Raw genomic sequence first — 141,429 nt, 5'->3', positions numbered from 1 at the left:
GGAATCCATGTGTCAAAAGCACCTATCTGCACCAATGTGCATCCTCTGGTCTAGCAGGATTTGTGAGGTAGAACTGGGGTCATGATAGTGGGGGAAGAGGAAGCATGAAAGAACTAGGGAATGTTTGTTTCATTGGTGCCAGACTCCACCCTGGAAGAGTCGTCCCTTCCATGTGACCCTTCTGTGGGCTCTGGATCTCCCCTCTGACCCCTCTCCTTCACATAGATATAATTGTGTGTTTTTGTTCTTTGGATGCCCAAACCTGTCAACACCTTGTGATCACACAGGCTGGTGTGCTTCTTCCATGTGAGTTTTCTTGCTTCTCTGCTAGCTGGCCACTTGTTTCACTTTAAGCCTTTAAGACCCTAGACGCTGTATCTTTTAATAGCCGAGCACCATCTGCTTTCTTCACCACATTTGCTTAAGCACCCATTTTGTCTTCGGCGATCCTGTCGGGAAGTTGAGTGTTACACAGTGCTAGGTTACTAGAACAAAGTGTTCTTGTGTTGAGGGAGGACTTAAGGAGAGGCCCAGAGCCCCAACAGACCATTTCTGTTCATTGTAAGTTAACGTAGGATGCCCTGTGAGGATGTGGTCAGGGGATGCTTTTGGTTTAAGGTTTATGGATTCTTTCAGGGCAATAGTTCATGGGTTTGTCCTTCCCCCATTGTTGCAGAAATTCTGCCATGCCCCTGCTTTTGATGCTGGTTCTTCCATGGAATCCTTCATCAAAGTGTTCAGTAATAATAGGCACCCGCCAGTATCACGGCAGAGGAGGCACTTGTTCACGGAAGCCATTGGCCACACATTCCATGTCCTCCTCCTATTCCTGAGTCTCCTTCTTCCTCTGAAAAGAGAGCGATTGTCATGCCTTGGATGGCCACTGGATAGTTTTATAAGACTCTAGGCGCTAAGCTCGATGAAGTAGGAGGTAGAACGGAAGCACGGAACACATGATTAGGCCAATCAACTGGGATGTCCCATGAAACCATAACCCTAAGCCTCCAAACCAGGCAGCCAAATCCCATGAGGTAATAAGAGGCCTCAGCACCCACTACTTCTTCCGTCATGGTCATTGTCATCAATGATAGGTGCCACATAGCTTTTGCCAATTAAAGCTTTTCACATATATGCAACTTTCGCACAACCCTTACAATAGTCAGCTGTTGACTCCTTCCTACCCTTCACCCCCAAGTTGTCCTCCATCACCATCAGCCCTCCTCTCGCCCTCCCTCCTGTCCCTGGTAGCCACCAATCACATTGGTCTTCATGCATTTGTCTCTTCTGGTCTTGTAATGAAATATTTGTCCTTTTGTGATTGTCTGCTTTTGCTCAGCATTATGTCCTCAAGCTCCATCCATGCTGCAGCATGCATCAAGACTTCATTTCTCCTCTTGGTTGAATTGCCTCCCATTGTCGTGTGCACCACAGGGCGCGTATTCAGTCATCTGTTGATGAACATTGGGTTGTTTCCACCTTTGGTCTGTTGTGAATCCTGCTGTAAGGAACGTGGGTGGACAAGTCTCTGTTTGAGCCCCTGCTTTCAAGTCTTTTGGGTATATACCGAGGTGTGTTATTGCTGGTTAACATAGCAGTTCTAATTTCAGGTACCACAACCATACTGCAAGGTCAGCAGTTCAAAACCATGAGCTGCTCCAAGGAAGAAAGACTCCCATGAAAAGCTACAGTCTTGGAAGCTCACAGGGGCTGTTGTACCCTGCCCCATAGGGTTGCTATGAGTCGGTATTGACTCGATGGCAGTGAGTTTTTGTTTGATACTTCTGTATCATTTTGCCTTCCTACCAGCCATGGATAAGGGTTCCAATTTCCCCACATCCTCACTAATGTTTGTTATTTTCAGTTTTTGTTGTTAATCCTTTAGTGGGAGTGAAATCACATCTCAACCTGGTTTTGATTTTCATCCATCTGACGGCTAATGGCGCTGAGCATCTTTTCATACGTTCGGTGCCCATTTGAATGTTCTCTTTGGTGGCACATCTGTTCAGAGTAACTTCCTTGGCCTATTTTTATTGTTGGGCTGTCTTTTTATTAAGTTGTCAGAGTTTTATATATACTCTGGATAGTATAGTCTTATTAGATAATCCGTTGTTGTTCTGTTTGCCCTTCTAAGAATTTTATGATTTCAGTTTGCACATGTAGGTCCTTAATCCACTCGGATTGTTTTTTTGGTGTGGTGTGAGACACGGGTCCTATTTCTTTTCTCTGCTTGAGAAAATCCAATTTCCCCAGCAACAGTTATTGAGTTGACTCTTCTTCCCCCATTGAATGACATTAACACCCTGCACAAAATATCAGTTGACCAGAGATATGTGGATTTGTTTCTGAATTCTCAAGTCTATTTGTGTTAGTCTGGGTGCTTTAGAGAAACAAATCCACAGAAACTCATGTATAAGGGAGAGTTTTATATATAACCTTTTATATAAAGGTTAAATGCACATCAAGAAAACATCCCAACCCAGTGCTGCCCAAGCCCACAAGTCCAACATTAACCCATTAACCCATATGTCCAAAACCAATCCACAAAGTCCTCCTCCATCTCACAAAACAGATGCAATGATGCCGACTTCAGGAGGAAAGCCAAGTCAGTGAGCTCCAGCACCCAGGGCTGCATTGGGGCAGGTCCATGTGGCTTCTCCACAGAGATGTCTTGTAGGAAGTGAACCTTGCCAGCTGAAGCAGGGAACTGGCTAAGGCAGCTGCACCCTGGTCCGACCATCAGAAAGCAAGAGACCCAAGAACTTGAAAGGCAAGGCTCCCTGAGCCATTTATCCCTCCGCCCTTCAATGAACCCCACATGTGTTTATCGACCAGGTTGGCACAGCAAACTAACTCACTATTCCACTGGACTATTGCCACCCTCAAAATGGTTATGTTTGAGCCTGGTGTTTCAGCCACGTATCACTTTATCTTAAGAGTCTTCTTTTTCTCTGACTCTCCATGTTACCAAGTATACTATCCGTTCACCGGGGATCTTCGTGACTGGAAACGCCACGGTGGCAGTCAGGTGCGCCGCAGTCTCACAGGGACATCTTCACTCTGCAGCGCTTGGAAGTGGTCTTTTTCAGCAGCCTCGCCTAACGCCACGCGTTGACTTCTTGACTGTCGCCTCCTGGAATGCCAACGATAGCTCCAAATAAAACGAAGCCCTTTCGTCTTCTCCCTGTGGATCATGGTATTGTCATTGGCCTAGACGGGAGGGATTTTTACACGATAATTTGTAATCCATACTGTGGTCTTTGACCTTCATCTGCAAGGACTTCAAGTTGCCTTCGCTTTTAGCCAGCACGGTTATGCCGTCTGCCTATCACAGGTGGTTAGGGAAGTCTCCTCTAATCTCCATTCTGTGTTCTTTATCCAGTCCAGCTTCTCAAACTATGTGCCAGCATACAGATTGAGTAAGTACAGCGAAAGAACACAGCCCAGAAACACACCTTCACTGGTTTTTAACCATGCAGTACCCCCTTGCTTTATTTGGTCTCTGTACGGGTTCTATGTGAGCACAATGAAGTGTCCTGGGAGCCCCATTCTTTACAATGCTGTCCGTAGGTTTTCCTGATCTACACAGTCGAAAGCCTTTGCGTGGGCAATGACGCACAGGTAAACATCTTCCTGATGTCTTCCACCAGCAGTGAGGTTCCATGTTCTCTACGGAATCTGGCTTGGGTTTCTGACAGCTCCCCATTGGTGGACTTTAACAATTGTTTTAAAACGATCTTCACATGTGACACGAATGGTATTGTGCGATAATTTCTGCATTTTTGCCGCACCTTTTTCTTTGGAATGGGCACAGAAATGGATCCCTTGCAGGCCCTTGTCCAGGTAGCTGCTCTCCACGTTGCGTGGCACAGATTCAGTGCCTCGAGTGCTCTATCAGCTTTTAGAAACGTTTTCGTTCCAAATTCTATCATTTTTTCCCCCAACTCTATCAATTTTATTTTTTGTTCATGCCTTTAGTGCAGCTTGGACGTCTTTCTTCAGTACTATCTGTTCTTGATCTTATGCGATGTCTTGAAATATTTGAATTTTGAATGATTCTTTTGATGGTTCCGGAATCATTCTTTATTTTGCTCCTAGAATCTTTAAATGCTACATCTCTAGTCTTGCGCTTTCTTCTTTAGCTCTCTCGGCTTGAGAGATGCAGTGGGTCCTTTGTGTTGGTTTTCCAGCTCCAGGTCTCTGCACATCTCATTGTCATGCCTTACTTCGTCTTCCTGAGCTGCCTGCCCTGTGAAGTTTTCCGTGCAGCTCTTTAACGTCCTCATTTCTTTCATCTGCTTTCGCCAGTCTGAGTTCAAGAGCAAGTATTGGAGCATCTTCTGACATCCACTTTGCTGGTTTCCTCTCTCTCCTTCCCTGTTCGTGACCCTTGCTTTCTTCACCTATGATATCTTTGATGTTGTCCCGCAGCTCATCTAGTGTTCTGTCATAAGCGTTCTCACCTGTTCTTGACGTGCTCCTCAACGGCAGGTGAGATAGACTCCACGTGCTTTGGCTTCCATGCACTTGTTTTGCTTCATTGAACCTGCATGTATGCAATTGATGGTCCGCCCCATAGTCGGTCTGTGGCCTTGTTTGGGCTGAGGACATTGTGCCTCACTGTGATCGCTTCACGCGGTTGTGGTCAGTTTGATTTCTGTGTAGTCCGTCGGTCAAGGCCTATGCGTATAGTTTATCTTGTTAAAAAAGGATATTTGTGGCGAAGAAGTCACTGGTGTGGTAAAATTCTATCACGTGACCTTCAGCTTTGATTCTATCACCAAAGACATATTTTTTCATACGTTATCACCCGAGCCATATCCTTCCTCTTTGTTTCCAACGTTTGTGTTCCAATCACCAGTAATTATCAATGCATCCTGACTGCGTGTTTGATCAATTTCAAATGGAAGAAGTTGGTAGAATTCTCAATTTCTTTATCATTGGCTTTAGTTGATTTTACATATTTTTAAACATAATAGTGTGTTAACTGGTCTTTCTTGCGGGCATATGGCAGATTTTGCGATCTTCTTTTTTGATGACGAACATAACACCCTACCTCTTGAATTTCCCTTCGCAGAAAATCATAATGACTTTCTAATTCAAAATGACCCTGATTATTAATGAATATTTAGAGATTTCCCTTTTCCTTTTGAGTCATGCCCCTTCAGCAAATGAAGGTCCCCAAAGCCTTGTTCCAGCCCCGTCGTTAATGCACACTCAGCTTAGAGGAGGCAGCTCTCTGCCAGGTGTGTTTTGACGTTCCAGCACTGTACCAGTCTGTGTTCTGCTACTGTTCATCGGGTTTTCGGTGGTTCCTCAGAAGCGGACCACCTTCTTTTGAGCCTGTTCTTAGTCTGGAGGCGCCATTCACACCTGTTCATTGTGAGTGACGTGTGGTATTTCAAATACCGGTGGCACGGTTTCTAACATCGGAGCGCCATGCAAGCCATTACAAGCCGATGGATGATAGCTGGATGGTATATTTTGAAATCAGAAAGTGAGATTTCTTACGTTGTATTAGTCTTTCCACCTATTTTTAGCTACTTGGGGCCTCTTGGCATTCCTTATAAAGTTGAGGATTGAATTTTCTGTAAATATGACTATTAGAATTTTCATCAAGATTGCATTGAAACTATAGATTGCTTTGAATTTTATATATATACATCATTTTATTGGGAGTTCATACAACCCTTATCACAACCCATGCATATATCCATTGTGTCAAGCACATTTGTACATTTGTTGTCATCATCATTCTCAAAACATTTTCTTTCTACTTGAGCCCTTGGTATCAGCTCCTAATTTCCCCCCCACCCTTCCTCCCTCCCTCCCTTCCTCCTTCCCTCCCTCATGAACCCTTGATAGTTTATAAATTATTACACTGACTGATGTCTCCCTTTACCTACTTTTCTGTTGTCCGTCCTCCTGGGAGGGGGTTGTGAATCATTGTGATCAATTGCTCCTTTCTACCCCAACTTCCCCTTTCCCTCCTGGTATATCTCTACTCTCAGTATCGGTCCTGGATTCCCTGCGTTGCCAGCTCTGATCTGTAGCTTTGGGTAATGTTAATATCAAGTCTACTCATCCATGAACATGGAACATCTTGTCCTTTATTTAAGTAACAACCTTCTTTTCTTCCCAAGTTCAAGGAAAAATCTCGGGTTTTCTCCAGTAAGTATAATGTTAGCTACTGGCTTTTCCGACATGCCCTGAATTACATTGAGAATATTTCAATCAAGGGTTTTCATCAAGAAAGGGTATTGGATTTCCTTAGATGTTTTTTCGGTATCCATAGGAACGGTGGCGTGACTCTTTTCCTGCTGCTGATGTGGTGTCTTTGATTGGTCGCTTTTCTAATGTTGAACCATGTCTGTCTGCTCCTATCTTTTGTTATTTCATCTCTCCTGATAGACTTAAGCTTAGTTTACCCATCTTTCTTCTCTTGCTACTTCCTGGAGTTGTAAATTTAGGCTATCAATTTGAGATCTTTCTGCATGTTTTCATGTAGGCATTTATTATTGGAAATTTCCTGCCTTCACTGTATCTCGTAAATTGTTGGTACTTTGTTCTTTCACTTTCATTTGGCTCTAAGAAATATATTACTTCTCATTTCTTCCTCGATCCATTGCTAGTTTAATAGTACATAATTTAATTTTCATATATTTGTGTATTTTCCAGGGGCCCCCCCCCTTATTTTCTTTTTGTTATTGGTCTCTAGCTTCAGTCCACTGGAGTCAAGCGAACACACTTTGCATCATTTCAAATGTAACAAGACCTGCTTTGTGACCTCTAGCATGGTCTCTCCTGGAGAATGAGCCATGTGTACTGGAGCACAAGCTGTAAGGGACCTTTCTGGGAGAGGCTCTGTGTCTGTCTGCTGAGTCTGTGCGTTCTACAGCCCTCTCTTTCCTTGTTGGCCTTCTTTCTGGGAGAGGCTCTGTGTCTGTCTGCTGAGTCTGTGCGTTCTACAGCCCTCTCTTTCCTTGTTGGCCTTCTTTCTGGGCATGCTGTCCAATATGGAAAGTGATGTATTGATATCTCCAACTCTTATAGCAGTATTGATTTCTTCAATTTTATCAGTGTTTGATATATATGATATGTAAATATGTATATTGCTGTTGACACACATGTAACCGGTGCCCTGATGTTGCATGTTAAATGCTGTTAAATCTTCTGGATTTATTGACTCTTTTATGACTGTATAATGTCTATCTTTATCTCTTCAGACATATTTTGTTTCAAAGTTTACTATGTCTGATATTAAGATTTCCGTACACATCCCTTTTTCTTATTACTTCTATCGAGTATTTCCTCCCATCTTCTCACTTCTATCTATTTATCACATTGGATTTAAGGTGTACCTCTTGTAAGCATCATTTAGCACCATGGGGTTGTTTTTTTGTTTGTTTTTTAGTTTTTAAATCTCATCTTTCACTTTCTTTCAGTTGCAGCATTTAATCCATGTACATTTACTGTAATTACTGATAGGAAGTGAATTATCTTGGCTAGTGTTTGTTTTTATTTATTTATCATTTGGTGTGCCTTAAGCCATTTTTGTCTTTTAGCCCTGCATGCTTTTGTATATTATTGAGCCTTTTTAGTCCATCCCCTTTCCTTTCGTGTATGCTTTCAACTTAGTGCTCACTATCAGTATTACATTCACCTACTTGGATGTATAGCATCCAAAGGCAAGTTGCCACCAGCTTAACTTTCGTCACAGACAAGAAATGCTCTGCTCCATTTATCTCCCCACCTTTGTTGTTGTTATCGCTAACTATGTCTTCTCATATCTTTTAATTCTCTTTTTCCACAAACTTTTTGAAGTCCAATCACGTTTCCTATGTCCGGTAGCATAATTTTACCCTTGCATTTGTTATTCAGAAAAACATGAACGGGAAAACGTTTAGTAACAAAATGCACGAATAACCCTTATGTTTGCCCGTGCATTTCCTTTCACTGGGGATCTTTCTTTTTATGTGTAGCTTTGTTCTACTTTCCAGTCAGTGCCTTATCCCTTCTATCGACAGCACTCTTCCCAGTATTTTCCATAGGGATCAATATAAGCCCCTGTTTGTCTGTGAATGTTTTCATTTCACCTTCACTTTTGCCTGACAGTTTCGCTGGGCACCATATTCTTGGTGGACAGGTGTTTTTTCTTTTTTACGCTTGCATTTTCTTCAGGCCGCCAGTGTTTCTGAGGGAGAACCGGCACTGATCTTATCAAGGATCCGTTGTGTGTGTGACTGTGTGTTTCTCTTTCACTCTCTCCCTCCTCTTTCAGTGTCTAACTAGGAAGTGTTTGGGAGAAGATACCTCTGGGCCTCCCCTACTTGAGGTTCTTTGAGCTTCCTGGATTTGCAGATTGATCTCCTTCATTAGATGTGGGGATTTTTCTGCCATTGTTTCTTCAAATATTCCTTTTGTTCCTTTATCTCCCTCCCATTCTTCTGGGATTCCCGTGATGCACATGTCGGGTCTATTGTGGCTAGTCCATAACTCTGTTAAAATGTGCTCAGCCTCCTTTAGCGGCTGTCATCTGTGCCCTCGAGCATCTTTAAGTTCAGCTCTCTTGCTCTGTAATTTGCGGATTCTTCCTTCTGTCTGATTAATCTGCTGGTCAATATTTTTTGCTTCTCATTTCTGTTTTTCCCCCCAATTACCATCTTTTTTTTAAGTCTTTATTTTCTCTCACATCGTTTTTTTTTTCTTTCTTTTAGCTCTCTGTGTATATTTTCCCTTAGTTCTTTAATTACATTTGATGTTATGTTACACGTTTCCATTTTCTTTAATTGTTTGATCAGCCCTGGATGCACTCTTACTCCTTTATTCATGCTCATGTGGATGGGCCATTGTGTGTGTGTGTGTGTGTGTGTGTGTGTGTGTGTAAGAGAGAGAGAGAGAGAGAGAGAGAGAGAGAGAGAGAGAGAGAGAGAGAGAGAGACCTGTGGTGTTTTTGTTGGCGCATTGAAGGTTGTGAGGGTGTTCACCTTCTTGGTTTTCCCCAGTATTGGGTGCACTACCTCTGTGAGAGCTCCTCCTCCCTCCCTGGTCTATTTGGCATTTGAAAGTTCCGGATCTTGTTTTTTAAACGTTCAGTCTCTCTCCCTGGGGTCCAGGCTGGTGATTTCAGAGGCCCTGAGCTGTGAGGGGTGTAGGAAGGCAGGTCAAATGTTAATTTGGCACAGCTGTGTGGACCTTGATGGCAGTTTGCAGGAGGTTTGCAACCGAAGGTGCCAGGGGTGGGGAGGTGCTGGCACATGCCGAACGGACCCCTGAGTGAGACTAGGAGCGATCCTACTGATTGAAGTACATGTGAACCCACGCACATGCAAGCACACGGACTAGGGCACTCTGTGACTTGAGAGTGAATGTGGGCACCCTTGTGTGGACCTCAGATGACCATCCATTGATGAATTGGGACCAGGAGATCAAAAGTGTCATCAGACACGTGCCTACAAGCACCTGTTGCAGTTGGTACAGTTCTCATTCCTGTCCGGCACATACCACGGCATGCCCATAAACTGAGGACGCGTCCATTGTGTGTCCATGAGGATCCCTGACTTGGAAGTATGCCCCCCTGCTACAGGGGTGGCCTGGTGCCACTCTGACCTTCTGTACACCATTTGACTGAGCGTTACCCCTTCCTGGGCCTGGGTGACCTGCTCTCTGTTAAAGGGACAGGGTCTAGGACTATCTCGGAGGTTTGTTTCTACAGAAGAGATAAGCATTTTTCCTGAAACAAAGGCAGATTCTAGTTGCCCTGAGCAGCTGGTGTCAGAAAACTTAAAGATTCCAACTCAAAGTAAACTCTTAATTAAAAAAAAAATGTATTTCTAAGATGCAAAGCGACCACGTGGGTGGCACCTTTCCCTCTTGATTTGAGGGTGTGTTGCTTTCTGGGTGCCATGGAGGGAGGATCTTAACCCCCCCCCCACTTATAATGTTATTTCCTCTGACTCTCCTGCCAGTCTCTATCTCAAAAAGCACTCTTTTGAGAGCTTAAGGGAAACATTGAGCCACAAAGTGCAGGCGTCTGCATTTTGCTGTGTCCTCTCATCTCTCCAGCTACCGTGTGCGCTCTCTCTTTCTCTCTCTCTCTCTCTCTTTCTGTTGAATAAGCAAAAGCCAGAGCAAATTTATTCCTTGGATCTCATATGAAAATGTGTGATAATTGTTTCTTTTTGCTATTGTCGATATGTTTCTGTTCCGCTCATTGACCTTTGTTCCCTGCTTCTCCTGCCAGCTCACAATTCAACACAGAGGTAATCCCCCCCCACCCCCACCCCCGTTTGCTTTGTATAAAAAGGCATCATTTCCCCTTCCGGGTCTTCGTGGAGGGGGAGTGCTTCCCCTTATGATGGGGCTGGGAGGGAGGCCTTTTGGGGATTTGCTTTAGAGCCTCCACGGACCCCTCTCTGAGCCTCCCAGAGCTCCCGCTCCTTCCAAGATGGGAGCTCAGGAGTAATCAATTCTGATTTATAGCCATGTTGGGGTATAATTAGCAGTCTTGATTGAATGTCGTTGTGGCCTGAAACTTTGCCATATCCTGACTCTCTCGTTTGTGTGCATTTACACGGCAGGCTCATGAGGTTGGGTGATGGGACCTTGGCAGTAGACCCTGAGCACTTGGGTCACTTCTCTGAGCTTCCAGTCTCCTCCGGGGAGAATTTGGGCCACGATGTCACCTCTGCAGGGGGTGAGAGTCGAGTGATAGAACACTTATTAGGCCCAGCTCCAACTTGGTGGGCCTCAACTCTTGTCTGCCTGCTTCCTGGAGCCAGGTGAGGCCGTCCTTAGGGAGTCAGGGAGGCCAAACTCTGTGGGCAAGTCAAATAGCCCGAGACCTCAGCTTCCTCATCCATAAAATGGACAGAGTGCAGCTGCTGGTTTCACCCAACTCTTACAGCAGCGGTGCGGATCCATGAAAAAAGGGATCCCAGAACCTTAGCTCTAGAGAGGGCTTGGGCTCTCATTAAGCCCTACCTTTTGTTTCCTGGGGGAAACCGAGACTGACTTAGAGGTGAATGGTGGGCTTGTTCAAGACTCCCCTCCTGGTTAGCCGCATGTAGTCAGTGTGCTACGCCCCCATCATCCAAAGGCTTCCACACCTCTCTGTGAGTTCTTCAGCATATGTGGAGCCATGCCCCTCTCTGCATGGGGTGGTGGACACGGGCAGATGGCCCTTCTCCTGCCATATGCTCCGGCATGTGTAGGAGCGTCAGGGAGGAAGGAGGCTGTGCAGCGCTGCACCAGGGCAAATACTCCTGAGTCGAGCAGAAACCTGCTCTGCTACAGAGTGCCCCCTCCCTCCCTCCTCCCTCCCTCCCTCCTCTCTCTTCACTCAGCCAGGACTCTGCCACTTATAAGGCCCTTGCTGTGCCCAGTCATATGGGAGCGCTAGGGCTGTCACTGAGGAGTCTGCTGAGCAAGGCACCCACCCTTGTGCTGCATTTGTAGGCTGAAACATGCAGCTGGCAAAGGTCAGCACTCACAAGGCGCAGACGTTTGAAGGGGGTGTGGTATGTCAGTGGGGTGAGGGCCGAGGAGGGAACTTCAGGTCTAGAGGCTCCCCCTGGGGCTTGAAGGCCCTGGATGAGGTTTAGAAAGGGGAAGAAAGCCAGCGAGGAGGGCTTTTGGGGTAGTAGGAAATGCTGAGAGTGGGATGTGTGAGGTGCATTTCAGGGAAGCCAGGCTGCCTGCTGAGAGCAGAGGAAGTTCTGGGAGAACAGCCTATTTATTTCTCGAGGAGGTTTCTAGTGTTAGTAATTGGGCAGGCAAGTGTCTGATTGATTCAGCTTGTAGTACGCTGCGACTAGGATCGTTATTCTGGCTCAGAGTGTTGCTGAACCTGCCCATATCCGTCACAGTGACACTTGCTAACTGACACGAGGTCATGGTATTAGAGGCAGCACGGAGGCTCCAGAGGCTCCTTCCTGGGTAGGATGGGGCCCTGGGATGCCTGTGAAGCACTGAGCCCTAGCCTGACTTTGGGTTTGCTTGGGCCCCTCCTGCGTGACCATGTGACTTCTTGCTCACCCGCCCACCTGCCTCAGCCCGCCTCCTCTGGAGCTGGCTTTCCGCTTATCTTAATTTATTGATGAAAACTTGTTTTACGGTCCAGAGCGCAGCCGGCAGCAGCTCCCTGCCAAAAGCAAGCACACTCGCACATCAGGAAAGGGGGCCGCCTCCCGGAGATGGGTGGCTGGGGACTCGGGGGACGGCGGAGCTCGGGAAGGATGTCTGGGCTGGCGGGGCTGTGCCGCCTGGATTGGTGGGGCTCCAGGACCGTGGCCCAGCCGCTGTGGGCTTGTGGACTGGGGACACGGGGAGCTGCCGGGGCCAAGCAGGACCTCAGCCTCTCTCCGCCACTGGCGCCTGGCACTCAGCTGCTCTACCTGAGCTCATAGCCTGGGTGTACGATGACTGCGGGCCATAAATACGAATGATGGCTCCCGTTTATAGCTGTGTACTAGGCGCCGTGCGAGGACGTTTATTTTCACGAATCGCGTTGGATCCTAGCTGTAACTATGCGGTAGGTACCATTAATCCTCCACGGGGGTGGGTGGAAAAGAGGACGACCGAGCGAGGTATTTTCCGAGGCCCTCCCAGCTGGTAAAGGAGGAAACCAAGACCTTACATGTGCCGAGTCTACTGGTTGTAAAGCCAGCTTAGAGCACGGCCTTCCCTGGCCTGGACGCGCCAACGCTGGACAGTGCCCTCTCTGACCTTAGGCTTTTCAGCCCAGATGTGCAGGCCTGGCTGGATTGCAAGCCCCCTGGGCAGGACCCAGGCCCTAATCTCACCCGCACCGGACTGTGTTCAAGACCTATGCCTAGAGGCACCTGGTGTGAACTGGTCTCTGAAGGAGCCAATAAGGGGGCGGCCAAGCCTCTGAAGGAGCCAATGAGGGGGCAGCCAGGCCTCTGAAGGAGCCAATGAGGGGGCGACCAGGCCTCTGAAGGAGCCAATGAGGGGGCGGCCAGGCCTCTGAAGGAGCCAATGAGCGGGCGACCAGGCCTCTGAAGGCGCTAATGAGCGGGCGACCAGGACTCTGAATGAGCCAATGAGCGGCGGCCAGAACTCTGAAGGAGCCAATGAGGGGGCGACCAGCACGCGTTCCTTGTCGTTTCTGAGTCCCTCTGACTCGCGGTTCCCTTGTCTGTGAAACGAGGCTATCTGTAATGTTCTCGTTCATCACAGGGTTTTGTTGCCAGCGACCCCTGAGTACAACAGAACGGAACCGGGCCGGATCCTGCGCCATCCTCAGTGTCAACCCTATGTCTGCGTCACTGTCGCAGCCACTATGCCAGTCCATCTCGTTGAGGGGCCTTCTAGCGCGGTGACCCTCTGCACCATGTCCTTCTCCGTCTGCGAACGGCTCGCCATCCTCCCTTCTCCAAGCAGAGCATCTCGCTGTACTTCCTTAAGACACAGTGGTTCCTCTGGCCATCATAGTAGACTCGGTGTTCTTCCCCGGCGCTCTAATTCAAACGCATCCATTCTTCCTTTGGTCTGACCGATCCACCGTTCAGCCGCCACACGCATCTGAGGCGAGCGAAAATACCACGGCTTGGGTCTGGCGGACCTTCGTCCTTAAAAGGACACCCGTGCTTTGATAGCGCATCAGAGTGGCATTTTGCAGCACGTCCGTCCAGTGGAATGACTACTGCTTCCCCGAGCATTAATCATGGACCCAACTGAACTGACCCCTTTATTCTTTCCCCTATCATGTTGTTGCTTACTGGTCTGCCTGTATTGATGTTTGCTTTCTTTACATGGAGTTGTCATCCAGGTTCTGGTCTTGGATCTCCATCAGTAAGTGCTTCTAGTCTTCCTGACGTTTAGCAAGCTAGTTGGTGTGTCATGTGCATATCATAGGCTGTTAAGGCTTCTCCTGATGCCGTAGTCTCCTCTACCTAGCCCGACCTCTCTGTTTATTTGCTCCGCACACAGGTGGAATACACAGGGTGTGAAAGGCGAAAACCCACAGGCACACTTTGTGTTTAGTCCAAATTGCGCTGTCTCCTTGTCAGTTGGAACAACTGCCACTTGGTCTGTGTCCAGGCTCCTCATGAGCACGTGAAATGCATTGCACTTTCCGTTCTTTTCAGTGCTGCCCTGCTCTGTTGTGATGCACATGGTCGAAGGTCTGTTTTGCATAGTCAATGAAGCACCACGTAGACATCTTTCTAGTTTTCTCTGCTCTCAGCCACGGTCTATTGGACATCAGCAGTGAGCGATCATCTCTTGTTCCATGTTCTCTTCTGACTCTGGCTTGGATTTGTGGCTGTTCCCTGTTTACAGACGGCTGCAGCCATTTGTAAATGACCTTCAGGAAAGTTTTACTTAGCGTGGTATTAATGGTATTGTCAATAGCTTCTGCATGCTAGTGGGCCCGCTTTCTTTGGAATGGGCACAGGTATTGATCTCTTCCCGTCAGTTGGTCTTCCCAATGCCTTGCCATGGACGAGTGAACACTTCGAGTGCCATCCATTTGTTGAACCGTCTCAGTTGGTGTTCCGTCGGTTCCTGCAGTCTGTTTTTTTTGTGTGTGTGTGTCAGTGGTTTCAGGGCAACATGGATGTCTTCCGTCAGTCCTATCGGTTCTTGATTGTATGCTACTGACCGAAATGGTTGGATACCAACCGATTCATTTTTTGGTATAGTGACCAACCTAGGCTAGCTAGAGGCAGGCCACAACTCCTGCTAGGCACACCATCCTTCTCTTTCAAATGGAGACCAGGACCCCTTGTGACATGATTGTACTGGCGTGAGACAGTGTGTATGAAACATGGAGTGGGAATCATTGGTGTGCCCACATACTCTTCTGATAACTTTGTGGGATAAAGTAAGACCGAACACAATACACAATACCAGCCCATGGCTGGACTACCACTCTCTCTTCCCCGCAGCGCACCTGTACACCCCCACACGCCACAGGCACACTCACCCTGACCAGTAGACGGGCACCCTTAGGGGCATGCCTTCTCCCCTCCCCCGCTGTCCCGCTGCAGTGCCACCAACCATCCTGCCACCAGCTCCAGGCTAGTCCATCCGCTCCTCCCGCCAGCTGTGCCCGTCCCCTCCCCCTTCCCTCCCTGGGACTGAGCTCCTGGGCCCACACTCTTTGGCACTCCATTCCCGCCCCCGCCCTGATTTGGCTAGAAATGGTGGCAGATGTTTAATAGAATGGGGTTTGTGATTTTTTCCCCCCAGGTCCGTGGGAGGCAGATTTGTGGAGGTTATAATCACGGCATTGGGGGTCTATCCAATTGGGTAAAAGAGTCCCACCTCTGCCATTTAGCTGTGTCTGTGATCTCAGACAAGGTCTCTGATCCCCCGAGTGCTCCCCATTTTTAAACGAGGGAAATAAGTGCTGCTTCCGTGTGTGGTTTCTGTGAAAACACACTTTCCCAGAGGAGCCCTGGGGATAGAATGGATTATGTGTTGGGCTGCAAAACCGTGAGTTCAGCAGTTGGGAACCACTAGGCACCCCATGGGAAAAGGACGAGGCTCTCCTACCCCTGTGAAGAGTCACCCATCTTAGTCTCAGAAACCCGCAGGGGCAGTTCTAGTCTGTCTTCTCCGGTTGCTATGAGTCGGCATCGACTGGATGGCGGTGGGCGTGTAATGTAGGACTCGGTAAATGTTGGTTGTCTTCACTGATACCTTCATGATCATCGTTCTTAAGATCCCCCACCCACCATGGTCATCACCACCAGTGCCTTTTCAGCTCACAAGTGTACTTTGACATAGAACGCACTCACACTGATGACGTACACGCCCAGCCTGCAACGTGCACACAGTACACTGATTCAAGAGGGGATAGGTCAGTTTGCAAACAAAACGAAACCCTGCGAATAATGTGCGCGTTCTTTGCATAAAGATCTTCGTCTGCAAGTCACCTCGTGGCACATAGCGATCGTCCCAGGCTAAGGAGGTTTGCTGAGGCATAGCAGAGCCAGTCCCTCTCTCCCTCTCTCAGAGTAGGGACATGCCTAGGTGACACCCTGACCCCAGAGCTTCGCTGGGGAGGAGGCAGGTGGGTGGCTTAGGTGCCGACACACGGCCTTCGGTTGCAGCAGCGCCCAGGAGCCAGCCGTGCTGGCTAAAGCTCATCGAGCTGGGCCTGCTGGGAGCCCAGAGGGAGCACCGTGACCCTGGGCAAGTTTGTCTGGTGAAGCTATGGACAGACCAGGCCTGGACAGAGGGGTGGGCACACGGGCAGAAGGTGAGGCATGCCATGCTTGGCCCAGAGCTGGCAGGGACCTCAGGTTATCCCGTCACGTGGTCTCGGGCAATCGCTGGCAGAGAGTCCCCCATGTAACCGGCCTGTGTGTTCCACATGTCAGAAATACCAGGATCTGGGCAGGAGGCACAGGCTCTATGCAGAGAACAACAGTCCCAGTTTGGCTACGTCAAAAGGTTACAGCAGAGAGTGTGTGGGGGAGACTGTCAGGGGCCAGAGATGGCCCTGGGTGTCAGCCACGAGCTTTCTTGATATCTCTAGAGTACCGGCTGCTGAACTGGCATTGCAGAAGGAGCGCCCTCATTACATGTTACATGAGAGCGGGAGTGGGTAGGGTGAGGTGGGGGTGGGGAGGCCCCAGCAGCCTCACTGAGGGAGAGTGGCCAGCAGCGCCTGCCCCTTCCCAGCCTGACTTTAGTCCACATGCGAAGCCTCTTCTCCCACAGACAAAAAGGAGGATCCAGCCCATCCCTAGGACGAGTTCCGAGTTTCCGAGATAGGTTGAGCTCTTTGCTGGGAAAGATGTGATATGAATTCAAGATGCCCTGGTCCTGTCCGAGGCGCCTTTTCCAGGAAGTTTGACTGAAAGCACAGTGTCTTGTACAACATTTCTATCCCGGGACACGCACACGGTGCTCCGCAGGCCTGATCTCAGTCCTCCTCCGTGTCCCCTTGTGCTGGTGGGCTACGGTCCCTCCCTCTCTGCCCCCCACCCCTTGAGAAACAGAGAAGTCAAGTGGTCAGAGCCGCCCAGCCCGTCCTGTTCTCCCGGGTGCTAGTCCGGAGCGTGGCCCTTGGGTGGCTGCGTCTGCTTCATCGGCGGGCGTCTCAGCGTGCGCCTGGAGGGCTGCTTTGCTAAGCCCAGCGCGGCCACCTGCTGTCGGCTATGATACGATCAGAAATGCCCTTCTCCCCAGATGCACAAAATAAAACAAACGCAGGAAAGACAAAATATGCTGGCGATTGGAAAAATCCTCTCTCCAGACTCCTGACAAGCTATTCCGAGACGTTGGCGGCCTCCCTCCCAATTTCTAGTGACCTTGAGCATTCTGGCCGGGCCTCCTGGAGCTCCCAGGCTGTCTCTCCCGTGACTGGGGCAGCCATGGCCCCAGGGGTGGGGGTGGGCTCAGTAATGAGCGGAGCATGCCCAGGCCGCCGGCCCCCTGGTCCCAGCACACAGCCCACCCTTCCTTCCCTGCACCCGCGCTCTGGCTTCGAGCACCAATGCGCTAGGGTGACCTAGCACTGCAGGCTGCTTCCTGCTGAGTGTTGACAGGTTCCAGAGTTTGAGGAAAGGGTCGCCAATCCCCTCTCAGCCAAGGGCGGGCCTGGGACTGGCTCCAAGCACAGCCTCCAAGGTAGGAGATGACAGTGAACTGTCAGCCCCACTTGGGGACCATTCTCCGGCCTGACCCGGCCCTCCGGTGTGAGCCTGTTTCCTCCGAGCGTTCCTGTGGAGGATGGGGGACAGCTGTGCATGGTCCTCAGCAGCAGCTGCCATGGTCGGGAGCAGAAGTGCCCACAGCCAGCCTTGAGCCAGAGGGGCACAGGCTGGTGCCACCTTGCAGAACATCGAGTGACAGGTGCCCTGCCGGGGACCCCGCTTCCCCATGCCCACCTTTGCCCCATTTCATTGGCATAAGATCAGCGGTTCAAACCCACCAGTCACTCAGTGGAAGAAAGATGAGGCTCTCTGCCCCCTCTGTCCCCACCTCCCCACCCCCATAAAAGGTTACAATCTCGCAAACCTGCAGGGATGGCTGCGCCCTGTCCTGCATGGTCGCTGTGAGTCAGAATCAACTCGATCGCAGTGAGCTGTAAGTCTTGGTTTTGCACTTTGTCATGGACCAGTTGTCCAGGCCCCTGCCCAGGTGTGGACTGGGTTTGCTTGGGGAGACAGTGTGGTCCCAGCCTCGGTGAGCCCGGGCCTGGTGGGAATCGGGGTTCGTGGACTGGTGAGTGATCGCCTCTGCTTTCCAGGGCTGGCAGGTGCTCTGTGTCACCGCGGCTGTTCATCACGTGGTCCTTTGGGGCTGCTGCTCGGCCCCCCTCCTACCGGCTGTGGGCCCTGACTCTGCCTCTGCTTCCATTTCCCCGTGGACTGGGGTCTGTGGGTCTGAGAGGTGGAAGGATACTGGTGCGTGGGAAGGTGGGCCTCTCACCTTCTGCAGTCAGGTCTGAGGTGCCCAGGTGGCCCAGGAACGGGGTGCAGAGGGAGCCAAGCAATGCCGATGCACAGGCCTTGCTCTTGGAGGCCAGTTATAAAGGGGCCAACACCCCCCCCCATCCTCCCCATGACTAGTCCGCGTCCTGCTACTACACCCTGAAGGCATCAGCAGTCTTGGGGACTGGGTGTACTCTCGGCACCCTGCCCCGGCTTTTGAAGCCCCCAGGACGAGGCCTATCTGGATCCCATAAATGTCCTTTACTAGAGCGAGCCTCCACAGGCTGGGACCCCGAACAGAGCACCCTGTCCAGGGCGAGCTCGTATTGGGGCATCTGCCCTCCAAGAAGGTGACTTGCCGCTGGGGGGAAAGGGGGTCTCAGATGAGCTCCACCTTGTCAGGTCATCTCTCACCCTCTCGCCCTTTTTGGGGTTTTGAACTTCAGGAGCCACTCCCAAAGGCTGGGTGTTGTGGCAGATTTGGGAGTGGTGGGGGGAGGGGTGTCCACCTTCTTAAGGCCCTCATAGAGTTAGCTGTGGGGCGCCTGCGCACCTGGGCACACGGCTGCCCACCCAGTGCCCCTGCAGTGGGCCCTGCTTCTCTGCCTTCGCCCGGAACCATCGCAGACGGAGAACGATCCCGTGCTGCAGCCAGTCATCAGAATGTAACGGCTGTAGGTCTGCAGATGCTTTACGTAATGTTTGTTTGGAGGAAAATGGGGCCCAGGGAGATGGGTGTGATCTGAGTGTCACCTGTGCAGGCTGGTAACGTTGGGGGCTGAGGAGCAAAGCCGTGAAGAAGCAGAGGTTTTGCGAGAGACTGGGTTTGGGGGGCGGGAGGGAGCGGTTGTCAGAAAGGGAATGTGGCCGAGGGACCCTGCCCTGCACCCTTACACTGCTCATGCACAGTCACGCCAGTGAGGGCTTGGGATGGCCACTGGAGGTGACCATCGCAGACTCTGCTCGGGCCCTGGCTAGCCTTTGCCTAGAGACAGAGGTACCCCGTGGAGGGGGCCTCAGAGGGGAACATCTGGGTCAGCCAGGAGAGACTTGCGTGAAGTTGCAGGTGGCTGGATCCCTTCAGATAGATGGGGGTCTCTTGTCCTTGTTCCTGGGTGAAACGGGGCCAGGCCCGAGGCCCATGAGCCTCGGAGACATGGATTCCTGAGTCAGTGGCAGGAGACCTTTGCAGTCTGATGGCTCCAGCTCACGCCCTCCCCCTGGTGTCAAGAGTTCAGCTGTGCCCCACTGGGTGTTTGTGGGTGCTCTTTCAGAAGTAGATCACCAGCCCTTTCTTCCGAGGTGCCTCTGGGGGGACTCAAACCTCTAGTCTCTTGGCGAGCAGCAGAGCACGTTGTAGTTTGCAGCGTGCAAGGCCTCCCCTGACCCATTGTAAAAGCCCACCTCCACGGAGTTGATTCCGATCCGGAGCATCCCTTTAAGACAGAGTAGAACTGCCCCCCCCCCCCCCAGGATTTCGGAGACTGCACCTCTCGGTGGGAGCAGACTGCCTCTTTCTCCTGTGAGGCTGAGCCTTCGACCTTGGAACCTCCATTAGCAGCCCGATGCTTAATCCCCTGAGCCACCAGGGCCCCTTTCCCCACTAATTAGCGCGATGTTGGGAAAGAGGGTGGGAGAGGAGCTCGCATCTTCTGGTGGGGGCACCTGTCTCTGAGGTGCTCAAGACGATGGCAACTCCTGTGTCCCGAGGGTGGGTGACCCCCGAGGGGGAGAGCCTGTTGGGCGGCCCCCTCCACCTCCAAGAGCCTCCTTCCCGCCTGCTGGGTGACTTCAGCAAAGGCGCTTCTGGGACTTGTGTCTCTGTTTCCCTGTGTGCAGAACTGGACGCTGCATGCAGCCCTCCCTGCCGTCCGTCAGTCCGTCCGTCTGCACCTCCCTCCCTTTATGGCTGTGAGGGTGAAGGAGCTGCAAGGACCCCTTGGAGGCTGGGGACATCTGAGACACAGAGTTGCCTCCAACCTCCCATGCACTGTCCCTTCCCCCAGATGAAGTTGGTGACAGGCCAGCTTCTCCCAGGACCTGGCAGGTTCATTTGTAGCCACCAGCCACCACACCAGGCTATGCGATGAAAGTTGCTTTGGTTTTTATTTTCCACGTCCACTAATTTATTAAACGCCCTCAAACAGGACGCCAGGCCCAGGCTTATAGAGCGCACCGGAGTGCGGAGACCTGTCCCACCCCCTCCCTGTGCCCAAGTGCTGTTCTGCTTCACGGACACCAGGATGAGGGGGGCAGGGGTGGTGCAGGCTGGGGCTGGGGAGCCACGGGCTGGCTGAACTCTGCAGAGGCGCATGAGCTGCGGGATGAAAATAGCCGTCAGTGTGATGTGCTCCGAGGGACTGTGATGGGGGCGGGGGCAGCCCGACACCGACACCAGGGAAAGAGGGACCAGAGTCGGGGACTGGGGAGCAATTGGGGGAAGCAAAGGCTCGCGGGGGGGAGGCGTTGTGTGTTTGTGCCTGGCCTTGTGCCCTGGCTGTGGCTTGCTCAGACTCCCTACGCCCACCCCACCCCCATCATTCCATCCTTGACCACGTCTTTATCTCGCAGTCCGGATGATGGGGTTCGGGCCCCCCTGCAGTGGAAGAGGATGGTTAAGACAGGAACCCGGGCCCTGGAAATGGGTGGGAAGTGTGTCAACGTGGAAGGTTGGCAGGGTCTTGCCGGGCCCCTGTGTGGGGCCGTTCCACCCTGGTGAGAGATGAGGGTGGGTGGAGGGATGGTGGTGGGGCTGCTGTCCTCTGAGCTCTAAGCAGTTTGCTGGAGAGTAGGTGCTGGAACGGAATGGGGGAGGGCAAATTGTGTGGACACCCCCTCTGAGAAATGGGATACCTGCTTGAAAAAGACGTATGGCAGAAGCATAGATTAAAACCACAAATCAATAGGTTTTGAACTGAAGACACAGACAACTACATTGGAAAATTAGACTAATTACAGCAGGCCTGATGAGCGAGGGATGTCAGGCGTGCTTGTTGACACGTGATCAGAGCCTGTCTGGCCTCGGTCTCCCGGTCTCACATCTGTTGGATGGGCCTGAGGCTGAGGCCCCCTAACCTTTGTTCACTTGCCGGCCCTCCTCTGTGGTCAGCGTCCGAGCAGGACCAGGCAGTAATGTGCCGCAGAAGGGAGACCCAGAGACCAGAGTCTTTTCAGGGCACTTGGGGAGGGAGCAAACGGACCCAAGCCTCGGCCCTGACAGAGATCAAGGCCATGGGCAATAGCCAAGGTGGGAGTTTACCTTCTCAAATGAGGCCATGGGTTTAACTGGAGCCCTGGATGAACCCTGCCTGGAAATACCCTCTGCTGGGGGGTGAGTGGGCAAGGGCCAGGGAGGCTGGTCACTCTGGGAGGCTGCCAGGCCCACCCTCATCCAGAGAGGGGCTTATGCCAGCAGACCTGCTGACCTCGGGCTGGTCAGTGGTCACACAGGCTGGGTGCCGGTCTCTGCGTCACTCTGCCTTGCCCTAGATTCTCCTCCTGCCTTGGGCTGGACGACAGCTTGGTCATCTCAGCTGAGACAACCCTCTGGTTTTGGAAGGGAATTTTCCCCAATGCCACCAGCTAAGCTTGCAGGCACGGGGCTTTGGCAGTGCCCTGCAGGCCTTGCCCACTTACTGCACTGGGCTCTGGTGCCTCCCCATGGGACAGCTCCCCTACCACGCTCTCCCATCCCCCCCCACACCCAGTTCCCCCCCTCCACCCGGCCATCGACCTCTAACTACCCCTGCTCCAGCACACACACACACACAATACATACACATGCATGTACACATATACATATATGTGCATGTACACATATACATAGACACATACATATGTATATATGTCACATATACATGCATACACACATACATGCACACACATACACACACACTCTCTTTCCATTGTTCCATTGTCATATCTGCCAGGTCTGTCCCCCGTCCCTGCCCCACTCCCCCCGTGGAATGTACACCAGGCCCTCCCGCTGATGATCTGGCTTGGATGGGTTAGGGCAGGCTTCTCAACCTGGGCCCCTTGGCCTTTGGGGCTGGAAAGTTCTTTGTTGAGGGGCCTGGGCAGCACCAGCAGTTTGATAGCAGCCACTGACGGAAAGGTTGGCAGTTGGTACTCTCCAGTGGCCTTGCCGAAGAAGGGCCTGGTGGCAGGTTCCCATAAAGAGGAGAGAAGAGGAGACCCCGTCACACGAGCTCAGCATGGAGGCCAACAGCCAGGACAGCATCTTGTGCATTGCGGGATGTCAGCAACATCTCAGGCTCTAACAGTGAGATGGCAGCGCACCACCTTCGCCAGCTCACAAGCGTGACAACCAGCAATGTCAACACTCAGCAAAACACCCCACGGCCATTGGGTCCATTCCGACTCCTCATGGCCCCATGTAGGGCTTTGGCGCCTGTAGATCTTCACGGGAACAGAGCAGACAGCCTCATTCTCCTACAGAGCAGCTGGCGTATTTAAACCACCGACCTGTGGTTCACAGCCCCCTGACTAACTCACTCGCTGCGCAGGTCCCCTGCGGGCAAAGCCACCGTCAGTCCAGGGCCACTGGGCGAGGATATGAGCAATGTGTCCAGCCTTGGTTTCGATCCACCCATGGCTGGGCTTGGAAGGGGCCCTAGAAACCATCTCATCTATTCCAAATCCCACATTTTAAGGGAAATTGGGCCAGGAATGCTAAAGAATCTTAAGGTAACCCAGGGGAGTCCCACAAGGAAAGGGCGTGTTAGAGAGAGGATTCCGGCATGCTACAAGGGCTGTGCTGGAGGCAGACGGGGGATGTGTTAGCCTGGGGAGACTACAGAAACGCATAGATAGATAGATAGATAGATAGATAGATAGATAGATAGATAGATAGATAGATAGATAGATAGATAGTCTGGGTAGACTAGAGAAACAAATCCACAGAAACTCATATATATATGAGAGAGTTTTATATCAAGGGTAAGTGTATATTAAGAAAGCATCCCAACCCAGTGCTGCCCAAGCTCACAAGTCCAACATTAGTCCACATGTCCAACACCGATCTACGAAGTCCTCCACCATCTCACAAACACACACTATGATGCTGACTGCAGGAGGAAAGCCGAGTCAGTGAGCATGTAAGCATCTCAGTGCTGGCAGGGGTCTCCACATGGCTGCTCCAGCACCCAGGGCTGCATTGGGGTAGGTCCATGTGGCTTCTCCTCGGGGATGTCTTACAGGAAGTGAGCCTTGCCAGCTAAGCAGGGAACTGGCTAAGGCAGCTGCACCATGGTCCAACCATCAGAAAGCAAGAGACCTGAGAACTAGAAAGGCTAGGTTCACTGAGCCATTTAACTCGTCGCCCTTCAATTAACCCCACATGTGTTTATTGGCCAGGTTGGCACAATAGACCCTAACTATCTCAGGGGGTAGGCCTGTTGCGGGGAGGCAGCAGGCTGCGGTGGGCCGACTTGGTGCCTTTCAGCCTCCCTAGGGAGCTGGTGGTGCAGAAGGGGCTCTGGGCCACAGGTTCAGAAACCCCATGTTGTCTCCACTGGGCCACCATGAGCGCCATGGTTTTCTTGTCCCTGAAAGCAAGGCCTGGTCTTACCTGGAGGCACGGAGGGTCTCTTCAGCAGGAGACCCCTGAGGGGGGCAGGGAGTGTCTGTGGGGTGCACAGTACCCTCTTGGCAGTGCACTACAGGGGCCCTATTCCCTTGGGGTTCAGAAGACGTTGGATAAGATAGGGCCCTTTGTACAGGGGTGGGAGACAGAGAGGGGGTTTTGAGAGGAAGACTTGGTCATAGGCCGCTTCCAGAGACCGCCCCAGCTGTAGGCAGCAGCCTGGGCCTGTGGGATCCACCCAGCATAGGGAGAGGGGGGGGGCTCAGGCGAGAGGGCAGCATCCATGTTCTCTGAGTGGTGGCTGGAGGCGCCCGCTGGGAATTTGCAGAATCTCAGAAGCCAGAGAGCCAGCTTATCAGAGTGAGAAAGGGCGGACTCGCAGGTTTCTGAACTGTCAGCGTTTCCCCGGTGGAGCTCCCAGGCCTCCCCCTCGGTCCCCCCAGGGGCAAGGGGGATAGAGGCTCAGAGGAGACTCCCACCGGGCCCACCCGCAGTGAGAGGCGGCCAGGTCTGGTGGGGATTCAGGGGCGTGGAGTGTCTCCAGCGTCAAGGTGGGGGCTTCCTGCAGCTGCCGGGCACCTTTGTCACAGGCGGCTCTCTGAGTCCAGGGTCTGCCTCGGAGGGCCATTGATCTCGAGCATGAAGATTGTGCATTCCCCACGGCATGATTCATGAGAGACAAATTGAGATGGCAGCATGGGGACTGACCAGATTTGAAGGAAGTTACAGTGTGACAGGTGCCCTGGGCTAATAAGTTTCCACTGCTGAGCCGGCCTGGAGCGCCACCTGGCGGCTGCATGGAGTGGTGGCACCCACGGCCCCTGCAGAGCTGGGGGCTCCCTCTGAGCCTGTGTGCGGGTGGCTGTGTCCTGACCTAGTTCTTCCTCAAAGGAGGCGCCAGGCAAGTCCGCCTTGTCGGGACTGGGGCGTCGGCTCCACATGCATACCTCCCATCCCCTTTCAGGGTCTGGTTCCGTAGCACGTGGGGAGGACCACCTGTCCCCTGTCCGTACGCCCTCAGCCTAGCTCTCCAGCCACCCACCCCTCCCCAGCTCCAGAGCCACCCCGCGTCAGCGCCATCTGCTCACACCTAGTCCCAGCGGTGTTCACGGATACACGGAGGCATTGGGATGTCACTGCTTGCTCTCCTGGTCCCCCTCACCCTGACCCTATCCTCCACGGCCAGTGGGCCCCCCGGCCTAACCTGGAACACACCTCCATCTCTGTTCCAGGGGCTTCCTCCCAGGCCGAGAACAGCGTCCAGTTTTCTTCACAGAGGACTGCAAAGGCCCCCCGATCTGCCCCATGGATGCCTCCACTTATGGAGGCCCCCATGTCTGTGTTTGAGCCCCCACCTCTGGCCTCTATCCTGACCGCCTACCTAGTTATTGACTTAACTTCCTGCCCACTCTGTACACAGCCCCTCTGCACACAATCTCTTTCCTGAGAGGCCTTCCCTGGCCACCAGTCACTTTCGGACTCCTTACCTGTTGGGACCTGGGATTCTGTCCTATGTCTGCTGCTCTGCTAGGTGTGCCTCTGTGAGAGTCTTGAGTCCCGGCTGGGACTCACTGCTCGGCTGCTGCCGCTGCCCCAAAGGTTGGAGGGTCGAACCCACCAGAGATGCAGCGAAAGAAAGGCTTGGTCATTGACTTCCCCAGACACCAGCCTGGGACAGCGCTATGGAGCCCAGATCTCCTCTGCCCCATGTGGGCCATGGTTGTGTGTTGGGTGGTCTAGGTGTCAGTCGGCAACTCTACGAGCAGGGGGTGGGGGCCTTTGCCATCCTGCTCTCCGCTGCCTCCCCGGCAGCTGGGACAGGGTCTGGCATGTTGGAAGCCGGGCGCTCAGTTTGGGTTTGTGGACTGAAGGAGGGTGGAGATGCCATCTCTTCAGCGCCCCTTCTGCCTCCTCCCCTCCCCTTCCCATATGTGTGGCGGGTCCCTCTGGGGTGCAGAGACAGGAGGTCACCCAGTACACCCGCGTTTCCTTCTTGGAGCAGAGCATGAGGAGTTAGGGCAGGAGGTGCGTAGTATCCGCTGGGTGATGCTGGGCCTGACTGGCCTCTGACACTGCCTGTCCCATCTCACTGACCCACGCACAGCCGTCCGGCAGGTGGTGGTGGTGGTGGTCTCAGTGTGCGTAAGATGAGCGTGCAGAGGCTCACAGCAGGAGCTCACAGCAGAGCCAGGGTCCAGTCCCCCCCTGTGGCTCCCAGCACCTTGCCTCCACTGCCCCAGTTCCTCCGGCTCCCCACTGGCTTCCTCTGAACCCCTGTAGCAGTTACCTGCGCCGGGTACATTCTTTATTGCCCCCCGCCCCCAGCCCCACTCCAGGAAGGCAGGTCTCTGAATCAGCTGTGGCTTTTCTGGCGCGGGCCCGCTCCCGCTGCAGGTATTCAGTAAGTATTGGCTGGCTGATTGATCGGCTCCTCAGACTCAGCAAACTTCCCTGAGCGGGCAGACGGGGTGGGGTGGGGGCTGTCAGCTCTAGCGAGCATAAAATAAAGCAGATGTGGAAATTTGCAGCCAGCGAAACCGAGGCCTCGCCAGGTGGTGTCGGCGGCCCCAGGGGTGCTGTTGAGAATAGGGCCGAAGCTGCAATAATGCCAAGCTCGATGGATGGGGAAGACTGTGTAGGGCACCAGGCCGGCCCCCAGGCAGTGCTGCATGCGCTCCTGTCGGCGCACGTTAGGAATTTGTTCCCTGGGCATCTGAGAAGAGGGGCAGGTGGTCCCTCTCTCTGGTCAGAGCAACAGGAGACCGAGAAGCTGGACACAAGTCCTCACGGCAGGTGGTGCTCTCCCTGTGGCCTCTGTGCCTCCTGCCTGCTGCGCCCTGCCCTCCCCAGTCAGGTGGAGTGATCTCCACCGTTCATGGTGGCCGGCTCCTTGGACTGACGTTTAAAAGGCCTGTGCCCTCCGGGGCCCTACACACTGCAGCCCTCGGAGACCCCGTGAAGTCTGTGAAGCTGGTACTATCCCACTTGCCAGGTGGGGAAACTGAGACACAGTCACCTGTCTGGGTCACCTGACCGACATGACTCTGTCTTGTGACCAGAACCAGGGCCACCTCTTCCAGGCCAGATATTGCTGGTCCCCACCCCCCTCAACCCTCCTTCCACCTGGTTGTCTGTGCCCCTTTGAATGTCGTGGTCCGGGGACATGTCCAGGAACCTTGTGGGTCTAATGACCGTCTCTTTCTCTCCAGCTCTGTGGCTGTGGGCTGCTTGGAGTGGGCATCTGGCTCTCCGTGTCGCAGGGCAACTTCGCCACGTTCTCGCCCAGCTTCCCCTCGCTGTCTGCCGCCAACCTGGTTATCGCCATAGGTACCATGGTCATGGTGACTGGCTTCCTCGGCTGCCTGGGCGCCATCAAGGAGAACAAGTGCCTCCTGCTCAGTGTAAGTGGGAGTGAGGGGCACCCTGGGCCTCTGCACGCAGGCCACCGAGGTGCCCAAAGAAATTGCTTCTAGAATGTTTTGTGCCTAACCACATCCTTCTTCCTCATGATTGGCTGCCCCTACCCTAGTTGACCCGCCCACTCCTTTGATCGGCTGTCTACTTCATCTTCCTCCCCTCGCTCCCTGGGTCTCCTCGGGGGTCCGTGACCTTGGCAGTCCCTGCCCTGGGTACAGCGTGTCCCCTACCTCCCCACAGCCCTGGTGCACCCTGTCCCTGGCCTCACTGCCAGGTGCCCATACCTGTGTCCTTGCTTTGCAGTTTTTCATCGTACTCCTGGTCATCCTCCTAGGAGAACTCATCTTACTGACCCTGTTCTTTGTCTACATGGACAAGGTAAGCACCGCAGGGAGGGCGCATATGGAGTGGTGTAGCCCTTGGGGGCGGGGGTCAGGTAAAGTCGGGGCCTTTCCCTGGGCAGAGGAACAGGCTGACAGCTATGAGGAAAGGGTCCTGTGGCCAGGAGGGTGAGACCACCCAGGGAAGGCCCAGACGGGAGGTTTGGTGGGAGAGGGGCAGCACTGGGGTGCAGCGAATGGGAGCGATAAGTATTTGTGTAGTCGTAGGACGGGGACTATGTGAAATCACCGAGGGGCAGAAGGGGCTTCCGTGGGGAGCTCCCACCACAAGTGGTTCAAGCGTAGGTCAATGGCAGCACTTGAGAGGCAGGATCCCCCCCCCTCACCCCCATCCCCGCCCCAGGTGATGGACTGAATGATCCATCAGAAAACAAGGTGAACTTTCCAGATGATGCTGGTGAGTAGCGAGACTGTGGAAAACAGAGGGGCTGTTCCTAGGCTCAGCCTACTCCTCAAGTTCAGGAAGATGGGGGTGACCGTGGGTGACCTCAGCCTTCGGGGTAGTTTGCTGTCAGATGGGAGGCCCGCATTCTTCGTGCCACCTGGAATGAGTGGCCGAGTGCTCCGCAGCACTCTGTCCCTTACGCAGTAGGTGTTGGTGGGGTACGTGCTTATACACTCAACTGCCCACTGACAGGTCAGCAGTTTGAAACTGCCAGCTGCCCCTGGGAGGAGAATCTGCTTTGGCACTGATGGCTAAGCACTGGACAGTTAATCACAAGGATTGCGGTTCAAACCTGCCAGCTGCTCCAAGGAAGAAAGATGAGGCCGTCTGCCCAGTCGATTCTGACTCATGGCGACCCTATGGGACAGGGTAAAACTATCTGTGTGGGCTTCTGAGGCTGTGACTCTTTATGGAAGTAGAAAGCCTCATTCTTCTCTTCCAGAATGGCTGGTGATTTTGAACTGCTGACCTTGCAGATGGTAGCCCAAAGCATAACCACTGTGCCACCAGGCTCCTTGTGAAGATGTAGAGGAAACCCTGTAGAGGGTTGCTATGAGTCAAAATCGACCGAATAGCAGTGGGTTTTTACTGTTTCTCTAAAGATTGACCGTCGTGGAATCCTTCCGGGGGCAGTTCTGCCCTGGCCTAGAGGGCCGCCATCATTGGCCTATGGCAGTCTGTCCCTTGGATTCTTGAAGTGGCTTCTCAAGCCACTCCCTGCAAGTTCGGGGCTTTGTTACAGTGGGAAACAGCCCTTCTCTGGCTTTGCACTTGTAAGAGGGGAGACGTCACAACAGATACTGAGTGACTCCTTTGCACTAGCTCTCTTCTTCGCTCGCTGTACGAGCACTTTCCTTTCTTCCCATGGGGTAGATCAGGGGTCCTCAACCTTCCTCATGCCGCGGCCCTTTCATCCAGTTCCTCATGTGGTGGTGACCCCCCCACCATAACATTATTTTCGTTGCCACTTCATAGCTGTCATTTTGCTACTGCTATGAATCGGGCAACCCCTGTGAAAGGGTCGTTCGACCCCCAGGTTGAGAACCGCTGGGGTGGATCCTGGTATTCAGGCATCACAGGTGAGGAAGCAGAGGCCGGATCCCGTGCACTGCTCAATGCAGCCACCCGCTCACACTTAGGGCGTAGTTTTGTAAATGGTTGTAAAGTTGCATCTCACATAGCACCAGCCGTTGCACGTCTTGTGAGGCTGTTTTGACTAGAGGGCCAGAGGCCTGACACTGGGAATGGGCCACAGAGTGGGCCTGGGCAGATGAGGATCTCGCTCAGGCAGTGTTTCTCTTACTGGTACCCCAGCCCTAGCCTAAGAACTTAGCTCCCCTGGGGGTCAGTGGCACGTCCATCAGGGAGGACTGCAGGCTGGAGCTGGAAGCCAGAACCCACATCCTCTCTGAGCAGCCCCTGGGCCAACAGAGCCTTCGGGGTGGGAGGGTCTTCCAGCCTAGCCCCTCCCCTTCAGCCCACCTGGTCCCCACCACCCTGTCCTGTTTGCCCTCGCCTGACAGGTGAATGAGAATGCCCAGAAGGACTTGAAGGAGGGCCTACTGCTGTACAACACGGAGAACAACGTGGGGCTCAAAAACGCCTGGAACATCATCCAGGCCGAGGTCAGGCCTGCAGTCTCTCTGCCCACCTGCTGGGCCTCAGCCCAGTGGGGGCTCTGGGTTCTTGACCCAGGGGAGCCCATGCCTTCTGAATCATAGCCCGTGGGGAGCTAAGCCCCAGGGTGCCATCTGCCTGCGTGGCTGGGTCAGCTGGCCACCCAGCAAGGAACAGGGCCCGGACACAGCAGCTGATGGGGCGGCGGGCGAGTTCAGGGCGTAATTACTAAGGGTAATTGCTCTCTGGTCTTTGCTCTCTGAAGCTCCTGGACGGACCACAGATTTTATGTTAAGAACAGGTTGTCCTCCCTGTTGATTGGAGCCTGGTTCAGGCCAAGAGGCGCTGGTTTGAAGAATAAAACATGCCTCTACAGACCCGAGGGGCCAGCTGGCCGCCCCCTGGGAGCACTCACACAGCCCATAGCTGCTGCAACCCTGCCTTCCCTGCGGGGCACAAAGGAGGGGCCCAAGGCCCTTACCCCCTCCCACAAAGCCGAGCCCAGATGGGGTGGGGCCAGAGGAGGGCGGGGCTGGGTCCAGAACAGGTGGACCCTGCTCCAGGCATGTTCTAACACCCCTCTCTCCATCCCTGCTGGCAGATGCGGTGCTGTGGCGTCACTGACTACACGGACTGGTTCCCCGTGCTGGGAGAGAACATGGTTCCGGACCGCTGCTGTATGGAGAACTCCCAGGGCTGTGGTCGGAATGCCACCACCCCACTGTGGAAGACGGTGAGGACGGCCTTGTGACTCTGACTCACTCTCTCTCACCTGTGTGAGGAGGGGTGGGGGGGCTGCCTGGGACTGTAGCTAACAGGCAGCAAGTAGAGGGAGGCTGGACCCACAGCTGGAAGAGCGGGAGGGGGTAAGGAGGGTGGGACCTGAGGCTGTGCAGTGGGGCTCATTAGGACCAGGGGTGGGCTCAGGAACTGAGGGGGGAATATGAGGTGGGTGCTGGGCAGGACCTTCACCATGTGACCCTTGCCCCCCAGGGCTGCTACGAGAAGGTGAAGATGTGGTTTGATGACCACAAGCACGTGCTTGGCACGGTGGGAATGTGCATCCTTATCATGCAGGTAAGAGGGGCGCCAGGACCTAGCACACCCCCCACCCCCCGAGCCAGGGAGGACAATGAAACGGGAAGGAGGTCCTAAGTTAGCGCCCAGAGGAGCCAGGTCTTAACCTCAGGCTGCCCAGAGCCCACACACTTCTCTGCTGGGCCAGACCAGGCCAGGTTGAACCCACCTCCTCGCGCTCCTTCCGAGCCGGGGGCACGGTGGGCGCTGCATGTAACACACGTGGGCGCTTATTCTCAACATCATTGTCCCCAGATCCATAGGGACTGCTTACTACAGGTGTTCCTGACTTACAGCGTAGTTGAGTTACGAATGGACGGCCTGTTTTTGTTTTTAGGGGGCGATGGAGGGGTACATCTTATTGTTTGTACTATGTGTGCATGAATTAAAATAGCCCAATAGGTTATGCCATGTTACCAGCCCCTAAAGACAAACAAAGATCAGGTTTATAGAGACAGTGATCATAAAAAAGGCCATAATGATGCAAACTTAAAAAAAGGGGGGGGGATCCTACTTATGTGGCAGCGCATGATGGGGCTGTCAGAATGGACCCCCGTGGGTGGAAGTTGGGGACCACCTGTACTGCCCCAGAGTACACCCACATCCTCAGGCAGCCTCCCAGCCAGCCTCCCGGGAGGTCAGCCCTGGCCCCCTATTTACTAACAAACATGACTTGGGTAAGAGACTTAGCTTCACTGTGCCCTAGTTTCCACAGCATGATGATGGGTAAGATAACAGTGCCACTGGCTGGCAGCAGTGCCTTAGCCTCGAGTAGGTTTGATGCACATCAGTGCCAAGGGCAGCCGAAGGTGCATAGGAAGCCCGGAGTCGCTGGTCGCTGTTCTTGCAGCCGTTTAGGCCAGTGTGCTCACTGCCAGGTGGGAGACACGTGTTTCCATCTCAGCCACGGCACCTCGGGCAGCCCCCACCTGCCCTTCCGTGGTGCACTGCTGTGATGCTGGACACTGTGGGCGGCGCCACTAGATGAAGATGGACTCGGAGGAAAGGCCTGGCGATCTGCTTCTGAGAAATCAGCCAGTGACCCCCATGGAGCCCAGCGGTCCAATTCACAGTCCATCGTGGGGCTGGCTCAGGGCCAGACAATGCTTCCTGCCAGTGTCAGGGCAGACTTGAGAGCCGCTAACAGCAGCAGCCTAGTTGGTGGAGAGCGAGGAGGAGGGGTCCAGGCCTGATGCCGGCTATCCTTCCTTCCCAGGGCCAAGGCCTGAGTGGCTGGTGGGGAGCAGGAGCCCTGGTAAGATGCACAGATGGTTCTTCCAGGGAAGGAGCATCTCTTGGCCTCCTTGTTTGTCCAGACTTATGGTGGTTCCTTGTCTGGGGACCAGGTATCTTCAGGGTCTGAGTGTCCTGGAAGCATTGACCCGATTGGTTGGTCCAGTAGGCTATGCGTAAAGTTATCTTTCTTACCAGGCTCCTGCACTCTGGGTCCTTGGGGGCCTATTCAGGTCTGCGGTTTATCTAAGAACACAGGCTCCCAAAATTGTGTGATCTACCACCTTCTTTCCGAAAAGAAAGTCCTTTATTAATTGCCACCCCCTGGCAAACTCACTGCCATCACATCAATTCAGACTCATGGTGACCCTTTAGGGGAGGGTAGAACTGCCTCTGTGGGTTTCTGAGACTTCATGACAGTAGAAAGCCCCATCGTTCTTCTGCAGAGTGGCTGCTGGTTTCGAACTGCTGACATTACAGATCGCAGTCCAACTCATAACCACTAAACCCCTGGGGGCTCCTATCCTTCAGCCAGCCCTGTGTCATCTGGGGAAAAGTGCAGCTATCTGCTTTTGCAGCCCGCCCCCCGCCACCAGGGGGCGGTATGCTCACTTTGGGAAACACTGATCTAAGCATTCACGTGCAGATGGCCGCTGCTGGCTCCTCACCGAGCATGGGGACATCGCAGCTGCCTGCTGCAGGCCCAGCCCAGGATCCGGCCCCCAGCCCTGAACATCGCCTCCTGGCCGCCGCCCGATGCCAGGCCGGGGCCACAGGTCCATGGAAGGCACACAGTGTCATGACCCATCCGCGGGGTCACAAGCTGGCTTCCTTCTGCCTCCAGTGCTTCCTGGGCTCTCGCCCATCCAGGGCCCAGGGTTTGACAATAACAAAAGTATAACCGATAAGCCAACATCTGCCCAAACAAATAAAACCCCAACTCAACTTGACATTGACTCCCCGCGGCCCATGGGTTTCTGAGACTGTAAATAACTTTTTCGTGGGGGAGTAGAAAGTCACGTCTTTCTTCCTTGGTGCGAGCGGCTGGTGGTTCCAAACTGCTGACCTCGTGGTTAGTGGCTGAACTCTTAACCCGCTGCGCCACCAGGGCTCCCCAACCTGCTGCCATTGAAGGGATGGCTTCACTCTTCCCGAGCCCCTCAGAGGGCTCAGCGTCAGCGTTCCGTTCCCCTGTCCCTCCAGCTCCCAGGCCAGCTGCCCTTTTTGATGTGAGCGCATGCACTGCTCACGGTCAGCCACCTCTCCCGGAGGCTCCAGGTCATTGTAAGCATGCACGCACACGCACGTACACGCACACGCACGCGCACATGACGCACGCGCGTGCGCACTGTTGCCACTGAGTCACTTCCGGCTCGTGGTGGCCCTGCGGTGCTCAGTGTGGCGCTGTGCTCCCTGGGGACCTTCAGTGGCTGGTTTCTTGGACGTAGGTCGCCAGGCCTTTCTTCCGGGATCCCCGTGGGTAACTCGAGCCTCCAGCCCACCGGCCAGCAGCGGGCATCTTAGCCCTTTGCACCTTCCAGGGACGCCCCCCCTGGTGACAGGCTCCATTTCACCATGTCCTTAGGCTCCCCCGGGCTGTGTCCGCTTGCGCTAGTCGCCCCGCTTTCGGCGGAGGCTTTGGGGTGGAGGTCAGCCTCAGGCCCAGGGCCCGAACTGAGCGTCCCCCTGCCCCCCACATCTTTCAGATTCTGGGCATGGCCTTCTCCATGACCCTCTTCCAACACATTCACCGGACGGGGAAGAAATACGACGCGTGAGCGGCGGCAAGGAGCGCCCCAGCTCCCCAGCCAGACACTGTCCGAGGGAAGAAGATTTGAGCTTTGTGTTGGCTGCCCGCATTCTCCAGACTGCTGACCCTGCACCCACCTCCCCGCCGCCCGCCCTCCCCGCTCCCTGCCCACCCACCCGGCTGGCCTGAGACTTCCCATGGTGGAGGACAGGGAGGAGGAGGCGGCAGCGGGGAGCAGAGACCTCGGGGAGCCGGGGCGCTGCACTTTCCCTCCTGCATCAGTGTATTTGCCAAAGAAGACGGGGTGGGCTGGGGCCGGCTGGAGGAGGCATGCCCCCTGGCACTGGCGAGTTTCTGCCCCTGCCTCTGCGCACACTGACACGTCCCTCCAGATGGGAGACTGTCTCTGCAGACACCATTGCTGCCCATGCCACCCAATGGGGATTGCAGGGACTGGTGGGGTGTGTGTGTATGTGTGTGTTTGTGTGTGGTGGGGGCCCTGCCCAGGCCAGGCCAGACCCCTGGGAGCATCTTGCCCAGGCTTTTTATACCTTATCCAGTGTAACTTTTTTATTTTAATTTACTCCGATTATGATTATTCAGGAATATTATCTCACAGATACGTTTAGGGTTAGCTTTCTGATTTATAACTTTTTACTGCATCGGTTTCTTTAATGGTTTGATTTTCTGACACCACCTCCCCTATCCCTCCTTGGGTTGGGGGATGGGGTGGGTGGGGAAAGGACACTGCCCAGTTTCCATCAGGACAAACCACTGTGCCACGCTCAGGAGGCCTTGGGGTGAGACGGCCAGGCCTTTGCTGCTTTGCCCTGACGCACTGAGGGGGAGCAGCATGAGGATGGTGCTCCCTGCCCTGGCGCCTGGGACCCTGCGCTGGGGTGGAAGGCCCTGGAAGAGCCTCTGAAGATGCAGGCAGAGCAAGGAAGAGGATTCCGCTCGGAGCAGCGCCTTTGCCGGGGATGCCGCCAGACTGCGAGGGTCCTTCCACTTTCTGCCCACATCCCTCCCTTCTGCCCTCTGCAGCCCCCGGGGGCTTCCCTTCCTTCTGTCCTATGGGCAGCCCCGCGCCCGGTCCTCCTGCACACCGATTCTCTCACAGACATTCCTGCTAGAAATTCAAATACCTCTCTAGTTCAGCTGCTGCTCACTTCTTACATTGCTCCTGGAAGGGGGAGCAGCCCTTGGTGTCCGCTGCTCGGACGGTGTCAGAGGACCGTGACCACCAGGAGGCCGTCCCAGCCAGAACCACGCTCGCTGCCTGATTGCCCAGCTGGGAAGAGGGGAGCAAGCTGCCCATTGGGTCTCGATCCACATCTTCCTTGGAGCTCAGCCAGTTCAATGGCGGGGCCTTGGGGCGCATGGGGGACCTCCCGGATCGGTGACAGAGCAGTCGGACTGGATCTTGTTACAGCTGGCCCATGGCCTGAAGTCCTGGTGTGCGATGCAAGGCGGGGCGACCGGCCGCAGGAGGATCTAACCTCAGCTGGCATGGGAGAACATTGCTCGCAGTTAAAGTCAGTCAAGAATCCTTGGGACTAAGCTAGAAAATGCTTACCCCCAGCTAGCCCCAGGCTGGTGGGGCCCCTGTGTGGGCAGCTGTCTTGTATCTCTAAGAATTAGCCCGTGACTGGCATTTCCTGCTGGGGATGGTTTCTTCTCCAGCATCCTGTTCTAAGATCCAAGCCACGACCTCCCCGCAACTCATCTATTCACCTTAATACCGTGCCCACCGGGACCAGGAGAATCGGACTTTGGGGTGTGTTTCAGTATTCATGCTTTTTGCGGGGTGGTCAGGGTGAAGGTGGAGAGCAGGGCTGTCTCGGAGAGCTGGGCAGCACCCAGGCCACTTCCCATCGTGGCGGCAGTAAGACACAGCTGCCTCTCTCCCTCTCTGGCCCATCTTCCTGGTCAGGCAGGCGAAGCCTCGGCTGCCTGCCGGCCAGGAACCCCAAAGTGAGCATGGAGCAGACTGCTGCAGAGACATGGGGCAAATGCCTTCAGGCAGCGCTGTGGGGCCTGCTGGGGCAGTTAGTTTTTCTGCTGGGGTGGGGACTAGTGGGTTTGTTTATGCCTACCAATGCAATATGTTTTTCATTTTTGTTAAAATTCAACAGCAAACACCTAGTGCAGCAGGAGCCGGCTGGCCCTCAGCATCCTCTGGCCCTGGCGCATCTGCTACAGGCCCCTCCTTTCCCACCAGACCCCACCCTTAGCCCTTCCCATAGGTCACCACCCTGCTTTCCCCCCCCCCCCCCGCCTCCGCTCTGGGCTCCGCTGTTAGCCACCTGGCTGGGTCTACACTGGGACAAGGTCTCTGCGATGTCCCCCAGGCCATGCAGGAAGGCTGTTGGGAGGCGCCAATGGTCAGCGCCTTCTGGGCTGTGCCTGACTTGAGTCTCCCCTCCCTCAGCTCCTCCTGCTGGAGTTCCTTCCAGCAGGCCCCATGCAAGCAGTTTGCTGGCTTGACTCAGCAGTCCCCACCATCTTGAGATGGTGTAAGGAACGTCAGATGCAGACTCACCCATCTGCTGCCTGCGGTTGTCACAGAGGGTGTGGGGGCAGGCCTGGGACTGTCCCGTTCAGAGAGTGGGCTGCAGGGGTTGGGCACAAGTCTCTACTCACTGCCCCTCACCTGCAGCTGCTCCTCTGCTGCCCACCCCCACCCGTCAGCAGGGAGGCGGGGAGCCCACCCCGCCCCAGACCACAGGCCCCCTTGCAGACACTCTGGCTCTGCTTTGGTGGCTCAAGAGCAGTCCAGCGGTGGAGGTGGGTGTGCCCTCCTTTCCAGCTCCCCTGCCCACCCACTGGTGGAGGTGCTATCTAGCAGGGACTTGGTAGAGGATGGGAGCTGGGGGCTCAGGGCCATTCCTTGTCCATCTGCTTCAGAGTCCGTCTGGTCCCTTGCTCCCCGCCCCCCCCCCCCCCAAGTTCACATCCTCCATTTCCCCCTCATGCAGGAATGCAGTCAGGAGGGTACTCGGGGAGACCTCTGCCCAGCCACCCCTGGGGCAGATTGGGACAGCTTGCCTGTGGGTTTCACATGCACTTTTCTGCTTGCAGTGTCACTCCCTGCTCCACCTCCGTCCTGGTCCCGGCTTACTTAACACCATGTTTTTAGCATGTTTTTAAGTAAAAACCGATAATGTGTCAAAAGCACAAGCTGGCAGTCTCTGTGTTTTTGTGAATTCAGCCACCCCACAGAGTCCCAGAGGGGGACCCAGCGCCAGCCTGACCTGGTGGCAGGCAGCCACAGCGAGGCCCTCTGCTCCCCTCCAGGCTGCAGGCTGCCCGTGTGCTGGGCGGCGGGCCGGGGGTCGGGTCTCTGGCCCCCCTGGTGCCTGAAGAACCTGTTGTCTATGCTGTTGATGCTGACCCAACACAGGACATCTGGACTCTCCTCACAGGGGTTCGAGGTCAGCTGTTTGAATCCTACCAGCCTCTCCGTGGGGAGAAGATGAGGCAATCCCAGAAGCCTTAGGGAGCAGGGCTAGTTGGTGGGTCCCACGGGGCCACTGAGTGGGACTTGACCACATGGCAGAGGGTTTTGGGATTTTCACGGGAGCAGGTGGTTGGGTCTTTTCCAGGGAACTGGAGGTGGGCCAGTTTCACCACTGCCCCACCTGGCCCCTTCGAGGACCTCTAGCTGCCCACTTGTCAGCTGTGCCAGCTCAAGCTTGGTCCAGTCACTCTAATGCCATGCCCTCTGCACCCAGGACCATCTCCCCGCCTGTGCATGCCCCTCCCTCACAGGCCCTCACAGGGCTCCAGTCGCTCGTGTGCTCCTGACGCTCATCTGAGCTTGAAGGTTCTTCCAGGAATGGAAGACTTCACATCCTGACCTGGCCCATGAGGACCATTGAGGTTGGCTCTGAGACAGGTGCAAGAAGATGGTCTCCCTCTCTTCTCATGGCCTGGTCAGGTTGGCAAAGCATCATCCTTGGGGTCCATGGTCCACGGTCCCACAATCCTGTGTGTCAGGAGCAGGTTATGACTGGTGAATGGCAATGACCTTGAACTGTCTGCCGAGGGAGAAGCCATCGAGGTGAGAGGTGGAAGTCACTTCCTCTTGGTCCATCCTCCCTCGTCCCCCAGGCCTGGGGGGGGGGCACTTGCTGGGGTACCGCCAGGTGAGTGTGTGATGATGGATGGGAGACAGCGGGGCTCCCAGAGCAGTGGCCCCACTGTTAGCTCTAGGGTCTGGAGAAAGAAGCTCAGGCAGGAGGGTCTGCTGTCCGAGAAGGTGTTCCTGTCCGAGAAACATTGGCGATGTCTGTCTTGTCTCTGGGGATGGCTGGCTTTCAGCCCACGGGAGGGGAGGAGGTGGCAGAGCGGTCTCCGGAGACCCCTCTACTCCTCACGCCTACACCAGGCGGTGCGAGAACCACCTCCCTGTTCGGGACCAGCGAGCACGGTTCCCAGGCGGCAGCGGGGTAGGCGCGTGGCCGCAGGGCTCCTCACACGACACACAGGCTTGAAGCCACAAGGCGGACTCACGCCAACACGGCATGTTGGTCCTGCTGGTGCGATGCTGCTGGTGCCCAGCCGCTACCAGAGATGGGCAGTTCCATCCCACCCAGTGGAAAAACCTGATGTGCCCCCAACAGACACAGCCTAGGACACCGGCAGGACAGTTCCAGCCGACTCTGCCACGTGAGGTCACTTTGAGTTGGAATCCGGTCCATGGCACCTGACCCCTGACATGGGCCATCGGCTGGAGGACAGGGATGGGCAGCACAGACCTCAGGCCTGCACCCACGGAGCTGTAGCTGAATGGGACCTCCCCCCAGACAGTAACCCGGTGGTCCCAACTGTGCCATGCTAGTGAGGTGCAGGGGGCCATGGGGAGGGGCACCAACCCAAACGTGAGAGGCCCTTCTGGGCCGGAGGCAGAGGGGCTCACTTGACCAAGGGGTGCGAGGAAGGGCATCTGCGGTGCAGGCAGAGGGAATGGTAAGTGCGTGCCAAGCTCCGGAGTTGGCAGCGGAGAACTAACCGAACGCAGTTCTGGAGAGGGTGGCACGGCCAGATCACAAGCTGGCCACTTAGTACAGTGAAAGAGCCGGAACTTGAAGCTAAGAGCCGTGGGTGCCTGCTGAAAGGTTTTAAGCCCAGACTGCTCCAGGGGGAATGGTTTGAGGGCGGCATGAGGGGATGCCCAGGGGTCCGGGGGGCGGCTGCTGGAGAGGACTGGGTTGGACCCGAGGGGAAAGTACAGTTGGTGGTGGTGGTGGGGGGTGGAGAATGACAGGCGGGATGAGTGACAAGTTAGACCTATTGGGGGGCAGAGGAGCCACCGTGCCACTTACCCAGCATGGCATCCCTCCCCATGACAGGCAAGTGGATGATGAATTGTTCACACCCAGTGAAGGAACGTGTCTATTCCAGGTCTCGGCTCCTGGGCAGAGACCTAACTCCGGAGCACCATGCGCTCTGAGTGGCCCTGCCGGGCGGAGTAGAACTGTCCTATAGGGTTTCCAAATCTTTAGGAAACCAGAGCGCCCCATCTCTCTCGGAGTGGCTGGTAGGTCTAAACCACTGACGTTGGGGTTAGCGGTGGAGTGCTTTAGCCCTTGTGCCACCCGGGCCAGACAGCGACCAGCGTCATGCAGTAAAACTACTCCTCGTGTTTGGACTGTACTGAGCCTCCCAGTTTGCCAGAGCCTTCGGGTTCCTCCTGAACCCCAAATGACCTACTGGCTGTCACTGTCCCCGAAATGGCAGTATTGGTGATAGACCAAGGTGTGGGTGGACAGGGCTGGGGCAGGGGTGCTGAGGGACGTGCCAATTCCCACTCTGCACTTGGTCTCTAGGAGGAGGCTTCAGAAAGCACGTGGGAAAACTCCATCACCTTCTTTTTCCATTTTCTTTTTCCCATGAACTTTGTGAAGCCCCTTGTGTGTCGGCCCGGGGCAGTCCTTTCGGTGGTCTGAGCCTTAGCCTTCCCGTCTACAAAAAGACGTCAGTACCCCTGTGATAGATTTGCTGTGAGGATTCACTAAAGGCACGTGTATCCTAAAATTCCCACGGAATCTAGACCTTCTGGAGTCCCGGAGGCTGGATGAATACCCCTGAAACTATCGCCGTGAGATTATCTTTAAACCTTAGCCCCAAAAAGAGAGATTCACCGAAGCCTTCTGTAAGCCAAACAAGTTTGGTTTATCTGGTAATGGACATCTGCCTTGAGCACACTGTTCTTTCCCAGAGCTGCCTACACAGGATCACACGGCAGCAGCAGCTCCAAAGGTCAGGTAGGGGGACCTGGGGAGCCGTGAGTCACGTCAAGGGTGGAGGGATCCTTTAGAAATGGCAAGAGCGGCTGCACAGCCTGCGGAGTCTCAGTGCCACTGGACTGCCCGTGTCGCAGTATTGAACGGTGTGCGCTGTTCCACATAGATTCATGACAATAAGACACGTAGAAGGTGAAGAATAGGGGAGAAGGGGGTCTGCAGATGCCAGCAGAGTAGCTGCTTAGCAAGATGGCAGGAAGCTGGAACCTCAGGGTCCCCACACTAAAGAGAGCCCCCCACAGTGCACCCTCCCCCCGCCTCCTGTTCAATGGCCAGGGTACTGGCAGGTGACTGGGAAGGGGAGTTGGTGGGTGATGCAGGGAGGAGGGAGTGGGCTGCCTGGGAGCTGTGGACTCGGTGGGCATGCTCACTATCTGCAGATGCCAGAGGACAGTCAGGGCAGACACCTGCCATTCCGGACACTCACATACTGACCTTGCACATACTGACTTCAGCAAAGGCTGGGCGCTCTGGCCACAGCTCTTTTTGGTGGGGTTAAGGGCCATAGTGGGGAGGGTCTCACATGTCTCCTGAAGCTAACATGAGCCATGGCATGCCACAGGCTACCTCAGCTGGGTCCTCCTGTCTGCAGTTGCCCCTCAGCACCCGGGGGCTCCCAGGCAGCCAAGGGACCAGGTCAGGGGGCTCACCTGGGCTTGCTCCTTTTCCCTTTGAGGCCCCTTCAGGCAGAGGAGGGGAGGGAATGGTAGAGCTAGGCGACACAGAGGACAGTGGCTGGGTTTTGTCACCTGCTGTGAGCAGAATGGTCTCCCCTCCGCCCCCTATAAATGTGTGTTGGAGTCTACACTGCCCGCACCCGTAGAAATAGCGTAGAAAGCCTCATCTCTCTCCTGAGGAGCGGTGGCAATTTTGAACCGTCGACCTTGGGGTGAGCAGTCCACTGTGTAACGCCACACCCCCAGGCTCCTTAGGGTGGTGCATCCAAACGAGGGGGACTCTCACATCTGAGACAACACGGTCCTGCTTAGCTCTGCAGGGGTGACGTCGTCCTGAGGAATTAGCAGGACTCCATTCTTTTCTGCCCTGGGTGATGAGATGCCCCAACGTGGAGCTTGGGTATGAGGACAAGCCCTGCCCCTCTGGACTGAGGTGGTATGGCGTCTCCCACACCCAGCAGGGAAGAGCACCCCCAGGCTCCTAAGCCAGGCAGGCTACCCGTCATGGGGAGCCGTGGGAAGGTCCTGAGTGGCTGATGGGAGGGGCACACAATCCCAGCAGACCGCCCAGCCTGGCTCTCCCTGGCAGCACCAGGCCTCGATGCCCTGGTGCACCGTACTCCAGCCCAGGGCTTCCCTACAGAGAACGGAGCGGCGGAGGCAGTGCTACACCAGTTCTTTATTATTGTGGCCTGGCACAAGGAGCTGGGCCAACACTGAGCTGGGTTAAGGAGTGAGTGGTGGTGAGGGTGTGTGCTTACAACTTGAGCAGGTCCCTCTAGGCAGTAGGTTAGACTGGACCTAGTATCCAACTACAATTAACAGTCACAAAGGCGACTGCTGTTTCTAGAACACTCTTAGGACCCACAGCCTGGGCCGCCTGGGCTGGGGTCCTCCTGGGCACTTGACCAGGGGTGTCTGGGGAGCCTGCACGAGAGGGTAAGGGGTCCGTCTGGCACGCACCACTCCACTGACAGCTCAGGGGACAGACCTGGGCATTGTGCTGAAACAGAAAACGGGTCAGTGGGGGCAGAGAGGAGTTCCGCCCAAGGCACAGAGAAGGTGGCTGGGCAAACAGGGCTTGGGGTGTCAATTGCTTTCTCTCAGGAAGAGGATTCAGGGTCCCTGGTGTCCCAGCCAAGGCCACACCCCTGCTGGGCAACCCTGGGAGGGCGGGGCGGGGCAGTAGAGACACTTTCTAGCTGCTTGTGCACGGAGCACAGGGATGAGGCATCCTCCACCTGATCACCACGTGTCTGGGGCTCCAGCTGGACTCTGGAGCCGGCTCCTTGTGAGATCGTCCAAAGCTGAGGCTCCAGAGGGGTGGGAGAGCCCAAGATGGGCAGCATTCGTTCCTGTCCTAGGGACTAGGGTGTGCTTTAAGGCATGGAAACAAAGGCCAGTGGGAGGAACCTACTTTGGGAGGTGCCTCATGAGAAAGGCCTGGGGCTGGAGTGACTTCTGAAAGGCCACAGCTTTGGAAACACCCTGAAGGGAGGATGCTCTCTGGCTTCCAGGGGGCAATGCAAGTGGGAACGGGGACTGCACCCACTGGTGGGTTTTGATGTTTGATCACTATCTTCGGCCCCCACAAGAGGCTTCTCCCCATTGCCCCCCACCTGCAGCCAGTTAAGAGACTGCTCCCTTTCCCTCCCCAGGCTCACAGGGGGCAGTAAGCAGTGTGCTTAGAGTGGGGGGAGTGTGTGAAAGACAGCTCCCATTCCCTCCCCTGAGCTGACAATTCTGAAGGGGGGGGGCATGGCAGGTGCCAAGAGCCAAGAGTGTTGTGGTATAAGGGTCCTGGGGCCCTTCACATGGACACCTTACCCCTGCCCTGGGGTGGCTGAGGGCTGGTGATTCAAGGCCACCCAGAGGTCCATTGAAGGACAGACCTGGAGCTATGAAAACTCCACGGAGCAGCTCTTCTGGGGAATATCTGGGATCCCCGGGAACCTGCGTTGATGTGGCCACCAGGGGTTGGGATGGCTGGCTTCCTTGGTGCCATGCAGGGCCCAGGGATGAGCAGGTGGGCCGGGGTGGGGGGAAGAGATGCCCTCATATGTTTCCATCCCAGAGCCCCACCCCAGCAGACCGCCGAGGAGGGTGAAGCTGCAAAGGAGAGGTGGCATTCACAGGCAGAAGAGGCCTTGCCTGGGCCCTGGCTGCCTCCCTGCCCCCTTCTCCTAAGTGGAGCACACGGAGAGCGGAGAGCTCGGGCAGCTCTGAGCAGCAGCAGCAGCTCAGCCCTGGCTCTGGAGGTGGTGCTTCTGTGAGCCCCACCCCCTGCCCCAGTGCCACAGAGCCAACCTGAAACAGGCCACACTTCTGTGCTGCCTACAACTGCGTGGGCAGTGGGGCCCCGGGCCCTGCTGAATGACTCCATGCACCCTGGGAGGGACAGTGTGCCTGACTGCTCATTATTACAGAGGGACAGAGGGAGGTTGGACTGGAGAGGCTCCCGGCCTTGTTCTCTTGGCTCTGTCTTCTGGGGGAGAGAAGCCATCACAACACGACGGGAAGCCCCTTGCTTTCTCTGAGCCTCAACGTCCTGTCTGAAAAGTGGGGGACAATAGACATCTGGTGATCCCCCATATCACCTAAGCACATACTCGTCTCTCAGGACACGCAAGTTGGTCCCCGAATGTCCTGGAGTTGGGGCTGGACTACTGGGGAAGGGGACAGGGGAAACCTTTTAAACAACCCCTCACCCTCCACCCCCACCAAAGGCTGTTTATCTCCCTCTCCTCCAGGAACTTGCCATTAGTGGGGCTCGGGGGTGCACTACTCCCTCTTGGAGTCTCTGTGAACGCGGGTAAGGGTGACCTGGTGTGCTCGGGATGGGGTTGTGCAATCCCCTCTGTGGGGCTCCAGGAACCCAGTTTGTCTGTAACATGCCGGGGGCATTTCTGGACCCAGCACACAGCTGTGTCCTGTCTACCCAGGACTTTCAATGGGGACATCCTCTTTCCAGGGATGGATGCATGAGCCAGCCTGAGCAGGGACCAGAGAAGCTGACGTCCTGGTGGGGACACACCCACTGTGGACCCTCTCCTTGGCTCCAGACACAAGGCCCTTGTGCCCCTCCACAGCCATCTGCCACATTTAGGGTCTTTGCTCCCTGCAGCCCTGTCTTGCCCCCCAGGATGCTGGCATGAACCCAAAGGTTCTGGGCTTCTGGGCTACCCTGGCACTCGGCAGCTTGGGGCAGCCATCCCGCAGTGGCTGGCTGGGCTGGACGGGAGTCCGCGGGAATCCTGCTGGCAGGCAGGCAAGCTACCCAATACGTGGGGCTGGGGACAGAGGAGCCGGGCCTTCCTGGGCCACCCCCTGCCCCCCACAAAAGTTGTGCAAACTGTGCCCAGCCAGTTCTTTCTTCCGGTTGCCAACAAGTGGGTTCCGACTCCTGGTGACCCCATACGTTTCAGACAGCACTCCGCAGGGTTTTTACGGCCGTGCCCTTTCAGACCCGGTGGTCGGCAGACTCGTGCGTGGCTCCTATCAGCCAAGATCTCTCCAAGCAGGTCTTTTTTGCCCAAGGTGCCTCGTAGTGACTTGGACTGCCAACCTCGTGCCTAACCACTTGATCCAGGTGTTCACCCTCTCTCTGTCTCCCGCCTCCAGAGTCTGGCTGACTTCTGGGAAGAACTCAGGGCGGCGGCAGGGAGGACCCGCCTGGCTCACCAGCCCGCTCTCTTTTCAGCTCCCCCCACACACTGTCAGTCGATGGCATCCCTTGGCGAATGTGGAGAAGCCCCAAGGGGTGGCTGTGCCCACCCAAGACCCTGGCCGTGCCCTCCTGTTTGTGTGTGTGGAAGGGGGGATGGCTGTGTGATGGCCAGAAGCCAAGATGTGCAGGTCAGGCCCGTGCTGGGGACGGCAGTGAGTGACCTGGGCCTAGAGATGGGACACTCAGGCCTGGCCCAGCGCATGGAAGCTGTGTCCATCAGACTGTGGGCTGGGTCAGGTGGAGGCCAGTGCTGGCCCCTCTCGGCCCTGGTCTGAGCCTTTTCACTTGGTAGAAGTACTGGGTTCAGCCTCCCCTCCCCCCCCACCAAGCTACCTAGGGGCACGGAGGCTACAAGTGAGGTCATAGCCCACATGTGACAGACATTTGGTGGGGAGGGGAACACCACAGTTGTCTTAGGGCCTTGGTGGCATAGTGGTTATGAGTGGGGTGGCTAACTTCAAGGTCGGCAGTTTGAAACCACCAGCCGCTCCTTAGCAGACAGAGGAGGCTTTCTGCTCCCGTAAAGAGTTTCAGTCTCTACTCTGTCCTAGAGGGTCATCGACTCAATGGAAGTGAGATTTTGCGGGGTATGATGGTTCTGTGAGTTGGTGCCTGCTCTTTAGACAACGGCCAGCATCTTAGTCTGCTCTCCGGAAGCACTTCCCTTTGGCTCCCCAGGTACTGCAGAGGACTCCCTGCATGGCCCAAAGTGTGAACGTGCCGAGTCCACTCAGAGGTGCCTCAAGAGAAAGGCCTGGCAGTCCCCAGCAGACAAACCAGCCCCTGAGAAATCCCTGCGAACACTGTCCTTTGTCCTCATGGGGTCACCATGAGCCGGAAGGGACTGGAGAGCAACTTGGTGGTATCTGGGATGCCCCCCCCCCCAAATCGGCTGCTATGTTCAGGGTTGGAAGCAAGCTGGTAGCATGAAGGCCAGGGGGTGGGTGGCACCTCCCAGGAGCCAGCCGGCATGGCCATGTGGCCAGGGTGAAGGGGTTGGGGAGAGCACACCCCAGGGGCTCCAGCCTCCCACAGTCTGTGACTTGGCCCCACTGGGACGATTTTACAGCCACCAGCACTGGAGGGGTGGCGAGGGTTTTGGAAGACTGGCATTCAGAGCCCCTGGGCAGGGGCCCCCTGGGTGACACGCTGGTAACGGATGGAGCTGCAGCACTGGAAGCCGAGAGCCCAGGTGGGTCTCTCCAGGGAAAGGCCCAAGGGAGCAGAGACTAAGGAGTACTGGGGGTAGCCAGCTCTGCCCATCTTTGCCAGCTGCTCCCCACCAGCCTCCAGCCCAGCTCCTGGGCTGCTGCACCTCGGGACTCTGCCCCCAGGCTATCAGGACCCGGTGTCTGACCGAGCAGGTTCTGGAATGGCAGCTCAGAACAGGTGGGTCTCTGATGTACTCCCCAGTGGAAAGCATAACACCTGCCTGCCGCAGGGGCAGGGGTTGGGGCCAGCTCCCCTAAGAAGGACATCTAAGTAGGAAGGAGGTGTCCCAGAGGACTCAGGGTTCAGAGCTCTGTCCAGGCACTGGGGCTGAGAGAACGGGGTGCCCAGCTCTGGTCCCCTAAGTCCATGGGGCCTGCAGGTTCTGGCTGCCTACATGCTGGCCACTGGCCCCACCTGGGGGGTTTCGCACTGAGGGAGGGGCCAAGGGGCCCTGATGGGCTGTGGTCGCAGGCACTTGGTGGGTTCCCTGGGGCTGGACGCAGAGTCGGTGGCGGAGTCCAGGGCCCTGGTGGAGCTGGTGCTGCTCTGCAGGCCTGGCAGAGGGGTGGGCATCTGTCCTTGGAGGGGCAGTCAGAGGGGACGGGTTGGCCACTAGGAAAAGTGCAGCTGGAACCTCCGGTATAAGCAGCAGGTGAGCACCATCCCGCAGATCTGCCAGGCGGAGAGGAGAGGGACAAAGAGCCATCAGACGCCAGCACCCGCCGCTGCCCAGTGCCTGTGCGACCCCCACTGGACCATACTAAAGGGTGGTAGCCCACCTGGCTGGGCTAGGCTGCTGCCTGAGACTCTTCTTCCCTGGCAGGCCCCGTGACCGCACTTTGAGCAACCACAGCCCGAGAGCAGCGTTTCTCAACACCCCTGGTGCAGGAAGGGCCGGGGCCTTGCCAAGTGGTAGCTCCCGGTTTGCTATGTAGGAGCCCTGGTGGGGTAGTGGGTAAACCTGGGACTGTGATCCTCATGGTGGGCGGTTTGAAACCACTGGCCGCTCCCTGGGCTTTCTACTCCAGTACACAAGTAAGAGTCTCAGAAACCCACAGGGTGTCACTGTGAGCCAGCAGGGACTGGATGGTGGCAAGTCCAGGTCTTTGGTTACGCTGAGCGTGGGCCTGAGGCTGCTGGTCTGTGGTCCCAGGCCTTCTGCACCGAGCCAGCAGAATGAGGGCCTGAGGCTAATGCCCTTGGTCCCCCATCAGAGCTGGCGGACGCTATCTTATCCCCCTAGGACAGGTTCTGTCTGCATCTCACTTCCCTCAGACCCCAGAGCAAAACCCCAGGCCACGGCCAAGCCTCTGGTTGGTCTGCGCAAGCTGTGGAGGAAACTGCGGCGTTGAGAAGGCCCCTGGACGAGGGTGAGCTGGGACGCACCCGGGCAAACATCACAGAAATTCTGTTAAAAATGTACAAATGCGCAGCCATGGTTTCTGGACACCATAGGTCTGTCCACTTCGGAGAACGGCATTCTCTCTCTCTCTCCCCCCTCCCCAAAGAGTCCTGTGCTCTTCAACTGACCACACAGAAAGAAAAAAATGGATTGGGGGGGCGTCCCTGAGAGATTCAAACTGTGTTCCTTTACAATGTTCTCTGAATTTGGGGCGTACAATGAAGTCTGAAGGGGCAAGATCAGGTGGATGGGGGAGGGTCTCCTGGTGACCTTCTCACAGGACACCCCCCCCCCCTCTGCCCCTTGGAGGATGAGCAGGTGCGTGCTCCTGTGGGACACTCCTGTGGACGGTCTCCTGGCCTTGTCCTCACCCAATGCAGCGGCCCATGTGCTGGAAACTTCTTCCTGTGCCCATCTGTGCCCTGCAAGAAAGTCTGTCCAGATGACCCTTTGGGATCCTGCCCCCCCCCCCCAAAAAAAAACAACCTGTCATCATATCCGCCCTGCGTCATCTGAAGTGACCCGGCAGATCCTCTCGAAAGCCACTGTGTGATTGGATGGTTCTTTCAAGGCACCGTCAGGAGACCCAAACAAGCGTACTGCTACGAGAACTTGCCTGCAGGTAGGCACTCGCTGGTCTCAGAGCTGTGTCTAAACACAAACCCAGGTCCGTGTGAACTGGACCCCGACACTGGCTGACGGACCCACCTGAATCCGCTTGGAGGGGTTCCGCACCCAGGACCCCCCCGGATGTCCTGCCTCTCAGCCCTCTCTGGCATCCAAGAGTTGGGTCGCAACACCGTCCAAACGCATGCAAGACTGACTGCCACGGAGTCCACTCTGCCTCGCGGCAGCCCTCCAGGACACAGTGCACCTGCACTGTGGGTTTGCGAGGCTGTCGATCTTCATGGGAACAGACGGCCTCGACTTTCTCCCGTGGAGCGGCCGGTGGGTTGGAACTGCTGGCCTTGCGGTGAGAGCCAGTGTGCAACCCACGGTGTCACCGGGGCTGCTCGGGCCGTCTTGGGAAGCGCACTTGGAAGACGCCAGGGGCTCCCTCCCTTCCTTCTCCTTCCTCACTGCCCACCTGTCCAATTAGGGTGAGGACAGTGGAGAGCTGCCGGGGCAGGTGCGGTCTTCAGCCCTCAGCATTGGCGCAGGGCGGGGCTAATGCAGCTCAGACTCAGAGTGGCATGAAAGGGGAGCTCACCCTCCGCTAGCTTTGAGTAGGTCATGGCCACAGTCTTCCATGCAGGCGCCAGGCAGCCCGCCCTTCATTGTTCCCACCACATGGGGGTTCCTGAGCCTGGCCCGCGTGAAGCTGTTCTGTTGGACCAGAATAGCCTCAGCTGTGCTGTGTCCATGTGCCCTAGAAGGTGCACCGCATGCCAGGGGCCTGGGCAGAACTGGGCTCTGGCACACTGTCCCCAGCGGCTCACCAGAGAGCGTGCGCTTGCGCACACCCCCATGTGCAGGTGCCTCTGTGAGCACACGGGTTGTCACACACATGTACCAGATTCCTTCATAACACGTGGTCCCATCATTGTGTGTGCACCCCCCACACACGCATGCACACATGCGCCTTGATCCCATCACAACAGATGTTCCCATCACTGTGTGAACACGTGTACACACCCCACGTATGAGGCATACTCCAAAAACAAAAGAAAACGGAGGGAAGCCCCGCTGGGTGGAGCTTTCGTAGTACACATTTTTACAGTTCGGCAAGCATAGAGCAACTCGCTCAGAGTTGGCAAGGTTCTCTCTGGTCACACTGAATTTTTTCGTAAAAGCAGTTTCGCTCGAATCTCGATTTTTGTGATGGCCGATTTAAGAGAACAGCATGCGGCCGTGAAATTTGGTTTCCTGCTCGGGAAAAATGCTGCAGAAACTGTTGTGATGTTGAACACAGCTTACAAGGTCAGCACTGTGGGGAAAATCTCAAGGGTACCAGTGGTTTTCTCAATTCAAAAAAAGTGTGATGTTTTGATTAATGACAACTGGACATGCATCAACTTCCCAAATAGACAAAAACGTCGACAAAATTCGTGCACCTGTGCTCAAAGACCGACGATGGGTCATTGGAGAGATGGGGAGTTATCTGGACTATCTTGGAGGGCAATTCAGTGAATTTTAATGGAAGATTTGGGAAGGAGAAGAATCAATGTGAAATTTGTGCCTCGGGTGGAAAAAGAGCATCAAGTGGAAACATGCCGAGTTTTGAAAGAACAGGTCTGAAGTGACCCAGACATCCCCCCCTCCCCAAGGTCATTACTGGTGACCAGACCCGGTGCTATTCTTACGACCCCGAAAGCAAACATCTAGCAAGCCAGTGAAAGATGCCATCGTCAAAAGCCCCCAAAGCTCGCCAAGTGAAATCAAAGATCAAGACGATGCTCACTTGTTTTTCTGATGTGAGGGGCATAGTGGATCTGTAGTCTGATCCACCAGGTCAGACGGAATCAAACTTTCTATTCAGAGGTTCTGAAAGGAAGGCGTTACAGTGTGTGAGCAAAACAGGGCTAATTTGTGGCAGACGGGTGGTGGTGGGTTTGCCACCACAAGAACGCATCTGCTCACAGAGCCATCTCAGTGCGCCACGTGTGGCAGTTACATAATCTGGTGTCAATTTGAGGACTCAGAGTGAAGGGGTGGAGTCTAGTCTGTCAATCAGGTCATAGCCGATGAAGCCTCTGTATGTGTATGGCCTTCTCCTGAGGAATCTGGGAACTCTGGTATTCTTCCTTGGAGGTGGGGCTCTCTCTCTCAGCTCACTCACTTGGAGATGCTCTACTGACAAGACACATGCGCTACGCTAATAGACTGTGCCCTGGGAACTGGAGGAGCCACGTGGAGACCCCTGCCAGACCTGAGATGCCTCTACCTCCACTGGATCCACAAGACTTTGCACACACTGGCCTGTGAGCTTCCTGTATTCGGCATCATTGCATGTGCTGCTTGAGTCTGAAGACGACTTTATAGATTGGTATCCGACATATGGGCTAATATTGGTCTTATGGACTTGATCTGGACTGGGCTGGGATGTTTTCTCAATACTCAATTTCTCTTGTATATAAAGCTCTTTCTTATACCCAAATGAGTGTCCATGAATTTGTTTCTCTAGTCCACCTGGACTAACACACCAGTTTTGGGCTAAAAAAAAACCATGCCTCTCTTGCCCCACGCACCTTACTCACCTGACCTCACTCTGAGAGACTTGTTTTTGTTTCCTTGGATGAAGAGGGACATGAAAGGACAGCGATTTGACGAGATTGGTGAAGAAAAAAACGAGGGAGGTGCTCTCGGCCATCCAAACAGATGAGTTTGAAAAATGTTTCCAAGAAAATGGAATTGCAGATTTGATAAATGTATTACATGTAATGGAGAGTACTTCGAAGGTGATAAGGTTGTTTTGTAAACGAAATTTAAATGCATGGCTCTGAGGGGAAAAAAAATCCATTTTGCGGGGGGGGGGTACCCCTCGTATACATATGCTGATTCCTTCATAACAGGTATGCTCATCACTGTGTGTGCACATGCATGTTACACACACCCACATACACAAGCACAGGCACACACACACTCTGATTCCTTCATAACGGGTGTGCTCATCACTGTGTGTGCACATGCATGTTATATACACAAGCACAGGCACACACACACACTGATTCCTTCATAATGGGTGTGCTCATCACTGTGTGTGCACATGCATGTTACACACACCCACATACACAAGCACACACACACACTCTGATTCCTTCATAACGGGTGTGCTCATCACTGTGTGTGCACATGCATGTACACACCCCTCGTATACACATAAGGGCACACAGGCACCTTGATTCAGGCAGGGAGGGCAAGGAAGCCAGCCACGAGCTCGAGGGAGGCAACAGCACCATATTCCTAGTGGATGACCCAGCAAGCCCACCAGCAGAAGTCCCACCACCACCACCACCCATGCAGGGTGAGCAGATAGATCCATGTGGCAAGAAGGAGCCAGAGATGGCAGGGGTGGGGTGGGGCGGGCTGCTGGGGCCTGGCCTGCCTGGACTCAGCCCCAGGGCCCCACAGGGCATTTTCTCAGGGCAGTGGCATGTGTTTAACGTCGTCTGGGGTGTCTGAGTGAGCACACAGCTGTTCCTGAGGGCTTCGAGGCAGGGCCAGGTCTCTGGGAAGTCACATCGGTCTGACCTCTCGGACTCCCCTTCAGTGACCACCAGGGCCCAATCCTGGCGGTCTTAGGAAACATTCACGGGAAAAGGCCATTATCTTTCATTTTCCTGTTTCCACTTTTGGGGGGCTGCTGGGCAGGTGGTAGCCAGCTTCCAGTTGGGGGCTCACACACCAATGACTGTCATCTTGAGCAGAGTTATCTCCCCTCTGGAGCCTAGACCCCCCCTGTCCTGAGGGAAACCTCCAGTCTGACCTCTGGCCAGGGTCCTTGCCAACCAGGATGGCAGTCTAATGCCTAGATCCCCAAATTTATTGGGTGCTTTTCAGAAAGAAAAATTACTCACCGCTCCACTGGCAACGAAAAACTTTTGTACTATAGCCCATAATCCAGGATACAGTGTAGGCATCTGCTTTTGTAACCCCCCACCCCCTGGATCACCTCCCACCCTGGGATGGTATCACCCACTTGGGAAACAGTGGTCTAAAGCAGGGATGGGGGGACCATCAGCACCCACTAACCACACACGCCTCACCAAAGAGAAGCACTTCCAGCCGTCGCATGGGGGGTGAGTTAATTGGCCAAATAGAGCAGGCTGCTTTTTAAGTTGATAATTTTGTACTAGCAGCACATGACGGGATACATCTCCAACAAGGCCCTTGGTCCCCCAGCCCAGATTTAAGGACCATCACAAGGGCACTCACCCGCTCCTGGGACCCCAGTGCTGTGGAAGAAGCCAGAATGCTAATCAGTCACCCCCGGAGCCGCCTCCACCTCGCAGGGCTGCGCCTGCACCCCAGCACACCGTCTAACTCTTACTGCACACCACCTCCTTCAAATCCCTCGCCGGCTGTCCTGCCTGGTTGGTGGCTTCTCGGTCCCAAGCCCAGGACCCACAATAACCACAAACTGTAACTACCTGGACATGTCTTCATCTGCCCCAACCTTCCTGTTAATTGAAAGTGCCCTGGCCGTGGGGACAGCCCCTGGGCACAGCCTGGCCCGGGCAGGCACTCAATGCAGAGCAGGCTGAGAGAGACAGAGAGTGGAGCAGAGACCCAGAGCCACACCTGGCTGTGACCCCGTGGCTGCGTGTCCTCAGATGTGTGTGAATGAGGTGGGCTTAGGGCCTCTTAGCCCTGAATGCACAGTTGGGTCACCCTGCAGGCCTCCCCCCAGAGGACAGGGCACCAGCACCTCGGGAGAGAGATGGGCAGCCAGGGCTGAGCAGCCTGGTCAGGGGGGAGGAGGGTGGGAGTGGGGTGGTACCCGGGAAGTCCTTCTAGGCCCACGGATCTATGCTTTGGGGGCACGCCTCAAGACCCCGATTGTCCCGCCCGCCCCACGTAGGAAAGGCCCTCCAGTGTAGTGATTCAAACAAGCTGGGATGGAGGCGTCCTCAGGCACTCACTGCGGAAATGAACAGAGGGGGAGGGGCTGCTGGCCCTCTGAGGCACCCAGGGCAGGAAGTCTGCTCAGCATCCCTGCCTGTGGCCCCCTCTGCTCCAACGTGCAGTGACAGGGAGTCCAGCACTCCGCAGGGCCCACTGAAGGGACAATTGTAATTGTGAGAATGGCCTTGAGCCCATCTCTTTGTAAATCCCCCCAGCTGTTCCAGTGTGGGCTTGGAGCCACCCAGAGAAAGTTCCCTCCCTCTCCCACGTGGCAGCTGATGGCTATTGAGGACCAGTCTCCCCCTGCTTGCCCACATTCAGTTTCCAGGCCCTCTGCTGCTTCCTCTGGGTTGGTGGGTCTCAACCTTAGCTGCACACGCAAAACCCAACCCAACCCAACCCAACCATCAAACTGGCTGCCTTCCAGTCCATTCCAACGCATGGTGCCTCAAGCTTTGCAGAGCCCAGCGGGGCCCTCAGGGTGCTGTGCCGTCTGAAGCAGATCACCAGGCCTTTCTGGTTAGCAAGTTCTTCCTGGGTAGGTTTGAACCTCCAACTTTCAGCATCATTTGGGAGCTCTATGGAGCCCTGGAGGTGCACCGCTTACGAGTTGGGCTGTGCTCTGAAAGGTTGGCAGTTTGAAACCACCCGCAGCGCTGCTGGAGAAAGCTGAGGCTTTGCACTCCCGAGTCTACCCTGTGTCCTAGGGTTGCTATGGGTCATCACTGATGGCAGTGAGTTGAGGAGGGAGCTAGCTATACAAGGAACCCTGATGGTGTAGCGGTTGCACATCGGGCTGCTATTTGCAGGGTCAGCGGTTCAAAACCACCAGCCACTCTGTGGGAGAAAGATGGGGCTGTCTACACCTGTAAAGAGTTACGGTCTCAGAAACCCCAGGGGCGGTTCTGTCCTGCCCTGTAGGGCCACTATGGGTCAGCATCCACCTGATGGCAATGAGCTGGTTAGTTTTTAAATGTGTTTTTTTCAGGGAGCTGTATAAGTACATTTGTGCCCAAGGGGCAGCCAAAATCATGTGGTATCACTGTTCTGGAGAAGAGCCAGATCTTGGGTGGCAGTAACACCCACAAGGTGATCCCAGTGTGCAGCTGAAGGTGAGGCTCACAGTTTGGGCACCCTGAGACTTGGTCCCTCCTAGTGGGCAGGCCAGGTAGGGACCACCCAGGCTGTCTCCATCTCTGCTTATGCTAAGTCTGGCTACAGTAGCTCAGGACAGCACCCCTGACCTGTCCCTCAAGCCAGATGCCTTTGGTCTGTGTTCTGAGCACGGGCATGTGTTTGTCTGGGTCGCTTCAGGGCCAGAACATAACTGTGAGAGGCAGGCTGTTCGTTTCAGCACGTCTTTCCCACCCATCAAGTACTTTCCCCAGTTCCTACTTTGCCCTTCAGCCGAGCAGCCCTCCCCGAGATCTGGATCATACTCAAACTTGATTAGTACGCTTCCCGCATCTGCCTCGGAATCAGATGAAAATGTCGCAGAGACGGGTCTGCAGCTGGGCCGCCACAGCCCCCGACCGGACACCTGTCACCAGGCTGCCCTTGGGCCACTCAATAACCCTCCATGAAGCCCCCTAAACATAGCAGTGCCTGACCCATACGACAACGGGGCGACAGGTGACGTGCTGCCAAACACCTGGCTGAGATCTGGCTGGCGATGCCACTGCCTCTCCTGCCTGGTGGGCATCCGGCTCCAGAAGGGTGGGCACTGTGGTCTGAGTCTGGCCAGAAAAGGCAGAGCATTTTTGAGCGAGAGGATGCCTTAGAGATGGGCTAGGCCGGCGGAATCCAAACTGTATTTGAAACCGGAAGTGTTAGCTCAGGGCCCCCTCGCAGACTCATGGGGAGGGCGTCCTTTAAAGAGCCTTGCCTCTACATTTCACAGCTGAGAAAAGTGAGGGTCAGAGGGCAAAGGTGATTTCCCAAGGTCACCGACGACTTAAGCAAGGAGGAGGTGGAACTATGTCTAAATCCTCCCCCTCCCACCTCCCTCCCTGCCTCCCATCCCCCACCCCAAGTGGCTGGAGAGCAGAGCCACATTATGGCGCCATTGTGAGTTTCTGTTTCCTTAGTTGGGGGGGGTGGTATCTGATGTGCCAGACTCGGGTGTGTGGGGCAGCGCCAGGTAGGCACTGGCTGGGAGAGTCAGAGAAGGAACCCCCTCCTCCAGGCTGTGGACCAGGAGGGCCGGGAAGTGTAGTTCCCAGGATTGGACACCAGAGGGAGCACTAACCGAGGCTTGCCAACGCCTTTCGCAGGTGGTCCTCTCTCAGGGACACGAGGGGCAGTGGCGCAGCGATCCCTGGGGGAACGGAGGCTTATCAAGATTGTGAGTGGGGCGGAGGTATCTGTGTCCCTGAGGGTCCACTGTCAATGACAGACACCCTGGGCATTGGATTTACATTCTGCAGAAGCGATTCCACCTTGAATTTGGGTTCGGTCCTCTCTGTGGGCGGAGCCTCACTGCTGCCCCATCCCTAACCCCTTTTCCAGCTCCTAAGACCAGTGGGGCTAGGAATTTGCAGTGAGACTCAGACCTGGCCAGTCCATAGAGAGTGCTGTCCCCCTTCATGCAGAAAACCCCTGGGGATCAGCACACAGGCCCGCCCTGGGGAGTGGCCACTGGGGCTCCCTGCCCTGCTGTTTGCTGCCTGTGGGAAGACTCTGCCTGCCTTGCCCCAGGGAGGACTCTTCTGTCTGCTTCCTTGACCTTGAACCTGGCAGCCCATGTGAGTTGAAGACTTTCAGTATATTAACTGTGCTATGAATGTGAGTTGAACTGAGCCCTCTGTACTGCTGTGTGGACTAATTAGCTGTTACATTTCTTCTCGCTGTGTATATAGATATATGTAAAATTGTGAGTGTCCTGGTTTCGTTTCTCGAGAGAAACCTACCTAACACAGCATCAACTAGACTAGGTTTTAGCCACCTGCTGGGTGATGAGCCCCGTCTTCCTCTTTCTCTCTATCCCTCACCAGGGGTCATGAGAGGGGGACTGATGAGACCCACTTTCCCAGTGAGTGACCGAGGCTCAGAGATGAAAGGACCTGGCCAGGTCACACAAAAGCAGGCGTGTCTCCCTCCATAGACTGAGGGCGCTCCTCCCAGAATCCCAGCCTGTCCCTGGCCCACCTGGTCCACTGACCAATGTGAGCAGGCAGCCCGGTGTCTCAACGTTTCACCATCCATGCATACCACTATCCCCTACATCTCTTCTCCACAGAACTCAGCGTGAGGGCAGGGCACTTGGAAAGCGCAGGGCTGGGTGGCAGGGTGCCAGTTTAGGGTGCACCTCCGCCAAGCTGTGGGTCAGCTTTCTGGTGGCTCAGTTTCCTGAGCTGTCGAACGGGGAGGGTGCGGGTGGCCGGTCTCAGGCGGTGTTGCGTATGTGCTCAGGGAAGTATGTGGAAGCACTCCCCGGTGACAGAGAGGCGGGTAAAGGCAATCTTCTAGCTGAGGGCTCAGCGTGGGAAGTGGGTCACAAGCATCACCTGGTTCTTATTTGGATAACTAATTCATTAAGCAATTAGCCTCATTAAAAAAAAATTTCCAGGGCCAGGGAAATTAAGAGATGGCTCAAGGTCACACAAGAGCAGAGCCAGGAATGAAACCAGGCCTTCAGAGGCCTCCGGGCTGCGGTCAGCCCTCGACTCCAACTCCAGGCGGCGCCATCCTCGTGAACAAAACTCTGCCTGGTACCGCACCATCACCGGGACCGGATGGGCCGATGTGGGGGGCGGATCGCGGGGCCTGTCTTCCCGGTCCCTCTTACCCTTCATAGGCTGTGCTCCTCATGGTGGAATAGGGAGGGCTGGCCGTACAGCAACCTTTCGTGACCCTAAACACTGTGACCAATGATTACCCCCTGCTTCTGGTCTGCAGGGGCACGGTGGGCGAGATGGGTGTGTGGACTGCAGGGCCCCTCTCTCACCTGCATGCTGGGTCCCCTTGCCCAGAGCACGCAGAGAGAAAGAACAGCGCTGACTTCCAGCACAAGGGTGGGGTGCTGGTGGTAATGGGGCGGGGCGGGGGAGTTCCAAGGGAGGGGCGTGGAGGAGGTGCAGCAGCAAAGGCTCATCTTCCCAGCTCAGAGCTGTGTGTACAGAGGAGCACACATACCTGGGCATGCACATGGAGGAGCACTTGTTGGCACACACACGTGTACTCACAGAGGAACGCGTGCATATACATGCACACACACGGCACACACACACATGCACAGCACACATGAATGCAGACCCATGCACAGTCCGATGCATGCAGACACGCATCCCTGCACACACACCTCAGCAGGCCACGCATAGGGCACACCTACCTGAGCCCACATTCATACTCCTCCCAGCTCCCTGCTCTTTACAAGTTCAAGGTCTCCCCCCAGGGCCCCAGGAATTTCCATGGCCTCTGGGGAGAGGCTGACCACCCTCAGCTGCAAAGGGGATCGGGGAGGGGAGAGGTCACGGTAGGGGAGGGTGGGGAAAAGGTCAGCCAATGAGGGTCCAAGTGGGAGCTCTTCCAGAACATCCCCACCCCCACATCCCAGCTCACCTGCAGGCAGGCTACCCCGATGCCCACGGCCCCCATGAGGAGCAGGCGGTCGGCCAGGAACTGTTCCAGCTTGGTGATGCAGCCCCCCTGCAAGGGAACCGCCCGGAGGTCACGCTTGCTAGGGGCCAGGCGCAGGGTGGGCTGGGCTGGCTGAGAGGACACTTCCCAAGAATGAGTCTGGCTTCAGCCCTCCAACTGCTCCCAGGCTCATTAGAGGGACATGTCCTGGGGTCCCCACTAGGGGGACCCCACTTGTCCCTAGGGCTTGAAAGAGGCCCCAGGCAGTACTGTGGTCACCCTGCCAGCATGTCCTGCTCTGCCTCCCTCCGCCGCCCCCCTCCCAGGGGCACTGAGTGCCGGGAAGACCCCCTGGAGCATGGCAGCTCACCTCGACCTTGTAGATGTTGGAGGGGTGGACCCGCTGGCCGCAGCCTGTCACCACTGTCTTGCAGCAGCTGTCTGGCACCCGGCGGCCCTCGGCCTCACGAGACAGGATGTATGCACTGTGCTGCCAGTCGGCTGAGCTGTTGCTGCCGCAGCACTTGAACTGAGGGAAGAGGCAGAGGCTGTGGGGCAGGGCAGCTGGGGAGAGGGGTCCTCCAGGCCCTGGGCATCAGCCAGGCTGGCAAGACACAGGGCTCAAACACGCATCCTGTTCCTGCCCCTTCCCCGTGGTGAGCAGGGGCATCTTCTTCAGACTCGGGCAGAGGCTACCTACCAGGCCCCTTGCTCAGCCCCTGTCGCTCCCCTAAGTCCACCAAGGTGAGGAGGCCTTGCCTTGGGGGACAGAGCAGGTCCACAAGAAGACGCTGTGGAGATGGGGGCTGGTGCATTCCTGGGCCTCTGGCGGGGGGAGGGGAGGGGGGCAACCAACAGGGTGGGGACAATGGAAGGGGCTGAATCCTTGGTCATCTGGGGGAGGCAGGGCCCCAGGGGCACGTGATGAGGTGCCTCTATGGCCCCCACACAGGCCTGGCTGCCTCCGAGCCGCAGCCTGGGCCACAGAGAGTCCTTGAAGCTGCAGAGCAAGAAGATCGCTGCTGAGCAGAGGGTTCAGGGTGAGCGTACCAGGCCTCAGGCTGGCCAAGGTGGGACTTGCAGGTCCAAATGGGAGTCGCAAACACTCAGAAGTGGGTGTGTCTGCCACTCTGAGTCGGGGAGGCTGAGACGCCTAGGTGTGTGAATGTGTGTGCAGTCCGCTCTGTCCATAAGGGCTTGCTGGGCATCCGTCCTGAGCCAGGAGCGAAGCCAAGCAGAAGGGCTGAAACCTGAACAAGGACCCAACTCCTGCCCGGAAGTAGCGCGTCCCGTCCCATGTCACTGACTGCAGATCTCCTCACAGCGAGAGGCCCAGCCCACTGTGTGTCCTGGGGACACCACACACACACACACACACACACACACACACACACACACACACACATGGCCCTCGCTGGCCGTGAGGGCTGTGTTCAAGAAGTCCCGCCTCAGACGTGGGCCAAGCTCATGTGTGATGACCACGCACTGGTGCCCGTCTCCTCACGTGGACTGTGCTGTTCCTAGAGCTGGGGTCCACCTGCCAGACAGTCCCGGGTCCGAGACAAAACCTCAAGTCCAGGCTGGGCTCGGCAGAGGTGATGCAGTCAGACCAGGAGGGGAGGGAAGCAGATGAGGGCCTGTCCAGAGGGCAGGGGAAGTGGCCTCAAGGCAGGAACAGAATCTTTGGGGACCTAGAGCTGCACCTAGAACTTTCTATGTGGATGCAAATGTTCCCTGTCTGCACAGTGCAGTGGCTACTGGCCACCTGGACAGCTCAGGTACGGCCGCTGGGTAGGCCCGCTGCTGCTAACCAGGCCCTCAGATGGAGCCCACCCGCCACCACGTAGCCTCCAGGTGCCTGGCTCTGCAGGAGCAAACCCCAGCCTGTCTGCTGTGGTGAAGATTCCCGCTGAGAACCGCCCTGGGGCAGTTCCAGTCTGTCCTGCAGGGTCTCTGTGGGACAGAAGCAACCCGACGGCATGCTACAATGAGGACAGCGGTCACAGGAGCACTCGACGTGTGGCCAGGGGGACTAAGAACGTGAATTGTCAACTTAAAATGGCCATAGGCACACGGGCATCATCCTGGGCAGCAAGGGTCTGGGCGTCCATCTGCCTGACCTCAGCCAGGCCTGCGGGCCATCCTGGAAGGCCCTAGGGAGTCCGTTCTGGGGAAGGAGAGTTCACCGCTGTCTCTCCAGCGAGCCGCACGCCAACTGGAGGCTGCAAAGCTGTTGCAGTTTCTTAACTGAGGCAGCTCTGCCAGCTCAGCTCCCAGCTCTGCTGGGAATGGAGGAGGAAGGCGGGCCACGCAGATGGAAGGAGCCCAGAGAGGAACTTCCTGCCCCGGATCCTTGCCAGGAGATGGAGTTCTTCTCCTGGCTCAGCCAGCTTCCTTCCCACAGGGGCCCCAGAACAACGGGAGGGAAGGCAGCATGGGTGGGGTGCGGAAGAGGGAGTTAGGGGAGCATAGGGGAGGCTAGTGATGAGGAGGAGGAGGAAGAGGGGGAAGAGGGGGCGGGACAGGATCCAGCATTCAGGAAGCACTTGTCAGGGTCAGGGCACACTGGTGGGGGCTCTTACATGGGCCACCTCACCTAACTAGGAGCCCTTCATTAGAAAGACCTGCAGCGGAAGCTCCGAGAGGGCAAGACGCTTGGCCAGGGTCACGCAGATGGGGGAGCAGAGTCAGGATCTGAACTGCGGTCTGCTGGGCCTGCAAGCCTCGGGGCAGGGGCTTACGTCCTGCTGCAGACGGTCCACTGAGGCTGTGATTCCCACGGCTCTGGGCTGCCCATAGTTCTCGGTCAGCGTCCGGTTCAAGTGCTGCTTTAGCTCCTCACTCAGCTGAGGGGGCGTGGAGAGAGGAGGTGCAGTCAGCAGGGAATCCTCACCCCACCCCAGGAGCAGGCTACCCAGGCCTGCTCCAGAGCCATGCCAGCGAGCTCCAGGGCACACTCTGGCAGAGGTCAACCAAACAGTGCAGGGGGGCGGTGGTGTCACAGCAGAGAAGCTACTGCAAGATTGGGGGCCTGGGCTCTCAGGGGTGTGAGGGGCTGGGAAGAGGCCAGGCTGCCTGCCCAATTTCTGTGGGCTCACATGTTGACAATGGGGCAGTAGCCTGACTGCAGGTACTTACCATCAGGACTCAGTTCAGGCTTCCCGGGGCACCGTAGAAACCACCGGTGTGGCCGAACTCCACCAACCAAACCCCACCCTGGTCGTGACCCTGAGTCTCTAGGCCAGAGAACGCTAGGGCTGGAGGGGACCTGGCGGCCAGCCCCTGCCTGCTCAGCCTGGCCCACGCCTTTTGGGGGTGGGGTGGTCTCTAACACATGGACTCATCCTCCACCCACCCTGGGAATGAGAGAGGAATGACAGACCCCTCCCATGGGGAACTCCCACGCTCCACTCCCCCCTGCCAAAGACCTCCCCCTCAACAGCTGTGGCTGGGAGGTGCTGGAACCGGGGTGCAGCGGATCCAGATGTGCAGAAGCCTGATGGGAGCGTGGGAAGGAAGACAAACCCAGGTGGTGCAGGGGTTAAAGCACACAGCCACCGTCAGTTTGAATCCCCCCGCTGCCCTGAGGGCGCAGGACAGGGCAGTGTGCTTGGTACAGGTGACAGCTTCGCCCCGTAGAGTTGTGATGGGTCAGACTCAACCACACAGAAGGGGGTTTTATTTTGTGGTGAGGGGTGGGTGGGGCGGCCCACCCACATGCTGAGTGTCTCTGCCTCAGTCTCCCCAATCTTTGTTCCTCCAGGGGACACTGGTGGAGGACTCAGAAGGGAGACCCTAACAGAGACTCACCTTCTGGTAGTACACGTGGGCCAGGACTCCCGCCACCAGTTCCACGAGGAAGATGACCAGAAGCAGGCAGAAATACTGGGGACAAGGAGAGGAGCCGTCACCACCAGGTCTCATCCCTGAGCACACAGGTCAGGGTGTTGGGGAGCGCCCTGATACAATGAGGTAATGATGTCTGCCCGGGACCTCATCACTTGTCGCCACCCCCTTATGCCCACAGCTCCAGCCATGCCAGCCTCTGCTGGCTCTGAGCCCCTCCCTCGCCAGTCCAATAGGCAGGGCCACTACGAGTCCGGATTGAGTCAACGGCAGTGAGTGTGAGCTTTTGAATTTAGATGCCCTAGAGATACCATGGGGCAAGCGCTGAGAGGCTCACCACAAGGTCAGGAGTTCTAATCCATCAGGTGCTGCAAGGGAGGAAAACGAGGCTCTACACGCCCCTAAAATAAAACCACGAGCTGTACATAGGGCCCCTGTGAGTCCAAATCAACCAACGGCGGTGTGTCGGGTCGGGTTTTTATTGGCCAGGGGAGCCGATGATGCACAGTAGGTTCTAGCCAGGCTTCCAGACCAACAGGGACTGGGGAGAAAGGCATTGGTCCTGTCAGCAGCCCACTCAGGGGACGGCCCAGGCCTGGGCAGTGTCTGCCCCCGCTCCGGAAGGTGCTACCCAGGCTGACTCCCCACCGGAAGCAAAGCCATCTCAAGCCCTTGCCCAGCAGGGGTTTCCGGTTCCCCCACCATCGTGGGCCTCCTCCCAGCCTGAGCTTGCTCTTCATGCTTCCAGGGCCGGCTGCCTTCCTGGCTACTCACCGGACTGTGACAGCATGAGATCTGGAGCCAGTGTCCCGTCCCCTCCCAGCCGGCTTCACACAGACAGGGAGGCTGCTGGGACACTGCCTGACCTGGGTTTTCGTGCAGGAGGGCACAGGTGACCCAGTGGGTTGTGGGGAGGGAGGGAGGGAGGGAGGAAGATGAGGCAGGTGCAGGAAGTTGGGCAGAGAGGAGGGGGACAAGGCGGTGGTGGTGGGAGAATTGTTTGATGGAAGCTGGCCCTGTTCTGGGCCAGTACAGCTCCTAACCATGGTTGTCCTGGGCACTGGCGAGCCATTCCTGTTGGCATCACTTCCCTCCAAGGCTGTCCCACCCCCGGGCATTGCCCACCGCCCAGGGACACTGGGATCCCGGGCTGATGGGCAAGAGTTGAAGGGCCTTGGGTCATCGAGAGGCTGTGTGAGCAAGTCAGAGACAGGCAGCAGGGCTGCCCAGGAGGGATGGGGTGGGGACAGCCGGGAGGGCAGGGAAGTCGAATGGCTACTCCAGAGGCAATGCTCATCTGTGGGCCGCACATGCAGCAGGACTCCTAATGGTAGGGGCAGGTTTGAGAAACACGGTGGGTGGGGGTGGGGGTGGGGGCGGTAGCGGAACAAGGGGGACACAGGAAACTTCTCCCCACAGTACTCAGATCCAAGAGCAAGACTCCTTTTCAAGGCACGTCGGTCCCTTCTGTGCCCCCAGTCCTGGTGGCACCGTCGGGTCTGTGTTGGCCTGTTATTGCACAGTCACCGGTTCAAACCCACACACTCCGAGACAGAAAGATGAGGCTATCAGTTCCCATGGAGATGCCACAGTCGCTATGGGTAGGAATCCACTCCGTGGGAGTGGGTATAGTGCCTGGCTAGGAGTCCCCGGGTGGACAAACCATTACAGCTTTTGGCTACGGATCAGAAGGTTGGAGGTTCGATCCTCCATCCCCAGGGGTGCCTTGGAAGAAAGGCCTGGCGATCTCTAGCCAAACCAGGCATTGAAATCCCGTGCAGGGCGTGTCCTGAGTTGAAATCCATTCCATGGCAGCTGGCTGGCCTTGGGTGTCCATTGTCTCTAGCACTGGCAGCACCCAGGACAGACCCATGCTGAATAAATCTATCTATCCAAAATCAGAAGTGTTCCGGTTTTGTTTCTCTAGCCTTGTGTCCAAGGTTTTCTAGACAACGCTGTCATCCTTCATGGCCCTGCCCCAGCCTCTGTCCCACCGCCATGAGCCCAAGCTCCACCCCTCCCCTCATCAGCTGCTCTTTGGTACTCCCTTGGGCATGGACTTGGGGAGGCTTGCCTGGGGCTAAAGTGGGGGTGCAGGCTAGTGGTGCACACCTCTGGGGCTGTCTGGCAGGCTTTCCAAGCTCCTGGATTCCTGGGTGAGACTTAGATATAGGGAGCTGTCTGCAGGTGCCATGACTGCACTGGCCAGGGGCCAGGGCCCCCTCACTCCACGGGGCAGGCTGGAGTGGGCCCCGGCAGGAGGCTGCCCAGGTCTGCAAACCAGAAGGCACTGGTGGGGGTTGCGTCAAGCTGGGTTGGGGTTCAGGCGCTGTCATTTCCTGGCTCTGGATGGATAGCTGTGGCCTGAATTAAAAAAAAAATGTACTCCAGGTTGGGGATGCTGCAGTCCACAGCAGGACACTTGGCTCAGTTAGAGTAGTGTGTGTGTGTCTGTGTGTGTGTGTGTGTGTGTGTGTGACTGTGCAGGTCTGAAACCCCTGATCATTCACAGTTTGTGGGTGTGTGTGTGTGTGACTGTGCAGGTCTGAAACCCCTGATCATTCACAGTTTGTGGGTGAAAGCCTCATCTCTGGCCATGCCTGCTGTGAGTGACCAAGAGGATCCACCCAGAGAGGTAGGGACACGTTCTCTCTTGTTCAGCGCATCAGGGTGACCAGCGCAGCAGGCAAGGGGATGCAGGCCAGGTGTGATAGTTAGGTTTATTATGCCAACTTAGCCAATAGGAACATGTGGGATTAATCGGTCACAGTTTGCTTGAAGGGCAGAATGATAACTGGCTCTGTAAGGCCTGCCCCCCTCTCTCTTGCTCTCTGGTGATCAGAGCATGCTGGAGTGTGCTACTGCTTTAGCTACTTCCCTGCCTCAGCCTGTGAGCTACACTACCTGTGGGTCACGCCAACCCGTGGATCTTGTTGCTAGAGCTTGAGACTCCTTTGAGACCTGCTTTGCCACACTGCTGGTGCGCACATTGCTTGAGCTTGAGGCCTTGCATTGCTTTCGTTCAATATCTCATCTGGACCTGCTTTGCTAAGCTCCTGAGCTACTGACTGTTGCTGACCTGCCCTGCTACTGGCTGCCTGTAGGCACACTTGGCCTGCCTTGCCCGAGGGAGGACTCTGCTGTCTGCTTCCTTGGCCTTGGACCCCTCAGCCCATATGAGGTGAAGTATTTCCAGTGTATTCACTGTTCCATGGGAGTGAGTTGAACTGAATCCTCTCTACTGCTGTGCGGACTAATTAGCTGTTATATTCCTTCATGCTGAATAAATCTATCTATCTATCTATCTATCTATCTATCTATCTATCTATCTATCTATCTATCTATCTATCTAAAATCATAAGTGTTCTGGTTTTGTTTCTCTAGCAAACCCTGCCTAACACACAAGGTCAATGCCAGACTGTCATATAGATCCTCGCCCCCCCCCCCCGGGAGCATCTCTCGCCCTACTGTGCCACAGGGCCCTGGGGACAGGTGCTGGGTACAGCAGCTCCTTTGACAGGGTGCCCTTCCTGCCAGCTCCAAATGTCCCTTGTGTCCCCAGCCAACTGTGGTACTCGGAGGCCGGTATCATTGCTCCGCCCCAAAGGCCCAACCAGCCTTTCTGAGTGGATTCTGACTCACAGGGACCTCAGATATGTCAGAGGAGCAGAGCGGATTCTCAGGCCTTTCTCCGTGTGGACTCGGACCTCTACCTCTTTCTGTTAGCGCCCGAGCATGTGAACGGACTGTACAGTGGGCCCTAAATGCAGTGACTGCTGGTGGTGCCCCAGCTTCCCGGTGGCCCCTGGGTGCCCTCTGTGCTGTGGCAGGATGAGCCACGTGCGCCCCCTCTCCCCATAAGCAGGTGTGGGGGTGACTACACTCTGTCCCTGCTGCTCCTTGTGAGTCACATACCCTATGTGGCAGGGCTCAGAGGAGGGGGAAGGACACTGTAGCAGCTGCTGCTGAAACTGGTGGGGCCAAGGGATGATGGGAAAGGAGCAAACCGGAACCACACCCCTTGACTTCATGGCAGGCTAAATTAGTATGTGCCAGCCCCTCCAAGGTTTGTTCTGGGGCATCAAACCGGCGCCCGTACCCGATGACCTTGTCAGGAGTCAGAAGAGGTCTCCCCTGAGAAGCAGGGTGTGTGGTGGATATGCCTCCCCACCCCCACCCCCACTCAAATATGCAGGGACTACTAGGGGGGAAGAAAGGGCCAGGGTGGGGGGGCTTCAAGTGTGGCTACAAGTGGGTGTCAGAGAGCACTCTCACTGTCTGGGGCTCTTGACAAAGACTCAGGAGGCAGGCATATTGCAGGTGTGTGACTCACCTTGGGGGGCGGGGGAGGAGGCCCTGAGTCATGGTGCTCAGTGTGACATCATCTCAGGCAGGGGTCATGCTGTGCCAGAGGCTGGGTGAGGTAGTTAGTTTATTGCGCCAACCTGGCCAATAAACACATGTGGGGTTAATTGAAGGGCAGAGGGATAAATGGCTCAATGAGCCTCACCTTTCTAGGTCTCCGGGCTCTTGCTTTGTAATGGCCGGACCAGGGTTCAGCTCCCTTAGCAGTTCCCTGCTTCAGCTGGCAAGGCTCACTTCCCGCAAGACATCCCTGAGGAGAAGCCACATGGACCTGCCCCAGTAAATCCTTGGGTGCTGGAGCAGCTATGTGGAGACCCCTGCCAGCACTGAGATGCTTACATGCTCACTGACTCGGCTTTCCTCCTGCAGTCGGCGTCATTGTGTCTGTTTTGTGAGCTGGAGGAGGACTTTGTGGACTGGTGTTGGACATATGGGTTAATGTTGGACGTGTGGGCTTGGGCAACACTGGGTTGGGATGTTTTCTTGATGTGCACTTAACCTTTATATAAGACTCTCTCTTAGACATGAGTTTCTGTGGATTTGTTTCTCTAAAGTACCCAGACTAACATACTGGGTCACCTGGGAGCTGCGACCAGGCTGGTTGGGGTTCCGCAGTGTGGGTCCACAGCCACCAACTAGCCTTCCCGAACACTCTCAGCCCAGCAGAGGCATCTCAGGACTCCTGCCACACCTGCCGTCTTCCCATGCCAATCTGAGATGGGCGGCCCCCCTCTCCGATCCTCCCCTGAAGGATTCTGCCATCTTTGCCTTGCAATGTGCCCAAATCATTGGCTGGGCGGTGGAGGGACTCAAGATGTATGCCTTTGAAATGTTGATGGCTTTTGGAAACAAAAGGAATCTGGTTGGGTGGCATCAGGCTGTAGGGGGGAGGGGGGAGGTCTCCTGGGAAATTCCGGTACAACCACGCTTGCTCCCTCTGCAGGGCGAGCCGACCTGCGCCTTTGTTGTCCTGGTGGAAAGACATCCCTTGGCACCACACTCCTGAAGCTTTTTGCCCCACCTGGAGAGTTTTCATTTTCTGCAAACATCGTCCTAGTAAGGTCCTGGGATCGCCCTGGGTCCTTCAAGACATCCTCTCCAGATGATCTCTTTGGCATTCCCACACACACTCACCACAACCTTCTGAGCGGGCCTCTCTGCCTTGGATGAATGGGCCCCATGGGTCTCCTTGGAAGCCACTGTTTTGGATCGGACCTGGCTCTCCGGATGGTGTTGGTACAGCCCAGATTCATACCCTGGTTACCTCTGCTTTCATAAAACCACCGCCCTTAGCTTCACTGTTGGCGAAAACCAGCTCTTGGGGTAAGTTGGTCCTCCCTTGATGCTTCTGGCTCCCACTGAGCCGAAAGTTTCCTGTGGCCAAGACGTTTGCTTACCATGTGTGGTAATTACATGATCGTTTGTCAATTTGAGAGGATTACAGTGAAGGGGTGGAGCCTGTCAATCAGGTCATAGCCAATGAGGCCACGTGTGGGCATGGCCTTCTCCTGAGGATGCTGGGAACTCCCGTCTTCCTCCTTGGAGGTGGGAGACACACTCTTTCTCTGCTGGGAGACATTACTGCAGACAAACCACATGGAGCTATGCTAGAGCCCTGGGAGCTGGAGAAGCCACGTGGAGACCCCTGCCAGCACCAAGATGCTTACAATGCCACTGGATCCACAAGATTTTGCACCCACTGGCCTGCAATCTTCCTGCACTTGGTGTCATAGCATGTGTTTCACGAGTCTGAAGAGGACTTTATGAATTGGTATCAGACATATTGGTGAACATCAGACTTACAGACTTGATCTGGACAGGTCTGGGATGTTTTCTCAATGTTCAACTGCTCTTGTATATAAAGTTCTTTCCTATACACATATGAGTGTCTATGAGTTTGTTTCTTTAGTTGACACAGAATAACACACCATGGGAAATGCCTAACCACGTGAGATGTCAACTTCATAAGTGCAAAAAACAGAAAGCAACACATGTTGGAAAGGGGCGTGGAGAGAGCCGAATCCCCCAGACACTGCTGGCGCTTCCTCAAACCACGAGGAATAAAAATTCCCTCTGAGCCAACAAACCCTACAGACAGACGTCAGCGTCAAAGCCCAGACACAAATACGCATGCTCATGTTCCCGGCAGCCCTGTTCTCAATAGCAAGAAGATGGGAAACATCTAAATGCCCCCTCAGTGGAAGAACGGACAAAGAAACTGTGGACCCTGCACCCAATGGAACACTCCGAGTCGCCAGAGAGGAACGCCGAGGCTGCCAGGCACTGGGTGGCATGGATGGGCTTGGTTAGCCAATCACCACAATCATGCAGGGACAGCTATTGTAGGAGCAGACTGTTAATAAAGCCAAGACAAAGGCTTTCATGCCCCCAAATCCTAGGTGGGGCAGGTTGGACGGAAGCCACGGGCTTGAGGTGGACAGGTGTTGAGTTGGGTGAAGGAGAAGGGAGCATTCCGTGAGAGGGAGAAAAGCGAAAAGGGGCGGGCAAGGCAGTGCAGGGGCACGCTCTTGGCAGGTTTGCTACGTAGCTTCTGCTGTTGAATGCAAAACGGATGATCTGAAATGCAAAACCCCAAGCCGGGCTCACCACCGGGGAGTCTATTCGTGCTCTCAGCCGCCCTGCACACATGGACAGCATAGAACTGCCCGGTGGTGAGTTTTGGGGCTTTTAACGGGAGTAGAAAGCTGTGAGGCTGGTGGTTTCGAACTGCTGAGGTTGCGGTTAGCAGCCCCTGGTGCGACCACTAAGGCGCCTTATCTGAAGTGTAACCCCACCCCCAATTCACATACGTTTAAAAAAGAAAGAGAAAGAAAGGAAGCAAGCAGAGACGTCTTCAGGTGGGCTTGCTTAACACAGAGGCGAGACTGGAGGCTCAGAGATGCTAGGGCAGACGCGCTTCGGGGCGGCTAGGGACCAGCTGGGGCCGGCCTTCAGATCAGCTTCAAGAACTTTGTAAAACTGGACTTGAAGCATTTCCCCAGTAGGCTGATTCTTACCCCTTGCCCCTCCCGCCCCCAAAACTGCGTTGAAGCATCCCCCCTGCCCCCCTTATCCTCTGCATGCTTAGAGCTGGAAATGAAGGCCCCGCTAAAACCCCAGTTAGACAACCAGAGCTCGGCCCGTGTCCCTGCAGGCTGGGTCCTGCCAGGCTCTAGCCTGTTCCAGTCAGAGGATTCAAGCCACTGCCTGGCTAAGGAGCAGGGAGAAGAGGCCGGCCTGCATGCCAGAGGGTGGCTCGGAAGGCTTGGGAGGGTCGGGGAGCTCCGAAGTGTGCACGCCAAGCAGCAGAAGATGGCGCCAGCTGTGGAAGCGGCAGTGACCTCTGGCAGTGAACCGCTGGCTGGAGGCAGTGAGAAGCAGGAGGGGCAGCTGCGTGGCCCTTTCATGCAGAGGAAAGGATGTGGATCCGGGAGTCTCAAGCCATTCTGGGAATAGGATGTCACTGTAGGGGGATGCAGGGGGATCCATTTGGTGTTGGGACTCCAGGGTCTCCTGATCAGTCCTTCCACAGCAGGGGGTCGGGGGGGGGGCTGCTGTGAAGGCAGGAGTTGGGAGGGGCCCCGGCAGAGTCTGTGCATCTGGCTGACGTCTGTCCAGCTCCGGCCCTAAGGGCTGAGAGCAGGGAGTGGGGCAGGGCAGGGCTGGGAGAAGATGGAAGAGGGTGAGGGGAGGGGTGGAGAGGGTTAGGGAGATGGGCATTCAAGAGACTGGCTGAGGCTAAAATGTTGGGGGCCAAAGAGGCTACATGGGGGACGTCCACAGAAGGAGAACACAGTTCCAGAATTACAAACCAAAGACGGGCGTCCACCAGATCCTGGCGGGACTGTGCTGGAGAACAGTCCGAATGGGCTGAGTGGGAGCAGGACCAGCGTGGATGGGAGGGCCTGGCCAGCTCGGGAGGGGTGAGGACTAGGCTCCACATGGCGGAGGCAGGTCCAGGGGAACACAAGCCCTAGCTGGTGTCAGGCCCAGTTCTGCACAGGGTGTGATGAGCTGCTGCCTCTTTCTGACCCCCTGGGATCCACGGGAGGTGCTAACACAGCCTGCTGCTCATTGAAGGATTGCAGGTTCAGATCCTCCCAGAGGCACCACGGAAGAAAGGCCTGGTAATCCCCTGGTGAGAAATCAGTCACTGACAGTCCCGTGGGGCACAGTTCTCCTCCACACACACACACAAGGTCGCCGGGAGTCAAACTCCCCTCCACAAGCACACAGTACTGAACTCGCCCCGAAGAAGGATTTGGGCTTGGGGATTTTCCTGCAGGATGCCTTCTCCCGGGCAGAGAGGTGTGGAACAGGGGCAGGCACCCGTGAGCTTATCTGCAGTAGAAGAGACTGGACCTGAGGGAGAGGGCAGGAGCCCCAAGATGGGACCGGTGATGGGGTCTCTGGAGCTGGTCAGTCTCGGGCAGGATTGGCTATGGGGAAAAGGGGAGGCTAAGAAGGGGCCCAGGACCAGCATAAGGGGACTGCAAGATCCAGGGGCCAGAGGAGATGACCAGGGACTCGGGGAAATCAGAGCATCAGACCAATTTGTCTTTTAGGGCAGGCAGTCTCTACTCCTAACTAGACTGCTAGCAGAGAACGGAGCCTCAGAATGCCTTTGGATCTTCTCTTCCTCCTCCGTTCAGCTGCTCCATGGCCCTCGGAGTGGTCCTGCCTACACGTGCCGTGGAAGTCAGTGGAGCAGACAGCTCCGTCAAGTCCACAGGGTGCAGAAGCCCAGAGGGGTGGTGGTGGTGCAGGCTGTGAAAGCCTCCCATGCAGAACATCTGGAGGAGACAGGCTGTGGTAAAGTGTCGCCCTGGCGGGGGGTGTTGGCCAGAACAAAGGAGCTCTGTTGGCACAGTGGTTAAGTGCTAGGCTGCTGAGGCCTAAGGCAGCTGTTCAACACCCCCTCCCCCCCACACCCCAGTTCCCCTCGGCCCTGCAGGGCCACTGTGAGCCAGGATCATGGCATAGCAGGCAGCAAGGACCACTGCACAGAAGATGCCCAAGTCTGCCTCTCAGACAAGGTGCTGTGTGACCCTGGGTGAGTCACTCACCCTCTCTGGGTCTTTTTTGGGGGGATGCTTTGGCGTTCTGCTCTATGAGTCCAGGAAGCCTTAGAACTAAACCTTTCTCCCAACCCCTGCCTCCTCCTCTCCCCGGCTCCCTGTGCACAGTGAGCTGGCGTTCCCCCAGGTGGGGCCCACCTGTCCTCAGGGTGCCTCTGCCTCTGCTCTCGGTCTGCAGTGAGCTGCGTGAGGCCCGGTCTCACCTGCTGCTGCCTTTGTAGGGGTGCAAACCTGTCTCCCTGAGAGGCAGAGGACACAAGAAGCAGATGTGGTAAGTGCAGATCTCTAAGTAAGCACAAGTGAGCCCATGCTTACCTTGCTGGGTAATGGATGCCTGACCTTGCTCAGGGACACACGCTAAGACTTTCAGGATGCTCGTGTGCAGTCTTACTGATCAAACAGACCATAATCTGTCTTCTGGGTCTTTTATTTTAAGACTATTTTTTTGGGGGGTGGGGACAGTTTTCCAAAAAAATCAAAACCAAACTCACGGCCACTGAGTCCCTGCCGACTCCCAGTGACCCTACAGGACAGGGAAGAACTGCCCCTGGGTCTCCAAGACTGTGTCTCTTTGTGGTTGTGAGGTGCCACTGTGTGGGCTCCACCCCACAGGGAACCAACGCACAAAAGGAGGAAACGGTGCCTGATCGGTCCTGCCCCATCCTCACAGGGGTCCCCGCGCCCGAGCCCATTGGTGCAGCCCTTGTGTCCGCCCAGCTCGTTGACGCTACCCCTCCACTTTTCCAATATGAGGACCTTTCGAGTGACTGGCCTCTCCTGACAATGCGTCCCAGCTGACCACCTGTCCAAAGTGTGTACGTAACCCTGTATGGGAGCAGACTCTCGTCTTTCTCCTGCGAGTTTTTAGGAGGACCAAAAAAAACCCCAAAACCACAGAAAGGAGAGCCGGGCCCAAGCCCTTCCCTGAGGGGTAACATCTTTAATCACTCTAGTCCAGCGTTTCTCAACCTTCCTCATGCCACGGCCCTTTCATACAGTTCCTCATGTCGTGGTGACCCCCTAACCATAAAACTATTTTTGTTGCTACTTCATCACTGTCATTTTGCTACTGTTATGAATCAGGCGGCCCCTGTGAAAGGGTCATTTGACTCCCAAAGGGGTCCTGACCCACAGGTTGAGAACCACTGCTCTGGTCGGTTTATTACAATCGATGAACTAATAGTGATGATGTGTCAGTCTGGGGATGCGTGTGGTCGGTAAATCTAACCCACCAGCTGCTCTGAGGGAGCAAGACTGGGCTTCCTACTCCCATCCCCAGTGACAGTCTTGGAAGTCCACAGGGGTCGCTGTGAGTCAGCACTGACTCGATGGCAGCCAGTTTGGTTTCAGTCTTTTGGTATTGAGTCCATGCGCTGGTCTCAGAGCAGGCTACATGTGGTAGTTAAACAATCGTTTGTCAATTTGAGAGGATTAAGAGAAAAGGGGTGGAGTCTGACCTGTCAATCAGGCCATAGCCAATGAGGCCTCTGTGTGGGCGTGGCTTTCTCCTGAGGCTGCTGGGAACTCCTGTATTCCTCATTGGAGGCAGGGCACACACACACACACACACACACACACACACCCCTCCACACACATCCCTCTGCAATGCCGGGCCTGCAGATGTACACACACACACACACACACACACACATACACACACATACACACACATACACCCCTCTGCAATGCTTGGCCTGCAGGTCCACGCCGACTCACAGCTACCCCCAGGACAGGGGAGAACTGCTCCTGGGCCTCTTCCTGGGAGCACACAGCCTCGTCTTTCTCCTGAGGAGTGGCTGGTGATTTTGAACCCCTGTCCTTTGGGTTAGCAGCCTAATGTGTAACCCACTCTGCCACCAGCCCCCGCCACACACACCTTCCCTTTTCAGCCCTGTCCTGACACTGGCGCTGGTCCATATGAGTGTGTGGGGATACAAGGAGCTCTTCCACCAGGATAATGCACCCACGCACATCAGTGTGACGAACTGCCCCCTGCGTGGACCATTCAGCTTGGTTTGGGAGTCTAACCCAGCAGGGGTTCAGCAACACTGTCAGCACCATGGGTCTGCGGGTGCTGTTCCAGGTGAGAACGGGAGGTCGCGACCTGGCAGCGAGGAGGCTAGGAGACGCCCCATCTGCAAGAAGCCTATTCAACGTCAAAGTGCTGGCCACGGGGCTGGGTGGCTGGTGGGACACACCAAAGCCATGTGCGGGTGGGTGGGAAACAGCCTGGGGAGGCTGCGGGGACCCAGGCGGCCCTCAGCCTTCCCCTCTCCACCAGCTTCTTTAGTGGTGGTGGCGGCCCTGCCCAGGCTGTGGGGCCCCTGGCAGTAATGGCCCTAAGAATAACTCTCTATTTGGGTCCCTTCTCCAAGGAGCTTTTTCGTGGGGATGGTGATGTAAATGGTAATTATAGTCATAGTTTTACGATCTTTATATAATATGGTGACTCGTTTCCCAAGACCCGAAAATACCTCCTCGTTATCCTTGCATATCATTCCTGGATTCAGATGGGGCCACCAGGTGGCAAAGAAGGGCTGGCTGAGTGACCTCCCGCGGCTCCGGACCCGGTTGGACAGGCTCCACTACAAGATGTTCTCGAACCCTTGCCCGGGTATATATATATGCCTTGAGTCCTCAACCTCGGTCAACACTGGGGAACCACGTCCTGGTGTATTTGATGGGGGTGTTGTAACTTTGGGTCCCCCGCCCCATTTTTCACCAATCGGTTTCTAGAACCTCCTCCTGCTTTTTAATCCCCTAAATATAAAAGAGCCCCGGACCAAAACTCAGTTTAGCCTGAACCATTCATCAGGATCCCTTTTGGAGTCCAGATTCCAGCCTCTAAAAATAACCTGTCCATTTTATCAAGGGAGCATCTGTCATGGTCATTGGCCTTGGGCTCAGATGGCCTGGATTATCTGGTTCCCTCATGCAGCCTTAGCTAAAAAAGAAGATCCGGTGTGAATAATTTAAACCCCACTGCCATCCCCTCTTTGCAGAGAACCGCTGCCAAGCCAATCCCCATCTAGCACCAGCACAGGTGGGCTATGCCCGCTCTGTGGACAGCTCCATCTTGGGGTGAGAGGGTGCGACTCTGAGGGGCTGCAGATGCGCTAGGAGGAAGGGCTCAGGCCAGGGACAGACGTGTCTGTGGGGGAACTGTGGGTACAGACCCACAGATGGGCCTTCTCTGAACTCTTCTCTGGGAACTTTTGGTGCCGGACCTCCTTCCCTGTCCTATCCAGGTTGGCGGCACACCCTTCTGGGCTTCCCCTTTCATCTTGCCCTGCTTCTTTGAGGCCCACCTTGTAGAAAGCTCGGCTTGCTGCATTGCTCCTTGGGAGTGTCCTTCGGCCTTCAGATGATTACAGGTGCCAACATCAAGTTAGATAGGGTGAGGGGTGTGGGAAAATCCAGGACAATTCAGTGAGATCTGGAAGTAACCACGGAACGCTTCGAGAGCTGTCTCCTCCGCACCACTCAGCACTAAAAGCACAGCGAGGGCTATAAAAGGCCCATTTGTGTGAAGGCCCTACGGTCTGTTCGGTGACTGTGAACCAGAGAGATCAGCCAGCTCTTGGAGATGACTCAGGCAGACTCGGATTAAACTCCAGCACTAGTGCTCTAGGGCTCTGAGCCCAGCTTCCTCCTCTCTCAGGTGGAGTGAAGCCCAGCATGTTGTGGGCAGCAGGATGGCCCCATCTTGAGCTTGCGAGTCAGACCTCAGGGCAGGAATCCTGCTTAGTCACCCTGTGGCTTTGGGGGAAGGCTTAAAGCTAGTGGTTCTCAACCTTCCTAATGCCATGGCCCTTTCATACAGTTCCTCGTGTTGTGGTTACCCCCAACCATAAAATTATTTTCATTGCTACTTCATATTTTGCTACTGTTATGAATCGGGCAACCCCTGTTTCACGGGGGTTCGACCCCCAAAGGGGTCGCGACCCACAGGTTGGGAACCGCTGACTTAAGTGCGCGGTGTCCTTGTTTATAGCATGCATACCACAAATGGCTCATAGGGCTGGGGTCAGGAGGGAAGAGTCCATTGGCCAGAGGTTGAGAACAGAGCTTGACATGCAGGGAGGGCACTACCACTGCGACCCCGCAGAGTTATTGTAAGACCTGGTTCTCAACAAATGGGCCACTTGGGGTACACGTGGGCCTGGGGGAAAGAAGGGGGCCATTTCCCAAGGCTGTTTCTACACCACTGGCCTTCAGAGGTCCCTGCTACAGGACTGCTAACCCCAAGGTGGATGTTTCAAACCCACCAGCTGCACTGCATGAGAAAGAAGAGGCTTGCCCTGTAAGACTGCATCCATGGGGACCTGGCCAAGGTCACCACTGTCAGAATCGACTGAACGGTGGTGGGCTTGGGTAGAACCAAGAGGGAAAGGAGGTCCCTCTTGAGAATCTGTGCCTCTCATCTCAGGACCGTGTAGAGACAGGTGTTTCTAGGGCCAGCTTCACCCCATCTATTGCCCCTTCACGTGGCCAACCCTGTGAGCTCCTGGGCACAACACCAACCTGATGGACATGAACGGCGTGAAGTCATGTGGGTGACAGGGGAGCTGGGTGTGACTGGCCAGGAAGAGAGGGAGCCAGCCCAGTGCGTGCAGGGACAGCCTAGACTTGCAGACTAGAGGGAGTACCTTCTCCCCTATATCATCAGGGGTGCCACCTTTGTCCTGCTCACCTGTGCACCCTTAGAAACAGTGGTCCATGGATGCAGACTGCTGCAGCACCCTGCTCGCCAGCCCCCTTCTTCCTTCCATCAGGCCCTCTCTCTGCAGCCCCCTCCCCACCTCCACCATCTCCTGGCCTTTTGTCTTGGTACTGTAGGACAGAGGTTGTGAAGACACTGTCCAGAACACAGGGCTCTTCAAAAGCTTGGTCCCCACTGCCTGATCCCTTCAGATACAGGCAGCCTGAGTTCTGGTGGACACTAGGCCTGGTTTCGCCTCTGGCTAAGTCAGGACAGCTTGCAGCCTCCCCTGTCCTTCCTCTCAGGGAGGAAGTGGGGTCTACCGGGGGCGTGGACTAGACTCCAGGACTTTGACCTCCTGTAAAGTCCACTCTAGCCGCCTCTCCGACTCACTGGACCAGTGGTGGGTCGCCACCTCAGTTTCCCTGCCAAGTAGGCTGTGGGGGCCACACCACCCCTCTTGAAGAAGTCTTGCCCAAGTCAAACCTGACTGTGCTCGGTCTTCTAGACCGGCCACCAGGCGACGTTTAGTGTGGTCACCTCGGGGATGCCAGACGAAACAGGACACATGACCTTGTTCCTTCATCAAATACACCACTGAGGGCAGACGGAGACAGACAGGGCACTTGTAGATTAAAAAGACTCGAAGGACACAGCAACCAGTGTTCACGTTCGACTCTGCTTTAGATGCGGATTCAATTGCACGGAGAAAAGGAAGCAGTGAAAACCAGAACTCGCACCAGTTTACGGGCCGCGCAGGGACATCAGAAACGGCCGGGTTCTTTCATGGTATTAAGGAGCGCCGGCCAACTGGTCAACGCTTGATGATGGTAAGCTTACCATCGTGTGAAAACAAACGGCTCCCGGGTCTTATAAACCCACCCTGGGATATTCTTGGATCACGCGGTGCCTGGGCTGGCCTCAGAGCTGGCCAGGGCTGGGGGAGTGGTCTGGTGTCAACCTGAGACTCTGAAGAGTGAAGGGGTGGGGTTTAGCCTATCAGGCCACAGCTTGATGACCTCATTTGGAGGCGCTAAGGAGATAAATAGCTCACTGGGGAGCCAGACCCACACTCTCTGCTATACATTCCTGTTGACAAGAGCCAGAGCCTTGGAGCTGGAGGAGCCACGTGGAGACTCATGCAGGTGCTGAGATGCATCCACCACCACTGGATCCACGTGACTTTCCACCCACTGGCCTGTGATCTTCCTGCATTCAGCGTCATTGCATTTGTTTCGTGAGTCTGAAGCATTTACAGATTGGTGTTGGACATATGGGCTAATATTGGACTTATGGGCTTGATCTCAACTGGCCTGGGATGTTCTCTTAATATACAATGAGTCTTTCTTATACACATATAAGTATCTATGAATTTGTTCCTCTAGTCAACTCGGACTGACACAGGCGGGAATGGAGGGGCCGTGAGATGGTAGCTTTTGAATCAGGATGGGACTAGGGAACCCCAGCACATCATTTGGATTTTTGTACATACTTCCAAATTCTCACGATACAAGCTAGAGGAGGGGGGAAGCAAAGAGAAGGGAGGGGTGGGGATAGAGGGCAAGGAAGATAGATGAGGAGCGGGGAGGGAGGAGGAGGAACCGAGAAGGAGTAAGATGCGGAAGAAGGGCAGGAGGCATGAAGGAATCTCAGCGAGCTGCCCCCAGGCCTAGGCCCTGAGAAATGTGGGGGGGAAAAGGCAAATATCTGCCTAGGGCAGCAGTCCCTGACCAGTCTGCCCATGGCCTGGGCATCCTCCTCAGACGAGGGCCGGCCCCACTGCGTGAGGCTTGATAGGGGTCCTGGGGACATGGGATTACCTCGGGCCAGCCCGGGGCTGGTGGACTCACCATGGAGAGGCAGCTCTTCTGCTCTCGGATGATGGCGCCGAAGCCCAGGAAGCCGGTCACCATGACGAGTCCCCCCGCGAAGATGAGGATGTAGGCCGAGGCGGCGAAGGTGCTGGAGGCCAGGACACTCAGGTAGCCGCTCTTCTCCACCAGGGTCCAGAGGCCCACGGTCATGATGGCAGCGCCGCCCACCTGCAGGAAGCCACCGGGTCAAGCAGGGTCCTGACAGGTCATTTCCTGTCTGGTTTCAACCTCCAAACAGCATCAGGAGCTTCCCCAACCTAGAGACGTCAGTGACTCCGCCAAGAAATCCGGGTCTGTGCCTGCAGTCCTGGGAACGACGTGTGTCTGAGGCCCCTCAGGCCCTGACCCTTGGCTGCCGTGGGCTGCGTGTCCCCTCATCCCCTGGCCCCCATGTCACTCCAGCCCGTCTTCATCCCAGCGTTTGCCCCCTGAGGAAGCATAGCCGGGCTTCTCATGCCCATTGTACAGATGAAGACGTGGAGCCTGCAGAGGGGACGGTCACACGTTCGGTTTCGATCTGCCAGGTGGGCAGTTGGAAACCACAAGCCACTCTGAGGGGGAAAGACAGGGCTTTCTACTCCCATAGAAGCACAGTCTCTGAAACCCCCAGGGGCAGGACGCACAGTCGCTGCGAATTGTCACCGACTCGAAGGCAGAGAGAGAGCGCGCCTCTAGTTAGGATCAGGGCCAGGACTGGAGCCCAGAGCCCAGGACCCCCGCCTTCTGAGTCATATGGCCTTGGGGACACCCCCTTCTCCCCCCTGCCCAGACCACTGTGGAGTGGGAGCCTCCTGGGGGCTGTGGGAGGACTGAAGGGGGAGGTTTCTTCTGTGCTGCGTGAGTCTGGCAGGCCTCCTTAGGAAGGGTGCCCTGTCACTACCGAGTCGTCAGCAAGCACAAGGGAGCCCATGCTTACCTCCCTTATTGGGTAATTGGACGCCTGGGCTGAAAATCCTTTCTGTGACTCTCACAAGCCCCCGCCGTGCCGTAGGGAAGCCCTTGGCAGCTAATGGAAATGCCGGCTGCTTGAACCGACCGTCTCTCAGACCGTCTGCTTCTGTCTAGAAGATGCACGGCCTCCGAAACCCCACGGAGCAGGTCTGCTAGGAAAGATCTCCATGAAGATAGGTTTGTGACTGTCAGGCTCAATGGAGAGAGTGTGTGTGCAGATGGGGAGTCTGGGTGTGTGTGTGTGTGTGTGTGTGTGTGTGTGTGTTTCTCAGGAGTCGAGGACCTTTGGTACCTCTGCCCATTTCTGCCACCTGCTTCAGCCTTCTGTCTGGCTCGCGGTAGGCGAGCCCTTCCTTGGACTGGTGGTGGATGCTTTGCCAAGGCCTCCCAGATGTAGCGAGTCCAACCACTCTCTCTGATACTCATCTCTGTGAGGGGTCCCCGCCTGCCTGGGAATGCCTCCCTGCAAGACCTGCCAGTTCACAAGCCTGAGCACCTGGAGCAAGGTGGCTCTTGCAGTGAACATGCCCGAGGCACCGGCATCGCTTAGCCTTCCCTTCACAGCTTTGCAAACCGTTCTGGGAGGGATGCGGGCAGTGCAGGGGCAGATGTTTTCTGTCCCCCCCCCCCCCCCCGGCAAATAAAAAAAACTGGTCTTGGGGAGAATATGAGCTTGCCTCAGCTGCCACCGCTGGACAGTTTCAGAACTGAGCTGTCCAATCCCAGTCTTCTGAGGACACATGGGGGGTAATATTCTCTGGTCCCACAGAGTGGGCTGAGCCTTCCCTCCCACTCACCTTTTACATATGCATGCTGTATGCAAAGTGCCATTTTAACCCCTTCAGCACCCTTACCGGCTCAGAGGAGCAGCTGGAAGAAAAGCAGACAGACGGCAGCTGTGCCCCAAGAGGGGATGGCGGACGTCCACTGCACGCCCCGCAGACTGCGGTACACGTCTTTGCTCACATCTGATCAAATCTAGAATCAGGATGCACCTTGTGATTGATGGCCTCTGAGAATCATACCCGACGGGGCTTTTTCCTAGTGGTATGAAAATGATGCTGTCTCTTACAATGGGTGATATCTAATGAAATCCTAAAACACGGTGCTTTGTCGTGAATACTTTCTCTTCTCTGTAGTAGGGTGTGTGTGTGTGTGTGTGTTATCTGTGGCCCACAGGAACCTGCATGACCAGTAAGGGATTTCTTGTGTGTGGGGGGGTGGGGTGGGGAGGTGGGGGTGGGTTATCTGTGGCCCACAGGAGCCTGCATGACCAGTAAGGGATTTCCTGAGGCTGGGTCCACATTCTTGGGTCCCTACGGTGTGCCTGGAAGGCTCGGATGAGGCTCCCAATGTTTCTGAGACAGGTGTGTGACCTGAAAGACCGTCCTATCACTCCTTTGGGTCTCACTTTATCTTTCCAATAGGCGGGTTGTACTAGACCCGTGGAGTCTCTGGGTGGTGCATTTGGCTGTTAACCCGAAGGTTGGACGTTTGAACCCTCCTGGAGGTGCCTTGCCAGAAAGGGCTGGTGACCCCCTTCTGAAAATCCAGTGATTGAGAATCGTAAGGAGGAGGGTTAGGCCACCCGAGGGGTTGCTGTGATCTAGAGCCCATTCAACGGCGACTGCTTATTTCTTTTCTTTTAAGTCAGTCCGTGGTTCCCAAATTGCTATCACCAAGGTCCCCTTGGGTTAATTCCCTTCCCCCTGGAATCCACGTTTTGCGAGAATTTGCCTATTAGACACAGCATATTAATTAAGTAATCATTCATTTCTCAGGGTTTCTTTCTCTCCACATTAAAAAAATCAGTCGTATTTCTACTAGCAGCAATCCACAATCTTAAAATTAAATTAGGAAGATCATTTCATGTGCAACGGCATCAGGGGGAAAAAAGTAGAAGAAAGAAATCCTTGGGAGTAAACGTCACCTAAGAAGGATAAGGCCGGTGCTCTGAAAAAGGCAAAACATCTCCGAGAGACATGAAATCCCAAACCACTGCAGAGCAAGCTAAATAAACGGGAAGACACTCCAGGTCTGTGGATTCCCGAAGCCGATGTTGAGATGGTGGCTGTCCCCACCCCCTGCCCCCCCTAGACCTACAATCATGCCCCCCTCCCCCGCCCGCGAGGAGCTTTTCCTTCCCAGGATCCTGAAAGGTAATCCCAGGAAGGAGACTGAGCGCTAGGTCTGACAGGTGTCTCAGAGCCATAGACTCAGGGGTTCCACCAGCCTCTATCAGCCTGGCAAGGCCTGTCTTTTGCATGATTTTGACCTTGGACGCTCTACTGCCATCCCTACCCGAGTGGGGATGCAGCTGGGTAACCCAGCTAGTTCTTCTGCGCTCGAGCTGTGACCTTGGACTAGTCCTTTGGATTCTGGGTGGCCTTCAAGCTTCTTTGACCTTGTTCGCCCTTTGCTCTGGATGGCCCACTGCAAACTGTGAGGACCAGTGGTGTCTCCCCAAAGTCAGGCCTGGAACCTTGCCTTGCCTTTATGGACTTCATTACACCAAGCGCCCGACCTTCTCCCTTGAGCTGCAAGTCTTAAACCCTCCAATCCAGCGACGCAGTTCCCCCACAAGTGGTTATGGCTAAGACGTTTGCCTCACATGGCCCCATTTATGCTGTACTGCACACCAGAATAGATTTGTAGTACGTCAAATAGGAGGGGCCATACGGAGAAATTCCACCATGTTTTAATTCCACAAACTTTATGAAGCCTCCTCACATAGGGATGTAGACATGTATCCTGCCAAGCTTACATAATATGCTCATGGCTGTATCACCATATCCCACCCCACACCTGTTCACGTCTGCCTTGGGATCCAATCATAAAGTCTTGTTTGGTAGTTCAGGACCGTGTAACAGTATTTGCCATGCTGTGTGCCACTCTGTGTCTGCCTTTGCCTCGGGCATGCTGTGCCCACCTTCTCCTTCTTGTGGACTGCCCTCCCCTCACTCAAGCGAACACAGGCCCACTGGTCAGTCAGAGTTTTCCCTTTGCCTCCTCCAGTCCCTGGTAACCATCAACAAAGGCTTCTTTTTGTACGCCAACCTTAAAAACATTGTTTTTCTTTCTTGACTTTTTCCACGCGTGGGTCTCCGTGTTTGTTCTTTTGTGATGGGGTTGTGCCACTCAATCTCTCCAGGTTCACCCAGTGGCGAGGTGTTTATCAGATTCCAGATTCTTCTTGAATGACGTGCAGTACTCGCTGTGTGTAGTTCCACAGCTCGTTGACCCAGGCGTCTAGGAATGGGCGCGTAGGCGGTTTCCGTCTTGACTGCTATTGAGAACAGCGCTGCAACGATCACAGGGGTGCACGTTTCTATTGTGTCGCGGCGCTTTTCGTCTCTAGGTTACATGCTTAGCAGTGGGGTGGCTGCATTTTCAGGGCACCTCTCTGTCTGACTCTTTAAGGAAGCACCAGAGGTTGTGAGTTTGGCTGCTAACCTCGAGGTCAGCAGTTCAAAACCCCCAGCTGCTCCGAGGGAGAAAGATGAGGCTTTCTACACTCGTGAAACGTGAGTCTCAGAAACCCACGAGGGCAGTCCTATCCCTGCCCTAGAGGGCTGCCAGGGGTCAGAACTGGCGACGTCAAGAGTTTTGTTTTTCATTTTGGCCTTTTCCCTGGCTGACTTTTCAAGGAAGCACTGCTCTGTCTTCCCCAGTGGTTGTAACGTTCTACAATCTTATCACGGTTCGAGGGCTTCAGTCTCCCTCCCTCCCTCTTCATGTGTCTTTCCCCTTCATCTTTGCTATGATTGCCAGAGTGAGATGATAGTCCCCCCCCCATTCTTTTGATTGACATCTTTCTAATGGCTAATGGTCACAAGCATCTCTTCATGTGGGTATAAGCCACCTGAATGTCTCCTTTGGGGAAGTGTCTGTTCATGTCTTTTTTGGGAATTTTTCAATAGGATTGTTTGTCTCTTGGATGCTCAGAGATCAGTTCCTTGTGAGATATGCCACTGCCCGAAAATGTGCCCCCAGATTGTAGGTTCTCTTTTTATTTTGTGAGAAGTCTTTTAATGCACCTACCTATGACATTTTAGGAGACTCCGGTTGTCTAGTCTATCTTCTGCTCTTTGTGAATTTTTAGTTAAGCTCGATACACTAGAACATAAATTAAGGCCCCTAACTTTGCCTCTACTTTTTCTCCTGTCCTCTTTATAATTTTAGCTTTTGAAATAAGTCTTTTCTCTATCTTGAGTTAGTTTTTCATATGGTGTGGAGTATGGACCCTATTTACGTTTTCTACAAATGAACATACAGTTTGGTCAGCACCATGTATTCAGGAGGCGATCTCTTTCCCTTTAATTTAAATGCTGAGGACCAGCTCTCCCCAGCTGGATGGATTTACCGCTGGGTTCTCAGTTCTCGTCCACTGGCTTCTCTGTTGCGCATTCTACCAGCACGAGGCTGTTTTGACTGTTGGGGCGGCATAGAAGGCTCTGAGCTTGAAAGTGTGAGGCTCCCTACTTTGCTCTTCTTCAGCAGTGCTGAGGTGGTTACACAATTTCATGCCAACTTGAGAAAATGAAGGGGTGGAGCCTAGCCTGTCAATCAGGTAACAGCCTGATTGATTCCTCCTTGTGGGCGTGGCCTTCTCATGAGGACTGGGGACTTCTCTTCCTCCCTGGAGGCTGGACACACTCTCTGCTACACCTTCCTGCTGACAAGCCACATGGACAGTTCTCACCAACTGACTCTGGGTGGGTGGGCGGACAGTTGGGTGTATGAACATGAGTCTTGGTGTGGCTGCCTGTGGGTGGCTGCGAGCCATTGGCCACTGTCTGTCATCAGTGCCGCGGGGCAAGAATAGGCAGGGACACTCATCAAGTGGCTGGCGTGGTGTATGCATGGTTGCATGTTTGCCGGCCCCTGCCAGGTGTAGGGGAGAGGGGTTAGCAGCTGGCGAGGTCAGTGGGTTGGAGGGGTGGAGGTGAGTGGTTGACACTGTGTCAGGGCAGCCTCTTCAGTCGGGGTGTTGGGTGTGGGAGGTATGGTTGGGGCTGGGTTGGGGGTAAGGAAGGCCTGTCCCTTGAGTTCAGGCATTTGGGGGCCACAGGGGTGGTGCAGGCAGCGGTAGGGGTAGCTTGCATCTCTGGTCACTGGCCAGCAACTGGGACCTTATTTCATGCATATCTGTCTACCACTATCCCACGTCCTGGTCCTGTGAGAATTCTGAGCAGTCACCCGCTGGACTCCTCCCCCAGGATTGATGTTGCCTTTGTCTCCGGGCAGCCGTGCTAGGCTGGGTGGGCTGACAGGCCCCTCGGCCCCGTTTCTCTCATCAGCAGTTCTGTCAGCCTCTCCTTCCAATCTGTGTTTGATGTGGTTCCTTGGCCTTCACTTGCTGCATGCACAGGGTCTGGGATGGTCTTCTGTACCTCTCTCCCATAGCGCTGGGGCTCTTTACCACGCCAAGACGGAATGGAGCGACTGACTGGCCACTATCCTGGCCAGATGGCACCTCTCCTCTTCGACCAAGGAGAGACCGTACAGCAGGAGGGAGACAATAGGACCACACGGAGTTGTGCCAACTCTGGGGAAAAAAGCCCAAACCCTTGGCCTTCAATGGGCGTGGTCTCTTGGCTTCCCATTACTCTTTCAATGGTTTGTCCACTTCTGTCCCCAATCCCGGGAGTTTTCCCTGAGCATCAAGACCTGGGGCCATCACAAGGGAAATATTTGGAAGGGATACTTGATTGGTTGGGGGCCATTGAGAACCCAGTGAAAATCTGAGAAAAATGGATGTCCCCATTCCTCCCAGAGAAATGGATGTCCATGTGAAATGCTGTGTTCAGCTGCAGGGGCCAGAGCCTAGTCTTGTTGCCTCGGAGGAAGCCTGCTCTGGACATGAGTCTGGAAGGCTTCCTTCCCCTCCTCCTCCTGCCCCTCTACTGCGTGGCGCTCAGCCCGTATAATGACCTGGAGCAGTGAAGACAAGCTGCGGCCAGTGAAGCCAGGCTCGATGCGGGTGTGACAAAGGCACACACATTTCATCAAATCCCTAGGCAATTCCAGGTGGGAACCATTGCTTAACTGCAGTCAGCATGCCGTCACGGTGCCCTGCCCCACTCCTGCCGGTAGATGGTGCTGTGCCTAACCACACAGCACAGGCTCCTTGCATCTCAGTCCTAGTGGGGTGGCTCCCGAAACTTTGGGCCCTTCCTCTGGAACCGGTGTCCTGGGAATATGTAGTCATTTGCTCACGACTCAGAACACCACCCTCTTCTTCAGTCTGAATGGCTCCCCCACCCCACCCATGGTAGGGTTTCCCAGGCTGTAATCTGGATGGAAGCAGTGGGCTTGAACCACCGACCTCTCCGTTTGCAGTCAGGCTGCGTCTGGAAGAGCAGAGCTGTTCTATTTGCGAGAGAAGGCAGTCACAGGAGAGGGGCTGTGTGGCTTCAACAGTGGACAGCCGCTCTCTGCCGAGTGGGCACGTGCTACTGCTCATGTGGAAAAGGCCGCAGCTTCACAAACACCGCTGAGCCCACAGCCCCGAGTGACTTAGCAGGGGCTCCAACCCTTTCTAAACGTCAGAGTGTTCTGTGGGGTGGAGAAGAGGTGTCGGAAGGAGGTCTTGGGACGTACCCCAAGTCGTCTAGGGAAGTGATCTCATGCTTGGGGGTTGATCAGCTCCTTGAAAGTTAGTCAGTAAGGGCATGAGTCACCAGACGGCGTAGAAGTCTTCGGGCCTGGGGGGCCAGTCTTGGCTTGGTCTCTTACTAACCACGCGGCCGTGGGAAAGACACTTTTCTCTAGACCTTGGGGTTTTTCATCAGGAAGATGGGGTGCCGGAGGCTGAACCCGGAGATCCCGCCCACAAATTAAAACATCTCTGTTGATACCAGGGGGCAACCTCCTGCCAACGTTCCTCTGGGGCAGAGAAGCTTCTGGACCGTGGCTTTCCCACAAGCCATTTGGAAAGGGCCTACATCAGCAGGCAGGGCCGTGGGAGAGGCGCTGAGAGGAGGACTGATCGGGGCAGGGAACAATCTGACCCCAGTGAGCTATTCCAACAGCCATTTGCAAACAGTTGATTCAACAGCACCAGGCTCTTTACAGAAACGGGGTTGGTTTTCTGGAGAATATTAACTGCATCCTTCAAAGCGAGCACCCGTAGCGGATTACCCAGAGAATCCAGCGGAGGGCGAGGCTGGACTTCTTCCTGCGGTAGACAGAAGCAGGCAGGGAAGGGCAGAGCCCGCCACCGGGACCTGCAGCTTTAGGAACTTGAGCCATCGCCCAGAGCTGCTCTTGTCAGTGCCGGCGGAGGGTAAGGCTGAGCAGCTGCACTGGGCCTGGTGAACTCAGGAAGCAGGCCTGAAGGCCAGCAGGCTGAGGGTGTAGAGTCAATCGCAGGGTTGTGTATGGTCAGGCAGAAGCTGTAATCTTGACTGAAGCAGAAGGTCAGATCTTTCTCCCATGGAGTGGCCGGTGGGTTGGAACCACGGACCTCTCAGTTGGTAGTCAGGCACGTCCCCACTGGGCCACCAGGCTGCGCCAGAAGGAGCAGACCTTTTCTATCTGGGAGATCAGGCAGCCGCAGGAGGGGAGCTGTGCGGATCCCCTAGTGGATGGGTTTTGGGGCTGGGGCCCACGCGAGGATGAGGGCGGAGCAGGGGTGGGGCCATGGGGCTGTCAATAGGGAAGGCTCCCGTGGGCAGGAGAGTTGTCTCAGCAGCGGGAGAGCCCAGGGTGGCAGTACAGGTGGTCAGTGTTCTTGGGTGCCTGCTGTGTGGCAAGCACCTCCCTGGAAAGGAACAGATGTTGGTTGGCTCTGAGTTCACCCAATCAGAAGCCCTTATCATCTAGGCTCCTCCTCCTCGGCCCGGCCTCATCAATAGCTCCCAGCTTGGGAGGATGGCGCAGGCCTGGGCGTAGGCAGTGTTTCCTTCTGCTGTGCGATGGGTCAGAACCGACTCCATGGCCCCTAACCACCACCACACCACCACCACCTGGGCAGCCTCAGACAGGAAAGGTCAGGGTCACAATGGACTCCTTCCGCCCTTCTCATCAATGGCATGGTGGGTCCATCCCATCTGCTCACAGGGCCAGCCTCGCTGTGGAACTCGTGCACACCCTTCAAGGCCCATCCGACTGTGGTGTCTCCTCTGACTTCCCAGTAGGACCCACCCTTCCCTCTCAGGGCTCCAGCAAGGGGCTGTATTACTGAAGCCTTAAACTTCAGTGTTCTGTGGGGTGGAGAAGTGGTGTCGAAGGAGGTCTTGGGACGTACTCCAGGTTGTCCCAAGTCGCTAGGGCCACGGTTAGCACTTCCCTTTCCTGAATTTTTATTTTTGGAGTGAGGGGTGCAGAATGAGTGCCAGAGGGAGGGGGCCCTCCCGACCGGTCAGTATGAAGCACTCGGACAGGCCTGGGGATGGCAGCCCAGTTCCCTTTTGATAGTAAACCATACCCTCTGTGGCAGTTACATAATTTCCCGTCAACTTGTTAAATAGGTTATAGGGGTGGAGTCTAGCCTGACAGACAATCAGGTTGCAGCTTGATGACCTCATCTGGAGCCTCCAGAGATAAAAATAGCTCACTGGAGGCCAGACCAACACTCTCTGCTTCATCTTCCTGATGACAGGCCACGTGGGCCTAGACAGATGGTGTCAGAGGTCTGGAGCTGGAGGAGCCATGTGGAGACCTACGCTAGTGCTGAGATGCTTCCACCACCACTGGATCCACAAGACTTCCCACCCATGGGCCTGTGAGCTTCCTGCATTCAGCATCATTGCACGTATTTTGTCTGAAGAGGAATTTACAAATTACAGATTGGTATTGGACTTAGGGACTTGAGCTGGGATGTTTTCTTAATATTCAATTGCTCTTGTATATAAGGCTCTTTCTTATCCACATAGGAGTGCCTATGAATTTGTTTCTCTAGTCTACCTGGACTAACATATCCTCATACGATACAACACGTGCCCACTCCATCTTTCAGGGCCATGGCGGCACTGATTCATCCGCAGCAGTATGCAACCATCACCCCAATCGAACCCCAGACAGAAACTCAGGCGCCCCGAAGGAAGCAATGACTCTCCCCACTGCCCAGGCCCTGGTACTCATTACTAAATGGGGCCCCGGGCCTCTGCCTGCTTTCTGCATTTCACGTAAGCCCAGTGACACAGCCCCACTGGCAGTGGGGAAAGGAGGAAGGCCCTCAACAAGAGGAACTGACAGAGTGGCTTCAGATGGGCTCTCCTTGGAGGACAAGGGGGAGGATGGCTCTGTCGCATGGAGCAGCCCCATCTGGTTTGCCGTTGGTCTGCTGATACAGACTTGGGCTGTGTCCACTATTGGGCTGTTGGGGACTGTGAAGGCCCGGCTAACGCTGCATTGCAGAGCCAGGTGGCACCATGGTGAAGCACTCAGCCGTGACCTGCAAGATGGGTGGTTCAAACCCACCCAGGTTCTCCATGGGAGAAAGGCTGGGGGACCTGCCCTGGTACAGGTTATGACCTAGAACTCCCTCCAGGGTCCTCTCCCTCTCACAGGGGCTGCCCCAAGTGGGAGCTGCCTCCCTGGCACCGACAAGGCCACATTAACCTCCCTCTCCTCTCCCTCTGCCACAGATTGCCTGTCTATGGCCTTCAGTGTCCGGCTCTCAGGCAGTGGTACGGAGGACCCACACCATACCCGCCCCCAGGCCTCCTGCAGGCACAGAAATAGACAGAGCTGGGGAAGTCATCTCACAGGGCATTCATTACCAAGGAGCTCGGTGGGCACCGTGGGCTGCTTGGGGGAGCAAACATAGCCTGGGGTTTGGGGCACAGGTGGTGACCAGGTCTGAACAGGCTCCGTCGCATTGGACTGGCTGGAGGACCACTTTTAATGAAGAGCTCCACACTGAACTCTGAAGTCTGGGGGCATGAGCCCTGCCGAGCGATCTGTGCAGGGTGGGGCCATGTCCACACCTCCAAGCGTTCTAGGAGGACACAGTAAGTGTGCAAGGGAGACCAGCTTGCTTGCGCCGCGTTGACTCTGTTCACGACCCCACGCGTGTCAGAGCAGAACTGGGCTCCAGGGGGTTTGCCCCACACAAAACACAAACTCACTGCCACAGAGTCAATGCTGACTCACAGTGACATGATCGGCCAAGGTGGAACTGCCCCTTTGGGTTTCTGAGACTGTAACTCTTTACCGGAGTAGAAAGCCCCATCTTTCCCCTGCAGAGTGGCTGGTGGTACAGAACTACTGACCTTGCAGATCACAGCGGAACATGTAGCCACGACACTACCCGGGGCTCCTAGAGGGTTTGTGGAGGCTGTGTTGTTGAGAAGTAGATCGCCAGGCTTTTTTTCCCCCCCGAGGTGCCTCTGGTGGCCTGTCACCACCAGCCTGTTGGCTAGCAGCTGAGCATTACCCTCCCTCTTGCAATTTGCCTTATTCAGGAGTCCCAGCTCCCTGAGGCGGAGCAGAGGCACCTCTCCCAGACCCCGCCCCTGTGTCTCCCAGACCCCTCCCCCGTGTCTCCCAGACCCCGCCCCCATGTCTCCCAGACCCTGCCCCCGTGTCTCCCAGACCCCTCCCCCGTGTCTCCCAGACTCTGCCCCCGTGGCCCTGCGGCCTGGGTTCTGTGGTTTGAGTTGGGTCTCCCAGGCTTGCCTTGTCATGCTAAGGCCCCATTTCCCACTTCCAGGCATTTTCTTCTCAGCTCCCTGGCTGCTTTTTAAAGAGCCCTTGATGAAATAAACCAGAACCCGCCTTCCACTCTTCTCTCCCCCAATTCCATCTGCCCTCTGAACAGGAGCAAAATCACGGGGACTGGGGGAGGGCACCAGTTGGGTTCCTTGCCAATCCCCAGCTGGGCGCCTGAAGGGGACCTTCCTCAGCCCCTATTCTGAGCAAATCATTGTCCTCTGTATGGTCTGGGCATCCCGCCCATGTTTCTATAGTTACATTCGGCACAGGGTATTGTATTTTATCTGCTACCTTGTTGCCACTTGCAGCACTTCGCAAAACCTGATTTATGTTAGGGTCCCTGGTATAGTGCTCCACTCTGTACATGCCCACTAACTCCGTCTCAAGGAGGGGGGAGGGAGGGAGGGGAGGCAGGACGAAGGAAAGGGAAATGGGGGAGAAGAGGGCTGGGAGGGAGGAAGCAGGCATCCAATCCAACCCGTTCTGTGTGCATCCTGTATGCACATATGGTGTGAAGGTATGGTGAACCGCTGACTCTGAATGGGCCCCACCCAGGACTGGTACAGATTTCTTGCACAGGACTGAGTGCCTCCTCCTTGTAGCTGTAATGACGGCCCTCCAAGATCTCTCCACCACCACCGCTACCACCTCCACCTCCACCACCACCACCACCACCACCACCTCCACCACCACCTCTACCACCTCCACCTCCACCACCACCTCTACCACCTCCACCTCCATCACCACCTCTACCACCACCTCCACCACCACTTCCTCCACCACCACCACCTCCACCACCTCCACCTCCTCCTCCACCACCACCTCCACTTCCACCTCCATCACCATCACCTCCACCTCCATCACTACCTCTACCTCCACTGTACCACCACCTCCACCTCCACCTCCACCTCCACCTCCACTTCCACCACCAAATTCAGCCTGCGCTTCCCCTCTCCTGCTAGCTCCCAGGCCCTCTGTGCAAACAGAAGGTGCTAATGAGGGGAGAAGGAGCCCTGGTGGGATGATGGCTGGTCTACGTTACCCTTTGGGGATGCTATGAGTCAGAAGGGTGATGGGCATCGAGGGCAGGAAGGAGCTCTGGTTGCTCACCAAGGTTGGTGGCTGGAATCCACCCAGAAGCTCTACAAAAGAAAGACTTAACGATCTACTTCCGCAGGGATTTTAAAAACTGTCTTCAAGTTGATCCCAGCTCATGGAGACCTTGTAGGATGGAGGAGACCGCCCCGCGGGGCTTCCAGGGCTGTGGTTGCCATGGGATCGATGGCCAGGTCCTTCTCCTACAGAGTGGCAGGGGGGTTCTACTGTGGTTCCCAGCCGTTAGTGGTTGCATGCTTAACCCCTGTACCACCAAGCCTCCTCTCCTGTAAAGACGGCAGCCTAGAAACCCCACGGGGCAGGTGATGGTGGTGGGGGAGCCAGTTCTTTTCTGTCGTGCAGGGCCACTGTGACTCGGAATCACACAATGATGACACCCCATGCCACCGATGCAAAGGAGACCCAGCGAGAAGTGATGTTCCCAAGGTCACCTACCAGCCAAGAGGCCTCATTTCCAGTATAGGGCTCGCTTTACCAACTCAACTGGGCTGCTGACCCACACACGACAGCATCGCCCCGGAAGGTGGCTACCTCATGTCTGGACCATAGCCAGCCTGAGTCCCGTAGGGCCCGCCTGGTCCTGTCTCATGTGCCAGCATGGCCCTGTGATGTGCCTCGGGTCGTCTTAAGAAGGGGTCCTAGGCAAACCAAACCCTTGCCCCCTCGCCCATTCTTTCTCCAAAGCACAGCCCAGGAGAAGGGGAGAAGTCACCTTCAATGGAGTGATGGTGAGCAATGTGGGGGGCTTTCCAACCTTGGCCCTGAGGCCAGCAGAAGGCTCTGTGGGTCCTGACTCTGTGGCTGTTCCCCAGCTCCTCTGCTTCCCTTCAAGGCACCCGGACTCCCTTGCAGGCCGCCCTCTGTGCCCCGCGGGGAGGCGGCAGGGGCTCAGCCCAACACCTGGGGGCAGGCCAAGGCTGCCCAGGCAGGAGCTGCCTCCAGTCAAGGAAAACGCGGATCCCTGAGTTCTTCCCACCGCCTGGCAGAGCTCCTGGAAGGTTGGGAAAGTTTTGATTATGAGCACAGCCAAGCAGCTAATTAAAATAATAAATTAGAGAACAACATTGCAGGGGCGATGGGAGCTGTGGAATGAAAATGAGGGGGACGGACGAGGCGCATGTGCAAGGAGGCCACATGGGAACGCCCGGTCACAGGCTCTCTCTGGGTTCAGGAAGGAGGCCCAGGGGCTCCAGCGTTTTGGGGCTCCCCGGCTCCGTGATCAACCCTGGGTTCATTGAAACAGAGGGGGCTGGGGACCACAGTGGGGGAGGAGTCAGGTAGGGTGATGGTGAGGGGTGGGGGTCTCAGGTGGGCTGAGTGTTGGGGCAGGGAGGGAGGCACAGGTGGAGGAGGAGCGGGTACCATGTTTGTGTGCATGCATGTATCTCGGGGCTAGCTTCTACCCTCCATCCTCCGCGCATCTGAATATCCATCCCATCGAAGCCCCTGTTTCAGCTTCAACCTCGAACTTCAGGGCCCCAAGTACAAGCTCATCCGAGCAGCATCCCTCGGACCTGCAGGTGGACTTGGGGTGTATGTCTGGAAGGGAACCTTTACTTGCGGGGTGTAGGGGATCCTTATGGACAAGGTCACCCTCTCTGGGGAATGCTGGTGAATTCCCAGGGAGTTTGTGGGCTGTCAGAGATGGAAAGATAGGTCCCTCCACGGGCGACTAGGTTGCTGGATGGTAAAAACGCCACATGCCCTGATTGCTCACCTCAAGGTGGTCAATTCAAACTCAACACAGTCATGTCGCTGAAGCAAGCCCTGGCCATCCCTTTTCCATGGAGACTGTGACCAAGAAAGGCCCATCGTGGGGAGCAGTTCTGCCTTGCCCCGCATGGGGTCGCCGTGAGTCAGCTTGGTCTGGGCTTGGTTTGCAGGTGAAGATGAGCGGGCACTCCAGCCCTTACCGACCTCCGGACGAGGTCACCGCAGGCCCAGGAGACAGCTGCAAGGCTGGAGACGGGTCCAGTGGTGATGAGCACTTGGGGACAGAGCAGCCTCAGGAGCTTCCAAAGCAGGCCGGCTCCCACCAGAGGGCTGGCGCCCAGCTAAACAGGTCCTGGGGACGCTGGGGTGAGACCAGCCTGGGCTGGGGGCAGGCCTATTTTTAACTGGAGGCAGGGGCCAGGTTCCGCTCTGGTAAGGCTCTTGCTGCCCCCTTGCCGATACACCCCCAATCGCTCTCCTCTTTGCTCCCAAAGAAGAGCAGACACTGATGCTCTGACTCGCAGTCTGCACCGGCTGAAGGGGGTGCCCATGGGCAGTCACTGAGCCTGCCACCTGCTCCCTCCTAGGGGACCCAATGGGCTCAAAGTCTTTCCACAAACGGTTTGGGTTTTAGACCTCATGGCCACGCGAGGGTGTAGTCTAAAGAACTCTGATGACCCACAGCCTCCCGGGCCTGCCAGCCCTGCCTCGGCTCCTCTGGCTCCAGGTCTCCAGGTGCTGGCGTGGACACTGAGTCCAGCGCCGGCCTCCGTGACCTTCCTCAAAGTGCTCCCTGCACTGCTCTTTGCAGCTACAGTCAGCGGCCGCTTCCCTGACCTTACCCACTCCGTCCTTCCTCATCCCCGGCTTCTCCCGTATTGTGTCTCCTGGTTTTCCTCCTTCCTCCCTGACCACTCGCTCTCCAGCTCCTCTGTGGGCCCCTCTTCCTCCCACCCCCTCACGGTGACAGCGAGCCCTGGCCTGTCTCTGGGCCTCTCCACGTTTACCACCAGGAGTCCCATGTCCCGGGACCACCCTGAGTGGCAGGCACAGCAGAGCAGTCAGTCGTCCCCCTTAGACTCAGCCCTGGGGTGTCCTCCACATAGGGTTACCTCTTCCCAACTTCCGGCTCCCCGGTACCTCACCTATTTCTGTGGTTAGAGCCACCACCTGTGGTTACAGCCACGGCCTGGGTGGGGACAATCCCTAGTCTGAGGTTCTGCTGAGATCCAGACCCACGAGCTTACTGCCTTCCGGATGTGGCTTCTCAAATACCCCCTCACCCCCACCCCGCCCGCAACATGAACTCGCCACCCAACTCCTTCTGCGTCAGAGGACCCCTCGTGTCTGCCTCTTGTCACAAGAGTTACGTATCCCAGACTCCTCTCTCCCACTTAGCCTCATGCCACCGATGACCTAATCTTGTCAGTACTGCCACCCCCACCCCAGTGCAGCCCCCCAGCTCTCTGATCGATCAGTGCAAAGTCTGGAGAGACCGTCAATCATGGTCATTTGGGGATGGGGAGATGGGGGCCACTTGTCTTTTCTTTTTAGCTCTTTGCAGTATTTGGGGGGTGGTCTAGAATCAAAATGCATATATGACTATTACGATCAGAAAAAAGAACATGTCTCTTCTTTGGACAAGAACCCTACACACATTGTCAGATTCATCTCTGAGAGCGGACAACCTCTGCCCACCCCTCCCCTGCCGGCCCCCAGCTGGCCTTCCACTGCAACCCCTGGCTAGCCCACCGTCTTCACCAACACGCCTTGACCATTCCAGGACATTCTTGCCCAGGAAGATAAAAGCTACACTTTGTGATATTGTGCCTTTCGGGAACTTCACCAAAAAAAACCCCATTTTAAACAAACTGCCGGCTGTTCACTGTGTTGCCCGCATCAATGGACTGTTTGTGCTCCACGATGCTCGGAGACCCTTGCCCTCCTGGGCTTAACAATCCTAAATGACTCCGTCACGATTCTCCCGTCTCCTGGTGTGGAAGACCCTGAGACCACGGACGCCTGCCTCTCTGGGCTGCGCCAAGGCTGCGTGTGGGAGGTAGGGCACTGGCTCTGCCTCCCGGGCTGGCCACGTTGGTGGTGTTTTCAGGGAGCCAGCACTTGACATCTCACATTCAGAGCTATTGCTTAGTGGGTCATGTGTCGGGCTGCTAAGCACAAGGTCAGCAGTTTGAAACCACCATCCGCTTCTCAGGAGAAAGATGAGGCTGTCTACCCGTGTACGGATACACAGTCTCGGACACTGGTAGTTAGATAAGCTGGTGTCAATTTGAGAGGATTGCAAGTGAAGGGGTGGAGTCTGGCCTGTCAATCAAGATATAACCAATGAGGCCTCTGTGTGGGCATGGCCTTCTCCTGAGAATTCTGGGAATTCCTGTATTTCCTCCTGGAGGCAGGAGATTCTCTCTCTCTCTCTCTCTCTCTCTCTCTCTCTCTCCCCCACTCCCTGGAAGACACACTCTACTGACAAGACACATGGAAGTATGCTAGTGCCCTGAGCTGGAGGAGCCCTCTCTCTCTCTCTCTCTCTCTCTCTCTCTCTCTCTCTCTCTCTCTCTCTATCCCCCCCACTCCCTGGAAGACACACTCTACTGACAAGACACATGGAAGTATGCTAGTGCCCTGAGCTGGAGGAGCCCCATGGAGACCCCTGCCAGCGCTGCGATGCTTACATCGCCACTGAATCCACAAGACTTCCCACCCATTGGCCTGGGATAGTCTGCATTCAGCATCATTGCATGTGTTTTATCAGTCTGAAGAGGACTTTATGGACTGGTATCAGACATATGGGCTAATATTGGACTTATGGGCTTGGATTGGACTGGGTTAGGATACCTTCTTAATGTACGATTACCCTTTATAAAAAATCCTCTCTTATACACATGAGTTTCTATGGATTTGTTTCTCTAGGCTACTGGGACCAACACAGACACCCATAGGGGCAGTTCTGCTCCGTCCTGCAGGGTCGCTGGGGTCAGAATGGACTCAATGGCAGTGAGTGAGAACTGCAAGTGATGAAGGAGCCCTGGTGGCCTGGGGGTTACGGGTTTGAATCCACCATCCACTCTGAGGGGGGAAGATGAGGAGCTCTACTCTGTAAAGAGTTAGTCTCAGAAACCCACAGGGGCAGTTTTCCTCTATCCTATAGGGCCAGTGTGAATTGGAATCGACTTGATGGCAGTGAGTGACTGAGTGAGTGAGTGAGTGAGGATCAGCTGCTAACTTAGAGGCGGGTGGTTCGAACCCCCCTTAAGAGAATTCAGGGCCCAGGGTAGATGATACCTTCAGGACCAAGGGTGTGAGGGGCGATGCTGGGAGAGTGGAGGGTGAGTGGGTTGGAAAGGGGGAACTGATTACAAGGATCCACGTGTGACCTCCTCCCTGGGAGAGGGACAGCAGAGAAGGGGGGGCGGGGAAGGGAGACTCCGGATAAGGCAAGATATGACAAAATAATGATGTATAAATTACCAAGGGCACATGAGGGAGTGGGGAGAGGGGAGGGAGGGGAAAAAAAAAAGAGAACCTGATGCAAAGGGCTTAAGTGGAGAGCAAATGCTTTGAGAATGATTGGGGCAGGGAATGTATGGATGTGCTTTATACAATTGATGTATGTATATGTATGGATTGTGATAAGAGTTGTATGAGTCCCTAATAAAATGTAAAAAAAGAAAAGAGGAGAAAAAAATGATTAGGGCAAAGAATGTACAGATGTGCTTTATACAATTGATGTATGTATATGTATGGACTGTGATAAGAGTTGTATGAGCCCCTAATAAATTGTTAAAAATAAATAAATTTTAAAAAAAAGAAAAGAAAAAAAAAGAGAATTCAGGGTTCCAGGGACAACAGCTGAGACAACTCCGTGGGGCGCTGCTGTCACACCAAGAGCAGGGATCGCTCCGTGTTTGTAACCACTTCTCTGGCTCTCAGGGTGAGCCAGCTCTAAAGCAGCAGAGGAGGGAGACCCCTGGGACCCAAGATCTCTGTCTGCACCGGCCAAGGCTGCTGAGACCAGATCCATCAGACACACAGACACTCAGCGGAGCAGCGCGGAGACCATGGGGCACCTTCTTATCTGGCCCCAGCCTGTGCAAGGACAGATAGGGCAAGAGGCGGGCTGGCTTCCTGGTGGGAATGGAGAGAGAAAGAGAGACCTGGTTGCTGGCTGAAGAGACCGATGGCTGTCTCCTTCCTGTTTGCCAATCCTGACGTGCAACCTACTGGCTTCCCTAATACATCCCTTTTGTTGTAGGAACCCAGAAAAGAAACCCCCACAGGACAGCTCTGCTCTGTAACAGACAGGTTTGTCACGCATAGGGAATCCAACTTGAGAACAAGAGCACTGGTCATGGTCCCAGGGATCGCGCTGATGCGGAGACTGTGCTAGGCACATTAACGGGTACCAGCTCAGGGCACCTGCAGACCAACCCCAAGCCCAAGGGGGAGCCAACAGTCTACATTTGACTCTCACTCCTCCCTGCCATCGCGTCAATGCCAACTCACAGTGACCCTACAGGGCCGAGGAAAACTGACCCTGTGGGTTTCCCTGACTGTCACTCTTTACGGAGCAGAAAGCCACATCTTTCTCTGTAGAATGGCTGGTGGTTTCCAATGGCTGACCTTGCGGATCCCAGCCCAACGCAGAACCCCGACGCCACCAGGGCCCCCGCATGTGACTGCTGACCTGAAAAGGAGGCTGCTGGTGCAACTGCCAGCCCAAAGGTCAGTGGTTTGAACCCACCCAGTGGCACAGAACCCCCTCCAGCAGTTAAAGTCTCCCCATTTTGCAGACGCGAAGGCAAAGTCAGAGGGCTGATGTAACTCGCCCAGGTCCATGGCCTTGGGAGTCGGCAGAGCTTGGGTCTTGCTGACCCAGTGTCTGAGCACTTCCCATGCCCCGCCACCTCTCCAAATGCAGCGAGGCATGGCTGAAATACAAGCTACACACATGGCCGTGTCTGGCTATCCTTGGGGGGGGGGCATTGATGGCATTCGGCCCCAAATTGCCCAGATAACTGCTTCAAGAGGGCAGATTCTACGCTCATCCTGGAAGAGCTCACCCTCCTGAGAGGAGTCGCTATAGAAACCATCCCCTGAGCCGGCTGGCATTGGCAGCCCTGCCCCTCCCTACACCCCCCTCCAGGCCTTCAGCCCCCCTGCTCCGGGTCTGGAATGCATTCGCCATGAAAGGCAAGTGGACTTCAGTGGAAAACAAGCAATTTATCAGGCAGTAACATTTCCCGCCAGGCTCTGGTGCAACGAGCTAGCGGGGAGGAAAGAGCCCAAGCCTTTGTACTGCGGTGCTGGAACATGAAGCGCACTGTGAACTGGATGCCGGCGCCATTCAGATTGCCACGCGGCAGGGCCGCCACGCCAACCTGGAGACGAAGTCTTTTCTGCCCCCTCAGAAGCAAAGGCACATATTTGCTTTAAAGCAGGCGGAACTTGCCCATGGGTGGTCTTTGATTTAGAAGAAATCAGCCTCTGAGTGGTGACTCACTCACACACACACACACACACGCGCGCGCGCACACACCCCCCCCCCCCCCCGACAGAGGTGGCTTGAGTCACTCAGTGCTCGGTGAAGGGGCCGTGGGTGCAGGATTCACTTACCCAGAAGAAGAAGTTGAAGACAAAGAGCAGATACTTCAGATAGACCATCAGCCAGTCGTCCTGCTCGCCCTTATAATGGGCCATGGTTGCTGGGCCTGCAGAGAAGACATACATGCTGGGTGCGGGGGACCCCCGAGAACCATCTCGCCCCACTGCTTCCCTTCCCCAGAGTCAGAGCTGGCTGGCAAGGCTCCCTCCAGCTGGTTCCGAAGGCTTAACAGCTGGCTGGGCCCGGTGGGGTTGAAGATGTGGGGTGCAAGCTGGGGCAAAGATAGGGAAGCATAAGGTGCTATGCAGGCAATGGAGGTACATTTGGGAAGAATTTTTCAAACTTTGGCTTTGAAGATTGGTTTTTTTGCCCCCTTTTCAAAACAGGCCCAAGCTACAAATCTTCCTGTAGATTTTGTAGGGCCAGTGGATTCTTGTGCTCTCCCTCTGTCTTGATCAGGACTGTAGGACACACACTGTCTCGTCTCTTACTTCGCGGCTCACACACATTCACACACGGCAAGCTGGTTTTGCCTCGGTCACCTGCCCCGTGCACCTCTGCACACAGAGCTGAGTGATCATTCGGACCATGTGCTGCGCCAGCACCTATCCTGGAAAGGGCCTTGGTAACCAGCTAGGTGCCCCATCTCCTGCGCCCCGACTTCCAGAGGAGACAGCAGACCCAGGCAGGCCTGGTGACTTGAAGGAAGAGGTCCAGGCCACCTGGAATCTGACCCTTGGGTTCAAGCCCTGATTGGGAAGAGCGATTGTACCTGAGGTCAGAGAGCTGGTCTACAGATCCCATGGGAGGTGTTGAGCAGCTCCTGACACACAGCCTGTGCTCACTGGAAGTTAGGTAGTCTCATTTTCAAGGAGCCCTGGTGGCACAGCAGTTTAGTGTTCCTCCTCCCAGGCTGGTGCTGGGTCAGGTCCACAGTGCTTCCCCCGCTGAGACCCGGCTCTGCCTCGCACTTGGGATAGGTAGGTTATTGTGCCAACCTGGCCAATGAACACATGTGGGATTAATGGAAGGGCAGAGAGAGAAATGGCTCGTCGAGCCTCGTCTTTCTTGTCTCTTGCTCTTTGATCATCGGACCAGTGCGAGGCTGCCTTTGCTTGTTCTCTGCCTCAATTTGCAAGTGACACTACCTGTGGGACAGCTAACCCGTGGACTGTGTCACTGCAGTTTGAAATTCCTTCAAGACTTGCTTCGTCACACTGCTGGTGTATATGTTGCTTGAGCTGGGGACTGTTGGACCCTGTCATCTGGCTGAGTGTTGGTGACCTGCCTTGCTGTTTGCTGCCTGTGCTGGGATACCCTGAATCTCTCTACAGAGGACTACCCAGCGGCTCTCAAGACTTGAACGGCTGCCAGTGTATTAGCTGTCTCACAGAAGTGAGTTGCACTGAGCCATTTGTACTGCTCTATAGATTAATTAATTTCTTATGCTACCTATCTATATAAATATATATAAAATCATCATATCCTGGTCTTGTTTCTCTAAAGAACCCCATCTAGCATCCACTCGAGCTCAGGAGCTCAGGAGACAGACAGAAAGGCAGAGGGCAATGAAAGGGTGGCCGTCTTACTTGGTGATTTCTATTTGCAGACCGCAAAGAAGGTAATTTAAGACGTTTTGTCTTCTGGTTAAAAAAAGACAAAACCCATTTTTCTCTGGTTTAGCTTGAGAGGCAGGGTGGTGGAAGGAGAAAGAGAAAGCCCGCAGAGAAGCATAAAGAATGATGATGGACGGAGCCGTGCCTAGATGACTGAGCGTGGAGCTGAGACACATCATCGTAGGCTGCTCTAGCCGGAGACAGGGGTCAGGACCCCCTCGGCCACTGTTAGCCCTCAGAACAGCCAGAGTTGGCTTGGAAGCCTCGGTAAGCCTCTCCTCCCTCCCAACCAGACTCACATCCTGTAGCCCTTTCTAGACCCTGAGCAAACTCACTCACAGCCACTAAGTCCCCTTCGACTGAGAGCGACCGTATGGGACAGGCTAGAACTGCTCCTGTGGGTTTTTAAGACTGGGACTTGTTATGGAAGGAGAAAAACCTCATCTTTCTCCCATGGAGTGGCTGGTGGTTTCAAACTGTTGACCTTGGGGTTATCAGCCCAGTGCACAGCCACTATGCCACCATAGCTCTTTGTAAACCCTGAGGAAAGGACTCCCAAATGCAGAGTAACGTCCCAACACCTGCTATAGGGATTGGCTCCTGTGACACCCTTGCCCTCTTCTATGCGTGTGGTTCTGACTAGCATCTCATTCGGGAACGGGCTATCTGTGTCACGCTAAGGAGGCAGGACTCCTGTAGGGTGTGAGATATAAAAGCGCCTAAGTTGGGGAGCAGCGAAGAGCAGGGGTTAAGAAGATGCCGAGACACTTGGTGATCTCCAAGCAACCAGGAAACAGAAGCCAAAGAGACAAGGCCCTGGAGCTGGCACTCTGATTTGGACGCTAGTAGCCACCAGGCGTGAACATCAGCCCAAGGGCAAGGCTGCTAACAGACCGGCAGCAGTTCAAACCCAGAAGCTGCTCCATGGGAGAAAGAGAAGGCAGTCTGCTCCCGTCCAGATTCACAGCCTCGGAAGCCCTTTCTGTCGGGTTGTGTTGCTTTTGATTCAAGTACGAGAAAACAGATGGCTGCTCGTTTGAACCACTCTCTGGGGATATTTCTGTTATTGGAGCAGTAGCTAACAATGGCACCCTGGCGTCTGTGAATGTGACCTCCTCTGGAAATTGAGTCTTGGACAATGTCAGCAGTTGGGTTACCATCAGATCAAACTGGAGTTGGCTGGGCCCTTTGTGAGAGAAACCCCTCCTGGTAACCCATGTGGATCCGGGCAGCCCCGTGGTTTTCCAGAGGGTGACCGGCTCCTGGAAACTTATCACCAGGCCTTTCTTCTGAGGTGCCATGGGTGGGTCTAACCTTCTAGCTAGCTGACCACTTAACTGCACTACCCAAAAGACCACTACCAGCACCAGTGGGGTCCTTAAGTGACACAGAGAAGTAGACAGATAGAGGAAGACAGATTTATAAAAATTATAAATATTTACTGATAAATATCAAAGCTGAATTTGCACCCCCCTTTTAAAAAGATACAGTGTCTATCATTAGGAATGAAAATTCAAATACCTTCTCCTGGCACCCAGTACATTGAACCCCACTGTATTAGTCTGGGTACTTAAGAAAAACAAATCCACAGAAACACATGTATAAGAGAGAGTTTTATATAAAGGTTAAGTGCGCATCAAGAAAACATCCCAAACCCAGTGCTGCCTAAGCCCACAAGTCCAACATTAACCCATATGTCCAACACCAATCCACAAAGTCCTCCTCCATCTCACAAAACACACACAATGATGCCAACTGCAGGAGGAAAGCCGAGTCAGTGAGCATGTAAGCATCTCAGCGCTGACAGGGGTCTCCACACGGCTGCTCCAGCACCCAGGGCTGCACTGGGGTAAGTCCGTGTGGCTTCTTCTCAGGGATGTCTTGCAGGAAGTGAGCCTCAAGCAGGGAACTGGCTAAGGCAGCTGCACCCTGGTCCGACCATCAGAAAGCAAGAGACCGGAGAACTCGAAAGGCGAGGCTCCCTGAGCCATTGATCCCTCCGCCCTTCAATTAACCCCACCTGTGTGTATCGGCCAGGTGGGCACAATAAACTAACCACCTCACCCACCATGCCGTGAGAGGTAGAGGCATCCAGTTAACTCAGAGTCCACCGACCCACAGGGGCCTGGATGCTCAGCTCTGGGTCTTGGATTCCCACTCTACAGATGATACGCAACCAAGGGGAGAGATCCTGAGGGCGTCCTCGATGAGCTCTCTGGCCGCTGAGCGAGGATCTGGAGGGTCATAAATGGGTGGCAGGACCCATGTTAGGAAGTTGCTGCTGAAGTCTAAGGCAGAGAAAGTGAGTTCTGTCATAGACCAGGGTCCCATGAGGCAGGCCGTGGAAGAGGCAGCCGGGGTAAGAACATGGAGGGGGCTGGGGTCCACGCAGTGGCTGCGAAGGGGAGACCGTATGAGATGGTGGGAGGAGAACCTGTGGGAGCAGGGTGCGGTCCCCGAAGCTGAGGAAACCGAGGCGGTCCACAGTGCCATGTCCTACAGAGGAAGCCTGGTCAAACTAGGCCTGTCAAGGCTCACCTTGACCCAGAGCAGCCTCTGGGAGGACAACCGTGGGTGGGTGCACCAGCCTGAGAGTGTGGAGCGGGAGTGGAGCCCTGGGGGAGAAGGCCGGGAAGAGGATGGGGGAGGCCCGGGGGTGGGGGGGGGGGAGGGCTTATTGTGCTGCTAAGAAGAGAGGCTCAGGCAATCTTTGTCAGTGGGAAGATTCCAAAGCCCAGGCACATAACTCTGAAGTCGCCAGTGACTGGGGACAGGGCTGCTGTGTTGTGTGCGTGCCTCTCTGTCCCACCTCTTGAAGCAAACACCCCTAGGCCATCTCTCCAGATGCTTCCGGAAGGCTCTGCCAGGGGCCACTGGGAGACAAACAGCTGCTCTAATGTATCCCCCACCCCCACCCCTCTAAGACCTCATCTCACCCCAGTTTTCCTCAGCCCTGCCCTGTTTGGTAGAACCATGCAAGGGGTATGGGGCAAGGGGGCAGCAGAGTGGCAGGCAGTAAGGGCTGAAACTGAGCAAGCACATTCTCAGCGGCCCCTCTCCCTGCTGCCAGGGGATGGCGTGACCAGGGCCTCCGACCATCTCCCCTTCATTTCCAGGGGACTTTGAGGAGGGGCTTGTGGTTTCTGGGAAACCGACTGCTCTTTCTAAATGGGTTTTAGGTCTGTTCATAGGTGTTGGGGCGTTGGACTTCCTGAAGCAATTGGAAGTGGGAGGAAGAGGCCCCTGATGGACAAAAGCAGGACAATGGAGGGGGAAGGACAGGCAGAGGCATACTCCCTAGGGATGGCAGTCAACATTGGCCATGGAGTCATGGACAAGCCTAAGTACAAAGAAAAGGCATAACTGTTCCCGGTCTGCCCCCACTGTCTCCCCAGGCCTCTGAACGGCCAGAGACATCCTCCCTTGGGCCCTTTGCTCATGCTGGGCTCCGATCCGGAAACAGCTTCCCCTCTCTGCCTCCTCAAGGGCGGGGCACACCGTGTGTGCTCAACTACAAGGAGCCCTGGTGGACGCGGGAGTTATATAACCCTTTGTCAATTTGAGAGGAGTGAAGGGGTGGAGTCTGACCTGTCAATCAGGCCATAGCCAATGAGGCCTCTGTGTGGGCATGGCCTTCTCCTGAGGATGCTGGGAACTCCGTTGATTTCTCCTTGGATGTGGGAGACACTCTCTCTGCTCACACCCTGGGAGACATGGCAGCTGACAAGACACATGGAATTGCACTAGTGCCCCGAGCTGGAGCAGTCAAGTGGAGACCCCTGCCAGCACTGAGATGCTTACAACGCCACTGGATCCACACGACTTCCCTCCCATGAGCCTGTGATCTTCCTGCATTCAGCATCACTGCATGTGTTTTGTGAGTCTGAAGAGGACTTTATAGATTGGTATCAAACTTATTGACTTGATCTGGACTGGGCTGGGATGTTTTCTCAATATTCAACTGCTCTAGTATATAAAGCTCTTTCTTATACACATATGAGTGTCTATGAATTTGTTTCTCTAGTCCACCCAGACTAATGCAGTAGAGGAGTGGGTTACGTATTGGATATTAATGCTGAATCAGCATTTAGGACCCACCAGTCCGCTCAGCAGCGGAACAATGAGGCTTCTGCTCACATAAAGAAAGACAGCACCAGAAGCACAGGGGGCAGTTCTACTCTGTCCTATAGGGTCACTCGGAGTCAGAATGGACTCGGTGGCAGTGATTTTGGAGTCACGAACCCAAAGGTTGGTGATTCGAACCCACCCAGCTACACTGTGGAAGAAAGGGCTGGTGATCTGCTTCCATGAAGATCACTGTTGTCAGGTGCTGCGGAGTGGATTCTGACTCATAGTGACCCTGTGTGACCCAGCAGGCATGCCCCTGCAGACGTCCCTGGCTGTCATCTTCACTGAAGCCTCAGTGTCACAGGGGTTAAACGTTGGGTGGCTAACGACAAGGTCAGCAGTTTGAAACCACCAGCTGCCCTGTGGAAGAAAGACGAGGCTTTCCACTCCCGTACAGAGCCACAGTCTCAGACACTCACAGGGGCAGTTGCACCCTCGCCTCTAGGGTCACTGTGAGTTGGCAATGACAGTGAGCTTGGTTTGGGGATTTTGTTTTTTGTCTTGGTCATCTTTCCAGAAGTCACGTCCGGTTCCTGCAGAGCTGCTAAGTAGATTTGAACCACAAACCTTTTCAGTCCAACCAAGCGCTTAACCATCGCACCACTAGGGCTCCCAGAAAACCCTCTGGAGCGGTCTGTCCAGGAGCACAGGGTCACCAGGCACGGGGAACCTGGGGTCTGGCTGGGGTTGGGTTCAGCCTCACCACATGCTCAGGGTTCTGAGTGACCCTTCTTGAGGTGACTGCCCCCACAGTATCTAACCCCTGCAGCAATGGGTTCTGGGACCTTCTCTGTTTCTCAGCGCCCTCTCCGTGTGTGTATGTGTGTGTGTGTGTGTGTGTGTGTATGTGTGTGTGTGTGTGTATGTGTGTGTGTGTGTGTGCGTGTGTAGGGGGCGATGGGGACGGTTCACACGGCAAATCACTCAAGGCTTTGACTGGGCCGGGTGACGGCTGTTCGGGCAAGGGACCAGCACCCTTCTTGAGAACTTCCCTTCTTGGTGGGCACTGCTGAGGCAGAGCATTGAGTGCTGGGCTCTGTGCACAAGGGCAGCACCGCCGATCCACCAGCCAAGGGAGAGCGATGAGACTTTCTATTCCTGCCAAGACCGACCGCCTCCGGAACTCTACTGAGCGCAGGCCTACTCGGTCCCACAGGGGTGCTGTGAGTTGGCACTGGCTCTCAGGCAGTGGGTTTGGTTTGCTTTTAGACTAGAGCAGATATCAGAACTGTCCGGATGGCTGGGCCCCACCGGCAGGGCTCCCGATTCCTACGGTCTGGGGTAGGACCCTAGGACTTTGCTTCCAGGTAGGGTGACCAGATTTCTGTGCTAAACCTGGATGGTGCTGAGCAAACGGGCAGCGTGATCACCCGCTGATACTGATTCCCTGGTGTTGGGATCAGTGGACCCCAAACCCCTTGTAGTTCTGAAAGCTCATGGTCCCTGACATGCCACCACCCTGTATCTGAACCTGACTCAACTGGCTAGGGTAGGGCCAGGGCACAAGGCTGGGGGCACAAAACTCATGTGTAGGACACAGCTCCCACCAGAGGCCCGGGGTGTTTGCAGGCAGCCTGGAAAATATGGCGGGGGGTGGGGGGGTGGGGCAGCTTCCCCTCTGGCCCGGTGCTGAACAAAGCCAGGATTCAGGGCAGCCAGCAGGCCTGCGGGGGAGGGGGGCTGGGGGCAAAGTGGGACACACACCATGGGGTAGCTCCAAAAAGCAACCACAAATGCCTGGACGGTGAAGTGATGTGTTGGAGACTCCGATCGGGGCCGGATGCACCATGTCACGGGGTGGCCAGACTCTGAGGAGCATTGTCTCTCCTCCTGCCCCACCCCAGGCGAATGAGTCTCAGCGGGCAGATGAGATGAGTGCAGAGGCCAGTTGACTGGCAGATGTGCTTGGAATTCCCAGAGAGCGGGGCGAGGCTCCAGGGCAGAGTGGGCTGCAGCCAGGCTGCTGGGTGGCAGCAAAGTGGGGCCCTTTAGGGGCTGTTATGGATCAGCAATGGAGCCGTGGTGGTGCAGGGGTTAAAGTGAACACCCTTGAAGAGAGAGGGCCGCCTCAGAGACACTGGTTGAATGGAAAGGGCTGCGGTTCAAACCCACCTAGCAGCTCTGCAGGAACCAGACCTGACGGCTAGAAAGATGACCAACACAGAAACAAAAACCAAACTCACTGCCATCGAATCGATGCCGATTCATAGCAGCCTTGTAGGACAGGGTAGAACTGCCCCTGTGAGTTTCTGAGACTGCCACTCTCTGATTTGAACCTGGCCGCTGCTGTGAGTGACAACAGCGAGGCCATCTGCTCCCATGAAGACTCAGTCCTGGACACCCTCTGGGGGCAGTTCTGAGGTCGCTATGGGTTGGAATCAACTCATTGACATTGAGTTTTTTGAGCACAGATTGAATGGTATCCCCAAGGAGATATGTCAAAGCCCTAAACCCTGGTACCTTGGGACATTACCTTGTTTGGAGATAGGGTCTTAAAGATGTTATCTATTCATGTGAGGTTCTGTCAGAGTAAGAAGTCCCAGGTGCTGACTCTTAGCAACCCCACCGGGCAGAGGCAGGATTGCCCCATAGCGTTTCGGAGGCGGTCAAGTTCAAGAGAGCAGAGAGGTAAGCCTCTTCTCCTGCAGTGGGTTCCAAAAGCCACGTGCTTAACCAGGATGCCAGCAGGGTTCCTTCAAGGAGCTCCGCTGCTGATGGAAAGGTTGGCTGTTTGAGTCTACCTGAGGTGCCTCAGAAGAAAGACCTGGCCACCTCCTTCCCCAAATTGACTGCCCCACAGAGGAGTGCATTTCCATTGTGACGCACAGGAAGTTGCCATGAGTTGGAGATTTTTGTTGTTGCTGTTGTTGTTGTTGGTTTGTTCCAGTTTTGTTTTTCGGTACCAGATAGGGCAGTTCCTAATCCCATCTCATGGTCCCTTGCCCCCAAATCAAAACCAAGCCCACCGTCATCCAGTCAATTCTCCAAGCGATCCCATAGAGTTTCTGAACCCGTAACTCTGTGGAAGAGCAGACAGCTTCATCTTCCTCCCAGCGAGCGGCTGGTGGGTCTGAACTGCCACCCTTGTGGTTTTAGCCATCCAGTGCTGATGTGGCAGCCCCTCGGGGGCTCCTTCCGTGGGGCCCTGTTGTCGGGTGCCTTCATGTCGGTTTCGACTCACAGTGACCCAGCCCTACGCCATCCTCACCACTCTTCTTGTGGGCCCCTGTGGCCGCCACCTCGTCAATCCATCTTGTCGAGGGAGCCCTGCTGGGGTTATGAGCCGGGCTGCTAAGGCAAGGTCAGCAGTTCAAAACCTACAGCTGCTCCATAGGAGAAGATGAGGCTTTCTACTCCTGTAAAGAACCCCAGTCTTACAAACCCACAGGGGCGGTTCTTCCCTGTGGTACCGGGTAGTGAGGAGTCAGAATCTCCCGGATGCCAGGGGGGCTGGTAGCTATTATACCAGAGAGACAGAGGGACCAAGGGATAGAGTTATGATGTAGCTTCAAACCCAGTAACTCCGGGGCTACCGAAATTGAGGGACGAGACAGGATTTCCCTCAGAGACTCTAGGAGGGGCCCAGCCCTGCTGACACTCTGACCTGGGACTCCAGCCCCCCAAACTAGGACATAAAGTGTTTGCTTCTGTTCTTCTAAAGCCCCCCCCCCCCACTCCGCCCAATTGTTGCTTCTGTTATCACAGTCCTAAGACACAAGCAAGGGATGAGGACTTGGGAGCTGCTTTTGTAACCCGAAATCCATGGCACTGTCAGGCCCGGCAGCGCCCAACAAACACCAGGCAAATCTCCCCCACGGGCCCTTTAGCAGCTCCCAGCTGCCACTGGGGACGGGGCACCGGCATGCGAAATGACTTCCAAGCGATATGGAGAGTCCTCAACGAGAGATCTTAGCCAGTCCTGCTGGGAGCACAGAGGCCAGACGTGTGTGTGTGTGTGTGTGTGTGTGTGTGTGAGAGAGAGAGAGAGAGAGAGAGAGAAAGAGAGAGAGAGAGAGCGTCCTGGTGGCTCAGTGCTCACTGCCAACTGAAAGGCTGGTAGTTTGAACCGATCAGTTGCTCCACAGGAGAGAGATGTGGCAGGTAGCAGTCGACTTCCGTCCAGATTTACCATCTCGGAAGCCCCATGAGGTAATCCTCCTTGGACCTGGAGGGGCGCTGAGTCAGAAAGGGCTTCACACACCATGCCTGGTCCGACTTGCGTAGAAGCGAAGAGAAAGGAGCCCTCATGGTTAAGCACCTGACGGCTAACCAAAAGGTCAGCGGTTGGAGCCCAGCAGCCACTCGGAGGGAGAGAGAGGGGGGTCTGCTCCGGTCAGATATACAGCCTTGGGCACCTGGGCCTTCTCTATCCTATACTGTCGGGTCGGTCACTTTGCATTGGCGTGGGCTCCCTGGCAGTGGGTTTGAGGCAGAAGGCAGGAGCGTTCAACCTGGGCCTTGGGGGCAGGTTACTCAGGTGGCCCTCCTGGAGGGCGGCAAGGTGAGCCGGGGTACGGAAACGACTGGCAGGTACCCAGGGACAACCTTTGGGCCACACTTAGGTGAGACTTGGCCCCTCCCCACACACACCCTCTGCCCCCGGTCTCACCAGTCTCTCATTCCCTGTCTGCACCCCTAAAATAAGCTCAGGGTGGGGTGTCCTGACCTTGACTCCCCAGGGGGAGTATCACACAAGCGGGTGAGGGCTCTTGGGGAGCTAAAAGGAAAACAAGCCTTGTGTGTGTGTGTGTCTGTGTGTGTTTACTTTGGCTTTGAAGCCCCAGGCCACAGCCTGCCTCCAGCCCTCCAGGGCAGTAAGGGCCAATCCCCACGTCTGGTTGTCGGCCAGGGAGAAGGCTTGGTCTGCCCAGAGGGAAGGAAGACCCAGCCATGTGGCTGATTGATTTCTCACGAAACCTGCTCGTGGGCCCCGTGTGCACTCTCCCACCCTCCACTCAGACACTTGGCGATGCTTTGGTCCCCCAATACTCGCTCTTACCGAACTGTCACGCACCTGGACCCGTGCCTGGTGGATGGGCAGTGTGCCCTTCTGTCCTGCAGAATAGCTGGAGCCTGGGGCCTCACTGGCTCCTCTGAATGGGACAGCAGGGAGGAATCAAAGGCTCATTGGGCTGAAATCACAGAGTAGAAGCAGGACAGGACCTGGTCTTTTGTCTGCAAGGCCCTGTTCTCATCACGACCACCAATAAGATTTTGATCGGCTGATCTAATCCTAAGGAGCCAGGGGTGGCGTAGTGGTTATACGTGGGGCTGTGATCCGAAAGGTCAGCAGTTTGAAACCACCACCCACTCCATGGGAGGAAGACGTGGCTTTCTACTCCCTGTACAGAGTGACAGTCTGGGAAACCCACAGGGGCAGTTCTACCCTGTCCTGTAGGGTCGCTCTGAGTCCGGAGGGATATAATCATAACAGTCACACCATGATGATGGTGGTAATAATGATGATAACACTTAATAATAATAAGCATTTCCTGAGTGCGGTCTATGGCAGCCCCAGCCGCCCATCAGTGCAGCCTTGCATGTTGCTGTGATGCCGGACAGGCTGCAGCAGAGCTTCCAGCCGAGAGCAGACAAGGAAGAAAGGCCTGGTGATCGTGAAAACGCTGCAGACCACAACGGTCCCGCCTGCCGCCCGTCAGGAAGATGGCCCGACGGAAACCTTCTGTTGTGTTGTGCACGAAGCCGACGTGGGCCAGGGGCTGGCTCAAGGGCAGCTAAAAACACCAACACACAACTGGGTGCCAGGCATGAATTAAGCACCGTGTTACAAGGTCATTTAACAGAGTCCTTGGCTCGGGGGCTGGGGAGTAAGCAGCTGCAGGTGCTACCGTGCGACAGGGCTGGCTGGGTCTCTGGCGAACTGCAGGCAGTTTTTTTTGCTATCACTGTGTTGGTTGGGTGCAGGTCAAAGCCGGACCACGCTCACGGGCTGGCTGCTACTAGAGAGACCTGAACTGCAGTCCCAGCAGTTGGGTCTTTGGTGTTTACTATACCCCAGGAGACACGCTCCCCTGAGTACAGGATTCTGGCTTTTACACGGCTTGCAAACGCCAGCACGCATTCTAATCAGGACCCTTGTCATCTCTGGAGAGAAGTGGTTTGGGTTTTTCTTTATTCTCTGCACTAACACAGACACAGAGGCCCGTGGGCTTCTCGACCTTCTGGGGGGTGAATCCTCACTACAGCCCCATCACAGGCCGTTACAGAGGGGGAAACACACACACACACACACACACACACACACACACAGAAGGAACAGGCCGCACTGTGAGTTGGAGGCAGGTTTCAGAGCAGCTGGCCTGGCTTCATGGGGCTCTTAAGGTGACCACCAGTGTGTCTGCACAGGGCAAGTTTACCCGGGGCATCCCCTGTTCAGGCCTATTGCAGGGGCACACTTGTTCATAGTGCGCCTGCTCTGGACGTCAATGGCTCTTCACCACTGGGACGTGTAGCTTCTCAACTGTATTCACAGTTCCTTCAGTCTCTGAGCTTCCCCACCCCACTCGGTGCTCTTCTACCCTGGGTCTCCCATGAGCTGAGCCCAAGGCAGGTCCCCAACTACAAGAGTGGCTCAAAGCTGAGTTGGGCTCTGCCCCTGGACCAAGCGGCACATGCCCAGATGCACCCGTGTCCATAGGTGCTGAGTGAATGAACGACCACGCAGACCGAAGTGCCGGTGGAAAGCTTACAAACTTCTCCAAAGTAATGGAAGTGCATCCCCCAGCCCCCCAACCCCACACTCATTCTCTCACACGATTCCCTGGGAAACCCTGGACAAAGGCGAGGGCAGGGACAGGCAAACCGTCGGGCACGCTGTTCCCGGTGGCTGCGGCTGGGCCATGCTACACCCAGGGTGGCATCGCTGCACGCAGGCTTCACAGCTCCCGTGGCTGCCCCTTCCCAGCAGGGCCTCCTGCAGCTCCCCTGGGTCTTCTCCCTGCTCTTTCAGTGCCAGCCTCAGCTGAGAAATACAGACCTCTGTCCACCAGACATGCCCCAAGGGACCCACCCAGTGAGGACAGGACGGTCCTACAGATGGGGAAGAGACCTGGGGTGAAGTCCCCAGCCACGCTCTGAGGAACCCCCCAGAGGAAGAGGCAGGTTGGACAAGGAGGGATGTGTGGATGTCCCCTTTTTTTCTCCTTCTCTCCTCCTTTCCTTCGCTCCAGTCCTTAAAAATGGACCTACAGCAGCGGCTGAGAACGGCCAGAGCCCTGTAGACTCATTGTCCTGGGATCCCAGCCCCCACCAGACACAAGTGGCTCCCCACTCCCTTCCAGACCCACAGCCTCAGGGCTGCGGGAGAGAAAGTACAGTCAGCGGGTGCTGGATCTGCAAATAGCTCATGACACGAACCAACGGGCAGCTCCAGAGAAGGCAGGTCGCCCTGCCTCTGCCTCAGCGATGTCTGATTTCTTAGTCCTGGAGACAAGATGGCCCAGGGCCAGCCCCTGGGGCCCCTTCGTACTCTCCGGCCAGAGCCTGAAACCCCAGTCCCTGCAGCTTCAGCTAGTGACATCCGAGTGACACCCTAGTCCGGCCCTCGCTTCCCATCCCACCACCTCCACCCCGCCCTCAGTGGGTGCCATCGTCCCTAGTGAGTGAGGGGCTTCAGATCCCATGACCTTCACGTTCCATGTGTGCGATGTTGTCGAAGCCTCCTGCTGTCCATGAGGCAATGGAGGTGCCCCTGGGAGGCCTGGGACTCAAACCCCATGGTGCTGATTCAAAGTCAAGGCCTCTCAGCTTGGGGCTTTCAGCAGGCAATGATGCCCCACCCAGAGCTGGTTCTCGGCCGGCAGCCCTTGGAGCAGTGGGAGAGCTCCCACGATGCCTCTCTGAGCAAGGATGGGGGGGTTCAGAGGTGATGCTGTTTGAGGTGAGGTTGGGGTCTGCAGGAAGGCTCAAGGACCCAGGGCTTCCTCTGCAGGGAGAGGCATCGACAAGGTATCCCCAAGGCCCAACTCCCCGGAGCGATACTAATCCTAGCCCGTGCGAACCAAACCCCGTGGAGTGGTGCAGTGCACAGCGTGGACCACTGTGCACGGCTGCCCTGGGAAGTGCCCCGCTGTGGCTTACACGAGCTAGCTGCCTTCTCTCTCGTATCCTACCCACTAGAACCCCTCTGGCCTACCCGCCTTCTTTACTCAGCCTGCCTGCCCCTCCTTCGGATGACACCAGCTGCGTAGAATCTTAACTGCGATTGGAAACTGCCAGAGATGGGGCAGCACAAATATCTAGTGGGTGAGGAGACAGGGTAGGTATCTGTGGGTGGACACACATGTGGGGGTTGGTACACCTGCAGGTATAGGGGTTATGATCCACCTGGTTGGCAGTTCAAAACCACCAGCAGCTCCATGGGAGAAAGACTGGGATTTCTACTCCTGTAAATAGCTACCATCTTGGAAATTCTCTGGGGGGTCACTGTGAGTCAGCACAGACTCAGTGGCAGTGACTTTGGTCTTTTGGTTGGTACACTGGAAACAAAACAAAATGAAACGAACCCTCGTGGATTCTTTGAGCTACCTAAGCCTTCACACCCACTTCCAGGTAGACATCACCCCGTTTCATCCTCCCTACGTTCTAAGAGGATGGGGGTGGTATGAAAATTTAAGTTTTCTTCCTAAGGCAGGTGAAACTGCTCACCCACCCACTGCCCACCGTCGAGTCGATGCTGACTCACAGCAAGCCTGAAGGGCAGACTGGGAGTGCGCCATAGGGTTTGGGAAACTGAATCTTTATGGAAGCAGACCCCTTCCACTCATGGAGTGGCTGGCGGGCTTGAACCCCCGACCTTGTGGTGGTAGCCCCATGCCCTTCACACACAGCACTCCCAGATGGTTGCTCTCTTTCTTCCATTACAGTGACTAGGCAAGGGCATCTCTTAGCCCTGCAAGCAGCTTGGCCCAGCTGTGTCGTGGTCCTTGCCCATGGGGTCACTACCAGGGCCGGACTTTCAACCGTGGCTCCTATACACCCCACCACCTTTACCCTTCCTGGGAGCTGGCACGCAGATGTGTCTGAAGTCCAGCTTCAACCATGGAGACAAAGCCAGCATCTCAGAGCAACGGCTCTGAAACTTTAGGGGTGCATAGAATCACCTGGAGCATTTTCAAAAACAGACTGCTGCACCCACGCCCCGAGATTCTGATTCTCTAGGTCTGGGATAGGGCTGGAGAATTGCCTTTCCAGCAAGTTCCCGGGGGTGGGGATGCTGATGGTGACTGAGGCCCACACTTGCAGAACCACTGGCGTGAGGACGGTGGAGAAACAAACTGGCAGTGCCTGGAGCCTGGGTGACTCATGGAGCAGAGCTGCCTGCCGACCCTGGACAGTGCCGTGACCGGCAATGAGCGGCTTGGCTCTTAGGGGCCGCTGCCCCGTTGGGTTTACTACAACCAGTCTTCTCCGAACAATGGCTTAGTCACGAGGAAAGGAAAAAAGAATTCTCTAGCTCCACTCAGTTCCTGTGCTCGCTGCCAGTGAGTCCATTTCAGCTCCCATCAACCCCTGGGACAGAGCAGAGCTGCCCCCGTAGGATTTTCTTGGCTGGAGCCATTGGGTAGATTTGAAGCCACCAGCTTCTTCATAAGCAGTCAAGTCTCACTCACTCTTGTCCAGTAGATTCCAGCTCATAGTGGCCCTACAGAGCCATGCCCTCGAGTTCCCCTGGCTGTCATCTTTATGGAAGCGGAGCAGACTGCCCGTCTTTCTGCTGCAGATGGCTGTAATGGGCCGTGTTTGGCTGCGAGCCCAAAGGCTGGCTATTCTGTGGGAGAAGCCGGGCAATCTGCTCCCATAATAATGGCAGCCTAGGAAGCTCCAGGGGACCATTCGACCGTGTCACACGGAGTCACTCTGAGTCAAGACAACCTCCTGCACGGCTCCTCAATGAACATCCCGGGGATCCACCCACCCATTCTCCACACCACTACTGCTCTAATTTAGGCTCCCATTGTGCCCATCCCCACCCCCACCCCCACAGGAATATGTGTCTTGGAAGAAGTACAGTCAGCGTGTTCCTTAGAGGCAAGGATGGTGGGATGAGCCTTTGTCTCATGTCCTTTGGACATGTTGTCAGGAGAGACCCGTCCCTGGGAAAGGACATTATGCCTGGTCAAGCGGAGGGGCAGGGGGACACAGGAGGCCCCCGGCCAAGATGGACTGACGCAGTGGCTGCAACTATGGGCTCAGACATTAAGAATGTTTGTGAGGACGGAGCAGGACTGGCAGGGCTGGGATCCCAACCGTCCCCAACTGTGACCGTCATCCCATTTGGAAGTAGGGTTTTCTCTGATGTACTCGTGAGCCCCTATAAATAGGTGTGTCCTCAGCCCAATCACTTCTGAGCTATCAGGTGCAGGGCAGACAGAGAGACAGGAAGTGTGAATGGGGAACAGAGATGCCATGTGAAAATCACCAAGGAACTGAGGACACCCAACAAGGACACCCAGACCAATGGCCACCACGATGATCCTGACTCAATGCAACCTTCCAGGGCAGAGAAAGCAGGCTGTTCAGAAGCATCTTCTTTCAAAGAATCGTGTAGCATCCCTCTTTCTAAAAGCCCAATGCATCACACAGATAGAGCATAGTTTCTCTGTTGAAGGCATGATTTAAGGTCCCCACCTCCTGCCCTCTATTCAACTTCCTGTCTTCATTCATTCTCTCCCCAGTGCGGGAAGCACCGAGGAACCCTAAGATCCCGGCACTCTCTCAGAGCAAGGTGCAGCTGTCGGCCTCGCCACCGTCAAGATGAGCACCAGGGGAACACAGCCCCACAGGGCACTCTTAGAAGCAGAGTGACCTCTGAGATCACCCAAGACGTCTTTCATTTGACCGGCGGCCCAGCTTCTGCTGACCTCAACCTGGCCCCACCCCAACCCCCAGCTTTCTCCTTTATTGTGGTAAAATGCGCAAAACACACTTCACTATTACAACCATCTCAAAGGTGGGCAATTCGGCGAGAGCACACCCCCAAAGTCGGACAAGCATCACCACGATCCAGCTTGAGAACTTGGTCACCACCCCACATGGAAACCCTACTCCACTTAAGTGGCACTCTCCGCCCTCCCCCTCCCCAGCCCCCTGTCACCATTAATTGGCTTCCTGTCTCTGTTTTCCTATTCTATGAATTTCATTTAAATGGAACCATACAATGCATGGTCTTTTGAGCCTGGCTTCTTTCTCTTGGCATGGTTTTCTTAAGGTTCAGCCATGCTATAGCATGTATCAGTACGTCATTAAATATATATGTATATGTATATGTATGTGTTTACATATATATAGTTGCAAAACACTCTACAGGGGTACCACATTGTGTAGAGTCATTCATCCGTTGGTGAACCTTTCAGTTCTACTGTGGCAGTTACATAATGATCTACTGTCAACTTGAGCGAAGGGGTGGAGTCTAGCCTGTCAATCAGGTTGCAGCTTGATGACCTCATTTGGAGGTGTGAAGGAGATAACTAGCTCCCTGGAGACCAGACACACTCTCTGCTTCATATTCCTGCTGACAAGCCACATGGAACTGCGCTGATGGAGCCAAAGCCATGGAGCTGGAGGAGCCACGTGGAGACCCACGCCAGCGCTGAGATGCTTCCACCGCCACTGGCTCCACAAGATTTTCCACCCACCAGTCCATGATCTTCCTGCATTTAGTGCCATTGCATGTGCTGTGTGAGTCTGAAGAGGACTTTATAGACTGGTATCAGACATATGGGCCAATATCGAACTTATGGACTTGATCTGAACTGGGCTGGGATGTTTTCTCAATACATAATTGCTCTTGTCTATAAAGCTCTTTCTTATACACATGTGAGTGTCTATGAATGCGTTTCTCCAGTCTACCTGGACTAACATATCTACCTTTGGGCTATTTTGAACAGGACTGCTTGCTGAATTCATGTACAAGTTTCTGTTTTAACACCTGCTTTTAATTATTATTATTTTTACATTTCTATTATGAATTGGGTGAAGGTTTACAGAGCAATCTATTTTCCATTAGACAATTCATACACATTTTGTGTGATGCTACTGACTGTAGGCATCCCCAGAACATTAGCCTAACACAGTGATTCTCAACCTTCCTAATGCTGCAAACCTTTCAGACAGCTCCTCAAGTGGTGGTGACCCCAACCATAACATTGTCTTCTTCCTTTATTTTTTTTTTACCGATCCTGGATTTTATTTTTATTTTTTTCAAATCATTTTATTGGGGGCTCGTACAATTCTTATCACAATCCATCCATCCATCCATTGTGTCAAGCACATATGTACATTTGTTGCCATCATCATTCTCAAAACATTTGCCTTCGACTTCAGCCCTTAACATTGGTTGCTCATTTCCCCCCTCCCTCCCCTTCTCCCTTCCCTCATGAACCCTTCATCATTCATAAATTATTATTATTTTGTCATATATTATGCTGTCTGATGTCTCCCCCCGCCCTCTTCTCTGCTGTCCCTCCCCCAGAGAGGAGGCTATAGGTAGGTTCCCCCTTTCCACCCCACATTCTCTCCATCCTCCAGGCATCGCCACTCTCACCACTGGTCCTGAAGGAGTCATCTGTCCTGGATTCCCTGTGTTTCCCATTGCTATCTGTACCAATGTACATCCTCTGGACTCCCAATTTTCTGATCTGGCAGCAGGAGCTCCAGAAGGGTGAGTCCTATCAGGTTGCCATTTTTTCCTGGTGGTTCCATAATATTATTTTCGTTGCTACTTCATAACTGTCATTTTGCTACAGTTAGGAATCATCATGTAAATATCTGATAGGCAGGGTGTATTTTCATTGTTATAAAGTGAACATAATTCAAGCATAGTGATTAATCACAAAAACAATATGAAATTATATTGTGAAATATTTATTTCTAATGACAAATAAATGAAAGTTTGTCTTGAAGCATGGTGTAGCATGAGTGACAGTCTTCATGCCGGGTACTCGTAGGTGGGCATATCTGCATGTGGGCGGACCCACCTGGAGATGATAAGAGGAACAGGTGTCTTGTGTTTTCTGGTGGTCTTAGGGGACCCCAACAGGGTCTGGACCCACAGGTGGGGAACCGCTGGCCTAACACCACTCATCCGTTTCCCCTTCCATTCTTGCTGCTTTCCTCCTCCTTCTGACCTGGTGAAATGCATCCTTTGGAATTCAAATGGCTGCCTTTCTAAGGAGGGTGTGCCCCTTGGCTATTGTCCTCCTAGGGGTCCTGTCTGTTGGGCTGAAAATTGAGCCCAGGGGTGAGTGTCTTTCCAGGCTTCAAGGGCGGTGTGAAGGTCCATAATCCTGGGGGTTCCACCTGCTTCTATCAGTCCAGGAAGCCTGGTCTTTTTTATTTGGAATTTGGTCCCACAACCCCACCCCCCCACTTTCACCAGGACTATTTCATGATCCCTTCAGGGCAGTTGGCTTAATGTGGTCCCAGGCACCACCTAGTCCTTCTGGTCTCGGTGTGTGGATGCCGGGTCAGAAGGTGGGCGGTACGGGTAGGAGCTCCAGCAGGTTCTGCCTGGCTCTCTACCCCTGTGGAAGCCCTTGGCACGGCTGGTGGGGCACACAGGTTTCTCCTGTAGATCCTTTCTGATTTCTGGATCATTTCATTGGTTGCTCGTCAGGCCAGGCAGGGGGCGTCTCCTCTGTATTTCCCTGTAGCTTCTTTGGAAGGCAGTGGGAGGTCGGTGAGATCTCGGGCCCCACTGCCATGTCCCAACACAGAGCCATCAGGTGGGATTTCCCATTTGCTTGATCCACAAGGGTTCAGGTATACCTCTGCTAGTTGAACTTGGCTTGTGTAGCCTTCGACTAGGTCACTCTCATGTCTTCCGGGACATGGCCTCTACCCCCTCCACAATGACATGTCACCAGGGAACAACTGGAATAGGGCTCTCGGAGCAGATTGGCTGCCCCATCCTGGGTGGAAGTGGCTACGGTGAAGCCCAAGGGTGAGCGTGCAGAAATCAAGCCCAAATCTGCCCCTGCCCACTTTTGGAATGGTCCACAGACACACAGCCTTCCCCCTCAGGCCTGTCTGAATACTGGACGTGCACAGTGCTCCCCGAAGGCGCCCTGGTGGCATAGAGGGTAATGCGTTGGGCTGCTAACTGCAAGGTCAGACATTCAACCACCAGCTCTTCCTTAAGGAGTTGCAGTCTTGCAACGACAGTGTAAGACACCGGGTAACAATAATACTGTATAATTGATCAAGAGTTCACGAGGGTGGGAGGAGGGAGGCAGAGGGAAAATGAGGAGCTGATAGCAAGGGCTCAAGTAGAAAGAGTTTTGGAAATGATGATGGCAACATAGGTACAACTGTGCTCGACACCATTGAATGATGGACTGTCCCCTCACCAATAAAATGATTTCTAAAAAAGAGAGAGAAACTGAATCCTTTCCTTCAAGAACGATCACATAGAGGATAAAATCAATTGTTCAATCCAGTAACAAAATACATTTTTGCTATTTTACAAGTGAAAAAAAAAAAAGCTACAGTCGTGGACATGCACAAGGGCGGTTCCACTCTGTCCAAGAAGGCCACTGTGCATCAGAATCGGCTGGATGGCAGTGAGCGTTGGGAGCCTGAGCAGCCCCACAGCAGCGAAGCCCTGGAAAACTGCTCCCGAAAAGATGAGAGGCTGGAACCCCGAGGGTGCAGGTCTAATCGGCCCCTGGTGGGTGCCGTGCTTCGGAATGCACTTGGCCACCTCCTCCCGCCCACCACCCCACCACAACATGCGTCCTACAGGGCTCTCCGCAGCCCCCGGGTCTGGCTTTGGCAAAAGCCTGGCAGGTCATTCCGCCCAGGCTCTCGGAGGCTCCGTCATGCCGTGGAAGGCCCTGCTGAGCTAGCCGTGGGGCTGGGCCTGCCCCCCGAGTCTCTGCTCTGGTGGCTGGCTCATGGAGAAGCCCACTTGCTCTGGTGGCCCCAGGAACAGTGGGACCCACTCTTTGCCCTCAGCCTCCCCCCTTCCCTTCCCTCAGACACACCTTCTGGGTCCCCTCTGCCCAGGGAAACCGAGTTTGAGCTGCCTCTTGGCAAACAGCACTCCTGTCTCGGGCCCTGAGGCCGTGGGCGTACCAGGCAAACGCTGCTGCCCTAGACACAGACCCCAAGGTGGCAAGGTGGCGGCGGCTCCTCCCCAGTCTGGTCTGCTCTGACCCTCTCTGGTACAGAGCTGGGTCAGTCACATCTGCCGCAGGACTTCCCTGCTCCACCACCCACTCAGAGGAGGCCCAGGCAATGGCCAGATGATAGTGCCAGGCAGAAATTGGAGCAAGTCAGGACTGGGTGACCGCGTCCCTCAGAGCCCAGGAGAAAGCTTCCAAACCTCAGTCTCTAGGTGAGCCAGGCAGAAATGGGAGGCGCTTGGAGCGCAGTGGGCCTCCCCACTTGGATTGGGGACTCAGCTTGGGGAGGAGGCTCTGGGTGGGAGCACGTCCGTCCTGAGGGACCAGAGTGTGCTTTCCCTGGCATGGGTAGGTGTGAAGGGACAGGGCTGTAAGGTCTCCCTCTGCAATGTCCTCAGGGCTCAGAGTTGGCCTGAGCTACCTGCTGCCTACCAGGCTTGACTCAGGATATAGGGACCCAACAGTGCTGCTTCCCCGGTCCCTGGCCCCGTGAGGGGGACTGAGCAGAGCACATGCTCCTCAGAGCAGCCCTTCCCCCAGCTGCAGCCACCCCTTGCTTCCTGTGGCCATTCCTGAGAGCTGCTGGGAGTTGAGCTCAGTGGGGCCCAAGGAAGACTCCCAGGACTTTGGGAAAGATGTCCCCTGTGGGGTGGCTCTCTTCCCCTCAGCTAAGCCAGTGCTAGGAGCATGGACATCACTGTAAGCCTAGTTCTCTGCTGGTACAAGGAGGGAAACTGATTTCATCCTTCACAGCTGGGTGACTGTGGGTAGATCATCGAGTCCAGCAGTTCTCAACCTGTGGGTCACGACCCCTTTGGGGGGGGGGTGTCGAACGACACTTTCACAAGGGTCGCCTGGTTCATAACAGTAGCAAAATGACAGTGATGAATTAGCAAGGAAAATCATATTATGGTTGAGGGGGTCACCACAACAAGGGACTGTATGAAAGGGTCGCGGCATGAGGAAGGTTGAGAACCACTGATTTCTAGCCTATCCAAACCTGCTTCCTCTGCTGCCCACTGGGGGGAGTGCAGGAAAGGGCTCAAGTGTGGGTCTGGGTTGGCTGAGCTACTCCCATGTGGGCTGGGGTGGGGGTGGGGGTGTCCCGTGTGCTCTGAGGCTCTGGCAGGGATCAGCCAGGCTGGGGAGGCTCAGCTTTGGGTGGAAGGAGGGACTCTGGCACATAAGGCTTCCTTCTGGTGCCCATCATTTGGTGCTTAAGTGTAACCACAGCCTGCCCGCTGGGATCAGAAGGCCCAAGTACTCTGAGGCAGCCGGCACGAATCAGGGAAGGGCACAGACAACTCACCTCTTTTCTCAGAGAGATTTGTACAATGTCCCACTTACTTTCCAAACAGTGTCTGTCATCTCTGGAACAGGTAGGAAAATTATAGGAGAAAATTTAACCATCGATGTGCTGGAGTCTATTAGATCCCCAAGAGGTTTACAACCGAGTCACACTCCCCATTGGAGAACCACAGGTGGTCCACCTTTCTTTTTCAGACAAGGCCCAGACAAACACTCCCAAGAAAAGGAGCTACAATTTCCACACAGGCTCTGAGATCCAGGGATGCCATCCACCGGAGACAGTGCTGGTATCCCAGTTCAATTTTCTTTCTACAACCTACCACAACCCACTTCTGGTCAGTTGATTCTTACTCATAACAGCCCTATGAGGCACAGTAAAACTGCCTCCCAGAGCTTCCCAGACTGGACATCTTCACGGGGGCAGACGGCCTCGTGTTTCTCCCTCGGAGCAGCTGGTGGGTTCAAACCACCGACTGATGGCTAAGGGCAGCGTATATTCTCTGCCATACCACCGGGCACGGCTCCCCCACCACACTGACTTGATGAATCTGCGTGCTTGCGCGTCTGTGTTAAGAGAGATGGAGAGAACACTCTAGTGTCCAGGTTTAAATTCCAATTTTACTTCGGGACTGGGATGTCAATCTGGTAGGCTGTAAGTCCAGAAGGTGATGTAACTTATTGACGAGAGCTTGAAAGCTGCTAAGCTCCCTGAAAAATAAACCATGTTCTCCATCTCCAGTCTGTGAAAATGCATTTTCTAGGGACTCAGAACATGCCCCCCGCCGACACACACACACACACACACACACACACACACACACACACACACACACACAAGGTATTAGAATTTTCTCCCTACAGGAGAGCCAAGTACACAGATCCTTGTCCCTTTGAAAGCGACTTGACCTTTCTGGGCAAGGAAATTCTACATTTGCGTGGCAACTAAGCAGCACTCTGTTACACTAATTCTTTCCAGAAAGGGAGGAAAACTTCCGTTCTATGGGCTTCACAGGGAGGATGTGATAGAAACGGACTTGGCACCCAAACACCCTAGATTCTGCCCAAATTGGCTCCGCAAGCATGCACTAATTACATCACCATCAAAACCATCCCCGCCGATGGTTTCCAAGGTTTGACGAGTTGCCTGCTGGTCCTGGGCCTGGAAGATGGTGAAGAAACCTCGGCAGTCCTCCCATCCCCTTATTTAGTCGGAGAGACCCAACAGAGGAGAAGCGGGTCTCACCAAGCAAGTCTGAAGGGGTCTGGGATTCAAACCCGTGTTTCTGGGTCTTGGGGGTCTGGGGAGGACAGGCGATTCCCAGGGCTGTCCTCGGAGGGTACAAGCTCTGAGCTCCCACTGACCCTGCTTGGAAGCCAAGGCAAGAAACCAGGGTATCGGGAGCTAACGATGCTTTGAAGAAGCAAAGAGCTCCAACAGGATTCTTGTTATTACTGATGCTGACAACAATATGAAATATTTATACAGCACTTGGGCTGCTAATTTACCAAAAGCGAGCAAGGAAGGGTTTACATAACCAGCCAACTCTGTCTGTAGCAACAACATCCCTTAACAACCCGACGGACTCTCGGTCCTTGGATTCCTTCTCAGACATGTGCTTCCTAGGACTGCGGATGGCCTGTGGATGGGACTGGCTGGCTCAGACCCCGCCCAAACACAGGAAACCAGGCAGGACTTTGACACACGGAGAACACGTGCTCACATGGTGAACCAGCTTGGGTTTACTGAAACGCCTCCTCATGCTGATCCTGGACAAGTGTGGTCTCCACCTCCAGCCCCACCAACTTTGAGGCCGGCCCTTCTGGAGTCTGAATCTCTTCTTTGGGATTGACTAGCGGTGGGATCTTGGAGAGGTCTGGACCCTTTGTGTACCTCAACACTCACAGCTATCAAATGGGGGCACCTACACTGACTTTTTGCTGCCGAGATGATGACGGGAGATAAGATAGGTAAGATCCCCACGCAGTCCCTGGCACACGGGGGCCATTCCTATGCCATTCTCACTAAGGCCACACCAGCTATGCTGTTTGGGGGTGGGACATTTCTCCAGGCATATCTGTCCTCCTGGGAGAGGAAGTTCAGAGAACAGAATTCCCCTCTCAGTTATGAGGTGAAAGCCAGTCGTCCAGGCCTCTCCGCCAGAGCATGCGTGGAATTTACTCACGTTATTTCAAGAGAGTTCAGAAGGTCTGCTTCAATCCCTGCACTTCTCAAATAGGTCCTATTTGTAAGAAAACTTATCTAACACCACCCAAGTATTTCAAACAAAAGATCCCCTTTTCTACTCCACTGGATACACGCAGTGCTCTAGGAGGAGCCTTGGTTAATTAAGCACTTAGCTGCTAACCCAAAGGTTGGTGGTTCGGACACATCCAGAGGCTTCACAAGAGAACAACCTGGCAGTCTGCTCCCCTAGAGACTGCAGCTTAGAGCACCCTGTGGGGCAGGTCTATCCGGTTATACACAGGGTCACCCTGAGTTAGCACCAGCTGAACAGCACCCAATTACAACAGTGCTTAAAAAAACAAGGGCAACAGCCATCTAGCAGGAAAGCAAATAAGCTCCCACAGGTGAGCAGCACACTAGCCTGTGTGATCATGAGGTGTTGACAGGGATCAGGTACCAAGCATCAAAAGATCCTAAACAAACAACTATATTGATGCAAATGATGAGGTTTGGAGTGGAGACTCAACGTCCATCTGTGGATAACTGGACATCCCCCAACAGAAGTGGTGAAAGGGCTGAGTCAACCAAGGCATAGTATAGCACCGACAAATCACACATCATTCCCCTAGTTCCCGAATATTCCTCCCCCCACCTCACTACCCTACCCAGTTCTAACTTACAAAATCTGGCTGGACCAGAGAACACACGTTGGTACAGATAAGAGCTTTGGACACATGGAATTCAGGACAGATAAACCCCTCAGGAACAGTCATGGAAGGAGCAATGTCATGAGGGCAGGGGATGGTCAGGTAGGGGGAAGGGGGAGAAAGGGGGAACCCATCACAAGATTAGATATATAGCCCCCCCAAAGGGGATGAATAACAGAAATGTGGGTGAAGGGAGACAATGGACAGTGTAAAATATGAAATAGCAATTATAATATATAATTGATCAAGGATTCACGAGGGTGGGAGGATGGGGAGGGAGGGTTAAAAAGAGGAACTTATACCATGGGCTCAAGTAGAAAATGTTTGGAAATGATGATGGCAACATATGTACAAATATGCTTGATACAACTGATGTATGGAATGTTATAAGAGCTATAGGAGCCCCCAATAAAATGATTTCAAAACAAAACCCCCAAACAAGGGCCAGCACTAAAATGATTGCACTAACTCCTCACTTATTCATTACTTCATTATCTCATAGTTATTTGGACACTAGTACATTAAAAAAATCTATTTTGCGCGGTTATGGTGCATGTCTGGCAGTAACACCAGCTGAGGTGTGAGGCGAGAGTGCTGCTGACCGAGGCGGTTGAGGTGATGTGGTCATTTGGCTAGGCCAGGATTTGCCGGGGGGTTTGCAGTTATGTAAGATGTAGTTGGGCCACTGTGGCATGGCCTATGGCTGGTGGTTATGGAATGACATAATCTGGCTGTCTTGTAGGGGATGCAGTCCCCCAAGGCCGGAGATCCTGATTTCTAACAAGCTCCTGGGTAACTGGATGCTGCAGGTACTGAACTCCCTGTGAGAAAGACCACCAGGAATGGTGCTCCGCAACTTCAGTCAGCATTAGGAGCACCTGCTGATGATGTGGCTGTGTGACCCCCCAAGTCACTTCTGACTCAGGAGAGCCCTAGGTGACAGGATGGGAGTGTCCCGTGGGGCTTCCAAGACTGTAGATCTTATGGGAGCTGGTCACCAGGCCTTTATTTCCCTCATGGAGTGGCTGGTGGGTTTGACCCGCTGACCTTTAGGTTAGCAGTCAAGTGGTTAACGTGTGCATCACCCATGCTCCTTAGGATCACCTGGAGAACTCTAAGACAAGAAAACAAAGCAACCAACCTGATTCTCAAACTGCAGGTGCGAATGGGGTGGGGTATCTGAGAGGGCGGCCCTGAGAGCCATCACGCTGCTTAGCTGGTCACCCTCTGCGGCTGATGCTGGAGTGGTTAGGGACTGGCCAGTGTTTCTCATACAGCTCCAGGACCACATGTGGTCTCTGTCCCACGTTCTTCCCGGGTACTGGTTTGGGATTCCAACTACTCTAAGCTTGCAGGTCATACAAAAGCAGTTGGCATCCGTGATAGTTAGATAATTTCGAGTCAACTTGATAAATCAAGTGTAGGGGTGGAGTCTCCACCCTGTCAATCAGGTCACAGACTGATGATGCCTCTGTGGGTGTGGCCTTCTCATAAGCAGGGTCCTGGGAACTGTCTCTCTCTCTCTCTCTCTCTCTCTCTGCCTTCACCTTCCTGTTACTGGGTCACTTGGAGAGCTCCCAGAGCCACCACCATTGGGTCCCTGGGACTCTGCACCCAAAGGCTGTGATGGTCCTGCATTCTGCGTCACTGTATGTGGCCACGCGAGTCTGGAGAGGGACTTAGGGACTAGTATCGGACTTAACGAACTTGAGTTGGACTGGGCTGGGTTGTTTTATTGATGTATAATTACTCCTTGATATAAAGCTCTTTCTTCCACATACAGGAATGTTGCTGAATTGCTCTAGTCAACCCAGCCTAACACAACACCCCTTAGAGACCATGTTCCAGCCCGTCATGCATCTACCATACGGGATTCAGAAAACATCCACCGTTGAAGAGAAAAACGGATCATGGACATCTGACATTGCGCTTAAGGTTTTTCTTACCCATGAAACCCAACAGGACCGTAAAAAGAGTTCCTGATCAAATGTTAATACCACCAGTTGTCTTTTTAACTTAAAGTGCTAATCTTTTCTTTCCTGTTTTGAAGCCAACCTTACTCAACTTAAATTTCAAAAGGTATCCTGGTTGCAGGTATGTGGAGGGCCACAGGGCGCCTTGTGGCTAGATGCCACCACTGACTCCGTAAAGGGAAGCCTGGGTTCATTCACTCCTGTTAAGATTAGCTAATGGTTGCTCTTCTCTTCTCCCCCCTCCTCTGCCCTTGATCAGCCTCACTGTAACTAGAGGTGCTGCTGGGCAGGTGTTGGACTGGTCACCCTGAAGTTGGTGATTCAAACTCACACCCCCTCTTCAGGGGAGAAAGCACAGGCTAGCTGCTCCCATCAAGATTTAGATTTGAAAACCTTACATAGGGTCGCTATGAAGTCAGAATCGACTTGATGGCAGTGAGCTGGGTTAGGATTTGGGTCCTCCGGTAAGGCAATCCGTCAAGCATAGACAGACGGCTAATCACAAAGTCAGTGGTTTGAACCCGCTATTTGCTTCTGTAAAGATCTACAGCCTTGGAAGCTCCATAGAGTCCTCGTAGTTCATTCAGCTTTGGAGTACTACCCAAGAGGTTGCTGGTTCAAATCCACCAGCTGTTCTGCGGGTGAAAGATGAGGCTATCTGTTACTATAAAGACTTACAGCCTGGGAAACCTCAGAACCCTTATATAGAATTGGGGGCAGTGGAGTTTGGTTTTCTGTGCTCAAACTACTAACTTCAATCAGGACTTTTTCTAATCCACTTCTTTTTACATCAAAATGAAAACAAAACAACGGCAGGAGGTGGGGTTTCTTTGACCCCCATCTTTCTTGTTTACCGTTCCCAGGACTTATACAGTTTAAAGTCAACAAAGGTGTGAGTCAGGGTTGCCTTCCCACCATACTTACTCAATTTATGTGCTGAGCAAATCATCAAAGAAGTGGATTTTAGGAAGGAAAACATGACATCAGATTGGAGGAAGGCTTATTAACAACCTGTGGCATGCAGCTGACCCCACCTCACTGCGGCCTTTGCTGGGTTACAACTTGATGGAAAGAAACAGCAATCCCCCAAATGGAGTGAGAGGGAGCATCGTGATAAACAGAGAAAGGCTGAAGATGCCAAGGATCGCATTTTGCTCGGATCCACAATCAATGCTCCTGGAAGTAGTCAAGAGATCAAGCGACACATTACAATGGACAAATCTGCTACTCTTTAGAGTGTATAAGAGCAAGGAGGTCACTTTGAGGAATAAAGTACCCGTGACCCGAGTCATGGTATTTTCAATATCCTCATGTGCATGTGAAGTTGAGCACTGGGTAAGGGAGACGAGACAAGAATCAATGCCTTGGAATTACGGTGCTGGCAAAGAATACGGAACGTTCCATGGACTGGCAAAACAACAAACCAATCTGTCTGGGAAGAAGTACAGCCAGAATGCTCCTTAGAGGCAAGGATGGTGTGTTAGTCTGGGTTGACGTGAGAAACAAATCCACAGACACTTATGTGTGTATAAGAAAGAGGTATATATCAAAGAGTAATTGTAGATTGAGAAAACATCCCAGCCCAGTCCAGATCAAGTCCATAAGTCTGATATTAGCCCATATGTCCAATACCTGTCTATGAATTAATCTTCAGACTCGAACAACACATGCAAAGACGCCGAATGCAGGAAGATCACTGGCCAGTGGGTGGAAAGTCTTGAGGATCCAGTGGCGGTGGAATTATATCAGCCCTGGCATGAGTCACCACGTGGCTCCTCCAGCTCCAGGCCTCTGGCTCCATCAGCATGGCTTCATGTGTCTTGTCAGCAGGAAGATGACCAGAGAGAAAGTGTGTGTGTGTCCTGCCTCCAGGGAGGAAGACAGGAGTTCCCAGAATCCTTAGGAGAAGGCCATGCCCACCCAGAAGCTTCCTTGGCTATGCCCTGATTGAAAGGCTAGACCCCACCCCTTTGCTCAAGTTGACAGATTATGTAACTGCCACAGCTGGTGAGGCCTCCTCTCACGTGTTTGGATATGTTACCAGAAGTCACCAATTCATGGAAAAAGGCATCCTGTTTGGTCAAGTAGAGGGGCAGGCGGAAAGAAGAAGACCCTTGACAGGATGGATTGACCTTGGCTGCCACAGGGGCACGCTTGTGAGGGTGGTGTAGGACCGGGCCGTGTTTTATTCTTTGGTCTTCCTTATTCATTGTCCAGTTTCCACACGCATGCATATGAGGCATCTGAAGGTACCACGGCTTGGGCCAGGGGTCTCTCGATCCTCAAAGTAACATATTTACTTTTTAGCACTAAAAAGATATTTTGCAACAGATTAGGCCAAAATGATACATTCTGTGATTTTTTTTTGATTCCACTCCATGGACATTGATGGTTGATCCAAGTCAAGTGAAATATTTGAGAACATTTTACTTCTGAATTTTGTCTAAACCTCAAACTGGTTAGCACTTGTCTCTACTTTCCTTTTTTTCTTCTTCTGAGTTTTTCAAATGCACTAGTCTGTTAGTCAATGACCTAAGCTGATATATATATAAATGACCTAAGCTGAGATCTCTCTCTCTCTCTCTCTCTCTCTCTCTCTCTCTCTCTCTCTCTCTCTCTCTATATATATATATATATATATATATATATATATATATATATATATATATATGCTGTTAAAGCAGGAAGGTCCCCCAGACCACCAAACTCACGGCCATTGAACTGATTCCAACTCATAGAAACCCTGTAGGACACAGTAGAACTTCCCCCCTGGGTTTCTGAGACTCTAAATCTTTATGAAACAGAAAGCCCCATCCTTCTCCTGAGTTGTGGTTTCGAACTGCTGACTTTGCAGCAAGCAGCCTAATTCATAACCCAGTACACCACCAAGGTTCCTGAAGCAGGATGGCAGAAACCTGGATATACTGAAGGGAAAGGCTGCGTGGCGTTCCAAAGATACAAATAACTAACTCACATTGAGTGTGTGTTAGTCTGGGTATATATGTGTATAAGAAAGAGTTTTATACACGGGAGCAGTTGAATATTGAGAAAACATCTCAGCCCAGTCCAGATCAAGTCTGTAACTCCAATAGTAGCCCAAATGTCCAATACCAATCTATAACATTCTCTTCAGACTCATGAAATACATGCAATGATGCTGAATGCAGGAGGATCAGAGGCCAGTGAGTGGGAAGTCTTCTGGATCCAGTGGCATTGTAAGTTTCTCAGCACTGGCAGGGCATCTACGTGGCTTCTCCAGCTTCAGAGGTCTGGTGGCATCAGGGGAGGTCCATGTGGCTTCTCCAGCTCCCAGGGCATGGTGCCATGTGTCTTGTCAGTAAAGCATCTCTCAGGGAGTGAGCAGAGAGAAGTGTCTCCTCCCTCCAAGGAGGAAATGCAGGAGTTCCCAGAATTCTCAGGAGAAGGCCGTGCCCATACAGAGGCCTCATTGGTTATGTCTTGATTGATAGGCCAGACCCTACCCCATTCACTTGTAATCCTGTCAAGGCGACACCAGATTATGTAACTACCACAATGACCAAAAGAGAGATGTCACTGAGGCTGCTTATGTCCGACCAAACCCTTGGGGTGGGATCTGTCTGCTTGGTTTGGAGGTTTATGGTCGTGGCTTCGAGGTACAGCCTAGTTAGCTGGCCTATGAGCTCAGAACACATTCAGGGCTTCTGTTCTACTTCCTGGCATGCTATTAGTGTCTGGGGTCTTAAAAGCTTCCAAGTAGCCATTTTCAAGGGACAAAAATTGCTCCTGGTTTCCCTGGAGCTACAGAGGAAGGGGAATCATTAAGGAGGACAGGGAAGGTGTGGCTAACTGCCTCCTTTGCCAGGAGACCAGGAAACTTGTGATCAAAGACTCCACAGGAGAATCCTGATTGAAAGGGGACAACTGATGAACAGAATTTTCCAATTCACATGGACTACAGGCTTCCTAGAGTCATGGCGGTTGGGTGAGTCCCTGAAATGATTGCCCTGAGAACAGCTTTCATCCTTAAACCAGAAATATTCTCTGAAGTCTTCTTAAAGCAAACAACAGTTTCACTGAACCAATAAAAAAGAAAGTCTGCCTTGCGAAATATACTCTCTTCAGTGCTACCTCTATGAGCTCAGATTGACAACAGCACCTGACCAGAGGGAGAAAGCAAAGGGGGGGAGAAGCGATTCAGAAAGGGAGAGGGGGATGGCTGCACCACTGGAAGAATATCATCAATGAGGTAGTTTATTGCGCCAACCTGGCCGATAAACACATGTGGGGTTAATTGAAGGGCGGAGGGATCAATGCCTCAGGGAGCCTCCCCTTTTGAGTTCTCGGGTCTCTTGCTTTCTGATGGTTGGACCAGGGTGCAGCTGCCTTAGCCAGTTCCCTGCTTCAGCTGGCAAGGCTCACTTCCTGCAAGACATCCCTGAGGAGAAGCCACATGGACCTACCCCGATGCAGCCCTGGGTGCTGGAGCAGCCGTGTGGAGACCCCTGCCAGCGCTGAGATGCTTACACGTTCACTGACTCGGCTTTCCTCCTGCAGTCGGCATCATTGTGTGTGTTTTGTGAGATGGAGGAGGACTTTGTGGGTTGGTGTTGGATGTACTGGTTAATGTTGGACTCGTGGGCTTGGGCAGCACTGGGTTGGGATGTTTTCTTGATGCACACCTAACCTTTATATAAAACTCTCTCTTATACATGAGTTTCTGTGGATTTGTTTCTCTAAAGTCCCCAGACTAACACAATCAATGTCCCTGAATCGTCCATGTGAAAAAATGCCGAACTGGCTTATGTTTCGCTGAATATGCTGAATGAACCACCACAACAAAATTAATAAAACCGTTTTCAGGAAATAATGGCTTTAAAACGTTTGAAAAGGCTGACCAGCTAATAATAATAATAATAACAATTTATCAAGGGGTCACAAGGGGGGTGGGGAGAGGGGAAAAAAGCGCTGATCCCAAGGGCTCACTAGAAAGTAAATGTCTAGAAAATAATGAGGGCAACATATGTGGAAATACACTGGATACAACTGATGTCTGGATTGTTATGAGCTGTAAGAGGCCCCAATAAAATGATCTTTTAATTTAAAAAAAAGCCCAGCCTGAATGCAGCACTGTTTTACTATGACTCACACAGGCTCACCCCACCCCTGAGTTGGGACTGACGATGGCAGTGGTTTTTCTAAGTCAGGAAAAGGCTGAGAACCACTTTGGGGTTGTCCCATGCTCCCAACGAAGAGGCTTCTGGAATCCCACTCACCACTTCAAAGCAGACGAGGCACCCTCCGGGCCATTTTCCATAACATTTCTTGACTCTCTGTGACACCCTCAATTCTTGGAATTTTGCAGCAAAGTCCCCTCAATGTTATAAAAGAGCCATGTGTTTAGTGGGCATGGAAAAGGGGAGGGGGCAGCTTCCCTCTGAGACGTAGTTAATCAACATGGCTCTTCTGCCCATAATCCCAATTGTGAGGCAGTACACATGCTGGCCTCTTCACCTGTGCCTGCAGGAGCCTGTGGTGTCAATGCTTATGAGTTGGACTGGTGACCGCAAGGTCAGCAGTTCAAAATCACCAGCCGCTCTGCAGGAGAAAGACGGAGCTTTCTACTCCGGTAAAGAGTGACAGTCTCAGAAACTCACAGGGGCCGTGCTCACCTGTCCTGCGGGCTTGCTAAGCATTGGCACCGACTTGATGGCAATTAGTTTTATTATGATTATTTTGTCCCTACCTGTGGCTATAATCCCATTTCAGAGGGAGTAGTTTTCTGCTAAGGGGTAGGATTAAGGTGGGACTCAGTCTCCACCGTTGGCGAGGAAGTGACCCAAGTCACAATCTTTGTTTCCTGGGGGTGTGGGCTGCTGAGAGCTAAAAAGCCATATCTCCATCAAAGCGACTCCTCTGTGTCTAAGAGCCAACTCAGAAATGCAGAGAGAAGGCCCAGTCCCGTCCGAAGACCCACCAACAGAGCACGTTCGATATCAGTGTCTGAAGCGCTAGAGGCAGAGGCCAGAGGCGCACGGAGACCAGGGGCTGAGGCCTGGAGACCGCGAGACAGAACAGAGGGGCCACACCCAAGCCATGGGACTGAGGCAGAGCCACAGGCGGGCTTCCTGGGCCACCACGGCAGAAGCCAAGGGACCACGTGGCTGAGAGGCTGAGGAGTCGGGGGAGGTTTAGCTACTGGCTGAGGGCAAGGGTTCCTGTGGGCCAACAGCTGTATCCTGACTGCAAACGCTGTGAACCTGAACAAACAAGAACCCAGACCCTTCATCGTGAGTATTGTTGGAACTCTCTGTGGCCGTGACAGCAGACTATGGGATTCAGTAGAGGAGAGCGCTGTCGGAAGAACAGGTGGAGCGAGATGGGGATGGACGCAGGCCTGCCCTCTGCCTTGTGTCAACTGTCCTGTATGGAGTTAGATTCTCCTTCTCCTTTGGGGGAGTCAGGCGTGCCCCCCGCCCCTCCACATTGCTTTCAAACTGTCCATAGTCGTGGAAGTGGGAACTCAGGAGCGGCCTGCTGGAGAGCATCGCGGAGGAGGAAAAGCGTGCTTGGCTAGCCTCGGGCCTCCCCACAGATAGACCAAGCGTCTGACATCGGACAGGAAGATGTGCCGTCTATATACCTACACCGCCATCACTGTCGGCAGTGCCGGGCCCAGCATTTCTTTTTCTCAAACTGCCCCACAGCTGTGTTTCTCAGACCATAGTTTTAGTTTCAACAGATGTCCCTGAAGCATCGGGCCCTGGGGTTCCTCGCCAATAAACTTGGCAGGTTTAGCTCGGGTGTGCACATGCACAGCACCCTGGGCGCCAGAGACCACTCCCCCAGAGGACTGATGAGGACTGGAAAGGCATGCAATGCTTGCTGCCTTCCCTCAGGCCCGCCCAGCTCCACCCTCAGCTCCAGCTGTGGCCGGGGTGGGCGCCAGGCAGTCCGCACTCAGCTGTCCTCTCGTCTCTCCTGGGGGCTGAGTTTCATCTCTCCAACGACCAGACTCTCTGAGGTCAGGGTGCTCGTGTATTTCTTGGGGCTAACAGCTGGTGCTGGTCAATAGGAATTGCTTGCTCACCCCTAACTCCGCCTGCCCTGTGGTGGGTGCCGTCTCATCCCAAACCTGAGGAACCCAGAGCGGGTCTCAGCCCGAGGTGCGGACACGTGCAAGATGGAACGGTCAACAGTCCCAGGGAGACGAGCGAGGGATTCCATTCTGCACGCCCGTGTCTCTCCATAGGCAAGCTCCTCAACCATCCAAGCAAGCCACACCAGCAGACCGCCTTCCCCACCGGGCTTTGGTCATCGGAGTGGTGAGCGGGTATCGCGGGCCCCACGGTGGGGCACCGTGTGCAATGCCAGGGGCACTTGGCCATTTAAAAGTGTATTCCTAGGAAGAGATACTTAGGTGAGAATGCTGGGCATGGAAACGTGTTTGGAGACCCCAGGAGGCACATGGTTGTGGTAAATATCGGGTGGAGGAATTTCATCGGCTGGGCACGCGGCACGTCTGGCTAGTTGGCCTGGGGACACTCCAGGGAGGACGAGGACAGTGATAGCTAACCTAATAGGTAACTCTCAGCCATCATTGGGTGGCTTATCCACCTCAGAAGGTTCAATGCTTGCTCCCAGGCTGGGGGCTGTTCCACACATGGCGTAGGACTCTCCTCACCAAAGTCATTCCCGGATGAACCCTGGCCACCTACTCATGACACTGAGCCAAACCAACCCTACAATGAAGCCTCAAGCCAAGGAGAAATGACCTGGCGAATAGCCACGCTGGGTGTCTGACATGCCTGCTCGAGCTGCTGGCCCCTTCCTGGGTTTCTGGCTGCAGCAATAATGATTTCAACTCAGAGCCGACACAGGCCTCAGAAGTCTTTCAAGTTGGATTTACTGTGGCGGGAGAACCCTCCCTTCACAGGAAATCCCAGCTGAAGGGCAACATAACTCAGCCGAACGCTGAGGTACTGGTATGAAGGCCCCTGGGCCTGCTCCTGGCCCTCAAGCACTCCTAAGAGCTCCATGAGCGAAGGCGTGCCTCCACCTGCCTCTCAGTAGTGTGTTCCCTCGCTCACCAAGGCAACAAGGGCTCTCAACACCTGCTATGTTCTACGTGCTGGTGATTCAGCAGCGCATGGGCAAAGAAGGCGCCCCCGCGTGTTTCCTCTGAGCTCGAGCTGGGGGGTGGGTGGGTAGGTAGGTAGGGTGGCAGCCACAGGTGCTGGAGGTGGTAGGTGCTATGAAAGGAACAGATCAGGGTGATGTGATTGTGACAGGCAGGCGGCCCTGTGTTCGTCCATGTAGACTGGAGAAACAAATCCAGAGAGACTCATGTGTATAAGAAAGAGCTTTCTATAAAGAGTAATTGTACATTAAGAAAACATCCCAGCCCCGTCCAGATCAAGTCCATGAATTAGATATTAGCCCATATGTCTGATACCAATCTATAAAGTCTTCTTCAGACTCATGAAACACATGCAATGATGCCGAATGCAGGAAGATCACAGGCCAGTGGGTGGGAAGTCTTGTGGATCCAGTGGCAGTGGAAACATCTCAGCGCTGGCAGGGGTCTCCACGTGGCTCCTCCAGCTCAAGGCCCTAGCATAGCTCCATGTGGCTTGTCAGCTGTAATGTCTCCCAGGGAGTTGGCCTGGGTCCTGCCTTCAGGGAGCTATTTATCTCCTTAGCACCTCCAAATGTGGTCATCAAGCTGTGACCTGATTGACAGGCTAACCCCACCCTTTCACTCTTAAGTCACAAATTGACAACAGTTTATGTAACCACCACAGGCCCCTTTGGCAAGGGGTCAGGATAGGACGCTCTGAGGAACCGAAACGGGAGGAGAGAAAAATAGTGCTCTGGACAGATGTCCCGTTTTTGTTTTAGCCAGTGAGGAAGCAGCGCTGAAGAGGGGAAGAGGGACCGTACAGCGGGTTGGAAGCCAAGCCAAGGGATGGCTCTGTGTTTCAGGCTCTCTTGCCTGGGCTCTTGCCTCTCACACAGTTACTAGGCACTGCTACACGCAAAGCAGGCTCCGGGACAAGTCCCATGGAGGAGCCTACAAACCACCCCAATCTTGCCTCCGTGGGCCAGTGCGGTCTGTTTGTCATTCCAGGCCCTTCCTCCACTCCTCAGCCAGGTCCTGGGTTCGTCCTGGGTGGAGAGGCTGTGTAAGCCAGAAGACAGACCCGCAAGGAGGCGTCCTTCCCTCTCCTGGCTCCCTGGCTGCTGACTGGGTAGTGTGCTCCGGGCTGCCCCAGTTGGGAGAGGGGATGAGGGGCTGTGAGGCCCCTGGGCTCACCTGGAGGGAGGCTCTGGGGAGTTGAAGGTGTTGCAGGGTCGTGATTGAGACACCAAACACACGGTCAAGGTAAGGATCTCATGCTTCAGAAAGCATTCACACCCAAGCTCTGGGAAGCACACAGACCTCTAACCACTTCACACACCGAGACGCCTTCACATGGGGATAGGGTCCCTACCACGGAGTCCATTCCAACTCATGCAATCCTGTAGGGCAGGTAGAACTGCCCCTGTGGGTTTCCCAGACGTAACTCTTTACAGGCGTGGAAAGCTTCCACCCCCTCCCCCAGGCAGACACTCCTATTATGCCGAGTGTCACAGGAAGTAGCAAGCAAAGGAAGGGCTATCCACAAACCAAACAGTTCCAGGCCACCCACCTTCCACTCCAAACCGCTGACTAGGCACCCACAGGAAGGCCAGGAAGTAGCCCTCAGAGCTTCCCTGCTGACAAAGCACTTTCCCCAACCGAAAAACCAAACGCACTGCCATCGAGTGGATGCCCACTCGTAGAGACCCGATAGGGCAGGGTTGAACGGCCCCTGGGGTTTTCTGAGACTGCAACTTTACAAGAACAGAAAGCTTCATCTTTCTCCCCTGGAGAGGCTGGTGGTTTCAAACTGTTGGCCTTGGAGTTAACAGCTCTGTTTTAGATAGCCAGAAAGGGACGAGGGAGGTGGTGGTGGTGGTGGTGGTGTGTGTGTGTGTGTCTCCCATGCCTGCAAAGGCCCCATGGAGGAGGTTGAGAAGAACCAGGTGAGCATTAACCCCCATAGGACCCCTTAACTGGGCATGCTCCAATTCAAGCCTCCTAGCCAAGTGGACCATACACCTGGGCGGCCCAAACTAGGCCCAGGTGGGCTTAATTCAGTCAATGGGGTCAACCAATAACTCTGCCCATGCCTCCCCAGCCAGAGGTTTGAAAGAGCCTGGCGGCAGGAGGGCCATCATCTTTTTACCCTGCTCCCAGTCAGTGGCAGTTTGGAGGGGACTCTCTCTTCTTGCTTACTCTTCCTTCCCAGCGCCCACTCGGGCCATGCCATACCCTCTCTGGCCTCAGGTCACCACATGTGGGTGCGCAGTGCCACGAGGTGGCCCTTGTCCAGTGGTGAGCCCCAGCACGGCTTCCGCGAGGCTTGGCACGCTTCTCTGAAATAGCGTGTACCCTTTTGAGATTATTAAACCCAAAACTTCTCCCGTCCTTCATGGAAACCCACTTGGATTACAAACAGGCTTCGGCGTGAATTTTTTCTCGGGTGAAGGCAAGAACTGAGCTGTGACCCACTCGAGAAACCTCCCAGCCCAGTGTGGGACCACCATGACCCCGGGGCTCTGAGGCACGAGCCAGTGTGAGTCTCCCACCACCCTAAGGTAAGGACTAAGCCCCAAAACCAAACCCACGGTGATCGAGTTGATTCTGACTCCTTTCAACCCAGCCCTGGTGGCAAAGTGGTTTTATCTGGGGCTCCTAACCACAAGGTCTGCAGTTCGAAACCACCAGCCACTCTGTGGAAGAAAGACCAGGTTTTCTGCTCCCGTAATGAGTCACAGTCTTAGAAACCTGTGGAGCAGTTCTATCTTGAGGGGTGGGGGTTCTTATAAGTTGTCATCAACTCGATGGCATGAGTGATTGGATTTCCGAGGCTGCAAACCTTTACGGGAGCCGATCGCCTCATTCGCTGGTGGGTTTCACCTGTGGACTTTATCATCAGTCAGCAGGCCGGACGGCGGTTACTATTCCCACTTCACGGGCGAACCACTTGTCCAGGGAGCCGTGTGACTGATGGACTAACCTCCATTAAGTTGTGACTCAGGAGCCCTGAGGGAGCAGTGGCCTCCAAGTTGGGCTGCTAAATGCACCTTGCCCGTTCGCGACCACCAATCACCCCACGAGACAAAGAGACGACTTTCTTACTCCCTTAAACAGTTAGTCTCAGAAGCCCACAGGAGCAGCTCGCCCCCGTCCTATAGAGCCGCTGTGCACCGGCCTCAACTCCATGGCAGTGAGGCTAGTTATGATTCAAACCCAGGCCTCCAGGCTCTACCCCCAGTTTTGCTTCCCGTTTCGATGCAGCTGCCCACAAACTAAACACGCAGACGGAACACCACCCTCCTTCTCCCCCCAAGACCCTTCCACAGGCACCCTGTCCTCTGGGGGTGGGCTTGAGCTCTTTCAGAAACTGCCGCCTCTTCCCCAGGCCTCCCTGCCCCACCGTCTGTGCCCCGGTGCAGGAGACCTTTGTGGCTTGTGCTCAGCAAGGCTGAGCCCTCCCTGCCTTTGGACTTTCCAGAAAACACACACACGGACACTGCGCGTATCCCCCATGCAGGCTGATCTGCCTGCGACCTTTCACCACCTGCTTTCCATCGGAGTCAACATCCTGTGCAGGAAGGGCAAGCAGACACGGGCCACTGGGCCCGCAGGGCCAAGCTCCCTCCAGCACACGCAGGAGCCTACCGAGCGCCCTGCCTGGAAGTACCCATCTGGCCAGGCAGTCATGGGAGTGCGGGCACGCCAGCTGCCAGCATTCAGCACACACTGTTTCTCATGGGGACCGAGCCAAGGACTATGCAAATGTAGGGTGACTCCGGCCCTGTCGCGGGGTGGGGGGGGGGGAGAGGGGGTCGGCATAAGCCCGGGCCAGTTACTGGGAGTGGGGTAGACACAGAGGGCATGGCAGCTTGAAACAGGGCAGACCTGCACTGAGCATCTGGGTGGCACAAGGATTAACAAACCCCTAGACCTCTCCCCCGGCCCCCTCCCTCCCCCCGACCCCCTCCCCACCCCGAAACGCAAGTGCCCAAAGGCAGGCCGGGAGGAACAGTTGGTCAGGAGGGCACGACGACGCTGCCCTGCGCAGGCAGCCAGTGCAGGGCACACATCAGGACCCGGGCCCGGCTCCAAAGCCCGCTTCTCCGACCCGCCAAGCCCTTCCGCCCGTCTCTCTCCCGCTCCTCCTCCACCCAGTTTGGGGGCCCGCGGGTGGGGTGCCTCCTCCGCCGGCTGCGTAGTAGCGACGGAGTCGGGCCTCTCCAGGGACCCCCACCCCTGTGCCCGCGCAGCGCCCACGGCCCGAGCTCCGGAGCCAGGCGCAGAGGGTGGCGCCGGCCAGCAATGCGGCCGTCACCCGCACTTACCCGGCCCGGCCGCGGGGCTCCCGAGGCAGCGGAGCGAGTGGAAGCCGCCGAGGAGGAGAGAGCGCGGCTCACCGGGCAGCCAGCGCCCCGCTCCGCCCCCGCCCACCCGAGAGGGTGATCACAAATCCTCCTCCAAAGATTCCCATTATCGCAGCCCTCCCCCCTTCCGATAGTCCCGTGGTCCCAGGTTTGCATTTCCTAGGCCCGAGAATCAGGAGTGGGTCCCAGAGATCCCGGTGCCCGCGTCAGAGCAGGTGCAGCGCAAAGGTGGCAGGTATGGGGCTCAGGACTCAGATCTTCAGCGGGGCTGTGTGTGACTTCCCAGAGAAACGATGTCCTTGGGCTTCTCCAAGCCTGCTGGTCTGAAAGTTGCTTCACAGAGAGCAAGGTTACCAATTTACCAGGTGGCTGGGTCAGGGAAGCAGCTGGAGGCAGGCAGGGCTGACAAAGCCTACTGCCCACCATTGTCCTAAATCCCACCAGCTGCCGGGAAAGGATTCCCAGAGGGGTCTAGAGGTGGAGGTCTCAGAGACAGGATTGTTCCTGGGAGACAAAGTCCCAAGATGCAGTAGGGACCGGGCCTGCAGAACCACTGGGTGTGGTGCAGAGTGGAGGGGCTCTTAAGAAGGACATGGGGATGCTTTAAAACTAGGGGAGCCTGGAGGAGGTCCTGGAGGGATGGGAAGCTCAGTTCAGTGGGTGGGCAAGTGGCATTTGAAGAGTATCCAGGAGCAGCCATCCAGCAGCTGCAGCTGGAAAACGCGATACTGGAATTCTTCACGGAGAAGCTGGGGTGAGAGCTGTGAATTATGGAATCATATGGAAAGGAGTTGGTTTCACAAGAGAGGATGAGATGGGGTGGCGGGGGTGGGTGGGGACAGCCGGAGGGAGAGCAGGATACTGGGTATAAGGGGAGCTGGGTGGGGTGGGGGGGGTGGAAAGAGCCAATGAAAGAAATGGAGACAATGCCCAAGATAGGATGTGAAGGTCACAGAGCTCAGCAGAAGAGGGGACATTCAATAAGGGCATGCTATAGTTTATTGTGCCAGCCTGGCCGATAAACACAAGTAGGATTAACTGAAGGGCAGAGGGATAAATGGCTCGGTGAACCTCGCCTTGGTTGTTCTGTGCCTCAGTTTAAAGGGGTATACTACCTGTGGGATGCCTAGCCTGTGGACTGTGTCGCTGTAAGTTGAGGTCCCTTTAAGCCCACACGATTGGAATGTTCATCTCTGGAGCTGGGGACTGACAGTTGATGACAGTTGGGGACCTGCATTGCTGTTTGCTGCCTGGGTATATATAGCCCAGCTCTCTCTACAGAAGGGGACTGGCAACTGGTAGCTCTCAAAACTTGAAGGACTGCTAGTGTCTCACTGCTTTATAATTTAACTGTTAATTTCTTGTATTTATCTGTAAATTATTTAACGGTTTATTTCTTGAATTATATATCTATCTTTATAAATATATTTATATATAATTACTAGCAATCTGGTTTGTCTCTCTAGAGAACCCTGCCCAATACAGGGCACCTGCTACAAAGACATCAAAGAGGAGGGTGCCCAGGAAAATAGGATCCAATTTGGGGATGAAGAAGAATTCTTTGGGGACTTTTGAGGGACCTGTCTCAGTGTGAGGCGAATAAGCCAGATTGCCCTTACTTGAGGCTGTCTGCATCGGAGAGGTTGGTTGCAGGGATCCAAAGGGACATTCTCTGGCTTCCATTCTGGAGCCTTGGAACGGCCAGCTCCAGAGCTTCCAGGGAAAGCCGGTCTGGGTCCAACATCTCTCTGCCCCACTCTGCTTCCCTCCCTGTCCTAAAGGCACTGTTCCAAAGAGTAGTCCCTGATCACCTTCCATTTGCAAATGTGCGACTCTGCACAGTCAGTTTCCCAGAACCCCAGGCTAACACACGGAGTCGTTGGAGAGCAGAGTTGGGATGGCGGTGAGCACAGGGTGTGGACATCCAGAGGACGCCGAAGGAAGAAGTTCAGACTGGAAGACCTGCTCTCCTCATCCAGGTCTTCAACATGCGTGCTCTGGGCTGGGTGCCAGCAGCTGTACTGCCAGTTTGCACTTGGCCGCCACTTGCCTGCCTTATAGCTGATGGAGAAATTGGTCATGGGATGCTGGCATTGCCCTTGTTGTTGCAGGTGCTGGCCTCCCAGCAACCCATGTGGCAGAGTGGATCTGTCCCATGGGATTCATTCAAACTGCTCACCATTCAGCTAACTGATGAGAGCTTAACTGTTGTGCCACTAGAGTTCCTTAGAGATGCCTTTAGATATTAAAAAATTAAATTAAAAAAGACTTTGATGTCCTTCTATCGAAAATGGCCTATATCTGTCACTACTTGGAGGTACAGGAGGAGCTTAGAGCTGGTTGAGACCCCTTCATAGAATGAGGCTTCTTTCCCCCCAATAGTGTCTACACAACACTGCAATTCAATCAGCACTTGACAGTGAGCTTGATGGCAGAGCCTGCTCATGTTTGTCATCAACAACTCAAAACCCACTGTCAGTGAGTCTGTCTTGACTCATAGCATTCTGGTAGGACAGAGTATAACTGTCCCCTACGGTTTCCAAGCCTGCTGATCTGTATGGAAGCAGAGCCTCATCTTTCTCCCTCAGGACATCTGGTGAATTTGAATTAATGGTTCAAACTGAGCGCTTTAACCAAGGCTCCCTGGTTGCTTAATGAAAAATTCGAAACCAAACCTCCTCGCCATTGAGTTGATTCTGACTCATCGTGGCCCTGTAGACCAGAGTAGAATTGCTCCTTAGGGTTTCTGAGGCAACAAAGCTTTATGAAAGCTGACAGTCTGATCTTTCCCCCAGGGAGCAGCTGACGGGTTTGAACAATCAATCTTGTGGTCATCAGTCCAATGCTTAACCTACCTTGCCACCAAAAGTCCTTTTGGTGTTAATGCTGTTAGGTGCCAGGGAGTGGGCGCTGATGCAGAGGAAGCCTGTATGCTACAGAACACACCACTGTCCGTCCTGCATCAGCCTCACAATTGTCGGAGCCCTTGGTTGCAGCCACTTTGTCAACTCATCTCTCTGAAGGTCTTCCACCCAAAATACTGAAGAAGAACTCACAGTTTGAAAATCCACCCGTGATCTTAGCCATCTGAAATGCCGCTGCCATTGTTCTGTGCTGTTGAATTGGTTATGCAGACCAACAGCTCAACATAGGAGAGAATGAAACACGGGTGTCCTGGTCGGCCTCACGACCCTTGCTGTGTCTGAGTCCATTGCTACAGCCATGGTGTGTCAATCTAGCTCCTAGAGGGCTTTGCTCTTTTTCTTTGGTCGTCTACTTTTCCCGGCCATAAGCGATGGCTATCGTATTACTTTGGTGCGTATTTTGTCAATCATCTGTGTGCGCGTATGTTTCGTAGCTTGGTTTATGACAAGCTGAAATATGAAGTATATTTCCCAGTGATCTTTTCATGATAACGGTATTGAGTGTTCCATCCTTCTTGATGAAATATATTGAACCACAATTTATTCAAGTCATGGCATTTGTTGTTAGCTGATGTTGAGCCATCCTCAGCTCATGGTGATTCCACGCACAATGGGGACAGGCCATTGTGGCCCGTGGGAATTTTACTGACAGAGTTTCACAAGGAGAGAGCCAGACTCGAGTTCTTCCTAATGTGTCATAGTCCAGAAGCTCCACCAAAACCTATTCAGAATCATGGCTACAAGTCTCCTCTGATGCGGGGATAGCCAGCCCCCCACAATTAATCACGGGTTCGGTAGGCGCAATTGTACGTTAAGATATATAAAGATCACAGTAAAGTCGTAGAGAATAGGCGAGATGGGAGAGTTAGAGTAAAATAAAAACGTCAGATACATTTCATGGTGGCATGCTCACCTCAGCTCCTCTTGGTGGTCCACATGGAGGGGGGGCGAGAAGGCAGGAGAGGGCTCTTGTGAGGTTTTATTTCTAACCAAAGCTTATCTATCTTTGGGGCATGCAAGCCTCAGATAACAATGTATGTAATGAGAAGGGTTGTAACACAGACAATACACGCAATAGGAGGCGGTGACCTAGGGGTGTACACGCAATAGTCAAGGGAGGGAATTGGGGTACATATATGGCAAGATGAGTGGACCCTGGACTCAATATAGTAGCCTAAGCTTCGTCATCCTTGAGTGGTCCCAGGTTTGCCTTTGGGCACTCCTTCAAGGGAACAATATCAAGGGCCCTACTTAGGGTGAGTCAGATTATATAGTCTAGTTGTTGTAGATACCCTTGAGAAGAATTGCCTCTGTCCTACTTTCGTTGACCTCCTAGTGTACAGTCATTTACTAATTATAGCAAGCAGCGTCTTGGGTTTGGCATAGATTTGGGGGAGAACTTGGGAGAAATCTTTGTTTCCCCCACTCTGGCATATGGGAGGTGGTTGCACTGAGAACCTGGTCAGGAATGGAGCTCAGGGCTCCAGATGGAGGGTGGAGATTCTACCACCGCACCTCCACTGTCTTCCTATTGGATGTTCAAATTGTAGCGTAATTTGTACAAATATATGTGACAGGTAGGTTTATTGTGTCAAATAAGTACACATGGGATTTATAAGG

The 141,429-nt window shown here is 54.6% G+C and overlaps 2 protein-coding genes across 5 annotated transcripts in view; one reads left to right on the top strand and one right to left on the bottom strand.

Annotated features, from left to right (window-relative positions):
• Positions 1-37,135, top strand: part of TSPAN9 (tetraspanin 9) — a 242,610-nt gene extending 205,475 nt beyond the window's left edge. The window contains exons 2-7 of one of the 4 annotated variants that reach the window (XM_075552203.1): positions 27,225-27,416; positions 27,736-27,810; positions 29,802-29,903; positions 30,497-30,628; positions 30,889-30,972; positions 33,912-37,135. In XM_075552203.1, coding sequence (XP_075408318.1) covers positions 27,225-27,416; positions 27,736-27,810; positions 29,802-29,903; positions 30,497-30,628; positions 30,889-30,972; positions 33,912-33,983 — 657 coding nt within the window. In that variant the 3' untranslated portion in view covers positions 33,984-37,135. Of the gene's footprint in view, positions 1-27,224; positions 27,417-27,735; positions 27,811-29,801; positions 29,904-30,496; positions 30,629-30,888; positions 30,973-32,851; positions 33,233-33,911 lie in introns of those variants that run through there. The other 3 variants (XM_075552202.1, XM_075552205.1, XM_075552204.1) reach the window with 3 other exon arrangements.
• A 4,452-nt stretch (positions 37,136-41,587) lies between these two features.
• Positions 41,588-136,955, bottom strand: TSPAN11 (tetraspanin 11). Its single transcript, XM_075552201.1, has 8 exons — positions 136,847-136,955; positions 97,366-97,460; positions 77,266-77,457; positions 61,235-61,309; positions 60,166-60,270; positions 57,795-57,953; positions 57,407-57,493; positions 41,588-46,551 (listed from the first exon to the last, which is right to left on the bottom strand). Exons 2-8 carry the CDS (start codon positions 97,447-97,449, stop codon positions 46,492-46,494), a joined length of 762 nt encoding a protein of 253 aa, XP_075408316.1. The 5' UTR covers positions 97,450-97,460; positions 136,847-136,955; the 3' UTR covers positions 41,588-46,491.
• Between the last annotated feature and the right edge of the window lie 4,474 nt (positions 136,956-141,429).

The sequence above is a fragment of the Tenrec ecaudatus genome, chromosome 6 (assembly GCF_050624435.1).
Source record: "Tenrec ecaudatus isolate mTenEca1 chromosome 6, mTenEca1.hap1, whole genome shotgun sequence".
NCBI lineage: Eukaryota > Metazoa > Chordata > Mammalia > Afrosoricida > Tenrecidae > Tenrec > Tenrec ecaudatus.
The sequence above is the reverse complement of the archived record's forward strand: the minus strand, read 5'-3'. Positions and strand labels throughout refer to the sequence as shown.

Bases quoted from the DNA above. Each gene is read 5' to 3' on its own strand.
- TSPAN11 (XM_075552201.1), bottom strand. From the start codon at position 97,449: ATGGCCCATTATAAGGGCGAGCAGGACGACTGGCTGATGGTCTATCTG. The intron at 57,954-60,165 runs GTAAGCCCCTGC...CTCTTCCCTCAG, and splicing joins TGGACCGTCTGCAGCAGGAC to TTCAAGTGCTGCGGCAGCAA. The intron at 57,494-57,794 runs GTGAGCTGCCAT...GTTCCCTTGCAG, and splicing joins CCAACATCTACAAGGTCGAG to GGGGGCTGCATCACCAAGCT.